This window comes from Pangasianodon hypophthalmus, chromosome 16, assembly GCF_027358585.1.
Source record: "Pangasianodon hypophthalmus isolate fPanHyp1 chromosome 16, fPanHyp1.pri, whole genome shotgun sequence".
NCBI lineage: Eukaryota > Metazoa > Chordata > Actinopteri > Siluriformes > Pangasiidae > Pangasianodon > Pangasianodon hypophthalmus.
This window is the reverse complement of record NC_069725.1, coordinates 15,413,008-15,529,146: the sequence shown is the minus strand read 5'-3', so window position 1 is coordinate 15,529,146 and position 116,139 is coordinate 15,413,008. Positions and strand designations below refer to the sequence as shown.

The following is a 116,139-nucleotide window of genomic DNA, read 5'->3' as shown; positions in this document are numbered from 1 at the left end:
TTTATAAGTTCTATGAATAATTTTAAGACAAACCCAGTAAATATTCATACAGTGGGGCATAGGACTGTTTCAACCTTTGTGCAAGTATACAGTCAGGTCCATAAATATTTAAACATTGACAAATGTATTTTTTATTTTAGATGTTATTTTAGATGCAGTGAGTTTTGAAGCATTTGGCTGAGTCTGAGCAGATAATATAGCCCTGTACACTTCAGAATTAATCCTGCTGCTTTTGTCAGCAGTCACATCATCAATAAAAATGTGTGTTCTGACACCTTTCTATCATAGCCAGCTCTAACTTTTCAGCAATTTGTGCTACAATAGCTCTTCTGTGGGATCAGACCAGACGGACTAGCCTTCACTCCACACATGCATCAGTGAGCCTTGGGCGCCCATGACCCTGTTGCTAGTTCACTGGTTGTCCTTCCTTGGACCACTTTTGGTAGGTACTAACCACTGCATACCAGGAACGCCCCACAAGACCTGCCGTTTTAAAGATGCTCTGACCCAGTCATCTAGCCATCACAATTTGGCCATTGTCAAAGTCTCTCTAATCCTTACGCTTGCCCATTTTTCCTTTTTCCAACACATCAACTTCGAGAACCGACTGGTCGCTTGCTGCCTAATATATCTCAACCCTTGACAGGTGCTATTGTAACGAGATAATCAATATTATTCACTTCAACTGTCAGTAGTCATAATGTTATGGCTGATCGGTGTAGATATATATATACAGTTAGGTCCAGAAGTATTTGGACAATGACAGAGTTTTTGTGATTTTGCCTTTATACACCACCACAATGGATTTGAAATAAAACAATCAAGATGTGATCAAAATGTAGACTTTCAGCTTTATTTTAAGAGGTTCTACAAAAATATGGCATTTACCATTTAGGAATTACAGCCATTTTAAGCAAAGTCCATTCCCTCGTTACTTCAAGACAAATGAAGCAGATAAAAGGTCTGGAGTTGATATCAGGTATTGAGTTGGCATTTGGCAATATGAAGTCCAAGGAGATCTCAATGCAAGTGAAGCAGGCCATCATCAGGCTGAAAAAAACAACATAAATCTATAAGAGAGAAATTAGCACATTCCGCCTAATGCTACAAAACTGATAGGACGCCGCTTCACAGTGCAGGTGGATAATGACCCTAAACATACTGCGAAAGCAACTGAAGTCTTTTTGATGGCAAAGAAATGGAATATTCTACAATGGCCAAGTCAGTTGCCTGATCTCAACCCAACAGAGCATACTTTTCACTTACTGAAGACAAGACTGAAGGCAGAAAGACCCACAAACAAGCAGCAACTGAAGATGACTGCAGTGAAGGCCGGGCAAAGCATCACCAGGGAGGAAACTCAGAATTTGAGTTTTGAGAACATGGGCACCAGACTTCAGGCAGTCATTGACTGCAAAAGATTTTCATCCAAGTATTAAAATTATGGTTAGATTTACAATTATGTCACTTTGTCCAAATACCTTTGAGCTCCAGAAAATGGAGGTACTTTGTTTAAAATAGCTGTAATTCCTAAATAGTAAATGCCATATTTTTGTGGAACCTCTTAAAATACAGCTGAAAGTCTACACTTCTTGAATGTTTTATTTCAAATCCATTGTGGTGGTGTATAAAGGCAAAATCACAAAAACTCTGTCATTGTCCAAATACTTTAGGACCTGACTGTATATATATATATATATATATATATATGGCTGAATATGGATCATTCAACAAAATAATGACCCCAATCATACAGCTGCATCAGTCTAGAAATGATTACAGGAACACAAAATCAGTCTCAAAATGGCCATCTCAAGCCCCATACTTGAAAACTACTGAAAATCTGTAGCCTGGATTCAAGAGGATGGTCCATATGCACAATCCATATTGGAAAAGATGCTTTAAGTGTTCACTAATGAGAAGTGGTCTAAGATTTTTCTACAAGTGTTTTCCAGGCTTGAGGTTTCACTAGATGTTACCTATGGAGGTAACATTGATGTTCAGTCTCAAATATCACTAACTTCATGTGTTATTCATACAGTTATTTACCTTTTAGATAATGAAACATAATGAAGACTGTCCTCTGTAGGAGCAAGAAACAAGTAAACAGGTGCAAATGTCTGGGAGAACTGTGGCAGGTTCTCCATGATGCCTGGAAAAACTTACCAGACACTGATGCAGTTTTAAATGCAGTATGGTCACACCACCACATATCAGCTTGCTTTTTTCTGTTAACTGTTCTTTATTATATGTAGAACTATTTCATTTCCTTATTTGCTTTACAAAATTTCCTTACATGTGACTTTTGCACAGTATTGTATTTCTACATTGTCCATACAAGTCCTGTCTCAGATAATGGTAAATTCGATTAAATGTCACGATGATAACACATTCCACATGTAAATCTGGCAAATTAGCCAAAAAGCCTTTGTTTGAAAACAAAACATTATGGCTATTTTCATTGATGCAGACCTTGCAAAAACATTTTGTAATGTTCAGCTTTATATATACACCTCATTACAAAGCTAGGGGGCAGGGTCCAAAAGATGTGTGTCCTAAATCCCTTCATATAAAAATTATTTTAAAGATTAAAGCAACATTTCTTTTTTAGCAGACCTTTTGATACTCAAATATCAAAAATGAAGTGCATGTAATCAGTTGTTTTCCCTGTTCAAGGGTTTTGACTGATTCAAGTCTATTTTGATTACACAAGGCCAGCTGATGGGCACTTCAACATTACATTCAGATTAGATTCAATGTGAATTTGTTCCCTCAGCCTATGAGAACTGGGTTCCTAAGAAAGAAGAGAGAGTCATATCCAGATTAAAGATACCGAAGCTCGCACTTGGTGATCCCAAAGCTTACACTTGGTTTGATTTAAAAAACTGAAAAGCTATCTGGGATTGATACAATTCTGGAAAGCACTCTGGACAGTTTCCACTATCATAACTCCTTCAGCACTGAGATCAACCTAAACAATATTGAAAACATTCCTAAAGACATGTTCTTAGATTACAGAAGTCCAGCTCATAGATATTTCAACATTACACAAAACCAGTCCTAATAAATATGAAAGATATCCACACAGAAAATGTTTATGGTTCAGGACTAAGCCAATGAAAGCTATTTGACTGGCATTTCCACCTGCTTCTGTCTTTCTCCCCCCTTCAGTCACCTGCCACACTGGAGTACTACTGAACCATTCAGCTGACTCAAGCTGCTGAAAAAAGAATATGTTGGTGTACCATAAATACCCACCCCTCTTTAAAGCAGCGATATTTTTAGACTCGGATAAGGCACTGAGGTATTCTTGCACCCAGCTGAAGTTCAGGCTGACATTCACTTCGCAGCAGCTTGTGATTCTGCCTTGATTCTGCCTTTGGTTGAGCTTGTGCTTTCCTAATTGAAGCCACTCCAGTGTGAAAATGTCCAAGTACTGTGACCAGGACTCCTACATGGAGGAGATTGATGAAGACAAAATTCTCTCAGGTCTTTCAGCTGAAGAGCTCCAGCAGCTCCAGAACGAGATGGATGATATTGCCCCTGATAAGACAGTACCCGTGGGAATGAGACAGAATAACACATCTGTTGAAGCAACAACTCAAGGTTTTCTATTTTTGCTGTCATGTACTATTGTTCCTCCGCATTTTCTATCTATTTTTCCACAGGCTGTACCACAGGTTGTAATATTTGGTCCCTATACACTAAATACTTTTATGCTGTTTGATAATTAGCATTCTGTATTTTATGATCAACAAAATTTAAATTGTTGATTGTCTAAAAATGTACACCACAAATGTGGTATAGAGCAAGTTTCAGTAACTCTATAGTTCTCTTTTTGCCATTTCTATTTTCTGCTAATTTCAGGGGACAAAGAAAGGGAATCTGAGGATCAGGAAGACATTGATGAAGATGTGATTCTGGCAGGTCTTTCTGCTGAAGAGCTCAAACAGCTCCAGAATGAGATGGAGGTAATTGCTCCTGATGAGAGAGTGCCAGTAGGGATGCGACAGAAGGACCAGACTGATAAACCCCCAACAGGTTCATTTGACCATAGATCACTAGTGGACTACCTGTACTGGGAGAGACAATCTAAACGTTTGCTGAAAGAAGAAAGAATCCCTACAACCCTGCTTCCCAGTCAGGTAAGACAGCACCTTTCTCAGGCAAATCTAAAAGTATGAGTTTGGACATTCTGTGAGTGGTTTTTACTATTATTTTTACTATATTCAATATATTCTACTATACTATATATTATATGCTTTATTTTGCTATATTTAATATTGTTACTTTTATCAATATTACACATATACACGGCTGAAGGCATGATGCTTTTACATATTTTTTCACCATCAGAAGAAAAGGGAGGAAGAGCTAAAGAATGCAGTGAAAGAAGATAATAAAAATATTGATGTAGAATATGTGTATGAGGAGACAGTGGAAGATCCTGAGATAGGGGATCATGAAGAAGTGATTGAGGAAGTGATTGAAGAGGTAAAAGACAAAGTGGTGGATGTAGAAGCTGGTGAGAATGATCAAAAGAGACAGCCAAACAAAACAGAACCTCAAGAGAGTAGCAATATTATTTTTGCTAACTCTCATCCAGCTCCAAATTTCTCTGATTCACAAAAAGAGACAGAAACTCATAGAGCTGAATTGAATGAGGACGAATCAACAATAGCTGAAATTAAGCAAACAGATCAGATTCAATGTAAAACTGTTCCCTCAGCCTATGAAAACTGGGTTCCTAAGAAAGAAGAGAGAGTCATATCCAAGTTGAAGATCCCAAAGCTTGCACTTGGTGATGGTTTGATTAAAAAAACTGCAAGGCCATCTGGGAATGATACCAATCTGGAAAGCACTCTGGACAAAATCCGCAATCATAACTCCTCTATCACTGAGATCAACTTAAACAATATTGAGAACATTCCTAAAGAAATGCTCTTAGACTACATTGAGGCCCTGAAGAAGAACAAGCATGTGAAGACCTTCAGCATTGCAAACACAGGTGCAGACGAAAATGTGGCCTTTTCTTTGGCCAACATGCTGCGAGAGAACAGGAGCATCACCACACTGAACATTGAATCCAACTTCATTACTGGAAAAGGTATCATTGCGATCATGCGCTGTCTACAGTTCAATGAGACTTTGACAGAACTCCGCTTCCACAATCAGAGGCACATGCTGGGCCATCATGCAGAGATGGAAGTGGCACGTCTCCTGAAAGCCAACAACACCCTGCTTAAGGTTGGCTACCATTTTGAGCTTCCTGGGCCCAGGATGGTGGTGACCAACTTGCTCACTAGGAACCTTGACCGGCAGCGACAACAAAGGAAGGAAGAGCAGAGGCTTCAGCAGATAAAAGAGCAACGTCAGATCATGGAGGTGTATGAGAGCCACCTCAACTTGCCATCTGGTCTGCTGGAGATGTTAGGAGGATATATTCCTGGAATCGAACATCTGTGTGCTTCTCAGGGTTCTCAGCATCTTTCACAAAGCTCTCCAGAACCTTCTATGGTATCAACACCATGTCACCAGCTACACAAGACACACCACCCTACTCGACAACATCCACCCAGTTCAGACTCAGACTCCAGCAATATGTTAAAAGATGTGAAGCTTAAGAAGACTCCTAAACGCCGTGACCCACTCCTGGATTTAACTAAAAAAGAAGAGAAAAGAGATGGGAGGGCTAACATTCAATTACGAAGCACTCCCAAGCAGACAAACACAGCAAGTGAAGGCTCTCTGGATGACAGGGCAAACCTGAAAGATATGATAAAGTCACTGAAACCAGTTCCTCGAAGAAGACAGCCACCAAAAGTAGAACTAACACCACGTGACCTACTCCTCAATGAAATTAGACAGAGCAGTGTGGCCTATCTAAAAGCGGTAAGTGCGGTTAAGTATTCTCACATTGGGACTTAAATTAAGAGAACTACCTATACATTTCAAAGAGCCTAGATACAAAATTACCACACCATAATAATGATAGTAGGAGTTGCATTTGCATTATGGTTTAACTTTTAAGTGTCTGAAACTTTTAAGTGTCTTTTAAGTGTCTAAGTGACAATCGTCTTTTTGAATAGTTTAAAAGATAAACAAAATGACTAATTGTTTATATTGAAACAAATACTTAGGAGAAATATATCCGTAAGCAGTGATTATCGGGGACCAAGCACCTTCAGCAAATATCGCCCCAATGGACAGTTCTTGCCAAGTTACATAAAACAATAAAGATTTCATAGATGAATATACTTTTTAAGTTTGTGAGAACTGCTCACAAACATAAGTATGAAATGTCTGAAATTCTATGAAATGTTGCTGAAAGCCATTAACTGAAAGCAGACATATGATTGTGAAGATTGGCCAAAAATCCTATGACCAGTTTGCAAAAGTAGGTTTCACATATTATGCAAATGATATGTGATTCACAAATGTACGTGGAGCTAAATGGTCCAAAAGGCAATTTTTTAGAGTTTGGGCAACAGAAATAATCTACAATGACTTTTCACTGTACACCTTATTTTCCAAGATATATGCTTGTTTTTGTGTGCACAAACAAGAATAGCTCCTCCCAGTGGCCAATTTGAGTATGATTGCATCAGATAGTAGCGGTTCCTTACCCGAACCTACCAGTGGATGGCGGCCATGTTTTTTTTTTTATTCCATGCAACTAATCATGAGTTAAAGCTGTTTGAGTAAAATAGACTCCACCCCTCTTAGATTGATTGGCATGTAGCTACCATGTTGTTCACAAATGTCAAAATGTTTTTGATAATTATTGAGGCTCACACTCTGCTGAGTAGTTTGACCCCAAATTTGTGACAATGCAACAACAACAAAAAAAAAGTTTTACATATTACCCAAATTCTCACATATTTGGCTGAAAAGTGGTCAGAGATAAATGCCCCAAAAGGCAGCTTTTTGCAAGGTGACCAAAAGAACCAATGTAAAAAAGAATCTCTGCCCTATGTATGACCGTGTCCCAAACGTCTGATGTTATGCATTTATACATATGACTTCAGAATCTTCTGCTATATATGCCTTTCAACTTATGTGTGAATGCATGTAAGCACTCATGAGTTACAGCTGTTTGAGTAAATTAGTAACTGCATCATTAGAATTGATTGATATGTGGCAGCCATATTGTTTATTAATGTCAACATATCTTTGATAATTATTGAGGTTCACACTCTGCTGAGCAGTATGACACCAAATTTGTGAAGATATGCCCAAAATCCTAGGACTAGTTTGCAAAATTAGGTTTTGCATATTATGCAAAAAAACAAATAGGTGGAGCTAAATGGTTCTTGAAGCTTTTTTGTTTGGGAACCAGTGTCAACAAAAAATTTTGATTGTAGGACTCGTGGACTTAATTAAAACCCTGTGCAATACCGCCACCATTGGGCTGAGTAGGCCTATATCGCTGGCCTGAGTAGTGGGAGGGTGTATCTATTGACCGAGTTTCATGTCTGTAGGACTTATGGTTTGAACTGCACAATTTGTTTTAAGACAGAATAATTTTCAGAATTTTGGGGCCAAGCACGCAGACTCTGTGAGCCGCACATTCATAGACATGCTACAATTGTTGCCTAAGCAATCACAGGAAGCGGAGCCATAAATTTGGGCAAAGGGAGTCAAGTTTGTAGTTTCACTCATGATGTGTATGTTTTGACCAGACAGTGGTGGAATTCTCTGACTGTATGAGGACAGTTCTAGATGAACAAATGGACAGCAGGGTGGCATTGCTGCTGCAGCTGCCACTATGGCACACAGGCAGTATGGGCACTCTTATAAATTTGTACATTTTAAGCAAGGCATTGCCTAAGAAATCACAGGGTGGCAGAATTATAATTGTAATTATGATAAGACAAAGAACTTTGTTATTAGTCTAAAAGTTATTAGTAGAATTGTCCATGATTTATCACTATTTTCCAACAGGGGCAGCTAGTATGGACGTTTTCTTTCAATACACAAAGTAGTAGCTGAGACACAGTCTTACTTCCTTTATGGCACTTTCAAATTTGTTTGCATATTATGCATGTTATTGGAAAACTATATAAAATATAGAAAACGATATAAAATATAAAAAATTATTTGATGACTTTTGTAAGGCATAAAACTAGTTTCAATGAATTTCAATTTAGCAAACAGGAAGTACTCTTGAAATTCAGAAGCTGATGAGCATTGACTTCAGCTTACCCTAGGGAATCATAGGAATGTAGAACTAAGAATGTAGAACTGTGAATTTAACACAAGTTCTTAAAATTAAATTAGGAAAATTATGGAAGTTGTCAAAGTTTTTGACCACAAGTGGTGCAGTCATTAAACTTTTTGGGGACACTAGGGTGAGATCCTGAAGATCAAGTCTCATGACAATATGCAAACGTCTTACTGAGATACAGCCTATCATCCTGTTTGATGCATTTGCCAGTTTGTAATGGGAGAACGGTTTTGAATATCAAAGGTCCTCTGATAACTTTTGTTTAGACGTGTCTCAAGATGATGTGAGCCAAATTTGGCAAAAGTGGCACTTAGATGAAGCATTTTCAGCATATTATTGTAACTTTTGACCAGTAAGTGGCACTGTCACCAAATTTGTTGCATAGCCTCAGGGCATGGTCTTGAAGAAGCCTACCAAGACTTGTGTCAGTGTGCAAGGTCAATGCTGAGATACAGCCTCACTTCCTGTTTGGTGGCTTCGCCATTAGATTTGCTAGCATATTACAGGCCAACTCTTTGGAATGTGAACATTGTTTTGATAACTTTTGTCCAGGTTGGTCTGAAGATGATGTATGCCAAATTTGGTGTTGATTGGAGATAATTTATAGGAGGAGTAGTGAAAAAAATATTTTTGACAAAATCCAAGATGATCAATAGGAAGTATGCTTGAATTTCAGGTGTTGGTGTGTGTTCACTTCAGCGTACTCCCGGGAATTACGGGAAAAAAGAACTGGGAATTTAGCACAAATACTTCAAATGATACAAGGAAAAAAATGAAAGTTGTTACAGTTCTTAACCACAAGGTGGCACGGTCACAAAACATCTTGGATACATTCAGAGCATGGTCCTGAAGATACTTATCAAGTTTCCTGATGATACGTACATACACTCTTACATCCTGTTTTTTGCATTTGCCAGTGCATTACAGGAGAACGGTTTTGAATATCAAAATTCCTTTGAAAGCTTTTGTTAAGACAGGACTCAAGATGATGTGATGATGGACATTGTCACAAGGCAGCTTTACAGAAATAAATACATTCAGGATATAAATTGTAAATGTATGAATCTATCCCTAATGAGCAAGCCAGAGGCAATGGTGGCAAGGAAAAACTCCCTAAGATGATATGAGGAAGAAACCTTGAGAGGAAACAGACTCAAAAGGGAACCCATCCTCATCTGGGTGACACTGGATAGTGCAATTATAAATAAATCCCTTATATAACTGTGTACTACATGGACAAATAGTGCAATTGTGTAACTAGGAAATTCATTTCAGTTTTCACATGAAGTCTGTTTTGTTGAACCTATCCACTGTCCACTGATGGAGACCTGAGTGCAAAACTGCTCGTGGCAACTGCAGCCCCAAAACCAGCACAGCAATCGCAGTCCCAAGCCAACACAGTACAACTGCTCGTACAAACTGCAGTCCCAAGTATCTCATGAGACTAGTATCTCATGTTTAGCTCGACAGAGAGAGAGAGGGAGAGATTGTTAGGTATGCTTTTTGTCCCATAATGGTTAAGGACAATGTACTTTGCATGCAGAGTGCAAGCAGGGACTCCGGGAAGACTAGCTATGACAGCATAACTAAAAGGGAGAGCCAGAAGGTAACACAGACATGAGGGCACCCTGGGACATAAAGTGGCCAGCCCCTCTACCGTCAACAAACCTGAGTGAACATGTGAGAGTAGGGGTGCGACAGCATTAAAAAACCCCAGTTCACCAAAACACTCTATGCCTGTGAACCCTCTAGTTCTAATCCTTTACCTAAGAAAAAACTATTCACAAATGTCTAGATTAAACAAATACATTTTCAGCCTAGACTTAAACACTGAGACTATGTCTCTGAACACTAATTAGAAGGCTGTTCCATAACTGTGGGTCTTTGTAAGAGAAAGCTCTACCCCCTGCGGCAGCCTTCACTATTTGAGGTGCCAACAAATAGCTTGCACCTTTCGATCGAAGTAGTCGTGGCAGATCATAAAAGAATTTGCTCAGGTACTGTGGCGTGAGACTATTCAGTGCTTTATAGGTCAATTGTAGTATTTTATAATCAATATGAAATTTGATTCATGCAGTGTGGATAAGATAGAGGTAATGTGGTCATATCTTCTGGTTCTAGTAAGGACTAACTAGAGCTTGTTAATGCATCTACTGGAACATCCAGACAGTATGACATTACAGTAAGCCAACCTAGAGGTAACAAAAGCATGAACTAATTTTTGTGCATCGTGAGGTGACATTATATTTCTTATCTTAGCAATATTTCTGAGATGAAAGAAAGCTATCCTAGTATCATTATCTACATGAGCTTCAAATGAAAGACTGGAGTCAATAATCACATCAAGGTCTTTTACTGCTGCACATGATGAAACAGAAAGTCCATCCAGAGTTATTGTGTAATCAGAAAGCTTACTTCTAGCTGCATGTGGTCCTAGTATAAGTACTTCTGTCTTGTCAGAATTAAGAGAAAGTTAATAAGCATCCAGTGTGTAATGTCTTTTACACATTCCTCAACTTTATTAAGCTGGTGTCTGTCATCTGGATTTCCTGAAACATACAACTGTGTGTTGTCAGCATAACAGTGGAAGCTAATACCATGTTTACACAACCCTGATCAGAGGCCAGTAGTAGGTCATTTACCACTTTAACTAGCGCAGTCTCTGTGCTATGATGAGGCCTATATCCTGACCGATACATTTCATGAATATTATTCCTATGTAGGTATGAGCATAGCTGCTGTTCTACAACCTTTTCTAGGATCATGGAGATAAAGGGGAGGTTTGATATTGGCCTATAGTTGGACAACTGACAGGGATTGAGGTCAGGTTTTTTAATCAGGGGTTTGATAACTGCTAGTTTAAATGATTTAGATACATAACCAGTGCTAAGGGAAGCACTGATTATTTTTAGAAGAGGTTTGATTGCTTCTGGAACTATCTATTTGAAGAAACATGTAGGTAAGAGATCTTGTATACAAGGTGATGATTTTGATGAGGAAATTAGTTCAGTCTCTCGTAGGGGAGTAAAACATTCTACTCGTTGATCTGATATTATATTATTATCCATAGGGTTAGTTATAAAACTGTCTGGTTTTAAATTAATAGTCTGAATTTTTTGCCTGATATTTTCAATTTTACAAATAACTGCAACACCTCCTCCTCTGCCAGTTAGACGGGGCTGATGTATGTAACTGTATCCAGGAGGACTAGATTCATTTAATGCTACATACTCATTTGGTTTAATCTACGTTTCTGTTAAACACAGTACATTAAACTCCCGATCAGTAATAGTTTCATTAACAATAAGCGCTTTAGATGTAAGAGATCTAATATTTAGCAGTCCTAGCTTCAGATCAAAGGTGATGGCTGTGCATTCAGTATGATCTAATTTTATGTTACTTAATTTACTAAAACAAATTTCCTGAGTATTTCTACATTTTTGTGTACTCAGGCAACAGACACGGCCTCAATATAGTGGAACCTGAATGACCACTCAGTTTGTAAACATTTGTAACATGTTACTGTAACTTGTCACAAAATTTGTTGCATAGCCTCAGGTCATGGTCCTGAAGATGCATACCAAGTGTTGTGTCAATGTGCAAAGTCATTGCTGAGATACAGCCTCACTTCCTGTTTGCTGGCTTCACTGTGAGATTCATTGGCCCATTACGGGCAAACCATTTGGAATATTAATATTCTTTTTTAAAAAAAAAACAGTTTTTGACAAAATCCAAAATGGGAGAAAATCTAATTAGGTGAAAAAGTTGATCTCATCTCAACCCAGAGAATCCAGAGATGCCTGGGTTTTAAATTTTGAATACACAGTTCAAAAGTTATGAACATAAACATTTCTCCAAATTAGGCCAAAATTTGACCCGATGGTGGCGCTAGATTCTTGGCAGCACTTGATCCAAATTTGGGCATGATGTTCCGTACACCCTCCCCAATCAGTGTGCCAAAATTCACAACTTTTTACCAGATGGTTCTATGGGTTGCCATAGATACCCTAGGCAGAAGAAGAATAATAAGAAAACATAGAATAACAGTAGATAAGTCTAATAATAAGAACATTAACGATTACAATAGGTGCCTACGTACCTTCATTGCTTGGCCCTCTAACAATAATAATAAGAAGAGAAAGGTAAATCTTAACAATTACATTATGGTTCCACCACATTTGTCCTTGGAACTCCAATAATAAACATAGCCTCAAGCAGCAAACAAGGGCTGCAGACTGCACCACAGGTAGTACACATTGATTATCTCGTTACAATGACACCTGTCAAAGGGCAAGATATATTAGGCATCAAGTAAACAGTCAGTTCTTGAAGTTGATGTGTTGGAAGTAGGAAAAATGGGCAAGCGTTAGGATCTGATCAACTTCGATGAGGGCCAAATTGTGATGGCTAGATGACTGGGTCAAAGCATCTCCAAAATGGCAGGTCTTATGGGATGTTCTTGGTATGCAGTGGTTAGGAACTACCAAAAGTGGTCTAAGGAAGGACAACTGGCAACAGGGTCATGGGCACCCAAGGATCATTGATTATCGTGGGGAGCGAAGGCTATCCCATCTGGTCTGATCCCACAGAAGAGCTAATGTAGCACAAATTGCTGAAAAAGTTAATGCTGTCTATTATAGAAAGGTCTCAGAACACACAGTGCATCGCAGCATGCTGCATATGGGGCTACATAGCCACAGACCAGTCAGAGTGCCCATGCTGACCCCTGTCCACTGCTGAAAGTGCCTACAATCATCATGTGAGCATCAGATCTGGACCATGGAGTAATGGAAGAAGGTTGCCTGGTCTGATGAATCACATGTGTGTGCGCCACTTTACTGGGGAAGAAAAGGCACCAAGATGCACTATGGGAAGAAGGCAAGCAGGCGGAGGCAGTGTGATGCTCTGGGCAGCGTTCTGCTGGGAAACTTTGGGTCCTGGCATTCATGTGGATGTAACTTTGACACATACCACCTACCTAAGGAGACCAAGCAACAGTATTCCGTAATAGCAGTGTCCTCTTTCAGCAGGATAATGCACCCTGCCACACTGCAAAAATTGTTCAGGAATGGTTTGAACTACATGACAAAGAGTTCAAGGTGTTGACTTGGCCTCCAAATTCCCCAGATCTCAATCCAATTGAGCATCTGTGGGATGTGCTGGATAAACAAGTCCGATCCATGGAGGCCCCATCTTGCAACTTGGTGCCAGATACCACAGCCCACCTTCAGAGGTCTTGTAGAGCCCATACCTAGATGGGCTGTTGTAATCCTCTTTGAGGTCATTAAAAAAAAACATATTTTGAAATTTATGTTTTTTCTGACTTTATGTGAACAAAAAGACAAAATTTTGCCTGTTTTCTCAATGAAAATAGTTAACTTTCAAAATACCAATATCCTGGTCACAAAAGCAAAGTTTGAGGGGATTAACAATTAACAATGTTCTAAACTTTTGAGGCATAAGCAATTAGAAAATAACACTTACTACCCAGGAACAAAAATTGTGTTACATAGTGTAATAATAATAATGATAATAATAATAAGAAGAAGAATAAGAAGCAGAAGAAGAAGAAGAAAAACAATAAAAATCCAAACAAAAACAATAGCACATTCGGTGCTTGGATCCCTAAAAATCCTAATGAAAACAATAGGGTTTCAGCACCTTCTGTGCTTGGACCCCTAAAAATATAAAAAGAAATTTTTAAAGATCTTTATTGTTTTAGAAATCTTTATTGTTGTTATACTTGTGTGCAATGAAATTTGGTGTGAAAAGCAGCAATATGTTAAAGGAAAAACTCACATTTACATATGTACATGGAAAAGGGCAGTAAAATATTAAATAACAATAAATAGGTAAAGATCAAGGTTCTGAAGTTAGCCAGTTAAATTCTGATTTTAGTTCACTGAATATACTTATAAGTGCTTTGTGCAAAAATATATCTGATTTATGCACCATACTGAAGACAAATCCACTTTATAATCCACAGGTGCCTCTTCCCAAAGTTCTGGAATCAAGGGAAACCAGTCTTTTATGATGACAACATGCTTTTAGACAGACTGCTCACCTGTACCTGTAGCCAATATGGGTCTAATCAGATACTGCTGTACGAGCCATACACTGCCATCATTTTTCTTTTAATGCTGTTTTGATCGCAGTGTGGCTTCTCTATCAGCCATTAATTTATATTACAATAGCTGCATGAAATCCACTGGTATATATACATATAACAGCCTGTCTTTAACTCTTATTATACTCTTTCCCTTACATAAATGTGTTTAGTAATCTCTTCACTCACTATTTTCATATGGTATACTTTTTGCCAATGGCTATGATTTTAATTTTGCTTAATTTTTAAACAGTTCAACAGAATGATTTGGATAGCAACACTGTATCTTTTTGCCTCCTTTTTGTGCCTCCTTTTTTGTGTTCCTACAAGTTGGATTTAAACTAGCTATGTTATGATGTGTAACCTGGGAACAAAGTATTTCCACTTTTGTTTACCCAAATATTTATGGAGCTGATGCTGTATTTAGATTCAGGCCCAGTGGCAAATGTATTTATATTTACAGTAATATGAAGGAAAATAACGTTTTAATCTACACAAATGTTTCCACTTTCATGTTTTATCTAACTAACATCTAGTTTGGCAGAACTGCTACAACTGCTGCCTCCTGCTAGGCTAAAAAATTCTTGAGACGCTCCTCATTTGTTGAATAGATTCAATCAAAAAATATAGCTGCAAGCAGTGATTGATGGGCCCAAGCATCAAGGGCACAGCAGTGTCTGTTACAACAGTCAGTATCAGCATGTGGATGTTATTATGCCACAACACTGAACATACACATGAACTTTGAGCCATGTTGCATGATATACAGTGGAATTATGCCACACTTCCTGTTTGCACTGCCTGACATGATAATTGATCTCCTCACCATGGCAATGCTGTTCCAGATTTCAACATTTGCTTCCCAATTTAATATCATGGATATATTGACATCATTCTGACTATATGTGCTATGATTCTTACTCACCCTGTAAGAGACATATTAAAAAGGTTTGTTTATTAGCCTCACTTTCTGTTGCCATTTGGGGGCACTATGACAATGACTTACTGTATGCATGTGTACTTTCCTGTGCCCTATCCCTTAATATATCAGTGATGTTTATGATACATTCATTGCTGTACTTTGGAATTATGCTACTCTCCCTGATTACATGACATCACATGGTAGACAGTTTAAGATTTCAAAAAATTTAGTATCATGGATATCGTGACATCTTACTAAAAATACTATTGCTATGGCCTTGTTCCTATGTCCCATCATTCAACATACATGTGAAGTTTAAGCGACATTGCATCATGTACTTTGGAATTATGCCACACTTCCTGATTGCGAGACGTGATCAGTTGTTACCCTCACCATTGCAGTACCATTTAAGATAACACAAATTCATTCACAATTAAATATCAGGGACATATTGACATCATTCTGACTATATTTGGTTTAAATATGAACTCCATAAACTCCATAGAGGAGTGTTAAAAAGTTTGGCATATAAGCCTCAGTTGCCAGTTGGTGGCACTACAGTAAATCACTACTGGCATGTGTATGTGACCATGCCCCATCATTAATCATAAATGTGAACTTTGGGCCACACTGCAGGACATGTAGTGGCAATATGCCACTGTTTGCATGGTATAATATTTTAATTGATTTCTTTGTCATGGCAATATACTTTAAGTTATCAAAAATTCCTTTGCAATTCAGCATTGTGGACATCTTGACATCATGCTGACCAAATTTGGTTTAAATCTGATGAATTCCCTATGAGGAGTATTTAAAAGTTTGGTACCCCTCAAAACACATAGAAATGACAATGCCCTACTTCCTGTTGCATGGAATTAATGGATGTTTTTGTGAAATTCATTTTTCTTTAAGAAGACCCATATGGCTACCAAATTTGGTGCAAATAGGTGAAATTTGATGCTAATGTTGAAGATAAATGTCAGCGGGGTGCTGTGGAGCCCAGGGTCTCACTGTTGGCTTAAGTATGTGATGATGTCCCATCATATAACATACATTTGAAGTTTGCTACACATTGCATGATGTAAAGTAAAATTGTTACATTTCCTGTTTGAGAATCATCATGTTTATTCATCGCCTCACCATGGCTACATTGTTTGAGATATTGGCATTTCCTTTGCAATTTAGCATCATGGATATCTTGACAACCTGCTGAACAAATTTGGTAAGAATCAGATGAATCGTCCAGAACAAGTCAAACTGTTCAGTATTTTCACACTATTCAGAGATCTGCAGCATAGTGACCGCAATTGTACTGAACGTGCGAAAACACCTCATGCTGTTTAACTAAAACTGACAAGAGGTAGCCTTTTTTCCACTTTTTAAAATATCTAAAGCATAGTTATTGCAAACTGCCATGTATATATGCATGGTTTCTACCATGGCTGGCTTCCCTGCAGTCTGAAATGCAGGGTAAAATCAATGGCTGTGTCCTGTGCTTGATGCAAATCACACTCATGTCTAAAATTGATTCAGAAGCACGTTGTGTGTTGTCCTGCCCGTGGCGTAACCAGACATTAATTTTAATGGCATGAGGAAATATACATAAAGAGAGAATCATGATTGTTTTCCTGAACTGTACAAAATAAATTGAGGCGTGTAAAGCATTTCAGGTGGATGTCAGATAGCAGTAGGTGCAGAAATGACACCAATTTGATATTTAATCATTTAAGGCTTAATCTACTGTCAAACAATATTTCCATATTATATAATGTTAAAAAAATACCTTTATGATTAAAATGATGATAAAAATAACATTAATAATAGGGGAAAATTATACTTTATGTTACTGATCTACTTTTCTTTTGCAGCAGGCTGCTCCACCTTCTCTCACCTCCATACCTCTGTGCTCCATATTTAATGGCTAGTAACTTTCAAACAGAAAATGCATCATCCAGCTGGCTAATCATGTTTCTCACCACAGCAGCTGGTATCCAATAAAATGTGAATAAACAAAGGAATGCAGCCATTAAAAAAAAACCTTTTGTTATAATTAGTATAATAATAATAATATTAGTATAATAATAATAAGGTCTGGAGTTGATTGGAGCATTAAATTTGCATTTGGTAGCTGCTCATGGGAACTCTCACTATGCAGTCCAAAAAGGTGTTGATGCAAGTGAAGGAGGCCATCATTAGGCTGTGAAACAAAACAGACCAATCAGAGAGATAGCAGAAAGTTTAGGAGTGGCCAAATCAGCAATTTGGTACATTCTCAAAAGAAAGAATGCACTGGTGACCTCAGCAACTCCAAAAGGCCTTGTTGAAGAAAAACAGTCTACAATCAAGAGACGCCTTGAATGTAAATACAGACAGTTTACCTCAAGATGCAAACCACTGGTAACACTCAAGAACAGAAAGGTCAGATAAGACTTTGCTTACAAAAAAACACTAAAAAAAAGCCTGATGACCAGTTCTGATGCAAGATTAACTTTACCAGAATGATGGGAAGAGAAGAGTATGGAGAAGGAAAGGAAGGGCTCATGTTCCAAAGCATACCACATCATCTGTCAAACATGTGGAGACAATGTTATGGCATAGGCATGTATGGCTGCCAATGGGACTGGGTCACTGGAGTTTATTGATGATGTGACTGCTTCCAGATTCCAGACTGGGTCTCAGATTTCAGGCAGTCATTGATAGTCATTGACTTGCATCCACATATTAAAAATAATCCTAATATTTATGATTATGTTGGTTTGGCAGTTACTTTTGAGCCTGTGAAAATGGAGGGACTCTGTAAAAAATGGCTGTAATTCCTAAACGGTTAATGCAATATTTTTGTTAAACCCCTTGACTTAAAGCTGAAAGTCTACACTTCAATCACCTCTTGTCTGCTTCATTTCAAATCCATTGTGGTGATGTTCAGAGGCAAAATGACAAAAATTGTGTCACTGTCGGAATATTTATGGACTTCTTCTATAGGCCCCCCTTCAGGACGTAATCAGAAGAATTCGGGCCCAGGTAGAATTTGTGTTTGACACCTCTGCTCTAGAAGGAGTATTTGAAAGTTTGATTTATAAGCTTCATTTCTTGTTGTGGGTTGGTGGTGCTATAGCAATAAATCATTATTGGCATGTGTATGTGATCATGCCCTATCATTGAACATAAATGTGAACTTTTGGTCACATTGCGTGATATAGTCAAAATATAACACACTTCCTGTTTGTGCAGTGTAATATGTTAATTGATTGCTTGGCCCTAGCAAAACCATCAAACATATGAAAAAATTTCTTCACAATTTGGTGTTGAGGACATCTTTACATCATGCTAACCAAATTTTTTGGAATCCAGTGAATCCCTTAGAAGGAGTATTTAAAAGTATTTTACCCATCAAAAATAAAAACTGCCTGACTTACTGTTGGGTGGAATTAATGGATGCTATTATGAAATTCATTTGTCTTAATAAGACCCATATGTCAACCAAACTTGGTGCATGTAAGTGAAACTGGATGCTCATACTGAGGAAAACTGTCAAGAGGGGGGTCACAATCGAGCATGGGGGCTTCACTATTGGGTATATGACTATGCACCAGCATTTAATATAAATTTGAACTTTGGGCCACATTTCATGATATAAAGTGGAATTATGCCATGCTTCCTGTTTGTGTGTTTTAATATGTTAATTGATTGCCTTGCCATTTGGTATCATGGACATCTTGACATCATGCTGACCAAACTTGGTTTGTATCTGATGAGGAGTATTTGAAAGTTTGGTACCCATCAAAACACACAAAATGAAATTTGGCCAACTTCCTGTTTGGCAGAGTTAATGGATGTGAGTGTGAAATTCATTTGTCTTAAGAAGACCCATATGCCTACCAAATTTGGTGCATGATGGTGAAACATACTTGAGAAAAAAAGTCAAATGGGGACTCTGTAGAGCCCTAAGGTGATACCTGGATTCAATCTTATGTGAGACCATGCTAACCAACATTTCTGATGTGTATGCCAAGTTTCGGTTATGGATGAAATTTTCGGACTGATTTGGCAATGCTGTGATCCAAAATTCATGATGATTAGACAAAATATATGAGAAAAATAATAGCAAAAAATAATTTTTGTTAAATTTCAAAATGGCCAACATCCTCCTTGGCAAAACACAAATCTGTAACATGCATCTTCCAGGGAATTAAGAGAAAGAATCAGGATTGCAGTAAAGTTATAAGCAGTTTTATGAATTTGTGAATTATAGCACCCCCTAAAGAGGATTTAGACAAAACTTCTTGGACTCCCTTAGGACAAGGCCCATTACTCATCTACAAAATTTGGTGAAAATCCATCACGCCATTGCTGAGATATGCCATCACATCTTGTTTAGTGATTTTTGCAACTCATGCATTATGGAAAAACCCATCTACTATATCAAAAATCTTAAAAACATGTTTTGTTTGAGTTGGTCTCATGATTATCTCTCCCAAATTTCATGATTATGGGACAAAATTTGTAGGAGAAGATGCAAAAAGATTCATTAAAAAACAACCTTTTTTTAATTCAAATTGTCTGACTTCCTGTTTGAGAAATCACAAATTTGTTAAATCAATAAAACTTTGCACCTTCAAGGTGATCAAGACAAACATGTATCTTGATTTGATGTTGAGCAGTTTTAAGGTTATTAGCAATTTTGAGATATGCCCTTGCTGAGATATGCCCTCACTTCCTGTTTGGCTGTCAAATTTGTTTGTGCTTAATGGACAAAGCAATCATTAAAAAAATCTGAGTAACAAGTTTTGTTCAGATTTATCTCCCAATGATCACTACCAAATTTTATGGTTATTGTACAAAATTTGTAAGAGAAAAAGCAGAAAAACTGTTTTTATTAAAATTCAAAATGGCTAGCTTCCTGTTTGAGAAATCACAAATTTGTTAAACCAAGTACACTCAGAATGTTTGAAGGTACCAGAAGCAACAAGAACCTTGATCTGATGTTGAGAGGTTAAAAAAGTTACCAGCAATTTTTAGACATTTATGAATTATAGCACAATTTAGAGGTGAAATAGACAAAAATTGTTGGAGACCCCTAAGGTGATGTCCTTCAACGAAGTTTGGTTATAATACATCACAAGGTTGCTGAGATATGCCCTCACTTCCTGTTTGGCAGCTTTGCCATCAAATTCATTTGCGTGTTATGGACAAACCGTCATGTAGATCAATCATCAGGGAAATAAATATTTTTCAGGCTGATCTCACAATGCTGCCTGCCAAATTAGGTGAAGATTGGGCAAAATTTGTTGGAGTAGAAAAAAAAGTTTTTCATAAAATTCAAAATACTTGACATGCTGTTTCAGAAGTCATAAATTTGTTATATCCACAAGATCGGAAACTTTCCAGGGACTCAAGAAGAAAAGAATCTCGATTTAGTGTTGAGTGGTTCAAATGTTATAAGCAATTTTACAAATTTTTAATTGTAGTGCCATCAAGAGGTGAATTTAGACAAAACAACCTAGGAGACCCCTAGGATGAGGTCCTTCAGTGATACACCAAGTTTGGTCAAAGAATCAGAAGAAAGTGGAATCGCATTTCTATGACATTCTATTGCGGAGTTATTATTGTAAACATATGTCCAAATTTGCCCTATTCATGGCACTAGAAGGGTTGAGTTGTGTACACTAAAATTGATGTGAAGACAGCTGATACTGTCCTCTATCACTGTACCACGTGTCATAAAATGCATACAAAGCATTGTATGGCCTGCCATAGTCTCCCATGTGGAAAATACAATCACTATAGGACAGAGACAGGCACTCAAGTTGGCGACTGAGTCACACTTAAGTCGCATAAAAATAGACTGGAAAAAGACCAGTTAATTATTTTTTCTAATCTTCAACTGTCCAGTTTTGATGACCTGTGCCCATGACAGCCTCAGATTCCTGTTCTTAGCTGACAAGAGTGGAACCCAATGTAGTCTTCTGCTGTTGTTGCCCATCCACCTCAAGGTTCAATGTTTTGTGCTCACTACGGTTGTAAAGAGTGATTATTTGAGTTACTATATCCTTCCTGGCAGCTCAAACCAATCTGGTCATTTTCCTCTGATCTCTCTTATCAACAAGGCATTTCCACCTACACAAATGTTGCTCACTCAAGGTTTTTGGTTTTTTTGCACCATAGTATGTAAACTCTAGACACTGCTGTAGATAAAATTCCCAGGAGATCCGCAGTTTCTCAGATACTCAAACCAGCCTTTCTGGTTTCAGAGTCACAGAGATCACACTTTTTCTTCATTCTGAGGTTTGATATAAACAATGCCGGAAGCTCTTGATCTGCATGATTATTTTTTTGAATTGCACTGTTGCCACATGATTGGCTGATTAGGTAACTACATGAATGTACAGGTGTACAGGTGTTCCTAATAAAGTGGATGGTGAGTGTATGTGTTGCAAGGTGACTTGTGGGACTTCTTTAAATACATTTCAATCTAGTTAAAACAAACATAAATAAAATGTTATTAACAAAGGTATCATAAAGTAATATTTTTCGTTAGCAGAATGTTTTCTTATTCTTGGCTGTTTGTTGCATTCATAGGCCTGTTGACTATTTTATTTGTTATTTTATTTATGTCTATCTAAATGTTGGCTGTATGCAAAAATGTTAATTAGACGTTAATTTTAAATGATGGTGTCATTCTTATATAGCCCAAAATGTGTTTGACCTTTACTTTCAGTCCTTGCAATGGCAGAGATCCCACTCATTGAGAGTAGCAATGGAGAGGAAACAATCAAAAAAAGTAAGAGAAACAAAGTGAGAGAAACAAAGTAGTGGTTGCTCTGACCTGAATTCCTACATCACAGCAGCATCTGAGACAGATGAGATGAACTGTTTGGAATTTTGGAAAAGCTATGCAAAGGACTTTCCACGGCTGTATCAGGTGGCCATGAAAGTGTTGGCTATTCCTGCGACCAGTGCATCAGTTGAGAGGGTGTTCAGTCATGGGGGCATTATCATATGCCCTCATCGTGCCAGACTCAGTGCAAAGACACTCTCAAATTCGATCTTCTTGAAATGTAATAGCAGTGCTGTGGAAAGATTGAGACACACCTAGGACTAGACGGATATGTCCAAAATATAATATCTTATGATATTTTACTCATTATTTGTGGTATAGTGTCTGATGTTATTCAAGTTTCCAAGGACATTACATAAGAATAACCAACAATCCATAAACACCAATTAATAAACTTTCTCCTCTTCATAAAAGAATACAATTTTCTCTATAGACTTAAAAAAAACTTTCTCTAGTTTTAAAATTAGTTTTCCCTTTACAAGAACAAAATTATATTGCTTCCAGTTGGCTCTGCTTGAGACTTGTCTCCTTTCATTGTTATTCTTTTTTTTGTTTGTTTGTTTAGAGACAAAAAGGCTTAAAACAGGGGTGTCAAATCTTATCCACAAAGGGCCAGTGTGGGTGCAGGTTTTCATTCCAATCAAGCAGGAGCCACACCTGAGTCCACCTGTTTAATCAATTGATCTTGGCTTTCAATAGACTCAAGTGTGGCTTCTGCTTGGTTGGAATGAAAACCTGCAGCCACAGTGGCCCTTTCCTGATAAGATTGAGCACCCTTGGTTTAAAAGATGTCAACACTAAATAGGGGTTGTCATTTTGGACATTAATATTCCTTTATGTGTGTAAAATTGAAGGACTTTTTAATGTCTCAAGTGGCATTTTAAAAATATTTTCAGCCTTTCCTTCTATGAAAAGAAGTGCTATTTCTAAAAATGCAGTTGTAATTTGCACACAACCAGTCTTTTTTATCATTACTATACACTTTCTTTATCGTTACTATACAGTAACTATACATTTACTTGGACTCTAGCTTAAAGACTCCAGGCTTGACTTGGACTCTAGGGTAAAGACTTTTTGACTTGGACTTCATATATATATATATATATATATATATATATATATATATATATATATATATATATATATATATATTCCAGTAGCTGTTCATATGAAATACTGTGCACTGTGCATATTATGTATATAATATTAAATGTGTATTACTGTATGTATATTATGTATATCGTGTATGTTTTTTATAAGTACATATTGTCTGTGGCATACACTGTGGAGTGAGTCTATTATGTGTTTTGTCAGACACTACAAGCCCCTTTCACACGGAGATTCCGGAACATTCCTGGAAAAGTAGTCCAGGTTAGTGTTCCGGAATTGCAGGATTTTGTTCACTCACACTGCCAGCACTTCCATAATATGTGATTATGTTCACACACAGCCTGGGACAGTCCCATAGAGCTGGAGAGTGGTGTATCGAATGTACCCGTCGGAAACGTGGCTCTTGTAGGACAGCAGTGGAAGTGTTTGCATTGTTGTTATGAGCGACATGGCAGACAATTGTACCACAGGTGTAGATGTGCAAACAGTGTTGTGTATTTGCACCATGTTTTGCACCCAAATTAAAGCTGCTTCTCCATGTTGACCTGTATTTAAATCTCTCGGTCATATAATAACACAATAGCTATGTAATCGTTATGACACACACTCTACCCGGCACTGGCTCTGTAGTGCCAAAATCTGTGAACTATAGAAATCTGTGACCTTTAGCAGTCTAAATAGCATTTTATTGCTGTGAGGGTTAGGATTAGGGGTACAGGATAAAAAAAAAATCATTAACCTGATATAAAAACAATGGAAGTATGATATATTGTCACTAATGAACAGTGACATGTATCTACAGGCTGCAATGTTGGTGGAACATGCACCTAAGATCTTCACTCATTACATTTGTGTATATATCGTGTAGTGACAATAAAGGATTTGATTTACAATAAAAAAACACGTTCAGCTGAGTTACCTCACTTTCATGGAATGGGGCCGGCCATCAGTTCTTGAAGTCAGCAATGAGTAGAGATCCCTGGACTACTTCTTGTCTCCTCAATGCAAAGGTTCATTAAACTTTTCACTGTTTTCATTGTTCTTCTTCTCAAATTCAGAAAGAATGATGAGTTTGATCCTCTCAAGACTGTCAGCTGTTTCACCAGAAGGACATGAGGGGCAGAAGTTTACTTCAGCCTTGCGTGGTGTCTTTACTTCAAAAGCTTGATTGGTTATGCCCTCAGGTTTGTGTTTTAGCAAATTAATGGTCACTTCAGGACAGCCAAGATTCCTCAATTTTGTTTGATAATTGCCCAATTTATATTTAAGACTTGTCCTCCAGCTGCTGCACCCTGATGCTGATCCTTGTTCATTGAGGCAAGGATGAGTTCTTGTAAGAGCTTCAGCCACTTCACTGAACTCAAATTCAGAGAGATAGACTTTGAATTTCAGTATTTCTTCAACAAGCCCATTTAAAATGGCTGACTTGAGCTTTGGATCAAGATTAAGTAAGGAACCATTTCATCTGTATTCAAAATTGCCTTGTTCCAGCTGAAGTTTTGCATCATAGGAGAAATGGATCACAACAAAATTGTTTGTCCAGGAAAACTTGGTGTGTGGAACTGACCCCTGAGATGAACTAGGCAATGCTTCATGGGATGAAGTAGGTGATAGTTCATAGGATGAACTTATGGATGCAGTAGAAGACAGTATGACTGTATCGCATGATGAGGGTGATGGAGATACTAAGGTTCATACATATAGATCACCTTAATGGTGCCCTTGTTGTGCACATCATGTGTAGATGTGAAGTTCATGAACTCCTTTTTGAAGTTGGGGTCCATATTTCTTCAGTAAGTTCAGCCAAAGTACTAGGGATTCCATGCTCAAGTGTCACTTTCTGATAGCTGTCTAAAGTTACATTTGCTTTGAAGTTTTTTTCTTTCTAAAAAGTAAATGGCTTATACTATTGTTCAGATTTTAAAAAATATTGTAAATGTTTTCTATATTTACAAAATATAGAATTTTTTACTGAAATTACTGTCAAGTTTGATGCTGCACTATCCAGCAACCAAGTTTTTAAAAAAAAGAAGTACTGTCATCAGCTACAAATAAATTTACTTATTTGTTTTTCTGTGTTATAATAAAGTAACATGTTGGTGTGGGTGTGTTTTTTGTTTTTTTACACATGGGAGTAATTCACATCAGGTCCACTCAGTGAGGTATAGTTATTCTAAACTTAGCAGTAATAAAAACATTGGTATCAAATTGGTACATAGTATCATCTGACACCATAAGTTCAGGTATCAAAATCAGAGAATCAGAAAAAGAGGGGGATGGGTGCACCTCTAATTACAATCCTCACCTAAATTTTAATCCAATAGTTCCTTCCCACTGTTATTATTCTTGACAACCTTTGAGCATTTGTAGTGTTGAGTGCAGTAATCATACCCGTGTTATAGGCAGAAGAACTTTCTTGATCTTTCGTCCTTGGACCCCCCTTTAACTGCCAAAAATCTTCAAAAGTTTTGAAGTGTGTTCATCTCACTTAGCGAAGAATTTTGACACTAATGGCACAGTTGTAATGCGTTCAATTTCAGCACGTCTCTAAGTATGAAGTTCTGTGCACTGTGTATAGTGTGTATAAAGTTTAATGTGCATTACTGTATGTATATTATGTATAATGTGTATTTTTTTAGTACTCATTGTCTATGGCATACACAGTGGAGTGAGTACATTGTGTGTTTTGTCTGTTTGTCATATTCCTGGGTAAATTAGCTTTATTCAAAAACTAAAATAAAACAACTTTACTGTTATGCATGTATTTGTCTTTTCAGTGTTACCAAATGAAGCCACCCAACCTTATTGTCAGCTAGGAAATACTCATCAACTAATTCACTGAGATTAAGAATGAAAATCTCTCTTAACTTGGTGAAGGAGTCAGTTCAATGTCCCTAAAGTGCTCCCTATACCATCCACACAGCCCTTTAACTATAAAACACAGTCTCTTCTGAACGATACACATCTGGATAATCTCTGCAAAATCAAAGACCCTACTAACAGAGCCACAAACAAGAATCACCCCATTTCTGTAATTAAAGCCTTTGCTTGTGACGCTTGTGGATCTGGGTACGTGACTTTGATGGCCTGTGTTATTTCTCTTAAAACATCCAGAGGAACTGATGAAACATTTGATACTTCCAGTGCAGATTTTTCAAGACTGACAGTTGTGCTTGGCTTCGAAGCGCATGGTCCACAGATGTGCAAGTTATTTGATCAGTTTAGGGAAGTAGTCCAAGAAGTGGTGTTTTTAAGTAGCAACTTCACACCAGGAAAAACTTCTTGGAACCTCTGCCTGTGTTCTGAAATCTTGCACTCAAGGTACGCAATAGATTCATCTATGTGGGATGGTGACACTACAAGCTCAAAAATATCTTGGTCCATGAGCACGAGCTATGCTGGCTCATCTTCCGGCACCATGTGTCCTGCTAGGAATGGAAGCAATCTTATCAGGCTCCAGTTCTCATGAGTATTGCCTCCAGTAATTTTGACTGAACACTGAGCGAGGGACTGCATGGGGTCTGTTTGTCTTGTCTGTCCATTTGTAGAGAAAATGCTGTATACATTCATTGGCAAGTTCAAAGGTGAAATACTTCTTGGATATAAGCAATGCTAAACAGTGTGTCTAGGAGAAGTCTTTGCCCTTTAATTGCAGTTACATGCGTCACCACTAGTGTATGTCTTTAACCCTTGTGTGGTGTTCATATTTTTGTTAATCAGCCAGTGTTCCTGGGTCTGGTGGACCAGCTGCATTTTTTTGAGTTTTTAATTCAACACAATCAAACAATTTTATATTAAAAAACTCAACAGATGTTTACTTCATCCCAATTACAAGCAATATAAACAACATATATGGTTAATATTTGCCCTTTACCTTTGTTAGACCATATTTATGAATTAAATTGCTACTCGTTTTTCGTTTGTTTTTTAATAAAATGTAATAAAAAATGAAAATCAATTATAATCAAGATATGAGAAAAAAATTCAACAAATTTACAAATAAAGCAAGGTTTTTCATAACTATATTTATTTGAACTTCATTAGAAATTTAATCCATTCAGGTCAGTTTACACAACACAAGCTGAACACATACAGGAACCATGTCAGTCTAGACAACACATTAGCCCCACTGAACACATTGCCTTTTCATACCAGCCTATACAACACATGAGGGGGAGAGTTGTACTGTGTGTGTGTTGCATATGTACTTCTTGCACATGATGCATGCATATTGTGAAGTGTGTGGACCCAAGATGAACAGAAAAACACAATATGGACAGAAAAACCCTACGCTGGCCGCTGTTGATATTCTTTGACATATTGGACATGTGAGCATGTAAAATGTAAATCATATAAAATGCCTATGTTCAAGTGGAAAGACTTGTTGGTTGTTGAAAACCTCTCAGCTGCTTACACTGTAAAAATTTAACCGTTGGATCAACTTATCAAAAATTACTTCAATTGGTAACACACAAAAAAAGTTATTTAAAATAAATTTACCACTTTAGATCAACTCAATTTTAATAGGTCAAACAAACTTAAATGATTTGAATTCTGTCAATCCCATAATTCCTATTGATCTATCTTAATTTTACTGCAACTTAAATATTTTATTTTTTCCCAAATGAATTAATTACTTTACCTGTATAAACCTTCCAACTTAATAATATGATTTGCCTGAATGTATTGTTTTCCACCAACGTAACTAGTAAAATATTAAAATGAGTTCCTAAAAATGCAGAACTTAAGTTGGTTTAAAATAAAGACTCAAATGTGACTTTTAAATACATATTTTAATAACTATTAATTTTTATTAACAGTCAAATGTTTATTTTTATTAACAGTATGTATCATTCACTGTGTACTCTTACTGCTAAATCTAATAAAATGTAAAAAAAAAAAAATAAAAAATTCTTATACGTTCGTGATAAATAGTACAAAATAAATATGTACTATAAAAATAAAAGGCGTTACTTTTGGCTGTATAGCGCAGCTTTTTAATAGGGCAACAGATACGATAGATACGACAGAACAAATAAATATTAATAATCTTTCATTGCGCAAACTATCGTAGTATGAAAGGCTCTAATACATGCATATGCGCATCTCCAGCGCAGAATGATGCGCTGTAAAGCAACCTGCTTTTTGGAGTCACGGACGAGCTTCGCTCCGCATTGAAAAGTTTCATAACAGCTAGAGCACAAAGAGAAGAGATACTGTGTGTGCAATACCTAGTGTATTGTCTCTATCCAGCAGGTTATTGACCCTTTTTTCACAGTTTTAAATTCCAGCTACGAGCTACGAGATTTTGTCAATACCTCCCTGTGTACAAAAACAGTACTCAGTTATTTTAGAAGAAAAATTCACTATCATTCACCTAATTTTTTTTTTCACATTGCCAAAAGTGTAGTAGGTTTCTAGTGGCCAGAGTGACTTACTACAGGTGAGATTTTGCCAATACCTCCCTTTATGCAAATACAATACTGTTTTTTTTGTTTGTTTGTTTTGTTTTCGGGTTTTTTGTTTTTGAAATGTTTGTTTCATTTTCCAAAGGTTGTAGTGGGTTCTAGAGGCCAGACTGATGTATTACAGGAGAGATTTTTGCCAATACCTCAATTTATACAAATACAACAACAACAACAACAACAACAACAACAACAATAATAATAATAATAATAATAATAATAAAATCACTATAATTCACCTAAATGTTTGTTTCACAGTAAGAAAAAGAATTTAGCATACTCATGTTTTCAAGGTTTTAAATAAGCAAGATTCTTATTTTAATAACTCAAGTCAGGTTTTTGTCAGGAAGTCCAAATATACAGATATACAGTGATAATTTAAAAGCAACAAGAACAACAAAAAACATTTTCATATTCTCACATTTCTATTACAGGTTCCAAGCAGAATTTTTGGCAGATAATTTTCAATGTCATGATGTTCAGACAACATATATATTTATCTTCATTTAAGACATTGGCAATGCAACAGTGGAGTTTTGTTCATTCAGTGGTCACACAGTCAACAAAACCATGGGGCATCTTTTCCAGGAAGCATGTCTGGTGACAGTCCCAGGAAGCAGGCAAGGTACCATCTTTGGCACTTTTCACATTGGATTTTCAAATGCAAGCATAAATGTATCATTATAAAAAAGTAAGCACATGAATTCTTGTATTGCTTAATTCTTTATACTTACCCAAACTATGTTGATTTTTGAATTTAATTCCTTCAATCCGCAGAAAGAACAGTACTCCTCCTTGGATTCTACAGCAGGTTATTTTTATAAAGGAATAACCATAAACTACAGTGTGTGATAACCATAAATTACAGTATCATTTTCCGCAGAAGAAAGAAAGTGGTACGAGTTTGGGGAGTGAAGGGGAGTAAATAATGACACTATTTTCTTTTTTGGGTGAATTATTCTTATAACACTCACCAATGTTATGACAGTCTCCAGTGTCCGCTATCCATTTTTAGTAATAACAGTATTTCTTTCAATTAACAGGAATGGGTTACAATGTTTATTGTAGCTGTTGTAATTATTGGATGCTATTTGTATTGCCTGATTCAAGAAGAATCTACTTAGCCATATGTCAGAAAACATTATAAAGCACCATAAAAGTTTTGGTCAATGGTCAATTGCCTGCTAAATTATTGTGATATCAATATAAATTGATTTTGTAATGCCACCTTCTTAACTCAGTCATTGACTGACTGATTACTGCATAATACTAATAATACTAATACTAATAATTTAGTACTTGTGACATTGTGACACTCACAAGGGTCTATTATATATATATATATATATATATATATATATATATATATATATATATAAAACACAACAATCAGGAAAAATGTATTAACTGTAAAAATGTATTATAAATGTATTATAATTGTAAATTCACTAATGTAAGCTAGTGTTAATTCAACTACAAAGCCAGTTAATGACTAAAACTGAGTTAGACAAGATAACTAGCTAATCTAGATCTTTGTGTCCAACGGGCAACCGGGATGAATCGTAAATAGAAAGACACTCTCTCTCTTAGGCTGATCACCATGCACCATCTGGCTGAGAAGAGGAGGCCTACTTTTTTCTCTTCTGAGATCATAATAAGAGAAATAATAATCTCTCCCAACACCATTTTGGGGAATAATGTGCATGTGATGTCACATGACATGCACATGACATCACTAGAATACCCACAACCAAATTCTCCTCATTGCACTGAGCGTTTCGATATGTCACATGCCTATGTTGTGGTAGTTTTGTGATTCCACTTATTTTGGGGTTGATGTGCATGTGACATCACTAGAATACCCATAACTCAATTCTCCTCATTGATCCAAGCATTTTTATATGTTACATTACTATGTTGGGTATTTTGGGGGTTAACGTACACAAATACCCCTAAAGCAATTCTCCTCATTGAGCCAAGTGTTTTGACACATGCCTACGTTGCAGTAGTTTTGTGATTCCACTTATTTTGGGGGATAACATGCACGTGAGGTCACGTGACATGCAGGTGACATCAGTAGAATACCCATAACCAAGTTCTTCTCATTGCACCGTGTGTTTTGACATGTCACATGCCTATGTTGGAGTAGTTTTGTGATTCCACTTATTTTGGGGGTTAACATGCACGTGACATCACATGATGTGCAGGTGACATCAGTACATAAACAAACCGAAGATTTCCTGTGGAGATAGTAAATCTAAACAGTGTCTCTGTTTGCCTGTTTGCTCCTCTAGACTCATTTTACATTAGTGTGTATTGCAAATCCTGATGGGAAATTCCACACAATGTGCATGTGGGATCAATTCCCAAATGGGATTTCCTGATTCTCTAGACCAAGCCAAACACTTGGACATGTCTGTGTCACTGACAGTGTGGGAGTTGGGGGGGGTCCAAATTTTCCCATTATTGTCTATGGGGCCGGAATAACACCATTTTCCGAACATTTCCGGGGAAATTTCCGAACTGCGACGTGTAGGGGAGAACGGGTAAGAGTAAACTGTGTATTTATGTATTATTTTTTAATATTCTACAGATAAGATCAATATAGCAATCAATACAAAAGAAAGACAAATAGGAGCTCAGCTTCCTTGGATGATCTAAAGAGAGCAGCAAGGCAAGATCTATTTGGTCTGTGACAGAGGACCACAAAATATGACCACAAGACAGAATGACAGTAAAGAGGTATATCAACAAAACAAGTAAAGGAGAAGTTCCCAGAACAGGTTATGCCCCACTAGCAAAAGCTCATCAGATTTTGGATGATAACGAGTTTGAACTTGCTAGCCACATCAAGAAACTTGCAGACCAGTTTCATGGACTAACTCACTTAAAATGCAGAGAGCTTGCATTTGAGTTAGCAAGCAAGAATGGCATTTATATTCTATATCAGTATTTAATGGTGGCACTATTTACCCCTACCTTGAGGCAAGTTGGGCCATAGGACTATCTTTTTTGATGGGTCATTGTTCTAAAACCATAATAATTAGGTAAATTTTGAAATTAGGTAAATATATGACAGGTCTACTGCCTAAGATATACAAGAGGATGTGACATGAGCATGCCATCAATTCAATTCAATTTTATTTATATAGCGCTTTTAACAATGGACATTGTCACAAAGCAGCTTTACAGAAATAAATGGATTCAAAAGATATATTGTAAATATGTGAATTTATCCCTGATGAGCAAGCCAGAGGTGACGGTGGCAAGGAAAAACTCCCTGAGACAATATGAGGAAGAAACCTTGAGAAGAACCAGGACAAACAGTGTAAACGTTCAACCAGTAAACTCATCACAGCCTTCGCAAGAAGTCCGGTTGGTTAAAATCTATCCACTGTCCACTGATGGGGTCCTGAGTACGAAGCTGCCTGTGGCAACTGCAGCCCCAAAGCCACCACAGCAATCACAGTCCCAAGTCATCACAGTACAGCTCCCCATATGAGATCCCCAACCAGAAGTAGGGCATCAGGATGGGTCAGACAGGTCCGGAGAGCAGAAGGGGCCAGGATCACTGGCATCCCAGGAGTAGCATGTGTAGCTCGACAGAGAGAGGGAGAGAGAGAGAGAGATTGTTAGGTAAACTTTTGTCCTCTAATGGTTAAGGACAATATACTTTGCGTGCAGAGTGCAAGCAGGGACTCCGGCAAAGGCAGCCAGCCACTCCACTGTCGAAAAAACCTGAGTGAATGCGTGAGAGTGGGGGGGCGACAGCATCCAAACATCCCAGTTCACCATAACACTCTATTCCTGTGAACCCTCCAGAACTGCTCCTTTACCTAAGAAAAAACTATTCAGAAAAGACTTAATTAAACAAATATGTTTTAATATATTTAATAATAATATAATTCAAATATAATATAATATATTTAATATTGGGAATAAGCCTAGACTTAAACACTGAGACTGTGTCTGAGCCCCGAACACTAAGTGGAAGGCTGTTCCATAACTGTGGGGCTTTGTAAGAGAAAGCACTACCCCAGCTGTAGCCTTCACTATTTGAGGTACCAACAAATAGAATGCGCCTTTTGACCGAAGTAAGCGTGGCAGATCATAAAAGACCAAAAGTTCACTCAGGTACTGTGACATGAGACCATTCAGTGTTTTATAGGTCAATAGTAGTATTTTATAATCAATACGAAATTTGATTGGGAGCCAGTGCAGTGTGGTTAAGATAGTTGTGATGTTGTCATATCTTCTGGTTCTAGTAAGGACTCTCGCTGCTGTATTTTGGACTAACTGGCACTTGTTTATGCATCTACTAGAGCATACAGACAGCAAGGCATTATAATAATCCAACCTAGAGGTAACAAAAGCATGAACTAATTTTTCTGCATCATGTAGTGACAATATATTTCTTATTTTAGCAATATTTCTGAGATGAAAGAAAGCGATCCTAGTGATATTATCTACATGAGCTTCAAAAGAAACACTAGAGTCAATAATCACACCAAGGTCTTTTACTGCTACACATGAGGAAACAGAAAGGCCATCCAGAGTTATTATGCAATCAGAAAGCTTACTTCTAGCTACATGTGGTCCTAGTAAAAGTAGTTCTGTCTTGTCAGAATTAAGTAAGAGAAAGTTAATAAGCATCCAGTTTCTAATGTCTTTTACACATTCCTCAGTTCTATTAAGCTGGTGTCTGTCATCTGGCTTTGCTGAAACATATGATTGTATGTCATCAGCGTAACAGTGGAAGCTAATACCATGTTTACGAATAATTTTGCCCAGAGGTAGCATATATAAAGAAAAGAGCAGTGGGCCTAAAACAGAGCTTTGCAGGACACCAAACTTTACCTTAGTATGCGTAGAGAAGTCACTATTTATGTCTACAAACTGATAACATGCAGTCAAATAAGACTTGAGCCAGGAAAGGGCTGTTCCCTTAATGCCTACTACATTTTCTAGTCTGTCAAGGAGAATAGCATGATCAATGGTATCAAAAGCTGCACTAAGGTCAAACAGCACAAGCAAGGAGACACAACCCTGATCAGAGGCCAGTAGTAAGTCATTTACCACTTTAACCAGTGCTGTCTCTGTGCTATGATGAGGCCTAAATCCTGACTCATACATTTCATGAATGCTATTCCCATGTAAGTATGAGCATAGCTGCTGTGCTACAACCTTTTCTAGGATCATGGAGATAAAGGGGAGGTTTGATATTGGCCTATAGTTGGACAACTGACAGGGATTGAGGTCAGGTTTTTTAATCAGGGGTTTGATAACTGCTAGTTTAAATGATTTAGATACATAACCAGTGCTAAGGGAAGCACTGATTATTTTTAGAAGAGGTTTGATTGCTTCTGGAACTATCTATTTGAAGAAACATGTAGGTAAGGGATCTACTATACAACTTGAAGATTTTGATGAGGAAATGAGTGAAATTAGTTCAGTCTCTTGAAAGGGAGTAAAACATTCTAATTGTTGATCTGATATTGTTATATTATCATCTACAGCATCGGTTCCCAACAGGGGGGTCCCGGCCCACAAGGGGGCCTTAGCGAGCTCTGTGGGGGGTCGTGTCATATTTTGAAAAGTGTTGAGCAGTGAGCAGTAAGCAGAACGATCATATTACATTAGCTAATTTTATCCATGATCCCCTGGCTGACCAAAAAATGGACAAATTTGTAATTCGTCCTAACACAAAAACGACAGAGTCCCACTGATTCGCCTACAGCAGCTGATAGTAATGACCAAGGCATACTGGACCCAGATGAGGAAGCTCCCACCAATTCGGGTCATAGTGCTAGCAATACTGGAAACACGAAATGCAGGAAATACCGAGATACACTATATTACCAAAAGTATTCGGTCACCCATCCAAATGATCAGAATCAGGTGTCCTAATCACTTGGCCTGGCCACAGGTGTATAAAATCAAGCACTTACACATGCAGACTGTTTTTACAAACATTTGTGAAAGAATGGGCCGCTCTCAGGAGCTCAGTGAATTCCAGCGTGGAACTGTCATAGGATGCCACCTGTGCAACAAATCCAGTCGTGAAATTTCCTCGCTCCTAAATATTCCACAGTCAACTGTCAGCTTTATCATAACAAAATGGAAGAGTTTGGGAACAACAGCAACTCAGCCACGAAGTGGTAGGCCATGTAACTGACGGAGAGGGGTCAGCGGATGCTGAAGCGCATAGTGCAAAGAGGTCGTCGACTTTCTTCACAGTCAATTGTTACAGAGCTCCAATCTTCATGTGACCTTCAGATTAGCCCAAGTGCAGTACGCAGAGAGCTTCATGGAATGGGTTTCCATGGCCGAGCAGCTGCATCCAAGCCACACATCACCAAGTGCAATGCAAAGCGTCGGATGCAGTGGTGTAAAGCACGCCGCCACTGGACTCTAGAGCAGTGGAGACGCGTTCTCTGGAGTGATGAATCACGCTTTTCTGTCTGGCAATCTGCTGGACGAGTCTGGGTTTGGAGGTTGCCAGGAGAACGGTACATTTCGGACTGCATTGTGCCGAGTGTGAAATTTGGTGGAGGAGGAATTATGGTGTGGGGTTGTTTTTCAGGAGTTGGGCTTGGCCCCTTAGTTCCAGTGAAAGGAACTTTGAATGCTTCAGGATACCAAAACATTTTGGACAATTCCATGCTCCCAACCTTGTGGGAAGAGTTTGGAGCGGGCCCTTTCCTCTTCCAACATGACTGTGCACCAGTGCACAAAGCAAGGTCCATAAAGACATGGATGACAGAGTCTGGTGTGGATGAACTTGACTGGCCTGCACAGAGTCCTGACCTGAACCCGATAGACCACCTTTGGGATGAATTAGAGCGGAGACTGAGAGCCAGGCCTTCTCGACCAACATCAGTGTGTGACCTCACCAATGCGCTTTTGGAAGAATGGTCAAAAATTCCTATAAACACACTCCTCAACCTTGTGGACAGCCTTCCCAGAAGAGTTGAAGCTGTAATAGCTGCAAAAGGTGGACCGACATCATATTGAACCCTATGGGTTAGGAATGGGATGGCACTTAAGTTCATATGTGAGTCAAGGCAGGTGACCGAATACTTTTGGTAATATAGTGTAGTTACCTGAACTATGGTTTTATTTCATTTTCTCGTAGCAAAGAGTCACTGCCCCAGGCACAGTGCATTATCTGCGCCAAAGTCCTTGCTAACGAATGCATGAGACCTCCAAACTAATAAGACATTTGCAGACAACTCATCCCCAATACCGCGACAAGCCCAGGGCATTTTTTGAGTGCAAGGCAAAAGAATTGACACACTCCCAAAATGAGATGAAGGAAGTCACAGCTACTGACTTTTTTTTTATGCTAAGCAACTTTCTCCTGCTAAACCCAGAAAAAACAGAGGTTCTGGTACTGGGACCACAAGCCGCTAGAAGTAAGTTTAGAGATCACACTGTTACTTTAGATGGTCTCTCTGTTTCAAGTAGTCTAACAGTAAAAGATCTCGGTGTGATTATAGACTCTAATCTCTCATTTGAGGCGCATGTAGATAATGTAAGCAGGTTAGCATTTTTCCACCTCAGAAATATTGCTAAGATTAGAAATATACTTTCGCTAAGTGATGCTGAAACACTAGTCCATGCATTTATCACGTCCAGATTAGATTACTGTAATGCTTTACTATCTGGATGCTCATCTAGATGCATAAATAAGCTTCAGATAGTTCAGAACGCAGCAGCGAGGGTCCTGACTAGGACTAGGAAGTATGAGCATATCACGCCAGTCTTATCTACATTACACTGGCTCCCAGTAAGATTCCGCATCGATTTTAAAATATTACTCCTAACCTATAAAGCATTAAATGGTCTCGCTCCGCAGTATTTAAGCGATATGTTAGTACCTTACGTTCCGCCGCGCCTACTTCGCTCTAAGGATGCAGGCTGTCTATCAGTACCACGCGTCGCCAAAACCACGGCAGGGGGCAGAGCTTTCTCTTACCAAGCCCCAAAATTATGGAATAGCCTCCCAGTTAATGTACGTGAAGCAGACACAGTCTCAGTGTTTAAGTCGAGGTTGAAGACTTATTTATTTAACCTAGCATTTAGCGACTAGTGTTTTTATCAAAGGAGTAGATCTGGGGGACTCGTGGATGTTGAGTTTTATCTCCACACGGTGACTGTGAGTGTACCTAACCACTTTCCTTCTCCTTCTGCCGAGCTACACTCCTGAGCTGCCGGTGATCCAGACCCCCCCCCCCTCACTCTGGACCTGTCCACCGGCAATGCTTCACACTGCCACGAAAACGCTTCAGCTGTTTTCCATGGACTACACCAACACACATTGTGCTCACACACACGCACACTACAGTGTAAACCCATATGAGGATGGGTTCTCTGTTGAGCCTGGTTCCTCTCAAGGTTTCTTCCTATCACCATCTCAGGGAGTTTTTCCTTGCCACCGTCGCCCTGCTTGCTCATCAGAGACGGCACACACACACACTTCACTTTACTTTTGTTTGTGTAAAGCTGCTTTGAGACAATGACCTTTGTAAAAAGCGCTATACAAATAAAAATGAATTGAATTGAATTGAATTTTAAAAATATCGTATACAGTTGCTGAAAAAATTGCCAAAGCAAAGAAAGGGCATACAATTGCAGAAACTTTGATTTTGCCATGCGCAACAGAGATTGTCAAGGAATTATTTAGAGAGGATAAGTCAAAACAATTGGCCAAGATACCACTATCAAATAATACGGTCAAACGTCACATCGCAACAATGTCAGAAGATGTGAGGGATCTTCGGTCTTCAAATAACTTCGCACTTCAAATAGACGAGTCTACCGATGTGTCAAAAATGGCACACCTCCTCACATACGTTCGTTATGAATGGGAAAATAAGATAAAAGAAGATTTTTTGTTTTGTAAAGAGCTCCGTACCACGACGACGGCAAACGATATTTTTGAAACTTTGGATAATTTCATGAGATCAAATGAGATAAACTGGAGCGAATGTATTGGGGTCTGTACTGATGGAGCTGCCGCAATGACTGCCAGGCAGTCCGGGGTAGTTCAGCATATCAAAGATGTTGCTCCCCTTGCCATTTCAACGCACTGCTTTCTGCACAGAGAGGCGCTTGCTACAAAAGAAATGGAACCCAGTCTTCATGGAGTTTTAGATGTGGTAATAAAAATGGTGAACTTTGTGAAAGCCAGAGCCACCAACTCCCGGTTATTCACTGCCCTCTGCGAAGAGGTAGGCGCTGATTACCATACCCTGCTGATGCACACTGACGTGAGGTGGCTGTCCAGAGGGCGGGCGCTGATGCGTCTGTTCAGCCTGAGGGAGGACTTTCTTGCGGACAAGAGACCAGACCTTGCAGAGTTTTTGGACGATGACAAATGGCTCGCTCAACTCAGCTACCATTCAGACATATTCGGTGAAATGAACAAGCTTAACAGAGCAAGGCAAGGTGCAAACATAAACACTGTGGTGCAGCATGAACGAGTAGAGGCTTTCAAAATAAAACTATACATGTGGAAAACTCGTGTCTCCTCCAGAATCAGTGACATGTTTGAGCACACCCATGCATTTATTGCAGACAGACACTTGAATTTTAAAATCATTCAACATCAAAATGCACCTGTCAAAGGACCTGGAGAAATTTGATAGTTATTTCCCAGCTCTAACTGAGGAGCAGGCAGCTGATTTTCTGTGGATCAGAAACCCCTTCACTAAGAACATTGAAGCAAAGCTTACAGCTACTCTGCCATCAAGACTTCTGGAAGAGCTTATAGAAATATCCTCTGTTGCCAGCCTGAAAGCCCATTTCAGTGTGGTTGCATTGGAATCATTCTGGTCTGAAATTGCAGAAGAACACCCAGTCTGTCACACAGCTGCAATGAAGGTGCTGATTCCCTTTAGCACCACCTACCTTTGTGAAGCTGGGTTTTCAACCATGACAGCCCTTAAAACCAAATACAGGGACAGACTGACCCTTGAGGATGATATGCGTCTTGCCCTGTCAAAGATCTCTCCACGCATTGACCAAATTATTACTCACTGCTAGCAGCAATCCTCACACTCATTGATAAAGCCTCACAAATAACATGCAAGTACTGAGGTGCCAGACAGCAGTCATTTTGTAATAGCCTATATTCATTCTTTTTTTCCTACACACCAGTGTGAATACTGATATTTTTGTTATTGCATTTCAAATAGGGCCAATTTATAGGCTACTCTTAGGCTGACGTTTTTAAATTACAAATGGCCTACTGATGTTTTTTGTTATTGTAAGTTCAATATTATATATAGGCTATTATTTGTGCATAAATATATCTGGTTATAGTAATAAACATACTGTTTGTTTGAAATTTTTTTGTCATCCTTGCTGCAAGCTTACAAGAACAATAATATCATTAAATGTGAAGGGGGGCCCTAAAATATTTTCTTGGGAAAAAGGGGGTCTAAGACAAAAAAAGGTTGGGAACCTGTCTGCTTAAACTGGGTTTCAGTCCCTGTCTTGTCCCTGTATTTCCTTTTAGCTTCTCTCACCGTTTTCCTCAGGTGGTAGGAAGCCGCTTTGTATTCCTCCATTTTGCCGGTCTGCAGCACTGTGTTGTAGGTAGCTGTGTGGCATTCAGATCTTTATGCACTGATTGATCTACCCGTGGCTTCTGATTGGGAAAAACCTTTACAGAGCATGTGGGAATAGTCTCTCCTAACAGAAGCACTGTATAACCAAACCCCACTGCTGTAAACTCGCTGATGTCATCAGAGCTGTTGCCAGAACATCTCCCAGTCTGAGTCCTCCAGCATGTCTTGTTGCGTGGCTTGTGATTGGTCTGACTTCCCAAGTGGCGGCATTTTTATTGCCTTATAGTAGTCTCTGTGTTGTGTGTAACAGTGATCCAGCATCCTTTCTCCCCTCCATGTACTGCAGGTTATGTGCTGATAGAAATCCAGCATGACTTTTTCCAAGTTTGCCTTGTTGAAGTCACTGATAATCACCAGCGCTGCATCCGAGTGTGATGTTTGGAGTAGACTGTCAGACGTAGTTCCTGTTTTCAAATCGTTTGCTGGGAGTTTCTTGCCTGCATTAGCATTTAAACTATACTGTTTCTTTCTTTTTTAATAAATAATTTTGCGCTATCGTTTTCATCTGCTGTACTTTTCACTTTCCTGTCTGATGTATTTTCATTTTTTCAAAGCACACTTTTGTTTTCTGTCAAGACAGCAAGCGGAGGCCATCCACGCTGGATCCACGCCGTCTAAAATAATATCAAATAATCTTCGACTAAAGTACTTTAAACATGTCAAACATTCAGCTTGCTCTGTGTGTTGAGTGCAGGATGTTTTGTCACTCTTCCCCTGTCATTAGCAATAGCTTTATGTGTGCTAAGTGTGTATTAGTTAGCTCTTTGACGAAGAAGACTGCAGCGTTAGAGTTGCTTATCCAGACTCTAGAGAGAGTTAGTGAGAATGAAAACAGGAGAGTGAGGTTATGGTCGCTGAACTGCTGGATGTCCAGGTGGTGCACTGAAAACAATGTGGGCTTTATAGATAATTGGAGTAGTTTTGAGGTCAAGGCTGGCCTGTTAGGGTGGGACAGTGTCCATCCCACTCAGGAAGGTGCTGCTCTCATTTCTTGTAGCATAGCACATAGTCTCAGAACAGGCCTAGTTAACTGGTGACAATCCAGAGTCAAGGCCAAGGAGCAGACAAGCAGGCTAAACCGACCATCTGCTAGCTGAGTCATCACTCAGGTTCCAACATATTGAGACCGTGTCTGTTCCCTGAGCTAAACAAAAATGTAGAAATACTTAGAAAGTTTGTTTTAGTAACCTAATTAACATAAAATTAATTCAAACTGAATGCATAGCCAGCACCTTTGATCTGAAGCTAGGACAGTTGAATATTAGATCTCTAACATCTAAAGTGCTTATTGTTAATGAAACTACTACTGATCAGGAGTTTAATATACTGTGTTTAACAGAAACGGGGATTAAACCAAATGAGTATTTAGCATTAAATGAAGCTTGTCCTCCCGGATACAGTTACATAGATCAGCCCCATCTAACTGGCAGAGGAGGAGGTGTCACAGTTATTTCTAATGATAGTTTAGGCATGACTCTAAAACCTAGTCATAAATTCAACATGTTTGAAGTTCTTTATACCAAAATAACTTACGTAGCCACAAAAAAATAAGTCTTACCCAGACGATTTCACTAATTATTATTTACAGACCCCCAGGGCCATATTCTGAATTCCTTTGTGAATTTGTGGATTTCATCTCTAACCTGGCTGTTTCTTTAGACAAAGCATTAATTGTTGGAGACCCAGAAGACCCTCTGAGAACAGCAGTTGTGTCCATTCTTGATTCAGTAGGGGTTAATCAGAATGTAATAGGACCCACTTATAGTGGTGGTCACACTCTTGATTTAATACTAATATTTGGATTAAATATAGAAAATATAGTCACATTTCCGCAGTCTGAAGCTATCTCAGATCATTATCTCATCTCATTTAAAATGTATCTTAATCATAACATATGCACCTTGCCATCCTACTGTGTCAAACATACATTCACTCTCAGCAACTGCACAGAGTTTTATCAATAATCTCCCAGAGTCACTAACCATGATTGGATCACCGTTTGATCCCAAAGAACTTGAGCAGGCACCTGAATGCTTAGAATCAACATTCTGCTACATGCTAGATAAGATAGGTCAACTTAAAAGAAAAATAATTAGAGAGGAAAAGCTAGGTATAACGATCACACATGCACCTTAAAACAGACTACTTGAAAAGTAGAATGTAAATGGCATCAAACTAAATTGGTAGTATTTCAAACAGCATGGAAGGAGAGCCTTTTGAGCTACAGAAAAGTTCTTAGTGCTTTTCTGAATAGTTTTTTCTTAGGTAAAGGAGCAGGTCTGGAGGGTTCACAGGCATAGAGTGTTGTGGTGGACTGGGATGTTTGGATGCTGTCGCCCCCCCCACTCTCACGTGTTCACTCAGGTTTGTCAACGGTGAAGTGGCTGGCCGCTTTATGTCCCAGGGTGCCCTCATGTCTGTGTTACCTTCTGGCTCTCCCTTTTAGTTATGCTATCACAGCTAGTCTTGTCGGAGTCCCTGCTTGCATTTTGCAAGCAAAGTACATTGTCCTTAACATTACAGGACAAAAGCTTACCTAACAATCCCATGACAATTTGACACATGTCAAACGAAAGCAGTCCATGTACAGTACAACCTTTTTAAAAAAAAATAAATAAAATAAATAAAAAAAACAGTTTTTCTAAACTCCGAAATGTCTGAGTATTTAACACAGATAAGGAGACTACAGTAAACCAACAATGATTTTAAAGGATTCAAGCTTCAAGATTTTATTTGTCACATACACAGTTATATACAATACGTAACTTGCAGTGAAATGGAAACCTGGCCTACTCCTCTTTAGCGTGTGCCTTAAATACTAAATTAAAATTAAAAATGTAAAAATCAGAAATGAATAAGAAATATGTACAGGATTGTGTAAAAAACAGATGTACAAAATATGCAGTATGTTACGTGTAGTAACAATGCAAAGTGCAAAGTGCAGTGTGCGGAGTGTCAGTGGAGTGCAAGTGACTGTAGAGTCCTTGTAGAGTCCTAAGGGGTCTGTATGGTGGACATCCGTGTTGAAGAGTCTGATGGCCTAAGGGAAGACGTTCCTCCTCTGCCTCTCAGTTTTAGCCATCTGACTACGGAAGGGCCTGCCTGATTGCAGCAGGCTAAACAGAGAGTTACTGGGGTGGGTGGAGTTCCTGATGATTTTAGTAGCTCTTGTACTGCATCATCTGGTGTAGATGTCGTGCAGAGAGGGGAGAGCAGACCCGGAGATGAGCTCAGCTAAGCGCACCACTCTCTGCAGGGCTTTGCAGTCCTGGGATGAGCTACACCAGATGATGCAGTACCATACCACACTGAGATGCACTGAGTCAGTAAACTTTCTATGGCCCCAGTATTTAAAGGAATACATTCAAAGGAATAGTCTTATGTTGTTCCAATCCTATATGACTTATGTTCAACTTTGGTACATACATGAAGATATAAGATATCTTTGTCCATATAATGAAAGCCAATGAGTTGTTTTTTCATTCTCCAAAAAAGGACATAAAGGCATTGTAAAAGTTCTCCATGCAGCTTGAGTCTTATATCTGAAGTGTTCTGAAGTGATATGATCACTTTATATGATGATCAGATCTAAATTTCGTTATTCATTCTCAAATCAAATCAAAACACAGATTAGCGGACGCACATACTGCATCCAAAATGATGGCATGAACCTCTGCTAGCATCAAACCTCATTGGTTCTCACAGATATCATGATGTCAAACATTCATGGACCAGTGAGGTTTGATGTTACAATAGTTTTGAAGTTTTTGTAAACGACTTAAATTTCCGTCTGAAAAAACAAGTCACCATTGCCTTTCATTATATGGACAAAAACAGCAGAATGTTCATATCTGAACATTCTTCAAATTTATCTTCCAAAGATGAACAAAAGTCATACCGGTTTGGAACGACATAAGGGTGAGTACATGATGACAGAATTTTCATTTTTGGGTGAATTTTTCCTATAAAGTGGTTTGTTAATGGCTGTCAGTCCCTAACATTCTGCCAAAAACGATTTTCTTTTTGGGGCTAATCTATTTTGCCATTTATTTGTTTTTTCTTTGTCTCATCTTATTTAAGTCACAAAGATGATGACAGCAGTGTCTTACAGGATGTGTTTGACAAAATTGATGAAGTTGTGCTGGCTGCCAAAGGCCTACAAGAAGTCACATCGGGAATGAAAGAGCTCTCCGACAGTAACAGGAGAACCATGCTGGTGGTGACGGACTCCCAAGCACAACAGCTACGGACAGCTTTCAACTGCCTTGTATGCAAAGGTTTGTATCCCCAACTCGTTACTTTTCTTTACACAGTCACACTGATGTTTTTCATAAATTCAGTAGATTTTTTTTTTAAACCACAAATTTCAGTTAAACGGTTAAAGGTGCACACAATAATTCTGTTTTCGCTAATATGGCAGTGATTTTGGACTTTTACGTACACTTAAATTGTGTTTGCAGTCTTGCGTAAAAGCAATAGTTTCTAGTTACTGATGCCATTCTAGAAATGAGCTGTTCACAATAGGACATGATTTAATCCATGAGTGAAGTGTACAAGAAGTAAAACATGAAAACCCGTATACTTCACTGGTTATGTTGTATCCTGATGTCAGCCTTCATGAGGTTTGTTACTCAGGTTTTTTCGACAGTGGAGTGGCTAGCTGCCTTATGTCCCAGGCTGCTTTATGTCCCAGGGTGCCCTCATGTCTGTGTTACCTTCTGGCTCTCCCTTTTAGTTATGCTGTCATAGCTAGTCTTGCCGGAGTCCCTACTTGCACTCTGCACGCAAAGTACATTGTCCTTAACCATTAGAGGACAAAAGCTTACCTAACAATCTCTCCCTCTCTCTCTCCATCTCTCTCTCTCCCTCACTCTCTGTCGAGCTACACATGCTACTTCTGAGATGCCTGATGTTCTGATCCTGACCCCTTCTGCTCCCCGGACCGACCTGACCCATCTTGATGCCCTACTTCTGGTTGGAGTTCTCATCGGTTGAGTTCGCTCGCTGCTGCTGGGGCTGGCCCCATATGGACGGCCTGAAGAACCGTTTGGATTGCTGGGGATGGTGCCACCTGGGAGCTGTGGAGATGGATTGGGGATCTCATATGGGGAACTGTACTGTAATGGCTTGGGACTGCGATTGCTCTAGTGGCTTTGGGGCTGCAGTTGCCACGATCACCTTCGTACTCAGGACTCCATCAGTGGATGGTGGATAAATTTTAACCAACCGGACTTCTTGCGAAAACTGTGATGAATTTACTGGTTGTACATTTGCACTATTTGTCCATATAGTACACAATAATAGAAGGGATTTATTTATAATTGCACTATCCATTGCACCCAGATGAGGATGGGTTCCCTTTTGAGTCTGGTTCCTCTCAAGGTTTCTTCCTCATATTGTCTCAGGGAGTTTTTCCTTGCCAACGTCACCTCTGGCTTGCTCATTAGGGATAAATTCACATATTTACAATATATTTTTTGAATCCATTTATTTCTGTAAAGCTGCTTTGTGACAATGTCCATTGTTAAAAGTGCTATACAAATAAAATTGAATTGAATTGAATGAGGTAAAATTCTCAGCTTTGATTGGGCTACTGTTATGACAGGAGTCATAATTTTAAAGATTGAATACTTGGGATTTAACTTTTTGTAACGAGGAAAAAAAATACTGTGTCCATCTTTAAACTAGACACAATGCAGAATTTTGTAGGACAGGGAACATCAGTCACTTTATTGACAAACTTTATTGAACAAATCTTATTTCACAGGACCATTCCAGCAGCGAGTGTATGCAGTCTGTTGCAGGAGCCTTGTGGGATGTAAAGTATGTGTGCTGCAATGGCAAGAAACTTCTACTCAATGTCTGAAATGTAGACAAAGTACACCAATGTCTATGAAGTCACTGGCCTTTCTGATGCATTGTTTGCTCTGCGAGACATTATCTCTGTTGACTAAACTGTTTAAAAACTAATGTTAAATTATGCTTTTCTGCTTTTTATATTTTAGATATCCAGCTTAAGTGTATCTTCTGGTTGTGTTGATAAGATCTAACAAAGCTAGTTTGAAAGCTGAGAAGTCTCTGTTCACAGCATAGTTACAATATCTGGGTGCAGCTGCAAAGTGGTGCAAAGCGGAGTTCCACATGTGCCCTTTGTCTCACGGAAGAGAAGGGATCTGTTCCGAATGTTGAATGCCTGGTTAGTGAAGAGCCTACCTCTGTGTCATAGAGGTTCGCTGCCTCCTTGGCATGATTCAACAGATCCTCAGGGATCTTTTTTGGACATCCACCCTCTGCCAACACATTGGGAAAACCTTTCCCTAGAACAGCAATAAGTTAAAGTCAAATTGGCTGGTATTAAACAACTCTTGCTTTGCTTTCATAAAGCTTCTTTCAGCATTCCTGGAATCCTGTATTCATTCCAAGCTTGCACAACTCTACTTATGCCAAGATGACATAGCTGGCATGTGAAGTTGGAGATGCAATATCTAACAAGATTGTCCTCAGTGTCCAAGATTTCCTGGTCAACCAGCTCAAGTGCTGTCTTGAGTGGATAATTAACTCTATTATTTATCTCTGGCCACATCCTTTGAACTGTGTGGTTCTGTTACCATAAAAAACATAAGAACATTGTTTTAAGCAATCTATATATTATAATATTATATGATATGTGCTTAGCTGCTGTATTAGAAGAAAATGATCTTTTCACAGTTGCTTAAGTAAACAGAGTCATTACCTTAGTTGACTGTGTTTGCAGGTAGGGTTATCTTTCTTGATTGTTTCGATATCAGACAAACTTTTTTTTTGAATGAATGAATAATGATAAGTAAAATTCTTTTCCATGGCCGACTCTTATTTGGTTCCACATTCCAGTTTTTCATTTTGGTCCATGTGCAATTTATGTCCCATGTACTCTGCACTATAAGGGACTGTATTCAAGTTTTGTGTGCCTTGCAGACACAGTTAAGTAGGGCTATATTGGGGTATAACATCCATTATCACAAAGTAATAAAATTATCTTAGGACCTGACATCTTGTATCACCCTAAAATGGTTTATTTTGCCATAACGACTACATTATCCCACTTACTGGCCACTTGCAGAGTAAATAAATGGACATGAAATATATAATTATATAAATTATACTTAAATTATTTATAATTATATAATATATATAATTATATAAATTATATATTAAATGTAATTATATTTAATCTTCTCAGAATAAAATTTCATGTCCATTTATTTATTTATTTGGTACATGGGATAATGTACAGTCATTATGGCAAAATAAACCATTTTCGGGTGATACAAGATACCTCACTGTATATTAACCATTATTAACTAACAACACAGACTTACTCAACATCACACATCATGGTGTGGTTGTTGGATGGTCCTTAAAAGTCGAACTTCTCTGCCTTCACTCTTTCATATCCCATTAGAAGACAAGTACACTGTCATGAGTTTTCGGGCCAAAAGTTGGGCCTGTCTGTTGGGATACGAAAAAGTCCTTGCTGTGAATAAAACACGGTGCGTTGCAGTAGCGTAATTAGCTACCAAAATAATAAATATACTAGCAGTAATAATCATGTCCTTACCTCATTTATTGCTTTAGCTATTGCCAGCTCAAGTGAGAGTCTGACACAGTCTTCTTGCAATATTGTGCTGTGCACAAAATCTTCGGACACTCATTGCTGAACAACCTCGTCCAGCACCATGTAGCACGAGATTGTCTGCGATCTCTGAATATGTGGCTCCAGTTTGTATCATATTATTTAGAATTTGCCCAAAAGGCTCCAGCGTGGACATTTTTTCCTTAGAAAAGACCACAGAAGAAGCTCACCTTTATTTCCGGATTACTTGTTAGATTGGAAATTTTAAGGCATTTATCATATTTGGTTTTGTGAGATTTTGATATCTACATTATTCATGATTAAACGAATAAAGAAAATTAATAAACAAGTAATTTTCATTGTGTGAGTGCGTGCTCAGAAACATATCCATGAAATAAAAAGCCATTTCCCGTTATTCTACTTCCAATATTAAAACAAAAAAGTGAATGAAACGTCGTCATTTGTATTTTGTATTTCAATTTTGAAACCAAAAACAAAAGAATGCCATGTACACGGACCCCCTCCCAAGGTACAAATGATGTCAAATCTTGTTTCTTAATTTCAGTGCATGTTGCTAAATATATTTGACAAGTTTAATGTCAATATATAAAAGCATTGCTGAGATATGCCCTCACTTCCTGTTTGGCGACTTAGCCATCAAATTCGTTTGCAGATTATGGATGAAAAACATCATAGATATCAAATATCCAAGAACGATTTTTGGACTGATCTCACAATGCTGTAATCCAAATTTAGTGATGACTGGACAAAATTTGTAGAAGAAGTAAAAAAAAAAAAGTAGTTTTTACTGAATTTCAACATGGCCAACTTCCTAACTGGCAGATCACAATTTCATTACATGTCAAACTCTTGGCACCATCCAAGGAATCAATAGAAAAAAGAACCATGATGCAGTTAAAGTGGTTCAAAAGTTATGAGCAGTTTTACTAACTAGTAAATTATAGTGCCACCTACAGGGGATTTAGACAAAACTTCTTGAAGTCTTCAAAATTTGTGGAAGATGAAGCAAAAAAAAAACCTAATTTTTTTCAAAATGGCCAACTTCCTTTCTGAGAAATCACAAACTGCTTTAGACTGCATTTAGATAGAACTTCTTGGAAACATTTAGGATGAGGTCCTTCAGTTATTTACAAAGTTTGGTCAAAATACATCATACAGTTGCTGAGAGATGCCCTCACATCCTGTTTGTCGGCTCTGCCATCAAATTAGACGAACTGTCCCATACATCAAAATCCAGACTGCTCTAACAATGCTGCAATTTGGTGATGATGGGACAAAATTTGTAGAAGAACCAAAAAAAACTTTCTGAAAAAATTCAAAGTGGCCGAGTTCCCGTTTGAGAAATCACAAATTCTTTACATCCACATCATTGGCACCTTCAGTCAAAAGGAATAAGAATCTTGATTTAATGTTAAGTGGTTCAAAAGCAAGGATACAAATTTGTGAATTTTAGCAACACCTAGAGGTGAATTTAGACAAACCTTTTTGGAGAGTCTTAGCATGAAGGTATCAGTTTCAGTTATCTACAAAGTTTGAGATATGCGTTCATTCCTGTTTGGCAGCTTCGCAGTCAAATGTGTTTGCATGTTATTAAAAATGGCAGAAAATCCTCTATGGCGGAAAAATAACATTGTGGTATATGTTGACCTTGGCTTGACTCAAAGAATCAGAGGAAAGTGGAATTGCATTTCTAGGACATTCCCTTGATAAGTTATTATTGTAAACGTCCAAATTTGTCCATTTGGTGGCTCTAGAGGGCTTGAGGGGCATACACCATAATTGCTGTGAAGGTGGCTGAGACTGTACTTTATAACTGTGCCAAATTTAACATGTAGACTAAATTCAAAATGGCAGAAAATCCAATATGGCTGAAATTAACATCATGATGTCGACTGAACTCAGCTTGACCCAACTAAACAGAGGAATGTGGAATCACATTTCTATGACATTGGTTTTTGGAGGTATTATTGTCAACATATTTCCAACGTTTCCCTTTTGGTGCCTAGAGGGCTTGAGTGGCGTACACCAAAGGTTCTGTGAAGGTAGATGAGACAAAAAGCGTACAAACCATTCTATGGACTGCCATAGACTCTCATGTGGAAGTATAATAATAAGAAGAAGCAGCAGAAGAAAACATACAGTCACTATAGAGCACCTAATCACCTTCTGTGCTTAATAATATTAACTGTAACAGAAACAGTAGGGCCCTTCACATTCTTGGTGCTTGGGCACTAAATATAGCTAAATATTGATTGACTCTTTGCCACGGCAATGCTGATCGAGATTTCAACATGACCTTCCCAGTTTACTATCATGGCTATATTGACATCATTCTGAGTATATTGTACTATGACTTTTATCCACACTATAAGACACACATTAAAAAGGTTTGTTTATTAGCCTCACATTCTGTAGCCATTTGGAGGCACTATGACAATTGACATTAATACCACAATAGGTGAAGTGAATAACATTGATTATCTCTTTACAATGGCACCTATCAAGGGGTGGGATATATTAGGCAGCAGGTGAACAGTCAGTTCTCGAAGATGATGTGTTGGAATCAGGAAAAATGGGCAAGCATAAAGCTCTGGGTGACTCTGACAAGGGCCAAATCGGAATGGCTAGACAACCAGGTCAGAGTGTCTCCAAAACTGCAGGTCTTGTGGGGTGTTCCTGGTATGCAGTGGTTAGTACCCACCAAAAGTGGTCCAAGGAACGACAACCGGTGAACCGGCAACAGGGTCATGGGCGCCCAGGGCTCACTGATGCGTGTGGGGACCGAAGGCTAGCCCATCTGGTCAGATCCCAGAGAAGAACTACTGTTGTAGTGTCAGACACACAGCAAGGCCTACAAGCTGCGTATGGGGCTGAGCCCTGTCCACCGCCGAAAGCGCGTACAATGAGCACGTGAGTATCAAAACTGGACCATGGAGCAATAGAAGAAGGTGGCCTGGTCTGATGAATCACATTTTCTTTTACGTCATGTGGACAGTGAAGTGAGTGTGAGTCACTTAACTGGACAAGACATGGCACCAAGATGCACTATGGGAAGCAGGCAAGCCGGTAGAGGCAATGTCAAGCTCTGGCCTAGGAATAGTTTGCAAAAGTAAGTTTTGCATTTTATGCAAATTAGAACAAATTTAACTGGATTTTACAAAAGGCAGTACTTTTTAAAAGTTTGAGCATAAGAATCAACCTAAAAAAGAATTTTCACTGTACAGCTTATTCTCCAAGAGATATCCTTATTTTTGTGTGCAAAAACAAGAACAGCACCCATGACCGTAAAATCTTGTCCCTTATGGCTTTCAAGTTTTGAGTGAATCCATGCAATCAATCATGATTTACAGCTGTTTGAGTACATTAGGCTCTGCCTCATTATAATTGATTGACATGTGGCAGCCATTGTTGACAAATGTCAACATTTTTTGATAACAATTAAAGTTCACATTCTCCTGAGTTGTTTGTCACCAGATTTGTGAAGATAAGTTTTTGCATTAGATTAGGGTTTGCATATTATGGGCAGAGTTAAATTAAATTAATTAACAAGAATTTTGATCAACACAAGATCTGCTTTGCATCATAGCACTGAGTAAAACAGCAATAATACCAACATTAACATCAACAAACAACAAAGTAACAAATTCTGTACAGTGTCAAATTTTATTAACATATTACTGTGTAGAAATATTCCCATAGTCATGAATACCTTTAGCAAGTTGTCTCTTTGTACATTGATAATATAGCCTAATTAACCAAATGTTGAGTTGTAGTAAACCAATTTAAAATCCTAGGTTGACATGCTGTTTAGGAATCGGAGGAGGAGTCTTTGACGTCTGTGCTTTCCGTAGCCTCGCTTACTTCACTCAGCTCTTTGCTCTCTCCTCCACTGTCTCCATCACCATCCTTCTCTCCATCCTGCATGGAGAGTTTCTGCACCAGCTCCGTGACTGCAACTGTCTGTGACTGAGGCATCTCAGATCCCCACAGACGCACACCAGGTTTCTGCAGCTACACAACAGCATCACTACATGTTAATAATGATTGCGTAACACAAGGACACTTTTGTTACGCAAAGCATTAAGCATTATAAAGTGTGTAAAATTAGGATTTTCAAATTCTGCAGCACTTTGCAGTTGATTAAATGGACACCAATTCTTTATCTCCATTATTGCGTGAGCATTCTTACTGGACTTCCCTTGTCTTGTGTAGCTGTACTCATATATATTTAATTTGTGGACTGTTTACACTGTCCATATTAAATATTAGGAAAGCCTGATATGCTATTTTTAAATCTTATTTATACAAGACACTAAAGTTTGTGTCTAAATTTGTTTATTTATTTTATCATAAAGATATCAAAATTTGAATCTTATTAGTCTCTGAATACAGAGACTAATATGCCACTGAAGCCAGCTAATCTATTCAGTTCAGCACAGACCAATACAAAGAATGTGGTAATAAGATTTGCCCATATTTATGGATGTTCACTTTTCCCAACAAAACCTATGCATCTGCCAGAAAGAAGCTACCAGAGATGTCACTTCTCATCTCCAGCCTGAATTTCATTTCCTCCTACTTTTGGGTACTGACAAACAGGTTAACCAAATGACCAAATGTATTAATCATTAATAAATTGTTGCAGTTGATCTTAAAAAATAAGATCTTAATCGAATAAACATTGATTTCATATTTACATAAAGTAAAACAATACAATAATGTTTACTACTGTTGACTGTAACTGTAAAATGTATGGCAGCATATTAGCTACAGCTATAAAGTAGAGAAATACTAATAACAGTAATAAAGTGATCACTCAGTGTAAGCTGGTCCTAATTTAGGTGTGGTGAAGATGTGTTTTATATATTAGTGAATCTTTATTATTTGTTATTCACCACTATCAAAGAGCATAACAAAACACAAGAACAAGTTGCAGCGTTTTGCTTCTACTTATGTAAACATTAAATATTGTATGTTTTATCACATTTGCTCATCCATCATTAAACTTAAATTATTTCTGCAAAACTGCACTGTTTTACAATTTACTCAGTTCTAAACTTAGATGAGTACTGTTTATTATTTTGTATTTGTGTATTTCAGACTGAGAACCACATCTTCATGCAAAACAGGATCTGAGTGAGAAAGAGACAAGAATGCTTCAAAGGCACATCCTGTTCCAGAAAGACTAAGCCCAAGGCCTGTGAAATTGTTTTTAAGTGCTGGAAAAGTTAAGAATCTGTTTTTCTTGTCTTTAGTGAAAGATTAATTACATAGGATTGTTTTTGTGGTGTCCAACTTTTTGAGCAAATCATCATAGGACCATTCAAACATTCCAGCATTAAAAATCAGCTGCTAAATATCTAATTCCATTCTTAGTCTGACTGTCTTTGTGTGAAACATTGTGGCACCACACTTCCAATACAATGCCAGCAGGCTGAGTAAAGGTCATAAATATGCATATTATTACAGTATTATTTCTTTTTGCAGCAGTGGGTGTGTTTTGATCAATTTAAGATATGTTCATTGGGACATAGTGGTGTTTGAATGAAGTATGGCTTGAAGCATGTTTGGATCCATCACTTCCATCACTGGCAGCATCCTTGTTCTCTTAAACAATGAGACGTGGTAGCAGACAGACAGCTCGAGTTTCAAATAGGGTATGGCTGTGTAGAATATCGCCTAGGTCATCAACGTATTATAATTATTACATGTAGACTGTCAGACAATAAGTTCAGTAATGTGCAGTCTCATTATGTATAATGAGACTGCACATTACTGAACTTATTGTCTGACTTCGTACCCTTATTGAAGGAAAAAAGTATTAAAAAGATTGAAAAAGCCATGTCCGAGTGGTTAACAGGACCCATGATGGAGGGGAACCATGTGCACAGAATCTACCAGCAATTAAGTCTCACGAGTTAAAGAATTAGTTTTGGATTTTGACAACAAACTGTATCCCTGCTTTCTGAACAATGTAAATAAATAATAGGTTTTCTTTCTTTTTCCTCAGGAATCCTGATGTGCTTTGATTTGACTGAATATTTCTCCCCTCTTCCATGCATTCTGATGGGCGTTCAGAACAAACTTTCAAAATTTGAGTGTTATAAATCCAACTTTATGTCACTGAATAACATTATTGGTACATTTAAAAAAATATTAAAATAATTACAGTACTGTTATTATTATTATTGGTAATGTAAAAAGACCATCTTTGGAGTTATTAGAATTTGAGGAGTATGACTAAAAAGAGACTATTTAAAAGACTTGTAAAAGAAAATAGGCTATAAGAGATCATTGAAAATTTTAAATTTTAGTAAAAATTAAAAAGTTACTGTAAAAAGTTACAGTAAAGATATTGGTGTTGGTGTATAGACATCAGTGTACTACTATTAATAGTTTTATCATTGTTGTTAATCTGCTTATTCTTTGCTGTTATTTTTTAAATAAAAAATGTTCACTGTAATATGACACAATGTTGTATGGGCTACATTATGCCCACATACAGCCCATGTACACCCATCGACATTATGCCCACGTACAGCCCATGCAGGACCCTCCATATACCCATGTTGCCGTTCCATAATAACCCATGTAGGGGCCACCCTTTCTGCCTAAGAGGGCCTAACATGCAGCCTGTCTGGGCCCATATAGGCATCCAAATGTGGGGCCACCATGGAAAGTGCAGAAAAAAGTTAGTGGGGACCAGTTTGGCTGCCCATTTCAAACTGTGGACCCCAGTTTCAAGCCCATTTTGGACCCATGTGGGCCGTACATGGACGTGCTGGCTGGGATACTGCACTGAATAAAGGCATATTGCACAAGCACCATTATATTTCATAGAATTCAACTCAAACATACCTCATCTGCCATCTGTGTAAGGTTCCTCTTCATTGCATATGCGTCTTCACCATCTGCATAGTATTTTGGCTCTACCTCACTTATTCTAGAATAGAGTGAATAGAGTAAGTCATGAATATCTTTTTCACATAAAACAAGAGGTTTAAAAAAAAAAAAGAGAGAGAAAGAAAGATACTTACTGAAATTTGAGTGTGTTGGAGTACAAATGAAGGGCTGCCCGATTGCTGAAAAAGCAATGCAGTTAAAAAAAAATTATATAAGTAACATAGAATAATTATGCTTTATGCTTATCTAGTTTATCAGATTCTTTATTCAGAGCCTCTGACATACTAGAGCATTAGCTGTAAAGACCATACCTCTTTCTAACATGAAGAGATACATATTTGGCATTGAAGTTCTCGATCATGGCTCGACTGGCCTGGTCCATTAACTTCTGAGCCAGACCAAGTCTTCTGTGGGAACGCTTAACTGCCTATATGAGAATACACATTAATATGTTAACATACATAACCATAAAGATAAAAGAGATTACAATTTAAACAACAGAAGACTGAGACAATTGTCACTGGGACAACTACTTTTACTCACTAATGATGTAATATGTCCATGAGGCACATCATCTGGATCCTCCTCCCTGCATAGTAAAACACAAATACTATTACGTCTTTAAACTTGATGGCATATGTACATACAAAAGAAAAGAAACCAAACTATTTTTAACTTACATTTTGGCCAGAACATATCCAACTATCTTTCCATTCTCATCTTCGGCTATATAAGAAAGCTAAAATACAAGACTTGGGTCAACCACAAACACAGCCATACAAAAGCATGATTATTTTCATATTGTTAGGTTTGCTGCAGACCTGCGGCCAAGACAATCCATGGTAGAAGTAGTATTTCATTTGGTAGTTTTCTGGAAGACATAGCAGGTTGCAGTGCTGCATGTTCATCAAATCCTCTGGCTGTAAATAAAACATTGCACAAAAATCATATGGGAGACGCGTGGATACTGAGTATTTAAACCCTGTGCGCATGCTTTCCATCCAAAGCTAATGCTAGGTTAGCCTTTGCTAGCTACATAATTACAACACTTTATTATTATTATTATTATTATTATTATCTTTTTACAAACCCACGTCATTTGGAATTATTTCAGTATACATTAACGCTCTAGGGAGCGATAGCAGTATAAATCGATCTGAGCAGCTAGTAGGCAAGCTAATTTGGTGAGTCCCATTGGGTAACAACAACCGGTCTAACTCGCTACAGCGTCAGTTAATGTGGCCGCTTAGCCTGATACCAAATACTCCAAGGCCATTACTCACCCGCGCATTGCGAATATTCATTTTGAAAAGTTAACGACGTTTACTGTATCTGTACGGATTAAAATATATTAGCTATAGACAAATGTGCACAACTAAATTTGTTATATATATATGTCAAAATGACTTCATAGCAGCTAACAGTTGCTACGGCAAAGTAGGCCCAAGAACGACTTCACTACCGCTAGTTGGCGCAGTGGAAAGCTGACGCATTAAACTTAAACTCGCATGCGCAAGGGTTTTGCGCATGCGTTATGTCCGAATGATAATAATACATTCATGACTCGGAACCTACTTCCCACATTAGAGCGTTCATGCGAACTCAGCCGTCGGAAGTAGGAAATAAAATGAACACTCGAAACAGTTTTCTGTTGCTGTCTAGAAAAAAATGGAATTAAAGGGTTGTTTGCTTAGTGCCTATGCTGCGTTCGCGCGTTTGACTTTCGAAGTGAAAAAAAAAAAACATGGATACCTCCACGAAAGTGTGTCTCTCTCTGTCAGAGCACGTGAAACTTATAAAGAGTTACTTTAACCGCACTTTTGTGGCTACTGGTACTGTTCTACTATAGTGAACGTCAAACATTCATGCAACATTTTGTACTGAAATTGCAGTACAGCAACAATAGCTTAGCAACAACCTAGCCAGCGGTAGCTTCATTCAGGGATGGTTAGTTTAAATTATAGAATAAATTCAGCTAACATCATAAACAAACAAACTAAACTTGATGGATACAGTGTATATACAGTATGCATGCATACACTCACTGTCCACTTTATTAGGAACACCTGTACACTCGCACGTTCATGCAGTTAATCTAATCAAGCCAATCATGTTGCAGCAGCGCAATGCAAAAAAATAAATAAATAAATAAATAAATAAAATACACGTCAAGAGCTTCCGTTAATGTTCACATCAAACATCAGAATTAAGAAAAAGTGTGGTCTCTGTGCCTTTGATCGTGGCATGGATGCTGGTACCAGAAGGGCTGGTTTGACATTCATAATTTATATATATTCAGTTTCATAAACCGCTGATGTCCTGGGAATTTCACACACAACAGTTTACACAGAATGGTGCGAAGAACAAAAAACATTGCTTGAGCAACAGTTCTGTGGGTGACAACACCTTGTTGATAAGAGAGGTCATACGAAAAAAAGCCAAATACTGGACAGTTGAAAATTAGAAAAAAAGAATCACCTGGTCTTTTTCCAGTCTTCAACTCAGTTTCGGTGAGTCTGTACCCAAGATAGCTTCAGGTTTCTATTCTTGGCTGAGAGGAGTGGAACCTGATGTTGTTTTCTGCTGTTTTAGCCCATCCACCCATCCACAAGGTGTATCAGCCTCACAGGATGTTTTTGGTTTTTGTCAGGAGATCAGCAATTTCTGAAATGCTCAAACCAGCCCATCTGGCACCAACAACCATGACATGGTTAAAGTCACAGAGATCACACTTTTTCCACACACTGATGTTTGAGTTGAACATTAACTGAAGCTCTTGACCTGTATCAGCCTGATTTTATTCATTGTGCTGCTGTTATATAAATATTGTGCATGCGGGGGGAAGGCGGGGTTGTTTTGGTAAGCGGGAGTCTGCAGCGGGAGTGTGGGGGAATGAGCAAATTAACTGTCTCTCATTTGTAGATCCTTATTTAACATGCTGGTTTAAGGAAATGCTGCTCTCTTTCTCTGTGAGCAGGGTCTATGTGTGTGTAGTTGTGTATAGGGGTGACAGCTGAGCTGAACTGAGCTCAGCTGCCAATTTTCTGTTGATTTTTTTTCTGGGGTTTGCCCCATGCAGACGCATGGACAGAAGACTAAATGCTCCCCAGTCATCTCACTCTGAGTCACCTTGAGCTATGTCATGTCACACTGGTGCCAAAACCCAGGAGGAAGCAGCTCAGAGAGCATCTTCATGTGGACATGGAGTCCAGTCCTTTTGCCCAGATGATCCATTTGCTAGGACGGATGCAGGAGTGACAGCATCAATCTCTTGTGAGTCTGCAACAGCAGCAGCAGGAGATTCTGTCCAGAGTGGTGGATGGGCAAGCTGCAGGACAAGCTGCAATCCAGAGCCTGCTAACCTCCTCTTCCTCCTCTTCCATGAGCATCCCCTTCAGCTACTTCTCTCTGGCCAGGGTGTCTGGATGGCCAAGTGCATAGTGGGGGCTGCACATTCAGGCCCTCCTGATGGGAGAAGCCCAGCCGGCTGCCCCCATAGTTTGCCACCTGAGTGCCAGCTGGACTACATGACAATGAGGAAGGCCGTACTTGAGTGGGTCACGCTGACGCTGGAGGAACATCGTTGCTGCTTCCAACACATGCAGTTAGAGGAGGGGGATCGGCCATTCACATACGCCACCAGCTCCTGAACTCCTGCAAACTCTGGCTGCAACTGGACCCTGCCTGACCAGAGTAGGTCTTCAAGCAGTTGGCACTGGAGCATTTTGTCCATCAGCTGCCATCCAGAACTTCTCAGTGGGTCCAGTGCCTCGCAGACCAAAGCTGTTCAGCTCGCCAATGTCTGTGTGCACTGCAAGCCCTCATGCCCCCATCAGGACTCCTCCTACCCTGGCACTGCAGAAGAAGAGTTTGGCAGCCTTACCTCCCAGATGTGCCTTTCCCTCATGAGTGCCGGTAGGGAGGGCCGGCTGGTGCACAGGGAGTGCAGTCCAATCCCAGTCTCACTCTAACCTTATTTTTTCTTTTTCCCCTCCCCAGAGAAGGAGAGAGCTGAAAGAGGGCCCGGGCAGGTCTGCTGGGGCTGCGGAGAACCGGGGCATTTCCGGGGGAGTGCACGAGGATGGATGTGAGTCAGGTGCTCCAGATCTCCACAGTCCCACAGCCATCCCCAAATTTGGAGCCAATACACAAAGTGCCGGTTAGTACTCAAGGGGGTATACATCAGGCCTTGGTGGATTCAGGCAGTATTCAGACCTTGATCCACCAAAGCCTGATTCAAGACTAGGCTTTGGAAAGGTGCTGGGAGGTGAAGGTGAGGTGTATTTACGGGAATGTGCACACATATCCAATGGTGCCTTTCACAATTATATATAAGTGACAAAAACCTAGTATAAAATTGGCAGTTAGTCCCCTCCATTCCCACTCAGTAATCTTGGGAATGGATTGGCCTAGGTTTCGGGAGCTTGCCACAGATATAAAACTGGGTGGGTCCAGGCAAACCAAACGGTGTGAGGTCCGTGCCGCTTCGACGGCTGATGGACTTCCAGGTTGGTTGCGTGACCAGGACCAGTACGTGCCTCACCTCGTCTTTGTTTTCAAAGTTCTGGACACCGCCATATAGCTAGATGGGCTCGCCTCAATTCATGTCGACAGAAATGCAGCTCTGTGCGGTAAGGCTCACAGTGGTGGCTTGTGTGTTTACATCAGCATGGAATGGTGAAAGAACTCAGTGCTAATTTCTAGTTACTGCTCATCACTGGTGAAGTTTGTGGAGTTTGTTAGATGCAGGCAATTTTATTTACCACAGGAATTCACCACTGTCCTTAGAGTCGGAGTGTACATTCCCCCCAGCGCTAATTCTAAGGAGGTCTGTGAACTGTATGGGGCTATTAGCGATCTGAAGAATGCACACTCTGATAGACTGTTTATTGTTGTCGGAGATGTACAGAGGCAAAGTGTGCACACACCTAGAGAATCCACAGCCACTTCCAGGACAGCGGCGACATGCAGCACATGTGGCAGGGCGTCCAGGCCATCCCCATCTACAGGACATCACCTGCCTGTGACAGTGATGCCTCCCTTCCAGATGCACTGAACAACTTCTACACTTGTTTTGAGGCACAGAAGGATGTGGCAATGAGGAAGACCACCCCTTCTCCCAACAACCAGGTGCTGTGTCTTACTATGGCTGATGTGAGGAAAACTCTACACAGAGTTGACCCACGGAAGGCTGCTGGACCAGACATCCCTCCTAGCAGAGTGCTCAGTGGATGTGCAGACCAGCTGGTGGATGTTCTCACTGACATCTTCAACATCTCCCTGAGCAGTGGCATCGTTCCGTGCTTCAAGGCAACCACCATCGTCCCTATGCCAAAGAACTCTTCAGTGTCCTATCTCAATCGTAATGAAGTGCTTCAAGAGGCTTGTCATGAGGCACATCAAGACTAACTCCATCCCCCACATTATCTCTCCACTGTCTCTCCTGTCAGGAAATGTTTGATGTCATTCTGGACAAGAATCAGTTAGAGGATACTTGCGAACCCCTGGCTGAATACCTTTAGGGCTACTGGCGCACCCCTCACTGGCCAGGGACCACCCCTCATCCAGCAATTTTAGCAAAATCTGATGACTTCACCATTGACCATCTCTGGCTTAGGAGTATATTTTAACCCTTGAATTGTATTAATTCAGTTTTTTAAGTATAACAGAAAACATGCAAACATGAGAGGATTTAATTATGACCAAAAGTGGCCTTGTAGGTACAGGTGTGCACGAATGTGTTTTTAATCACAATTCCATTATTCCTGCATCTAATGCCTGTTTGTACCCACCAGTGATATTTTCTATTAAACTTAGTTGGTTCTATTCCCAAAAATATAAACAAACAAGTAATTTAAACCACAGTGATCCTGACCAGAATAAATCAGTTAATGAATGAATGAATGAATGAATGATTTATTGATCATCAAACTGAGGTACCTGATTTGTGTCCATCGTAATTTAAACCTTTGCCACTTTTATTATATCTTAGATCAGGGGTGTCAAACTTGAATTCTGCTCAGGTCACATCAGTATTTTGTTAGCCTTTGAAGAGCCATAAACTAAAGTTATTAATTTTTTTAAAAAACATTTTATCTATTCTATCAGTTAACATTCACTAATCGCTGCTGTGGGGATGATATGTTGTTGGGGTGGTGGAAAAAAACAGTGGAGGTGTTTTTAGGTGGCAGGTGGTTTAAAAAAGCAATCTAAACCTAATATTTCAGCCTAGAGGAAGCCAATACTACAGTCAATTGCGCATTATGTAAGACTACTCTGGGAAAAGTATTTTTCTCTTTTCTTTTCTTTAATAGAATGTGCTTCACAAAAGTTGGCTAATTCACTTTGATATCACTTTGTGTGAAGTATACTGCATTAATCGGTTTTTATTGTAACTTTGGAAAAGACAACTATTTCACTACCTTTTTGAATTTCAGGTTGATATGTTTATATGTTTTCCAAATATCAAAAATATATAATGTTAACAAAGAGATTTAAGAACTCACATAGGCTTGTACACTGAGAACATATATGTTCAGTCTCCCATCTCTCTTGTCTTTGAGCTCCATCAACATTTTTTTTTAACAAATTTGTAGGTCTATACACTGGGTGATACATTTTGGGATTAGGAGTCAATCACTGAATCACACTAATGTGTGAAAATGTTGTGAGTGTTATGGACAACAGGCTGTTTCAATATTATTGTTTGCAAATTCATGCAGGCTTAATGAAACAATGTTTGGCCCACAGCCTTGAGTTTAACACAGTTGTCTTAGATATTTCAGCTCCTTGGCTTCATCAACCAGTGACGAAAGCTTTTTTTCATATCTGTTGTTGCTGGTAAGTGATAGTGAAAGTCATACACCATTGCAATGGGCTTTTTAAAATGATGACTAAATAAGACAAAATTTACAGTATTTTGCTTGTTTAAAGTGAGACTTCAAAAGATTTTACTGACCACCTGCTCCTGCCCAGATGAGAATGTCTTTTTTCTTACCACACTAATTGATGTTGTGAGCCACTTTTGATACTGTTGATGGTACTCAACAGTACCACATGATCAGTTAGTCTTCATTATACCATAGTCTGGATGGACCTGTGTGTGACAATTCAGTTAACTGTATGAAAAAAGGTGGACTGTACTGTTTTGTCTTTATATAAAACTAGGATTTTTGCAGCTCTGTATCGACAAACAGGTTAAATAGGTAGAGCTGAATAACCTCCACCCCAGGATCTGGATTGTAGAGTTCAACTAGAGTTAGCATGCTAGAAATGACCAGAACTGTGATGACATCACTTTCAAATGCACTGGGGCTTTCAACTGGTTGAAAGCTAAGTTAAACTATAAAACACACAAAATTCAGTTCATACTGATTTGTCAGTTTACGAGTGCATTTCCTGTACTTTTGTTCTTCATAATGAGCTCCCATGAGTGTTTAACATTCAGCATTGTTAACATTATCAGCTACACGATGGGACACTGAACTACTTGAAAGCCAAGTTGTCACACTAGAAATGCAAAATTCTGCTGCTGATTTTTGAGAATGGTCAAGGATGCAGTCAAGGTTCTAGTTTCTAAGGTTCTATTTTGTAATGATAGTTTGAGGTTTTATGGTCTCATATTATCATCGCTAACATTGTTAGCATTTTGAGCTACTGCCATTTAACTACTTGAAAGCCTGTTTACCCTATAAACACAAAATTAATCTCATACTGATTTATGGGAATGGTCACAAGTGCAGTCGCTTACCTGTTTTTCTCTGTAATGAAAAAAAAAAAGTATCTACTTGATTTATTATGTGAATTGACCATTCAAACAGTTCAAAGCTTTATAAGGATTGCATTTACATAGCAACATGGCTAATTCCACGTCCCGCTTCATCCCCTTCACCAGCAATAAATTACTCCATTATGGAAAAGCCCTGCCAGTGTTTATTCTAGTTTTACTGTGTTTCTTATTAAGTTTTTTTGAGACCCAGTGATTTTTTTTTTGCTCACAAGCACATAATCTGGCTGGGCTTGGGGCTTGTGATTTCAGACTGGGAAGAGAGCGAAGTGAAGGGGCATTGGTCAATGACTATAAAATGACTGACAAGAAGCTCATCCAAACACTGGACCGGAAAGCAGTTTTCCAAACAGGTTTTCTTAAGTACAAGTACTTAAGTACATCTGAAGGCAAATACTTTTGTACTTTTACTGGAGTAATATTTTACCTAGTGTTACCAAGTACTTGGTTTGTGTACTTCGTCCAATACTGCTTTTGTGGGATCGGACCAGATGGGCTAGCCTTTGCTCCCCATGCGCATCAATGAGCTTTGGGCATCCATGACCCAATCGCCGGTTCACTGTTTGTCCTTCCTTGGACCACTTTTGGTAGGTACTAACCACTGCATACTGGGAACACCCCACAATACCTGCCATTTTGGAGATGCTCTGACCAAGTCGTCTAGCCATCACAATTTGGCCTTGTCAAGGTTGCTCAGATCCTTACGCTTGCCCATTTTTCCTGCTTCCAACACATCAACTTCAAGAACTGACTGTTCACTTGCTGCCTAATATATCCCACCCCTTGAAAGGTGCCATTGTAACGAGATAATCAAAGTTATTCACTTCACCTGTCAGTAGTTTTAATGTTATGGCTGATCGGTGTAAATACAGATAGTTTACCTCAAGATGCAAACCTCTGGTTACACTCAAGAACAGAAAGGCCAGATTAGACTTTGGTTAAAAAAAATTAAAAAAAAACCCTGATGAGTTCTGATGCAAGATTAACTTATACCAGAATGGGAAGAGAAGAGTATGGAGAAGGAAAGGAAGGGCTCATGATCCAAAGCATACCATATCATCTGTCAAACATAGAGGTAGTGTTATGGCACAGGCATGTATGGCTGCCAGTGGAACTGGGTCACTGGTGCTTATTGATGATGTGACTGCTGAAAGAAGTAGCAGGATGAATTCTGAAGTGCATAGAGCTATACTTTCTGCTCAGATTCAGTCAAATGCTGCAAAACTGATAGGATGGTGCTTCACAGTACAGATGGATAATGACCCAAAACATACTGCGAAAGCAACCCAAGGGTTTCTTAAGGCAAAGAAATTATGTTCTTAAATGTCCGATGCCCTCAACCCAATTGAGCATGCTTTTCATTTAAGACAAAATTTAAGGCAGAAAAGACCTACAAACAAGCAGCATATGAAGGCAGCTGCAGTAAAGACCTGGCAAAGCATCTCAAGGGAGGAAACTCAGCATTTGGTGATGTCCATGGGTTCCAGATTTCAGGCAGTCATTGACTGCAAAGGATTTGCATCCAAGTATTAAAAATAATCCTAATATTTATGATCATTAGTTTGTCCAATTACTTTTGAGCCTGTGAAAATGGAAGGACACATTTGTTACTTTGAATGTAATCAAATTAGCATACATAACTATGATTACTTTCCAAACAAGTTAATGGAAAGAAAAAGACAAAATGACTGCATTTGAATACATAACTTGGATTTTACCTGTAGTAACTCAAGCTAAGGACAATTTTAACAGAACTTAATTTTTTCTGTCTGTAACATTGCATGATTAACACTGTTATCTTGGACTATTTGCACATTAGGAATGGCTGGGAATGGAATATATATATATATATATATATATATATATATATATATATATATATATATATATATATATATATATATATATATATATATTTGAGTATATAGAATTTACTCTTAATTTTCTTTACTTTTTAAAATCTGCAGCAGGATAATGCTGAGTCAAGTAGTGTACATACTGAATGGGCACATGATATTGAATATAACCCTTTAGCAAGTCATTGTACTTTGTTACTATGGAACTGCACCTAGTTTCATTGAGAAGTTTACAATATTGACACAGTCAAACTACCCAAAGTACTTTGAAGTGTAACAAATATCAGGTGGGTATACATAGGGTTTTGTGTGCATGTAGTCATTATTTACATTAAATATATTCATATTTTACCGTAAAGTAAGGGCTTATTAAGATCAGTATCATGCTATATCAATGTGTAGTCCTCTACTAACTTATTTTTCCTGTGTTGATTATCCAAAACTGTTCTACTAAGCCTAAATAAGCCTAAATAACATTGCTTTATTTATCAAGGAAATTTTTACAACAGAAGTTATTTGCACTTACCATAAGAAATGGCGCTTGAAGGGTTGTCCCCATATCCACAGAAATTTATTGGAAATTCAAATTTACACTTAGAGTGAACACTGTATCTTCATGATCTAAGGCCATGGATATCTGGGCCTTTTTTCAGGCTAATGATGGCTCGCTTCACTGGCATTGACAGCTCTTTGGACATCATATTGAAAGTTAACAGCAACAAATTCCAAATGCATATGCCATACTTGAAATTTAGACCTTTTATCTGCTTACTTGTAAGTGAAATATGGAGGGAACACCACACACCTGGCCAGGGAATAACTGAGCAGTCAACTGTCCAGTTATTTTTGTCCTTTAAAAAGTGTGGGGCCACATATAAAAAGTGCAGTAACTCTTACACTGTTCACCCGATTTGGATGTAAATACCCTCAAATTAAAGCTGAAAGTCTGCACTTTCATTAGCACCAATATACTGAGTTAGACGGCTAAATACAATTGACAGTAACTTTGTCAATGTCCAAATATTTATGGAACTGACTGTATAGTACCAGTTTTCTTTTCTGATGTCTGCACTGTAATGAAATAAATGCACTAGCTATGATGCCAACAGACACAACAACAGTCTTCAGGCACGGTATACACACCCTCTCACCCCATCTTTCTGAAGAAAAATAATCTGCTTGATGCTGTATAAAATGCTTTCTTTTTAAATAATTTTAAATGTTAATAGTTGTAATAAACAGTTGATGTACTTTTAATATTGCTGTGGTGGCTTTTTGTGTAGCTTGTTTCAGTCAACAATTTTATTATTGAATGACAAACTACAAGTTTATGAAAAGAGGAGAAATAAGACCAGCTCAGTCAAACAGGATTTATTTCCAGTTCATACAAATTAATGTATTCACTAAGAACTATGACATCCACTAACTAATGAAAAAGTCTCATATCTTCAAAAGCACTCTGGCCTGTATGATTCTTTTTTTTTTTTTTTTTTTTACACAATATTAAATGAGTAATCATTTACAAACAATATAAAAGAGAAAACATATGCTTGTACTACTGTTCATGTCAATGGTGCATGTGATTGTATTCTGCCAAATAACAGTATATGACTACAGTGATCTGTGGCCATCACTGAAAAAAGATGTACACAGAATCAAATGGAGAATGAAATGAGAAAGCCATTACAGTCATGAGACAGAGATTAACTGCATGGATATGAAGAGAGAGAATAGAATAATGGAAAGAGAAAAAGACGGAGATATCCAACAGTGTCAAGTATGACTGAAGTCATGTTTGCATTTCAGGCAAAGATGGTTTCTTCCCTCCTTTTCTTGGTGAGAATGGTGCCAGGCTTATGCTGGGCGTCAGGATGGTTGGCGAGCTCAGGCGGGCATGTAGATACAGGACTCTCCAGTATGGCCTGCTTCAGGTCGTAGAACACCGACGAATCCTCTTTGGTCAAGAAGGTCATAGCTACCCCACTCTTTCCAGCACGACCCGTTCGGCCAATACGATGGATATAGTCTAATAGCACAGAAACAACTCAAAAGTTACTTTCAATAGCATTCTACACTACATGGCCAAAAGTATGTGCACACGTGCCCATTCTAAAACCATGGGCATTAACATGGAGTTAGTCCCTCTTTGCTGTTGTAACAGCCTCCACTCATCTGGGAAGGCTTTGCACTACATAATGGAATGTGCCTAAAGGGATTAGAACCCATTCAGCCACAAGAGCATTAGTGAGGTTGGGCACGGATGTCAAGTGAGAAGGTCTGGTGCGTAGTTGGTGTTCCAATTCATTCCAAAAATGTTCAGTGAGGTTGAGGCCAGGGCTTGGGCCATTCAAATTCTTCCACATGAACCTTGGCAAACCATGTCTTTATAGACCTCACTTTGTGCACAGGGACATTGTCATGAGGAAAAATCTTAATGCTACAGAATACAGAGACATTTTACTTAATTGTATGCTTACACCTTTGTGGCAACAGTCTAAAGAAGGCCCACATATGGGTGCGATGGTCAGATGTCCACAGACTTTTGGCCATATAGTGCTTGACACATCACTTCAATTTTGCTGGTGTCATTGGCAATTACAAAGTAATACGTTGAAAAGAAAGTAAGTCCCTGTCACATCAACTCTTCTCTTTTTTACACTCATCTATCATAAGGAGAAACAATGAATACTGTGTATTCCAAAAATATTGTTTATTTGATAGCAGTTGAGATGAAGAGGGCAGAGAAAAGGGAGAAGAGAAAACTCACCCTCAATATTCTTGGCCATGTCGTAGTTGATAACCATGGAGACATCCTGGATATCAATACCTCTTCCTGCAACATCCGTGGCCACCAGGATATCCTTGGCTCCAGCCTTCAGGTTGGACAGAGCAAACTCTCTCTGCTCTTGTCCTTTACCACCATGAAGTGTACAAGCATTGTACTGGGAAGAACAGAGTAACAGAGTAAGGAGGAGGTTTAGGTGTACCCGCTTTCCTCAATGCAGTCAAAGCAGTCAGTGCTGAGTCAGTGCATCCACTGTGCAACAAGTTTAAGACAACCAAGATGTATAAAAATACAATTTTACTACAATGGCAAGTCTAGCATAATATAATTACTACACAGGACAATAAACAAATACTATACACTATACAAGCTGCTGGATTTAAAGTTTTGGAATTCCACCCTCTGTGGCACATTTTTTAAAAAAAAATTATTATTACAGGATTGTCTGGGTGACTCACAGCAGCTCACGAACATCATATTATAGAGTATTTTTAATTTTTTTAGATTGGATTCAACGTTATTGTCACTGAGCAGAGTACAAGCCAACAAAATGGAGTTTACATCTAACCACAATTGCAAAACAGCCAAGTACCATTAAGTGTGTAGTGCAAGAAGAGACAATGATGTAGGGTGGCAGTAAAGTGCAAAATGACATGTGCATATGGAATTATATGGCATCAAAATAGTGCAAATTGCATATGTGAGTAATGAAGCCAAAGTTGAGAGACATGGATTAATGTATCCAAGACAATCCAAAGACATAACAGTATAGTAGCTGAATGTAAGGTACAAGTAGAAGAATGTGCAAGACTGTGCAAACTGTATAAAGTAAAACCATGTGCAAAGGTGGAAGTATGTTTGCAGAAAGTTAAGAATGTGCATACTGTGTAAATTATACAGAGTATAAACAGCATTAGGGGAGCTGGAAAAAGGAGGATTTGCACTGTTGTGAGGAGTTCAGCAGATTGATCGCTGAGGGGAAGAAGCTGTTGCCTAGCCTATTGGTGTGACAGTGAAGGCTTCCTTAGCGTTTCCTGGATGGGAGAAGAGTGAACAATCCATGGCTGGGGTGAGACCTGTCCTTGATGATCTCCTGGCACCAATGATGTGTTGGGTGGTTTTCACCACCCACTGGATGGCCTTCCATTCAGACTGAGCAGCTGCCATACCACACTGAGATGCAGTTTGTCAGTATGCTCTCGATGGTACAGCAATAGAAACTCACTAGTATCCGAGTAGATAGGTGAGCTTTTCTCAATCTCTGCTGCTGTTGTACCTTCTCGTTTAGGGTGGTAGTGTCCATGATGAAGCCCTTGGTCTTCTGGGTGTTGAAGGACAGGTTGGTGTTGGCACGCTACACCAGCAGTTGCTGGACCTCCTCCCTGCAGGCCATCTCAGTCATCACTGATCAGGCCTACCACTGTTGTGTCATCTGCTAACCTGACTGAGTCAGAGCCATGACATGTACACAGTTGCGGGTGAAGAGAGTAGAGGAGAGAGCTAAGCTCCCAGCCCTCTGGTACGCTGTGTTCAGAATAAGGGTGGCGAGGTGTGGTTGTCAAGCCAAACAGACTGTGGTCTGTTAGTAAGGACATCCAGGATCCAATTACAGAGGAAAGTGCTGATGCCTAGGTAGGTGAGCTTTGGAGATCAACTTGGAAAGTTTGACGGTGTTAAAGGCCGAACTGAAATCAATGAATAGCATTATAACGTAGTTATAACGGAGTTGCTGTTATCTATGTGGGACAGGGCAGAGTGGAGTGCTGTAGTGACGGTGTCCTCTGTTGACCTTTTGGGGTGGTAGGCGAATTGATACAGATGAAGTAATGAGGGCAGGCAGGATTTCTAATGGGAAAGGAACAGTCTCTCAAAACACTTGGTTTGGGGGATGATGGCGACACGGCAGAAGACATTGAGGGTCATAGCAGTGGAATGTTTCGGCACTGGCAGAACAGCTGCTGTCTTCAAGCAAGTAGGAACCACTGCTTGGGCTAGGGACAGGTTGAAAATGTTCATGAAGACAGTAGGAGATGGATCTCAGTAGGAGGTGGATCTCCTTGTTCATCCATGGCTTCTGTTTAGGGAGTGTTTTAATTCTCTTACAGGTAGTGACTGGGACAGGTGATCAAATTGCCTGAGGAGGGGGAGGGAAATGACTCTGTAGGCATGAATAACATTGGTGTAACCAATTGAACAGTAGCATTGTGTCCTCGTTATCTTCAGTGGTAGCTGATGACAGTTGAATCCGGGTGTCCAAGAGAGCTTGTTGTTCAATAAACTGTTGAGCAATTGAAAAATTGTTAACTTGAAAAACCTGGTGAGATGTTGAGCCTTGCACTGTGCAGGTGCCGCTATCTTGTTATATACAATAATACAAATTGTAACAAAAAAAATCTTATGCCTTAAAAACTGAACTCCACAGAACAGAAGCATGATAAGCAAAATCATAACTCATCATATGTAGCAGATATGAGAATGTGGGAGCATGTAAATACACTAGAACAATGCTGAATGGTAAATGTGGGTAGTCCTGGGCAATATTGGTGCAAATGGTGATAGTAGTGGTAAGTGAATCTACAATACCCCCATTTTCTCCAGGGACTTGGCCAATACGTCGCACCCTTTCTTCTGGTTAACAAAAATGATGATGGGAGGCTCAAAGCCACGTGACAGGACTTCCAAAAGCTTTTTCCTGTTGCCAGTACAAAGAAAAAATGCATCAGAAGTCATACATTATGGAAACATATTTTGTGGAGTATGAAAAATTGCCGGTGCTCTTAATAAATATTGTATGATGTGTGTGTTCTTACCTCTTCTCTGCTTCTGACATCAGAATAACCTTCTGTTCCACTCTCTCATGTGGTTTACCTGCAGAACCAATGTAGACCACAGCAGGGCGCCTCAGGTAACTTCTGGCCAATCGCTCAACAGCAGGAGGCATAGTGGCTGTAAACATGACTGTCTGAAAAAGGAAAATAAAAGAGACATGGTAAAATTGGAAAAATCTAGGAAAAACAAACAAAAAACCCCCCATAAAATTACCCACAATTGCACAAATGCTCATTCATAAAACAAAGCATTTAAGGCACATAATTTTAAATGGCACACTTGGCTCTTCAGACCTGTCTGTATTTGTGTTTTCCAGACTCAAAATTTAATGTCATCTTCTCTGGATCTTCAGCTTCATCTGTGTCTGGTTTTTGATTGGTCACAGGTATGTGTTCCAAAATCTTCTGGACATCAGGTTCAAAACCCATGTCAATCATCCTGTCGGCTTCATCCAGTACCACGTATGTGCATCTGCTGAGTACCAGGTAACGATTCTCCAACACGTCAATCAAACGACCAGGTGTGGCTATCACTATCTGATGATGAGAACAATAAATATTAACATATCTAATACAACACTTCTTAAATCATTTTGATGTTTTGTTATTTTTGCGTTATTTTGTTATTTAATATCCTGGTTTTATGCACTAGCCAGTGACATGGCTATAAGAGACTGAAAAATGGTTCACACAAGTTATAAGTAAATTAGTCATACTGATACTCTAGTGATTTGAAACTTCATGAACCAAAGAACAAAAGCTACTGCTCTAAAAGCTGTTGCAATTCACATCAGATCACTAAGCAACAAGTCCTTCCTAACCGGACAGAAAATTATGATCTAGACTTGATTTTTCTGACAGAAACTTTGCCATACATTAGATCTAGTTTTATAAAGTGGTTTAGATATCGGGTGTTGATCTTAGAATTTCCAATCACTACTGTGTCTTGATATTGATTATATATATATTCAATATCTAATACATTGTTTCTATAGTAACACCTGATACACAGGGACTTGAATGGCAGACACACTTGATCTAATCCATACACTAATAAACGGATTTAAAAACATGAGGTTTAACAAAGTAATTCTTATAACCGTTGATGTGGTAAAGTGTTTTTTTTTTTTGTTAGAGCACACACACATTATATATATATATATATATATATATATATATGAACACCCATAAATGCCATAAATTTAAAAGTTTAAACCAATACAAAAGAAAACACAGCCTTCTTAACTTGATAAACGCCTCCTATAGCCCGCGTTACTCCCAAACCGTGCACGCTTAGATTTAAAAAAATAAATAAATAAATTTAAAAAATGTAAAAAGCCAAGATAAATAGGCAGCACTTATAAATGCCGAGACTGAGCCCATAGGAAAAATGTTCAAGTATCACTTCAGAGGTATGGAATTCGTACACTTCAGAGGTATGGAATTGGAAAAGTCAGAGTAACAAGTTTATGTAAAATATAATGCTGCATTACATCCTAAGCAGCAATTTGCCGAGTGGAATTGCGTCATGTTTGAGCTCGGCATGTTCGACAGAGGAAGTGGGAAAATGGACACCCCCATGTTTCTTATTTTGTTAGTAACAAGCTAGGCAGCTAACTCGGTTGAGTAACGTATAATTTCTCTCACAAACAGCAAACTGTTTGGTCAGTGTTTTAGATTTAATGAACAAATATGTCTGTATGTTGATTTATCTAAAGCTAATACTTGTATATACAGTGTAACTCATTTAAAGGTAAGAAGTTTTACTTCGTTTATTTCTGATGCTGTGTGCAGCCATGTTGATTTGATGTCACTCCGTAAACAGGGAAGGAACTCGGATTTGAGAATACCCAAAGTTAACGTCTCAGTTGCGGTGGCATTTCATGTCAAGAAAGACATGGTCCCCATTTACTGTGTTGAGAAAGAAGGGTCCACCATGTTGTGCAAAACCAGAAGCAGCTCCATCTATAGCAAATAGTGCAAATGTTTTTTTTTTTTTTTTTTTTTTTTTTTTTTTAAACTATCCTTTCTTTAAATCTCCTTTATTAAAAGAACCATTGTTTGCACTATTTGCTATAGATGGTGCTGTTACTATTTTTACAAAGTCCATTCTAATAAATAAAGTTAATAAACACATTGCATAATTTTTCAGCTGCATTATGTAAGAAAAAAAAAAATCGAAATCATAATCAAGAATCGTTCATAAAACAGATTTTATTTTTGCAGTACTGCCCATCCCTACTCTTTTTTTTGTTGCCAATTAATACTTTTGTTGCCATTAAATACTTTTAACTTTATGGAACATAATATATTAATAAAGTTAACTATTCTTTATGGTGCTATGTATGCATTATTTACATTTAATGACCATATAATGACTAGGGCTGGTCATTATAACCTTTAACTCTTAACTCTTTAACATTATAACTTTTTTTTTTTTTTTTGTAAATAGTTACAAACTGACTGGAAGAAGTTGATTTGATATAAAAAAAATTGTACTTAATCTTTAAAATTGTAAAATGCTAATTTATTTGCAGATTACATTTTTTCCTCCTTTCAGTCTTAATTATTTTTCTTCCTTTTATAAATAAAAATGTTATTTTTAAATATAAAAAAAGAAAGTATTAAACAGTTTTTTTTTTCTTTTTAAAGCAACACTACTGTGCTGCTGGCAGTAGCAAAACTGTACATCATAATACATATCGTGTATTGTACAAATGCCTTCGAGAATCATGATATTTTTGTCATATCAGCAAATTTTGGCTCCCTGTTAATAAAAGGGAAGAAAAATAGCATAGTTGCTGACCTCACATCCCATCCTAAGTCTAAAACCTTGGTCCTCTCTGGAGATTCCACCAATCACAGCCACTGTCCGAATGCCCAGTGGTTTGCCAAACTTAATGGTCTCTTCTTCAATCTGCTGGGCCAACTCACGTGTGGGGGCTAAAATCACTGCATATGGTCCCTGATCGGAATCCTCAAGCCTGAACACAAGCATAAACGTATGCACATTTGCGAACATGTAACACCACAGTATGATACTTTTCTATTGTTTTTATGATTATTGAAAGCCGTAATTTCACTTTGTGTACTGGTTGGTTTTAATGTTTGTATTTAGGGTTATAAAAAACAAAAAATCAGATGACAACATTTGGCTAATTCAGGAATTTTATATATACAATCATGGGAAAAAGAAAGTACACCTTCCTTCAATTCTAGGTTTTTATTTATCAGGGCACAAATAACAATTGTGTGGCCTTCATTAGCATAAACAAACAAATAACCTCGGGTGACAACAATATATATATATATAACCATTTTTTCCCAAAAAGTAAACCAACAGAAACCAGGTGGGGCAATATAAGTACACCCTTCCTACTACCACAATCTTTAAGAGAATAATTAGCAGCCAGGCATTAAAAAAAAAAAAATGAACAAGTTTAATTAATCATCAAGAAGTGTGACTACCTCTAACTAACTTTTGGCAGTTTGGTGTTCTGGAGAACTCAGGTGTGTCTCTACATCATGCCAAGAAGAAGGGACATCAGCCATGATCTCAGAGAAGCAAATGTTGCTACTGGGAAGTGTTATAAGGACATCTCCAATTTGAAATTCACCACTCTACAGTGAGAAGGATTATTTACAAATGGAAGACCTTCAAGACAGTTGCCAATCTTCCCAGGAGTGGGTGTCCCAGCAAAGGACAAACCGTTTAATGCTCAGAGATATAAAGAAAAACCCATGAGCTGCATCATGTGACCTACAGGCCTCTGGAAGTGCATTAAGTGTTTATGTTCATGACAGCAAAATCAGAAAAAGACTGAACAAGTACGGCTTTCATGGAAGGGTGGCTAGGAAAAGCCCCTTTTCTCCAGAAAGAATATGGCAGCATTACTTAAGTTTGCAAATTTGCATCTGAACAAACCACGAAAGTTCTGGAACAATTTCCTTTGGACTGGTGAGACCAAGGTGGAGAGGTGGTATCTGGTTATCATGCACAGCACCACATTTGGCAAAAACCAAATAAAGCTTATCACTACAAACACCCCATACCAACTGTCAAGCATGGTGGTGGAGGGCTGATGATTTGGGATTGTTTTGCAGCCAAAGGACCTGGGAAACTTGCAGTCATTGAGACAACAATGAACTCCTCTTTATGCCGGAATATTCTTGAGACAAATGTGAGGCCATCTGTTCAGCAGCTGGGTCATGCAACAGGACAGTGATCCCAAGCACAAGAGCAAAAAGACATCTGAATGAGAGACAGATAAACTCCTAGAGAAAACATTTACTTCAAATTATAGTTGATAAAGGTGGTTCAACATGTTACTGAATTTCTTCCCACCTGGTTTCTGAATGTTGGTTTAATTTTTGGGAAAAAATGACTACATGTTGAATTCTGTTGTATTTTTTTTATAAGGTTATTTGTTCGTTTATAGAAGTATAGAAGGTGAGGACCACACAATTGTTATTTAGTCCCTGATAAATAAAAACATAGAATTGAAGGAGGATGTACTTTATTTTTCCCATACACACACACACACCCACACACCCACACACCAGATTTCGCTAGCCTGATCTCACCTGTCAATCTTGGGGAGTGTGGTGATCCAGACCAATAGGGGAATGAGGAAGGCCGCAGTTTTACCACTACCGGTCTCGGCCACACCAATGATGTCACGGTTCTGTAAACCAATAGGAATGGCTTGCCTCTGGATAGGTGTTGGGTCCTAATGAAAAGACAAAATGTAAGGTTAAATTTGCCATGTGAAAATTAATAAAACTCATATGTACAGCTAAAAGATAATTTCCAAAAACAATTTCCCTCAAGGCTCAATAAACTAGGGCAGAGTTGGCACAACTGTTACACTCATCTCTCAATGCAGGCATGCAACTGTGCCTTTTAAGTGCATATACAAGTGTCCATTTGAAAAAATAGCAGGATTCGTCCATTCCTGCAGGAGATGTTCGTAAAAAGCCCCATTTTATGGCATTAGGCATATTAAAAAAGGGAATCCTGAAGAATTTACCTAATTTTTTCCCCCTCATGTTCAAAAACTGAAACCTATGCAGTTGTGTATACCTATCTCTTTTTTAGAGTGTTTTTAGAGTGGTGTTACAGTTGACCCAGGCATTGTTACTACTGCACCGCTTTGCTGGTACAATTGTAACACAGTACAGTACTTGGTCCAGTACAGCATTGGTAAACTAGCACATAATAAACATGTGCATGTTATTTGGGAAGTATGAAGCCTGTAATTAAATTATCACTGAGTAGCTGAACTCAATCCAATCTACTCAACCCATCTATTAACAGGGTGCATTAACACATTCTACTTTTTAGTATCAGCTTTTTAGTATCATACAGATATACACATCAATAAAACAACCTGGTGTAATTATGAATGTTAAGAGATGATACAGACTTAATAAACCAAAATATTCTTCAAACCTATGTTCATATTAGCTTTACACCCAATACCATTAAAAGCATAAGGCAAAAAAAATCATGCAAACTTCACTTTACGAGCTACAATAATGCTTTAACATATAAGAAGTCCACCTTGTAGCCGCACTTGTCAATGACCTCCAGAATGTGGGGGGGCAGCTCATATTCCTTCCAGTTGCGGATGGGGTTAGGGATTTTGCCTCCTTTAGTAGTGATGCTGTAGTCCTCCCGGAAGATTCTCCAGTCCCTGTCCGTCATCTCATCCAGCTTCTTCTGAGACCAGTGCCTGTCGTCCCAGCGCTGCTTGGCCTCCTTCTTGCGCATCTTCTTCAGACGCTGCCTACAGAGACACAACGCATGCAAAACATACTTTAGTAAAGCTCACACCAAAATTCAAGTTTCATGTGGACATGAAATTGAACTGGTGCAGTTTAGAGGAACGGTGTAAACATTTTGTTTGCATTTGAGTGACTGAGTGAGACAGAGAGAAAGACTCACTCTTCTTGTTCTTTTTCCTCCATGGTGCGTCTCTTTTCCATCAGATCTCCATAGAAACGAGACTGATCTCTTTTCTGCTGTTTGAGGTCAATGCCTGCAATAAATCCTCGACCATATAACTGCACCTGATGCTTCTCTTTATACCTGAAGACATAGAAACGTACTGTAATCACAATAATAAAACAAATGAGTGCTTATACTGAAAATTATTCTAACATTTATAAATCACTTACTATGAACTGGTAAAATTGTACAAAAATCCTGTCTCTATTTCAAGAAGCAGTTTAGTGAAGTCAAAATTGATATTTAGTCTTTATGTTTTATGAACTACACTATATTGACAAAAGTTTTGGGACACCCCTCCAAATCATTGAATTCAGGTGTTCCAATCACTTCCATGGCCACAGGTGTATAAAATCAAGCACCTAGGCATGCAGACTGCTTCTACAAACATTTGTGAAAGAATGGGTCGCTCTCAGGAGCTCAGTGAATTCAAGTGTGGTACCGTGATAGGTTGCCACCTGTGCAATAAGTCCATTCGTGAAATTTCCTCAATACTAAATATTCCACGGTCAACTGTTAGTGGTATTATAACAAAGTGGAAGCAATTGGGAACAACAGCACCTCAGCCACGAAGTGGTAGGCCACGTAAAATCACAGAGCGGGGTCAGCGCATGCTGAGGCTCACAGTGCGCAGAACTCGACAACTTTCTGCAGAGTCAATAGCTACAGACCTCCAAACTTCGTGTGGCCTTCAGATTAGCTCAAGAACAGTGCGTAGAGAGCTTCATGGAATAGGTTTCCATGGCCGAGGAGCTGCATCCAAGCCTTACATCACCTAGTGCAATGCAAAGCGTCGGATGCAGTGGTGTAAAGCACGCCGCCACTGGACTCTAGAGCAGTGGAGACGTGTTCTCTGGAGTGTCGAATCACGCTTCTCTGACTGGCAATCCGATGGACGAGTCTGGGATTGGCGGTTGCCAGGAGAACGGTACTTGCCTGACTGCATTGCGCCAAGTGAAAGGAACTCTTAATGCTTCAGCATACCAAGACATTTTGGACAATTTCTTGCTCCCAACTTTGTGCGAACAGTTTGGGGATGGCCCCTTCCTGTTCAAACATGACCAGTGCACAAAGCAAGGTGCATAAAGACATGGATGAGCGAGTTTGGTGTGGAGGAACTTGACTGGCCTGCACAGAGTCCTGACCTCAACCCGATAGAACACCTTTGGGATGAATTAGAGTGGAGACTGCATGCTAGGCCTTCTCGTCCAACATCAGTGCCTGACGTCACAAATGCACTTCTAGAAGAATGATCAAAAATTCCCATAAACACACTCCTAAACCTTGTGGAAAGCCTTCCCAGAAGAGGTGAAGCTGTTATAGCTGAAACTCCATATTAAACCCTACAGATTAAGAATGGGATGTCATTAAAGTTCATGTGCATGTAAAGGCAGACATCCCAAAACTTTTGGCAGTATAGTGTATATAGTGTAAATGCAGCAGCGAGTCTTTACTACAACCAGAAGATATGACCACATCACCGCTATCTTATCCACACCGCATTGGCTCCCAATCAAATTTTGTATTGAATATAAAATACTACCGTTGACCTATAAAGGACCGAATGGTCTTGCACTGCAGTACTTGAGCCTGCTTTTGATCGTTTATGATCCGTCATGCCTACTTCAATCAAAAGTTGCACGCAAACTTTTGGTACCTCAAATAGTGAAGGCTACAGCAGGGGGTAGACCTTTCTCTTATAAAGCCCCACAGTTATGGAACAGCCTTCCACTTAGTGTTCGGGACTCAGACACAGTTACAGTGTTTAAGTCTAGGCTGAAAAGGTGTTTGCTTGATCAAGGTTTTTGTGAATAGTTTTTTTCTCAGGTAAAGGAGCAGACTTGGAGGGTTCACAGGCTGTTTGGATGCTGTCGCCCCCCCACTCTCAGTGGTTGTCTGCTTTATGTCCCAGGGCACCCTCATTTTTGCGTAACCTTTTGGCTCTCCCTTTTAGTTATGCTGTCATAGCTAGTCTTGCCGGAGTCCCTGCTTGTACTCTGCACGCAAAGTACATTGTCCTTAACCATTACGGGACAAAAAGCATACCCAACAAGCCCCCTCTCTCTCCCTCTCTCTGTTGAGCTACACATGCTACTCCTGAGATACCAGCGATCCTGACCCCTTCTGCTCTCCAGACCTGCCTGATCCATCCTGATGCCCTACTTCTGGTTGGAGTTCTCATTGGTTGGAGGTCACTTGCTGCTGCTGGGGGTGGCCCCACATGGACGGCCTGAAGATCACTGGGATTGCTGGGGATGGAGACAGCTTTGGACTGTAGTTCATATGGGCAGTTGTACTGTGATGGCTTGGGACTGTGTACTACATTTGTCCATGTATAGAAGGGATTTTGTCCAGTTATAGAAGGGATTTATTTATAATTGCACTATCCACTGTCACCCAGATGAGGATGGGTTCCCTTTTGAGTCTGGCTCCTCTCAAGGTTTCTTCGTCATATCGTCTCAGGGAGTTTTTCCTTGTCATCGCTGCCTCTGGCTTGCTCATTAGGCATAAACTCATACATTTACAATTTATACCCTGAGTGTATTTATTTCTGTAAAGCTGTGTTATTTGTTACAATGTCCACTGTTAAAAGCACTATACAAATAAAATTGAATTGAATTGAATTAAATGTTTACATAACCAAACCAAACTAAAACTTTCAGATGGATTTACAACAGTTTTGTAAAAGGCTGATTTTCTTTCTACTCGCATGCATATGTTGATCACCTGTAATGATTACCCACTCATTTGCATCTAGAGAAGCCCATAAAACTCTGTTAAAGTTCTAGTGCAAAGATAGCTGGGAGCACGAAATGAACTATCAAGGTAAAGGCTAAAGGACAGAAGTGGAAGAAGTTATTCTGACTTACTTCTATTACAATAAAAATATTTGAAGCTGAGGAAAGAGGCACAAGCATTGGGCTTAGCCAATACAACAATTTGGAATGTCCTGAAAAAAAGAAACCACTGGTATACTAACAACCAGACACTGAACAGGTCAGCCAAGGAAAATAAAAGTTCATTGTGAGAGCTGTGAAGGATAACCACAGTGACATCACCAGCAACCTCCACAGGGCAGGGGTGAAGGTATCACAATCCACTGTTTGAAGAAGACTTTGAGAGCAGAAATATAGAGGCCATACTACCAGAAGCCAACCACTCAGCAGCAGTAAGAATCTTACTTACTGGTTCATGAAACCAGTCATCTCAGACTGGTTTCATGAACATGACAAGGAGTTCAGTGATCTTCAGTGGCCTTCTCAGTAGATCTGAATCCAACAGAACACCTTTGGGATGTGACAGAACGGGGGATTCGCAGCATGAAAGTGCACTTGAAAAACCTTCATGAATTGCATGATGCAATCATGTCAACATGGACCAGAATCTCAAAGGAATGTTTCCAACATCTTGTGGAATCCATGCCATGAAGAATTGAGGTTGTTCTGAGAGCAAAGGGAGGCCCTATCCAGTATTAGTATCATGTTCCTGAAAGTGCTTGGTAAGTGTGTAAGTGCAGTAATCCATGCAAATTATATGATTTGAAGGCGATCAAGTTGAGGTTTACATTAGTTTTGGTATGGGCAAATTTATAAAAACTTAGGAGCATGAGTAGAATACAAACTTTTTTCTCTAAATTTACAGGATTTCATGAATAAATAAATTTCTTGTGTTAACACTCGTATGAACAATTTACTATATCCAGCTTAATAAATGAGGCCCATTGTCTGTGACATAACATAGTACACTGAATAAAGGTTACATGTGCTCAATTAATGCAACTAAAAGCATCTAACTAAATTGTTTTGCTAATTTTCGTATTTATGCTCACCTGAATATTGAAATCACTTTCAATTTTAAATCACTAATAACTCTACAAGACACTGTAGCTACACAAACTGGTTAGATAATCTTTTTTTCGATACTCACAATGGGTTATAATCAATTGACGTGTCCTCAGAAGCATCCCACTCGAACACAAACTTCCTATCATTGAGGTGCCTTGTGCGACGCCGTTTCTTCATTCCACCTAGATAACGCTCCTGTGAAACAAGCAGGACCAATACAATTAAAAAAAAAAAAGAAAAAAAAAAAAAAAAAAAAAAAAGAAATCCACTACAGAACTTCATGTGCAAGTAAAATACATTTTCTACTTTCAGGTCTATATTTTTACTTATTAATCTGTTAACATGTACACAATGTTATATAATAAGTTGTTATAATTCTCCAATTTTATTATTATTAGGGGTCCAAGCACAGATGGTGCTGGGACCCTATTGTAACTTATTTTTGAGATTTTTTTTTCTCGTATTGTTATTATTATTATTATTATTATTATTATTATTATTATTATTATTAATCTGCCTTAAAATGAATCATGCAGACCAAACCGTAGTCGTCGGGACATGAAACATGAAACTATCTTCACAACATTCAGTTTATAAACAATATGGCCACCATGGATCAATCAGTTCTAAGGAAGCAGAGCTGGATTACTTAAACAGCTATAATTCTTGATTGGTGACATGGATTTGAACCAAACATAAAAGACATGTTCATTACAAGGTTCTGAGGACAGCTACAAAGTTTGGGGCCAACATTCTGTTCTTTTTAATCATCTTTTGCTGCTTCTTCTTATTATTATTATTTTGGCTTGAAAGAGTTTTTGAACAGCCATAAATCCAACAATTCTCACTTAATTTACACATTTTATTGCATCACATGGGCATGAAACTTGGTCAATAGGTAGTACTCTCTCTCGCTACTCAGGCAAGAAAGATGGGTCCAACTGGCCCAATGGTGATGCTAGGGCACAAGTGTTTATGTTTTGGTCCATAGCTCATGAACCATGAGTCCTACAAACATGAGTCTTTTTGCCACTGATTCCTTGGGTTCCAAACAAAAAAAAAAAAGGCTCAAGAACCATTTAGATCCAGCCACTTTAGATCCAGATTTTTACTTTTGAGATATTTTTGCTAACTATTCCTAGAATTTTTTTGGGCCTATCGTCACAATTTTGGTATCAAACTACTCAGAGTGTGAATCTCAATAATTATCAAAAACATGTTGACATTTGTAAACAATATGGCCACCACTTGTCAATCAGTACTAAAAAGGATGAGCCTTATTTACCCAAACAGCTGTAGCATGAATTCTTGCATGGATTTGCATGAAAATTGAAAGGCAAATACAGGATTAGATTTTGAGGTGATGGGCAAAGTTTGGGGCATGGTCATTCATAGGGGCAGAGTTAAGGTCAGATAACTGTTTCTCAGGAACCGTAATTCTGACTGAGTTTAAATTTAATATGCTGCATCTATGTGCTAATCTGTAAGTGGATTTTTGATGATGACCTATTTAATTAAAGAACATGGCCACCATTGGCCAGTCAGATTTCAGCAGGCATTTGACAGGGTTACCACTGAGCTATTGTCAAGAAACTTGAATAATAGGTTATTATTGTAGGTATAAATACAACTATGCCTTCAAATGGTACTAGACATTCATCACTCTCTCATACACTTCTGCACAGAACTACAGATGTATCATTTTATTTCACATTTTTTCATCTGTCCATCGACCTATAAAAAATTATTCACAAACATACTCAATCACTATGAAGACCTATGGTATATATTATGTATTTTTGTTACATTTTTCAATTTTTTTAATTATTAAATTTACCATTTCTTCAACAATAAAAAACTATTTTACTTATTGGCCTTTCAAATTTTTAGGCTTTTAACTTTTCTGTTCGAAAAACTAGAAACACTAGAACAACCACCTGGCCCATAACAGCCATCTAGCAACACCCTAGCAACCAGTTGAGTTTCCTTAGCAAACAACTGGGATCATATTGAAACCTCCTAGAAACACCATACTAACCATGTGGGATTCCATAACAGCCTCCTAGCAACAACCTACCAACCATCTGATTTTCCTTAGCAACAACAAGCTACAACCTTGCAGCCAACTGGGATCATACTGAAACCTCCTAGAAACACCATAGCAACCACCTGGGTCCCTACAACAGTCAGCTAGCAATATCCTAGCAACCAGCTGGCATAACATAGCTACCATTTAGCAACCCTCTACAAACCAAATTGACCTAACAGCACCCTAGCCACCAGTTGGTTTAGCCTAGCAAACACTTAGCAACACCGTAGCAACCAAATGGGTTTCCAGAGCAGCCACCTAGCAACACCCTAACAGCCAACTTGTATATGATAGCAACAGTTTAATGTTTTAACATAGCCTTTAGCCTTTTAACCTTCACACGCTTTACTGTTCATAGCAACCAATGGCAAAACCCCAGCAGCCAACTGGTTAGCATAACAACCACCTAGCAACACTTTAGCAACCACATGGAATATCAGAGCAGCATTTTAGCATTTATAACCTTTAAACATGTTTCAGCATTTTTACCATTCTACCCTTTACATATTATAAACCTTTCGACTTTTAAACTTTATATGCTTGTTACACAATTTTTTTTTTTTTTTTTTTACAATTTTGGATCAATGACAACATAAAATTGTAATATTGTTTAATATTTTTAGCATGTATACGAGGTTCTGTCTAGCCAACATCAAAGTTTGTTCACAAACTTTAGCCATCTAGTTTTTATTATTATTCCAGCTACATTTTGGACTCTATCCCCTCCTAGGATTTTTAACCTACATCCACAAAACTTTCAGAGATTATCCGATTTATCCACAAGGTATGCTTGTGCTTTTCTAAGGGATGTGACCTTACACTCTTTTATCTCCCCCTTTTTCCCTATTCACTTGAATGGGATTTATTTAAACTGCTCTAATTCATACAGTTCCCAAGCAACAACCACCATAATTCAAATGATCAAACTTGGTTACACTAGGACCCATCATATCAATTTCATTTCAGACAGATTGCACCCATCCTTCTCTTTCTATCCAGCCTTCATTATTCTATGGTTTTAATTCAATTTGACTATAAACTTTTCCCAGTGCTTAGATAGGAATTTACAATCAAATCTTTTTAGGTATTTAGACTCCCATACACACCAGACCAGACAAGACCATCTAGACCATCTCCTTCTATAAAAAAAGCAAACAAACAAATACAACAAAACATACTACATTTTCTGCACACATACTTAGAAACTTTACCACATATTTCACATTACATTCTACATATTTCAATAAAAAGCTCACAAATGTTTAACCCAAAGCTGCTCAGTTTGTGAGACTGCCTAATTTGTCACTGTTTCTTTTTGTTAAATATGGGAAATAAACCCTGAGGACTATGACTGTGGGCTTCCCTTTTATTAATTTTTTTTGATGCATCATCTTTTTGATAATCATTGTAAATCAATTTATCCTGATAAAATGTTATAGTCTTGAAATTGCTCATAAATCTAGTTCACAGCTGAGTGACACCAGACCGTGAACTCCTGCTAAGTCACTTCAAGTTAGCCACCATGCTGTAACATGTTTTAACACAACTTGTACATAAATACAAGGGCATGACTATAATATTATACCTTCATAATGTCAAGGGTAGAAAGTAAAAAAAAAAAAAAATATCTTTTTTCTAACTTTTGACATTTTAGCTTGGTAACCTCATTAAAGAGTAGTAGCACTGGTGTGATGTATTATGTGTATATTATGTCAAAAACACTCATTGCAAACCCTTGAGATAAAGAGAAATGTTGGAAATGAATTTATGAAAACTATATATTGGAATTTTCACTGTCTCGTTACCTCCTTTGTCATAAGTCAAACAACTCCCTCTCAATCATCAAATTGATCATGTGGACCTCGAACCATGTCATTAGCTAAGCGATTGGTGAATATTCGTGTCTGCAAAGGTGCCTATTTTCCTCTAATACAGGGGTCTTCAATCTTATCCACAGAGGGCCAGAGTGGCTGCAGGTTTTCATTCTAACAAAGCAGGAGCAACACCTCATTCCACTTGTTTAATCAGTTCATTTTGGTCTCCAATCAATTATCAAGTGTACCTCCTGTTTGGCTGGAATGAAAACCTGCAGCCACACTGGCCATTTGTGGATAAGATTGAAGACCCCTGCTCTAATCAATTCCACTTGATTTAAAACCATCTTTTTAAATGGTTATAAATCCAATTCCAGATAAAACTACACATATTAGACATCAAATTGTTCGTGTTGATCTCCCGTCACTAATCATGTCATTAGCTAAGCGTTATTACCCTACAGTAATGTCATTCCCCTACACTGTGCTTCCTGCTTCTCTCTCATACCAGCAATATGGATGGGAAAATGGAACAACTTAATTCTTCTGTTCATACTGACAAATTAGATTTTCTGTCTCATACCAGAAATATGGACAATGAAAGGGGACAAATTAGCCCAGGGTTAAATGTAACATTGTGTAATAAGTGAAGAATTATGATGTGTGTGTCTGCGTAACAATTGGCCATACTGACTGCATGCTGCTACTCTCGCAGTTTCTGCAGGAACTGCACTATCTAGTAAATATACACACCATGTTACACTATTATACTTTTCAAGTAACAGGTATAGCTTGAAGCTTTTATTTCTTTACTATATGAAAAGATCCTCACTTTGATTGCCTGAAGTTCTTTGCCCTTGTCCTTCTCCTCCCTTATTTTTTGTCGACTCTCATCATCTTCATTTCCATTGCTCTCTCTCTCCATCCGCTCCCTGCGTTCACGCCGCTCCCTCTCCTGAGGATCCTCTGTACCATGCAAAAAACATCATATCACAGGGTGACCACAGATACACCACTAAGAAATTCAATATCCCAACAAGCCTCATCAAAAAAATTTAGTATTCATTAAAATCCCATAAATTTGGAAAAAATATTCATATCCTCCCGAGTGTGTGTGAATTTCCACACAAGAAGAATAATAATGTCGACCTTGACTTGATCGATGATTTATATAGATTATACTGATGAGTTTAAATTGCTTACTTTTATTACATTTACAGAATTTAGCAGACGGCCTTATCCATAAGCCATAAACAAATTCCTCAGCTTATGGAAGATTTATTGCATTCTTCTTATTATTAATATTATATATTTTTTAATATTTTATTGACATAGAAGTGAGACAAAATACTTCCATTTCTGTCTTTCTGTCTTTACCCTCATCATTTGGGTGCTCCCAGCTGTCTGTGCACTTCAACCTCTATGGAGTTTTGTGGGTGTAACTACATGCAAATGAGCGGTGTTGGGAAAGTGCATGCACTTTATGGACGATCATGATATACACGCAAGTGCAAAGAAAATCAGTGTTTCCAAAACGTTTGTAAATCAAGCAGAAAATTTTAGTTCAGTTTGGCTTATAGTAATAGAACCTACAAAGCTTTAATAAAAGTGGAAAATGTTTATTTATGACATTGTGATATATATTTAAAAAAGTTCCAGTGATATATAGGTGCAAAGAGGCAATATCTGAATATTTTAATTTGATGGAATACTTGGGATTTGGTTTAATCACTCATTTTCCCCCAACAGGAAAGCAGTTTTTTTTTTAAACAAACACAATTTGCCAATTTGCTTCCAGTCCTTACCCAACATCTTCCTTCCAATATCCTGAAAAACCCTCCTTTTTCTCCTTTCCTCATCAATCTGCCGCCTCCGTTCTTCTGTCTGCTGCTCTCTGCGTTTCAGAGCCTCTGCCTCTCGTTCAGCCTTAGACAGGAACTTCGGCTACACAAAATAGAACAGCAATTATCTGCTTATTTAGGAGCAATAAATCACACACACACACTGAACACATAATGAATGCTACTCTTGCCCAAGGTCACGTCTGGTCAGAAAATAGCAAGGTTTGAAAAACTCTTTGGTTAGACATGATGTGATCATGAAGTGATCAAAATTGTTATTCAGGACATTGCATAGACGTTGCTTAATTATGCATATTTTGCATGATTTAAAAAAAAAAAAAAAAAAAAAAAAAAAAAAAAAAAAATCAACGATAAAGCCAGATTACTATTATTTTATGTTGCTTCTCAACATTTTGTAAGAGTAATTTCTTTTTCTCACCTTGGACTCTGCCTCCTCCTCTGCTTTCTTCTTAGCCAGCAACTCCTCCAAAGACAATGGCTGAACCTGAAATAGATTGAAATAAAGAGAAGAGAAATAAACAAAAAGGTACATAAGCCATTTACAAATAAAGAGTTCTATAATGGGGGTACCTTCTCTTTTTTCTTTTCTTCCTGATCTTCTTCCTCCATCTTCACATCTTTTTCTCTCTTAATTTTTGTATCTTTGGATTTAGGTGAAGTGCTCCTGAAGAGAGAGTACAAATTCAATAATGATAAACAGTTCCTATTTTCAATTTATCCCACTTTGAAGCCGACAGGTTTTGGTACCCAAATGTAAAAATTGGCATAGGGGTTAGTGAGAAGGCTCATACCTGGATTTCTTATTCTTGTCTTTGGCCCCTCTGTGGCTGTCCCGATCCTTACGACTTCTCTCCCTGTCCTTCTCTCTGTCTCTTTCTTTGTCTTTCTGTCTGCGATCTCTGAAGACCCAAAACAGAAAGAAGGCTTAAATTAATGTTCTGATAAACACCAAGACTGTCTAGGCCATACATTTTTCCAGCTGCCTTTTTCCCAGTTGTCACACACCCTTTGCATCATAATCATGTAGGAGGTCAACCACAGACAGACACTCCTCTGTTATTTATTTGCCAGTAGAAGCAATACAGAGGTGTTTATTTTGGCATTTTCACAGTTCAAATACGAAGCATCAAAACTTCTCGTGTTTGCACGCTTGACAAAATAGTAGCAAGCCTTTGGCTGTTCTCTCTTTTATAGCTCCCCCTCCTTTTCCCTACGCCCCGCTAATGCTTGCCTTGCTTGCCTTCTTTTTTTTTTTTTTTTTTTTTAAGAACCCACTGTTAAGTACATTAATTAAACCACGTCAAACAATTTCACCAAAGCTGCGTGCATATCTGAGACTGACAGAACTAGCTCACTGAAGTTAACGCTGTCTAGCTGTCTGAAACAGTGTAGCAAATGTGAGTACTTTTATTACCTGATTTGTGTTCTCTATGTATCAGGCACCTTAATTAAACCACGTGTCAAACTCAAGGCCTGCTGGCCAAATACATCTCACTGCTTGGCCTGCGTGAACCTGAAGCAGCCCACAGTGTCTATTACTCTATATTTCACACCTTAGATATACAGTTAAGTCCATATGTATTTGGACAGTGACACAAATTTTGTAATTTTGCCTCTTTACACCACCATGATATAAAATGAAATCACCATAAAACATGCATAAGACATAAAACATACGTAAGTCAAACTTGACATATATGTATATGCATAATATCTATTAATCATATAATTACCGCATATACACAATACCAATTAATATTAGCAACAACAGTAAAAAATAATATACATTTTATTATGATATTATACATATTAATATTATTATATGTAAGTAATTACTTTAGGTGTGATGAGGACATATAAAAAAATAAAACCATGATTGTTTTCACTATCATTTTTAAGGCACACTCTACTGTCAATCTTGCCATAAAATACCTTTAACAGTTCCACTGAAAATAATTGAAATAGCATGTTAATAATAGTTGGAAATTACACCTTACTTATATCTTGTAAATATATATCTACTTTTCTTTTCCTCTTACTGCAATAAACCTCCAGCAGGCTACTCATGTCTATGCTTATAGTGTAGCTATCTGGAGTGTAGCTTTCAAAAAGAAATGGAAAAATGCAGGATCCTAATTGGTTAATCCTGTTTCTTACCATAGTAGCTGGTAGCTAATAAAGTGTGATTAAACAAAGGAATCAGTATAGTAATTTATCATCTAATAGAGCCTCTAAAGGGCTTTTCACACTGTGCTTAATCCCGGGTTATCATCATTCTAAACCTCACTTAACTCTAGCTAGAGGAACGTTTCACGCTTGTAATTTATAAGCGGAGTTAGCACTCCTTTTTACCCGGGGTTATGAAACCCTGCTCCGAAGCAGTGTTAGGACCGCTTTTGAGGCATTAACCCTGCACTGCGGTGCCAAATGTGTACAGTGTGAAATAGTGCAGCGTTACAATGTTACGGCTAGATGGCTTAGCAACAGACACCCAATCAGAAATAGAACAGCGTGTGCCTCATATCACATGCTTTGTGCAGTCACAGAAAACCCTTGTGTTGTGTAAACAGTAGATGCAGCGTTTGAGGGGAAAAATAAAAACAATGTCAAATGGTGACAGAAATCTTGTCAACTGGAGCGAAGAGGAGAAATACGCTACTGTACAAGTAAACACAAGCCTCTCCATGCTTAAAAGGAATTTAAAAAAATATTATGAAGACCCAGATTATGAATACCCAGGATTAACTGTTAACCCCGGGTAAAGTATAAGCAATGTGAAACATGAAACAAGATAGCCCAGGATTCCATTTACCCAGGGTTTAGAATGACCCAGGGTTAACTCTGATAAGCCCTTAACAGTGTATTTATTTAAATAGTTAGCTCTTCTTTTTCTATTTTCAGAGCCTGGGTTACACTTCAGTATCAAAGTAAAATGCTGAGGTGACCCAGGAAGAATTTGAAATTGACACGCCTGTCTTGTATATGAAATAAATAATAAATAAAATTTATGGCAGTGTGTAAGGAAAAGTAAAATCAAATTTAAACAAAACATATGCCAGGGAGTCTGGAGGTCTCCAAACATTATATTCTAGCAAGCATGACTGTAAGACAACCACCCGGACATTTTGACTGCACTCCCAATCAAGAAAAACTAAATCCAGCCCTGGTATTAGTAGAATTAAAAGCTCATTGAAGCATTACAACCAATATCACTTTTATAAATGCCCCTTGCCTACTTTTCTCTGCTTTAGTCCCTTTATTGAAGGTATTACGGTATTTGACGATATTTTATTTGCCAAACTAACTTGACTTAAGCACAGCAACACAACATTTGCACATCTGGCATACTTTGCTTTTCTTCACAATGTCTTTTTTTTTTTTTTTTTTTAAACCAAGGCATGTCCATGCTATAGACCAAATCAGAATATTTGTAAACATACAGATTGACGGTACTTTCAGCAGGATAACTGAAATCCAGTCAATGGCAGAAGCAGCTTGTGGTAAATACAAACACAAGAAACTGAGCCAAAATCCTGGTGATTTAATGGTGTCAAATGGACACCAGTCCACAATTAGGTTTAGGTTCATTCTATTTTCCGTCGTTTTAACTCCTGTCCATTTGCTTTGAGATTTTTTTTCCTCACTGGTTTCGAACAATGGGTCTCATTTATTAATTTTTAGTAAAGCTGTGTTTGTTTAATAAAAACTGCTTTTCTGTTGGGGGAAATTGAGTGATTAGATCAAATTACAGCTATTCTATCAAATTAACATGTTCAGATATTGCCTCTTTGCACCTATATACATTACTGAACCTGAGAGTTTTTTTAAAAAATATTTTTCACAATGTCATAAAATGTCATTTTCCACTTTTATTAAAACTTTGTAGGTTCTACGACTATATGGCAAAGTAACACTGGGCCTCATTCATCTGTTTCTAAGTAAAATGGTGTGTAAATGTTTGTGTAAGCCAAACTCAAGTAAAATTTTCGGTTGGATTTACAAAAGTCTGAAAACACTGATTTTCTTTGTACTGGTGTGCATGTTTATCACCCTTAAAGAGAAAAGCATGCTTGCCCACAAAACTCCACAAAAGGTCAAGAATATAGAGGGCCGGAAACACAAAATGACTACTTAAAAGTTATTTTATTATTTTGACTCACTTCTATGCCAATAAAAAATATTTTGCAGTGTAACAGCATCTGAAAAGGTCAAAATCTCCAGACAAATTACAGAAAAGGTGAATTAGGTGTGAATTAAGTGAGGTGACAAGAAAATGGTGAGACATGAAAACGGAGAAGATCTCTCTCTCTCTCTCTTTTTTAAGTGCATCAGCCAAAGTGCTCGAGGTGTTGCACAGCGTTGAAGATGCCGTGGCAAACAGAACAGATTTAACAGGGAATATCATATCGGTCTTTAAACATCCCTTGCCTTAGGGCTATGTGCAGCCAGTCCAGCCCATCCTCTGTGTATACAGCAGTAATTCTTTTGTCATAAATGAATGACTTTTGGTATGGGCGTATTTTTGTATATTATATAATGTTAATAATATTAAATGACTGGGATTCACAAAATTTTCTCAATGGTATTCTTAGTTCCTGACTTAGTGAACTAGCATGAGGATGTCTTTTGGATGGAGTCTACAAAGCACTTCTGTAAGTCGCGCTGGATAACGCCATTTGCTAAATGATAAACGTAACAAAAATAAGCAATTTAAACTTGACAGTATATTCCATATATTAAGGTTCCGTAGTCCATGCAAACCAAACAAATGATTTGAAGTCGATCAAATCAAGATTTGCATTAGTTAATCTTTTTTTGCATAAATTCGCACACAGTAAGGAGCACAAGTAGGATAGGAACACTTGCCCAAAATTATGTGATATTCATGAATACCAAATTTCTTGTGTAAATACTCCTATGAAAAATTAAGGAATAAATCTGTTTGCATCCAGTTTGATGAATGAGGCCCAATGTCTTTTCACTATGTCCTATCTGTTTGCTCCTTTAGTTCCATTACACAAAAACGGGATTTGTTCAATTTTAGACTGACTACACAAGTTCAAAACCACTCACCTATAATAAACGTATAACTCAATTCAGTTTTATTTAAGTAGCACTGTTAACAATGGACATTGTCACAAAGCAGATAAAAAGTCAGTGTTTATTTTTTTTCTTGCTCTTTTTTAAGTTGCTGCCAACTTCCTCTTGCTTGCATGCTCAGCATTCTGACATCTTCGAAAACTATTATCATAAGTCTAAAGTATGACAATAGGACATTAAAACTATTTTTTAAAATTAAAATATATCATATAAAGTCAATGCTAAACAACCCATAGTCCTGTTAATAGCGAGGTGATCAGCATGGGAAGAACAAAGAGATAGAAATATAAAAATAGATTTAAACAGCCAACTTGATCAAATGTAGCTTTAGTAGAACAGGTTTGCAAATATAAACAAAAAAACATTATGGCTATTTTTTTTTTTTTTTTTTCCAAACTGGGGTTTTAGAGCAGGGTTTCCCAAACTTGGGGTCACTTGATTTACAAAGGGGGTGGTGAGAGAAACTCACAATTTATTAATAATACTTAATACACTTGATTTATTTTACAAATATCACTCTAACTATGAAAACGGATTTTGTGTTTTGAAATATTACTGCACTAGTGTAGCAATTCAACAATAGAAAAAGACAAATTTCCCTGTCCATATACTGCCACGAAACAAACTAGCTTTCTATCTCAAATCCCAAAATCGAGTTTTAAAGAGAATCTCTGTTGCTATGTCGTAACAGTAACTTCGGGCTATGAAATTGTGTGTATGTTACATACTTTTGCAACGATCAAGTTTTAATATGCAACAGAAAAATACTGTTATTGTAGGTAATACTAAAATGAACCTTTACATGAATCAGTGCTGGTATTCCCCAAAATAAGGTTTAGCCAGCTCTACCTGGCCTGACGAGCCTTGATTCTCAGGCCTCTGTTCCGACCAAGCCCTATCTTTTCTGTAAAATATCCTCGTAACAGAACATTGACCATTTCTGACCTGAAACAAAAATAAACTTAATGATAATGCCTTGGGTTAAGGTTAGGGTTTAAGGTTAACCTTAAACGTTTTGTTACTTTTTTCATGAAATTCACTGGAGTTGCTCTTTAAAGCACTGCCTGAAACCAGACTGAATCCCTGACTCCAGGACCACTGTTACACTAAAAACAATCAAACAATGAAATCTCTTAAAAACCTGTCTGCAGATTTAGAGCGGCTTCGTGATCGTTTCCGTTCACGTGAGCGATGGCGCTTGCGTTCTTTCCCTGGAGAACCCTTTCGATCACGGTCCCGGGAACGTGAGCGGCTACGTTTTCGCTCTTTACTCCCGGAGACATCCAGGTCTCTTTTTTCAGAAGAATCACCAGCCATCTTTGAAAGAAATAATGCACAAGACAAGAAACATTAATTGTTAACCTAACCTGACAATTGCATAATTCTAGGTGGAGATTACCAGCAGGCACAAATAAAGCCTAATATAAGCAAAGATGACAATATGATTTTTAATCAACACACAACCTTTACACTGCGCGTGGTGTGTTTTTCCAGCACCTGCATAATGTAGGTGAGGATCTGAGTCTTTTTGGGGGGGGGGGGGGGGGGGGGGGGACATAGTTAATTGCAGTAAACTCTGCTGTTGACTAACTGTGTTTACTGTTCCTAGTTCATTGTGTCCAAGCTGTACAAAGCCATTCCACTTCTAGAGTAAAAAGATGCAGGAGTTTGTAAATAGAGCCTATCAGCATGGGGAGAAACTGCTGACTAAACCTGGCAATAAGCTTTACGTGAAAGTATAAACATTTCATGCTGGCTGCAATAAGATGGCTAAAAGACATAAAAAACGCCAGAAAATCTGACGTTAGATGAAAGCAGGCTTTTTATCTAGAGAGGGCTCTACTTAAGAGCTAAACGCAGCTCAGTATCTTCATAGCTGCATTTTCTAGCTAAAGCACTCAACACTTACGACAAGATACACTAAATGGACGGAAATTCCCAGGACTTTCACTAACTTATAAAAGATAATCTCCTTAATAGTAATGCACAGCTACTCTACAACCTGACTTAATTTTATTAAGGAAAAGAAATTACCCTGAAGTCGAAAATAAACCGCTAACGAAAGCTGTGCGTTCCTTCTTCTTCTTCTTCGTCGTCGTCGTCGTCGTCCTCTTGGTCTTCTTCTGTGATTTGTATTGACAATTGGCAAACTGAATTAGTGCATTACCGCCATCTACTGGATTGGGGTGTGGACCAGCTTTAGAGACGTGAGTGCTCTAAGTGAAAATTTCCAAAGGAAAAGGAAAACAGATAAGGCGTCTGGAAGTTTCACGAAGCCTGATTTCATTTAAAGAAGTTTTTGACAAAACTAATGGGTTTATCCCTAACATATATCACATGCATGCAAAGAAATCTGCGATTCCCTATGAACTAGGGCAGAAGTGATGAAGACTCCCTCAGATAAGGCACTAAGGCCAGATGGGCTCCCCTTCAAATTTTCTAGAAAATTTTGGGATACAATTAAAGAATTAATCTTTGATGTTTTTATTGAATGTATTGATCATGGGGAATTTACTGAGTCTATGAAGCAAGGTCTCATAACCTTAATCCCCACATCAGACAAAAATCTACTACTTCTTGATAAGCCTTTGACTGAGTGGAGCATAGATTCATTTATGGTTTTGGACTTGGGGAAAAGTTTATTATTATTATTATTATTATTGTTATTATTATTATTGCACATTGTGATTTTTTTTCTACTGATTATTTGGGTAAAACTAATTTGCAGTTTGTATAATGTAGCTCCACCCACTTCGTTTTTCCCCCGCTAATTTGCATAATATGCAAAACATACGTTTGGGAATTAATCCTAGAATTTTTGTCCTATCTTCACAACATTGGGGTCAGATGCTTCAGTAGAGTCTCTGCCTCCAAACTGGTGAAAAACATGTTGCGATTTATGAACAATATTGCCACCGCTTGTCAATCAGTTCTAATGGGGCAGAGTCTAATTCACTCAAACAGCTGTAACTTATAATTCTTTGTATGTAATGGAATGAAACTTCAAAGGCCCCTTCAGGACGAAGCTCTAAGGAAGTCTGCAGAGTTTTGGGTGGTGGTCATCAATAGGGTTGGGGCTAAGTTCTGAAAAGTGTTTCTCAGGAACTATAAGCCTGACTGAGCTAAAACTTGGTATTCTGCATCTTTAGTCTAATCAGTAAGGGTATTGTTAATGACGACCTGGGGTGCATTTTCCAAAAGCATCGTTAGCCAACTATGGTCACAAGTTCTGTCATTATCAACATTGGTGATAATGATTCGTTGTTTCCCGAAACCATAGTTCCAACAAAGTTTTTTTGCAAACTGCATCGTAAACTACTGTGGTTGGAACTACAGCTCTCCACCTGTGGTTAGAAGCATAGTTCCTTGTTAGTTTGCAGTGTCGACGTCATTGTTTATCTGCAGCTGGGGTGTGAAGACTTCCACCATACACTTAGAGAGATTTTACGTAATTAGAATTTTAAAGTTTAAGAATTTTTACGTAATTCATTTTTAAAGTTATTTTTCATACAAATTCAGTTTGAAATGATCTTCCAGAGTGACTAATGCGATTGTTCTGCCTTTCAATTGCCCTCCAAATTCATTGTTTATACTCTTTGGAACACAGCATTGGCTTCGTTTGTGCAAAGAAAGGTGAGTTATTTTATCATTTACAAGCGAAAATCTTTGTTACAAGGTTTCCAAAGAGAAATTTCTCATATAGCAATGTTTTTCAAACAAATATGTATGTTAATGGTTTTATATATAAAAAGTTATCTGTACTGTACATATATGCAACATATCTGCAGTGCTTTAAGTGTAGTGTCAGAAAATTGCTAAGCAAATGTAAAATTCATTCATTCACATATTTGAATATATTACACAAATAAATGAACAGTAATTTTATACATGTCAGTATATGGCCATATGTCTGATTTCTTTATGGGATTACATGTCATTGTAAGTGGTTTTGTGTCATGTTCACAGAAGTAGAATAGAATATGGAATGTTCAGCTTCAGGCCACCACTGGACTTGCTGATGCTGCGAAAACATTGTTTCCACACTCCTATAGCCCTCTCCACTGTAGAGCATGTCCTTCCATGGGCCTGATTAAAACCTTTCCTCTGCAGTGGTGGCTGGATGCAGGTGTCAAGAGGTATGGGCAAAGAGGATATCCACTGTCTCCCAGCAGCCAGCTATCACCAAAGCCACCCTCTTCAGCCACCTGGCAAATTGTAGAATTGGCCAACACAAAAGAGTCATGAGTGCTTCCAGGCCACAATGTCAGTGAAGATCCCCAGGTGATCCCACACTACTTGAAAATTAATGGCTGGATAACCCTTCCTAAAAATGTACAAGGGGGCTCATTTACCACAGGCCTTGACACTGGGATAAGAGTGCCATCAATAATGCCAATCACTCTGGGGATGTTGGCAATATTGTGAAAGTGTTGACTGGCCACCTGGATTTCTTGAAAAGTCTTGGAGAAAGTCAGCATGTTCTTCAAAAGCTGTAACAGCAAAGGTGTAACTGCTGTCACAGCCTTGGTGACTGAAGACTTGCTGAGCCACAGGCCACCACCCACTACCTCCATAGAACCTCCAACATCATAATAACGCAGTGCAGCTAAAAACTGCACCGCTAAACTTAAGGTGAAGTTTCGTCTTGTGGTCCTCTGAAAGTGTGGTTTCACAACCTGCAGCAGTTCAAGGATCTTGGTCCTTGGAAGCCAGAATTTTCTTATGATGTTGTCATCAGATAGAGAGTCAAGTATATTACAAAAGAGTATATTTGGTCATCTAATGGGATATTTTATTTTGTATTTCAATTCAACTGGTGAAGGCTTTTAACTGGTCATTTAACAGCAAGTTGAATGCCATGTACCACACAGCTTCAACAGAGCCCCATTTGCCAGACTCAGTCTGTTTCCACGACAAGGACGTGGGGCTGGATTTTGGGAGGCATGGTGGCCAACATACCCAAAAAAAAAAAAAAAAGTAAAAAGAAGAGGGTTACGTCTATGGGTCTGGGAAAAACAAAATTTCCAAAAAGGTTACAAAGGTATCATCATTTGACTTTCCATATAGTCTAAAGAATAATGCAATTTCCACTTACTGTCTGTTGGTAAAAACATGGTTAAAGAGGACCTGCTGGCCTGTTGCTGCAATATTTCTCATTTAGCCCTTCTATATGCCATAACCTCCTCTTGATAGTGGTCCTGCTGCTCCCTCTGGGCTCTTAATTCCTCCCTGATTCCCTGGAGTTCAGCTATCTTTTTCCTTTCAGACTGCAGCTACAACATCCCATTTCTCCTTCGGCGGGAGAGTAATGGCCAGTGCTCTGAAATGTTAGGAGGATATTGCTCAGCACATGAGGAGCCCTCAGATTGAGGTGAATCAGGGGAAGGTAGCAATAGCCCAGTACCAGAACCCATTTCCAATGTTGAGGGGCCAGGCTGGAGGGGGCCTGATGTTGAGGGGCCAGGCTGGAGGGTGCCTGATGTTGAGGGGCCAGGCTAGAGGGGGTCTGATGTTGAAGGGCCAGGCTGGAGGGGGTCTGATGTTGAGGGGCCAGGCTAGAGGGGGTCTGATGTTGAGGGGCCAGGCTGGAGGGGGTCTGATGTTGAAGGGCCAGGCTGGAGGGGGTCTGATGTTGAGGGGCCAGGCTGGAGGGGGTCTGATGTTGAAGGGCCAGGCTGGAGGGGGTCTGATGTTGAGGGACCAGGCTAGAGCGGGTCTGATGTTGAGGGGCCAGGCTGGAGGGGGTCTGATGTTGAAGGGCCAGGCTGGAGGGGGTCTGATGTTGAGGGACCAGGCTAGATGGGGTCTGATGTTGAAGGGCCAGGCTGGAGGGGGTCTGATGTTGAGGGGCCAGGCTAGAGGGGGTCTGATGTTGAGGGACCAGGCTGGAGGGGGTCTGATATTGAGGGGCTCAACCCTGAAGGCAAAAGCGCAGTGCTGGTTAAAGCACATGTGTTTATGCCGCCAGGGATCCCTTCCAATGCCTCAGGTCCCAGGATGGCCAAAACATTCTCTTCCTCCACAGTCAGAGGAGGAACAGAATTGGTACCATCACCAGTTTTATTTGCTTCCCTTTTATGTGCTGCAGCCCTCCACTTTGTGAAAAGCTGTTTATTATTTTGCACCTCTTCCAAAAGCACCATAATTTCGGCCTTTGAAAATTGTGGCTTCCCCTTCATGACTGACATGACACACATGACTGTAAAGCAAGTGGGCTTAAATAGGTAGGCCTAATGATCTTGAGCAAAATAAACAACAGGTGCACTACCATCACTTAGATTAATCATTGCCACTGTGTTTATTTATTTGTTATTTTAAAAAAAAGATTGTTTGTTTTCATTTAATTGTGTTGCTTCAATAATCAATAAGAAAATAAAAATACACTTACAAGAAATTGTGAATTATAATCATCATACACCTTGGGAGCACTTTTGTTCACCATATATATATATACAGTATATATATAGAGAGAGAGAGTCAAAAAGATGCTCTTTTCTGATCACCAAAGTGTATGACAAGTGTAGTATATTTACATTTATGCATAGTGCCATACTCTACCAGCTGAGCTACAGGAACACCTATAGTGTAGTTTATAGTACGATGATTTATATAAATATATATATATATAAAAATGTAAATAAATGTCTCCTAACAAGAAACATCACTACATCAGTGATTATACTTTTTAATTTTGTTAAACAACACGGTTTTTTTTTTTTTTTTTTTTTTAAATCTTATTATTAGTTTTAGATTATGTGGAGCGTTCTGTGTCCTTTTCGTGTAATTCAGTTCACGTGAAACCAACAAGTTAACTAAACATGTTAAGTGTAACTGATGTACACATTTCAAACAAGTAACTTCAATTAACTTTTTTAGTGTAGCATTTCTACTTCCTTTGTTCATTGTTCTTTACCCTAAAAAAAAGTTCACTGAATTTACTTGATTGATATGTGTACATCAGTTCTATGTGAATTAAATCATTTGCCTTAACACAGTTTTTTGTACAGCCAACCTGATTTGATAATATATATTGAAAACCCTGGAATAAAATTAGACTCCACGCAGTCACCCAAGCACAGGATTGAACCCAAGACACTGAAGCAGTGTAACAGCAATATTACCCACAACACTACCATGCCATTCATGAGTTAGTGAACTTAATTCAATACTAGACAGCCCTAACATATTCTCTTCTTTTCCATGTAGCTCCTCCAAACAAATGTAATTTTGTTGTAAACTGTTGATTATGCTTGTGTCTGGTATTTAAAAATACTGTCTATCTGTATCTGTTTTTAGTGTTTAAGTCACTGATTCATCTTTTAAATTTACCTCCAGAATGTGAATCGATTGTTTGACTATCTGATTGTGTAGCTTTTCTCCAGACTCAGGCTGTGCAGATCCAACAAAGAATTACCTCCAACTCATTTGTTAATCTCTGATAAAGAAGGCTTTTGGAAAACACTCGCAAAACAGACTCGTACGCAATGTATGTCTTTCTTTAAGTTGCTCATCATTCACTAAGATTAATCATTACTGGGAAACCTTTGGAATCTAGGGTTCAGCCGTTTTGTGGTACACTTAATTATACCTTATTATGAATATCTACTATGATAAAGAAACCTGTACTGACTACTGTATTTTATTTATTTTTCAACGATATTTTACATGATATGAAAAGATATGTAAAATAAAATGGATGTAAAACCTGTTGCTAACCTTGATAGTTTTTAGACATAACAGACAGCAACTTTGATTTTACTCACTGGCATAGAGCTTTTCTAATCAATTTACAATAATTTTACATAAACAAATTACCAAACAAACAAACATTAAGAATTATTGTATATACGCATGAATAAAGAATAGAAGTCTAAAATACAAATCATTTTGTTTATATCACTATATATATATAAAGACTAAATTGTAATTATCAAAGTGTGACACAGTCAGAGGAATACAAAAAGGCACACAGAAAGGGAATGATTGCTTATCTGATAGTTTAAAAATGGATTTACCAAAACTGTGATAACATTATACATGGACTGTGTAAATCCATTAAAAAAAATAAATAAAAAATTGGGAATTTTGGGAATTGGGGGGGTTTCTAACACCACACAGGTGTCATATGGATAACTGACACTGCGCTGCTTATCTGATTAACACAATTATTTGACAATCAAATTATTCAAGACTATATGAATAATATATTGTAATCTCTTAATATTATTACTTTTAAAACAGTGTTACAGAAATAAATTATTAAGAGTATCAGTTTGGTTTTGCTCCAACTCGGAAAAGACTTTCATTTTGACACAAACAGCTGTAATAACACGTGTCAAAATGATTCTTAATAAACGTGCCCTTCAGGCGTTATTGCGGCTCAGCGTGACACGTGATGAACGTGTCCAGCAGGCGTTAACTGATGCGTAATAAACGTGTTTCCGTGAAGCGGCTGCCCTCTCGCCCAGGATCCACCAAACATATAAACATGATTTAAACATGTTTAATCCCATATTCACTGTACACATTGGAGCTACTTATAAACACATGCACACTGAACGGTATTTCCACGTCAGTAAGTAGTGCTCCCTCACCGCCTAAATAACTGTTTTCCCCCAGCATGTCTTTTATTCAGCATAATCAGGGGTCTGGGTTCTTATGATAAAATGGCAAGAGAAATTTGCGCATCCCAAAAAGCCCACAGCACACTGCACATCATCTGAAACAAACAAAAACGAAAGTTAGCTGTGTTCACAGAGGTTACAATAGGGTGTTTACCAGGGAGCGTGTACCATTGTGTGTGCTTTTCATATCCTCTCCACGCGGGAAGCGCTTTCTGACAGCCTTTCTAGAAAGCTAACCTGTAACACAGGCACTGGGGCTTTCGGGCCATATCTGGATTCCTCCTCCATGGGACGCAAGCTATATGCCTCATACAGGAGAATGTAATGGCGATGGAAACAGGATGGACCGCGAGGAGGAACCACTGAGCACTTTCCCCGACTGGCCGCTAAACGCTTCAGATAGATGTGCTGAGCTAGCGCCTCTGGGACCAGGAGATATGGTGCGCTGCTGTCGCTGCGACAGGACGCCGAGGCACTGCGCACACGAGGACCGTGCGACTGGCGCGCACCGGCGCCACTTTCCTGCGCGCGAGCTCGTTTCGAGGAGGGACACGAGCTTTGTTCCGCGCGTCCCCGCTTCGACGGATTCAGTGGACGGCCAGCTGTTGAGCCAGCTGCAGCGCCTGGCCGCGGGCGAGCAGGTGACAACGGGTCAAGCCGCTTATCCAGAGATGGAGCCTGAGGACACGCGTCTCACCACGTTCAGCACCTGGCCCACAAGCTCCTCCATCCAACCGGAAACACTGGCGCGCGCTGGCTTCTTCTACACAGGTGCGAGTTTTCACTCATTTTAACACTCGTTTTCTCCGGTGTTAAATTGAGTAATGCTAAAGTGAGCAAAAAAGTAATGTTGAAGTGAGCAATGCTAAACATGAAACACACAACGACGGCAGGTAAGTTTTGTTATGGGACATGAATATATTGTCTGTTCAGTACAGTTACAGTAATGATGGGACATGAATATATTGTCTGTTCAGTACAGTTACAGTAATGATGGGACATGAATATACTGTCTGCTCAGTACAGTTACAGTAATGATGGGACATGAGCATATTGTCTGTTCAGTACAGTTACAGTAATGATGGGACATGAATATACTGTCTGTTCAGTACAGTTACAGTAATGATGGGACATGAGCATATTGTCTGTTCAGTACAGTTACAGTAATGATGGGACATGAATATACTGTCTGTTCAGTACAGTTACAGTAATGATGGGACATGAGCATATTGTCTGTTCAGTACAGTTACAGTAATGATGGGACATGAGCATATTGTCTGTTCAGTACAGTTACAGTAATGATGGGACATGAATATACTGTCTGTTCAGTACAGTTACAGTAATGATGGGACATGAGCATATTGTCTGTTCAGTAAGGTGTGTCATAACGGGGAAAGGTGGACTTGAGTCCGAGGGCTCTGAGTACGAAAGGAGCCCAAGACCACCCGCGGTAAAATTGGTTTTATATTGGACATTCACTGCACATTCGAGATTGTCTCTTCTATTTCTCAAGAAATAAACACACTAAAAGAACAAAATGTATTTTCTTGCTCTGAAGTGGACAGAGAACCAAGCACAAGTGAATGTATTTTTAAAAAAATGTTTCTCCCATTAAAGCCCGCTGAAGCTAATCTCTCAGAAACGCAGGTCATCAGCAGTTTGTAGTAATAGAGTCAGTAAGGGACCGTCTAAAAAGTGCATGACATGGGCAACTATGTAACATTCTACCAAGATTATAGTCGTCCACTTCGCAGGATATCTGTAAACGTATTTCAGTGTCGGGATACAGTATGGATTCAGTACAGTCGGATGTAAGACTCACAAGTGCAATATTACACAATAGTCTTGAGAGAAGAAGTACAGTAATAAAATCATATATATATATATATATATATATATATATATATATATATATATATATATATATATATATAAGAATCACTAAAATGAGGTTTCCACATTCTGAAGGTTGTAGTGGGGCATAAGACTCACTAGAAGAGCAATACTACATTGAGTACATATGCGTACAGTAGTAAATGCTCTTTATATATTTTTAAAGCATATAATTTATTAATGATTATTAATAATAAACTTTTTTTTAAATGAGTGATTACACATAAAAGCATTGTGCCACATAAAGCTCAGGATTAGTGTTACCAACTGTAGCAAAATGATTTTGAAAACAAGTGGTTTTTTTTTATTGCTAATTTTTTTCTGGAAACAAATAGAAATGAAACTCAACAAATTTTTTGAGTCACACTATATTATACTCAATTCTTTCTATGAAAGACACAACTCAATTTAGTAAAATTAAAAACAAACAAACAAGCAAACAAACAAATAAATAAATAAGAAAGAAAGATTTAATAACTTTTTCACTGTAGGAGTGACAAGTTTGTGCTAAATTCACAGGTCTTTTTTCCTATAATTCCCTGGAGTATGCTGAAGTGAACGCACACCAACATCTGAAATCCAAGTGTACTTTGAGTCATCCATCTTGTATTTTTTCAAAAAAAGTTTTTTTGCTTCTACGCCTATAAATTATTTCCAATCAACACCAAATTTGGCATACAACATCTTCAGACCAACCTGGACAAAAGTTATCAAAAGAATGTCGATAGTCCAAACGATTGGCTTGTAATATGCCAACAAATCTGATGGTGAAACCACCGAACAGGAAGTGAGGCTGTATCTCAGAAACGACCTTGCACACTGGCACAAATCTTGGTAGGCATCTTCAAGATCAGACCCTGAGGCTATGTAACAAATTTTGTGACAGCGCCACTTACTGGTCAAAAGTTACAATAACATGCCAAAAATGATTATATCTAACTGCCATTTTTGCTACTCCTCCTCCAAATTTTGTCCAATCTTCACTAAATTTGTCTCACATCATCTTGAGACCTGTCTAAACAAAAGTTCTCAAAGGAACTCTGATATTAAAAACCGTTCTCCCATAACGGACTGGCAAATACATGAAATTCTTGAATCCCTTTGCCTATAGTTATGGTTCTGCTTTCCAGTGATTGCTTATTCAACAATTGTAGCATGTTTGTGAATGTGTGGCTCACTGAATCTGGGTGGTTGGCCCACGAAAATGCTGCTTGCAGCTTTAATTTTATTTGAAAAGTATTATATACTTTTATTCCAAAATAATGAAAAAAAAAAAAAACATTATAATTTAAAAAAAAACATAGTTTTAAAATCTATTTGCTGTGGCAACAATAGATTGTATCATAGCGCATTTGGTTTTATATGTGTAACTCCTACAGTCAAAACGTTATTGAATTTAAATTATTTTCCTTTTTTTTTCAAAATAAAAAAAATTATACCAAAACATTTAGAAACTGAGTGTTTAAAATCTATTTGTGGTAGTTGATAGCAATCATAGACTTTATCATAGTGCATTTGGTTTTACACGTGTAACTCCTACAATTAAAAAGTTATTGAATTTTAATTTTTTCTTTATTTAAATTAAAAATAAAAAAGTAAAAAAAACTGATTTTTTCCAAATCTATTTGCTGTAGTTGATAAAAACAATAATAGACGGTATCATAGTGTATTTGGTTTTACATGTATAACTCAAAAAGTTTTGATTTTAAATGATTTTTCTTTTTTGAAAAATTAAAATTAAAAAATTTAAAAAACTGAGTTTTTAGAATCTATTTGCTGGAGTTAGTAGCAATAATAGACTATCATACTGCATTTAGTTTTACATGTGTAACTTCTTCATTCAAAAAGTTATTGAATTTTGATTATTATTTTAAAGAAACAACAAAAATTTAAAAACTGAGTTTTTAAAATCCATTTGCTGTAGTTGGTAGCAATAATAAACTTTATCATTGTGCATTTGGTTTTACATGTGTAACCGGGTCTGTGTACCTTTTGGTCATTCAATTTTCATTTCCAAAAGAGATTTTAAAAAATGAACAACAAAGTTATTTCAATCTATTAATAATCAAAAACAAAACATGCCATTTTCCCATTTCTTCTTTGCTGCACGGAAAAAGAAAATTGCAAACCGAAAACTCTGAATTTTTAATAGATAAAAGCACAATGGGAAGTGATCATTTTCCTATTAAATGTACAACTGGGACAGATATATCCCAAGTAGATGTGGAGAAATTTCCTAGATGCAGATTGGAGGAGGTTTAAAGATTTAAAGAGGAAAGCGAGTTAAGAATTCTTGAATTAAGAAATACAGTAGAAGATATAGAGGACTTTAATAAAAGGATTTGTGAAATTCTTTGTGGATCAGCAGAAGAAGTGATAGGTAAAAGTACGGGGGGGGGGGAAGGAAGAAAGTGATGCCATGGTGGACTGATGAATGCAGTAAAGCAATAACAGTCAGAAACAGAGCTTTAAGAAAGGTAAGGAAATCATATTCATTTGATCAATTCATTGAGTATAAAAGAGCTCAGGCAATTGTTAGAAAAGAAATTCAGAACGCCAAGAGAAATTATTGGAGATGATTTTGTGACAGCTTTGGTGACAAAATAAGTATAAGTGAGATATGAGGAATGATTAAGAAGATGGGAGGGATCCAGACATACAGCAGTATACCTGTCCTTATAAGTGGGGACAAGCAGATTATTACAAATCATGAAAAAGCAGAAGTATTAGCTGAGGCCTTTGTTAAGATCCATAGTAACGTTATTATATCAGATGAGATGAGAAATTATACAGACCAGAAAAGGAGAGAAAATCCACAGGTCTTAGTCCAAAGAGGCTCTTCTGGATGTACACTTGATGAGGAATTTTCCTTGTATGAATTAAAATAGGCTTTAATTGGGGTCAGAAATACTTCCCCTGGGATGGATGAAGTGAGGTATGAAATGATAAAACATCTCTCAGATAAATCATTATATTCCATTTTAAGCCTTTTTAACAAAGTGTGGGAATTAGGAAAACTTCCTTGCTCTTGGAATCATGGTGTTGTTTTTCCCATTGCCAAACCAGGAAAAGATCATTCATTGGCAATCAATTTATGTAATTTAATGAAAAGAATGGTTATGTATCAGCTGTCTTATATTCTTGAAACAAGAGGTCTTATTTGCCCTCATCAGAGTGATTTCAGAAAAGGTCAGAATTCAATGGATGCAATAATCGGAGTCTGATATAAGGAAAGCACAAGTTAATAAAGAAGTTTTAGTGGGAGTATTTTCGACATCGAAAAAGCATATGATATGATGTGGAAGGAAGGGCTTCTAATTAAACTAGATCAAATGGGGATAAAAGGGAACTTATATAAATGGGTAAAGAATTTTTTACATGACCAGACCATACAAGTGAGAGTAGGATCTTCCTTTGAAATATCTATTCCATTGACAATGGAACTCCTCAAGGGAGTGTGTGTAGTGTGTGTTAACATTATGATAAATGATATTTTTTATAAAGTTGACCCAGGAATAGGAAAATCTCTTTACACAGATGATGGAGCTTTGTGGAAGAGAGGAAGAAATGTTCAGTACTATGAGAGAAGAATGCAGGAGGCAGTAGGTGAAGTTGAGAAGTGGAGTAAAATCTGGGGATTCCACCTCTCTGTAACGAAAACCCAAGTAATTTGTTTATCAAAAAAGGATACCTCCCAAAGTTAAATTGAAATTATATGAACAGGTTTTGGAGCAAGTATCAGTGATTACGTTTTTAAGGGTGTGGATGGATTCAAAATTGACTTTTAAAACACACATTCAACAGCTAGTGGATAAATGTAAAAAGGGATTAAACATTTTAAGGTGCCTGTCAGGGATAGACTGGGGTGCAAATCGTTATTCTTTAAAACAAATATATTGTGCAATGATAAGATCTGCAGTAGATTATGGTAGTATAGTGTATAGTTCTGCATCAGCATCTTTGATCAATAAGGTAATGGCATTGAATCCCAAGCTTTAAGATTATACTGTTGTGCATTCAGATCATTCCCAATAATAGCTTTACAGGTGGAAGCAGGGGAAATGTCTTTAGACATTAGAAGACTACAACTAAGAATGGTTTATTGGACTTCGTTAAAAGGTCATTCGATTAATCACCCGGTTAAAAATGTTTTGAAGGATTGCTGGGAGTATAAATACAAGCAGTTACATAGCTTTGAATGGGCTGCAAATAGTCAGGCTGAAGATATAGGAATATCAAATGTGGAAATTAACCCAACTGTGGTTGTACCTGTAATACCCCCTTGGCTCTTTCCAGTGCCATTAGTAGACCTCCAGCTGCAGGACAGAATCAATGATAAAAATAGGAATGTCCCTAAAGATACAGTAGTGAATCAGTATTTGGCTCAGAAATATTACTTAATTATGCAAATATATACAGATGGTTCGAAGTCTGCCGATAATGGATGTACAGCAGCAGCAGTTTACATTCCATATTTTAAGTACAGAATCGCAAAAAAGTACATCTGATCACTTACCAATTTATGCAACAGAGCTAATCGCTGTTAATTTGGCTCTTCAATGGGTCAGAATATTGTAGTATGCTCAGATTCATATTCAGTGCAAACTAGTTTAACTAGTGGGAAGTCCTCATCGAGGCAAGATATTTTATATGAAATTCTTCAGAGTCAGAGTCTACAGGATACGTCAGTTACAAATAATAGTTTCCTTTTTACAGGTACCGGCTCATATTGGTGTGGAGGGCAGTGAGGAGACAGATGGCATGGCTAAGCAGGCTCTGAGACATTGATGAATAGAGGTTAATGTCCCGTTGAGTAAATCAGAAATTAAGGATTAGTCAAAGGGGCGGTAAAAGGGATGTGGCAAAAAAAATGGCATAAGGAAGTTAAGGGATGACATCTGTACAGTGTTCAAAGTCAAGTTGGATATGAGAGGACTGTATATGGAAAAAGAAGGGATGATACAATACTAACTAGACGCCGGATTGGTCACTCTGCTCTCAATCATTGTATAACATTGACAAACTTGAATCTGACTGCTGCAAAAAAATGTGGTCTACTAGAAACAGTCAAATATGTGCTGTTAAATTGTATTGCATATAACAGAGAAAGATTTCAGTTAATAGAGGAATTAAAGTCAATGAGTATTAACAATATGTCTATTAAAAATCTGCAAAATAATTCCTCGAAAGTGAACAAAGCTCTCTTAAATTATCTTAAGGGAACAAAGTTGTATAGTAGGATGTAGAGGTTTTTTTTTAGACAAGAAGAAGAAGCTTTAGCAGGGATATGCGCTAAAATAGTTTAGCTGGAGATCAATTGACAATGGCCTCGGAACCTTGCTCTAATATAATTTTAGAAATAGCAAAAAAAAGGTCAGTTGTCTTTGTTAATGTTGTAAAGATGTTAGAATTCCCCTCTAGCTTGACGAATTAGTTTATCTGATTTACTAATTAATCTAGTTTGTCCATCATAGCTTGCTTGTATACTGTTTATTATGCCGGTTGTACGACAGCAGAGGAATCGCCAGGTGTACTTCTTGTCATGGTAACAGACAACAATGTAGACATTACTGTTCATTCCCGCCAGGTTGGTATTACCATAATTACGAATTACGAGAGAACTCTTAACATCTTAACTCAGTGATAGCTTTTGCAACCTCAGGTTCCAAATGTGAGTCGGAGAGAGGAATCAAGCCTCGTTCAGCAAAAAATCTTCTTATATTTCTTGCGGAAAACCCTGCTTCCCCATATTCTTCAACCATGTACGCTGATATTAACGAAGACAGCAGACCTTTTTTGCCATATCTAAAATTATATTAGAGTATTAGAGTCCAAAGCCATTGTCATTTGATCTCCAGCTAAGCTATTTTAGCGCATATCCCTGCTACATGGTGACAACGTCCTGCATAATACGGCTATGTGTATGTGGGCGTCAACATGTATTATGCATGAAAAATTCACATATTTTTCTGTTTTGTTTTCCTGCGATTTTCTTTTTTTTCATGCAGCAAAAAAGAAATGGGAAAAGGGTGTGCTTTTCCGTTGTTTTGTTTTTGATTATTAATAGATGTTTGAAATAACTCTTGCTGTTCATTTTTCAAAATCTCTTTTGGAAATGAAAATTGAATGACCAAAAGGTACACGGATCGTGGCTCCTACAGTCAAAAGGTTATTGAGTTTTTAGAATCTATTTGCTTGTAGTTGATAGGAATAATAGACTGTATCATAGTGCATGTAGTTTTACATGTATAAATCTTAAAGTCCAAAAGTTATTGAATTTTTAACTATTTTTCTTTTTTAAACAAAAATCTTTGGAAAAAAAAATCAAAATTGAGTTGTGTCTTTGATAGGAGGAACGGAGTATAATATAGTATGAATCATAAAATTTGTTGTTCTATTTATTCATTTAGCAATACATTTTTTTTTACAGCATTTCGCTGTAGTTGCTAAAACTAATTCTGGGGTTTATGTGGCACAATAAATTTATATGTGTAATTTAAAAATGTATATCATTAATAATAATTAATAAAATATATGTTATAAAAAAAAATAAATACTGTGTCCATACTGTATGGACTATAATCATCTACTGTATGTATATATATATATATATATATATATATATATATATATATATATATATATATATATATATATACACTATATTACCAAAAGTATTCGGTCACCCATCCAAATGATCAGAATCAGGTGTCCTAATCACTTGGCCTGGCCACAGGTGTATAAAATCAAGCACTTAGGCATGCAGACTGTTTTTACAAACATTTGTGAAAGAATGGGCCGCTCTCAGGAGCTCAGTGAATTCCAGCGTGGAACTGTCATAGGATGCCACCTGTGCAACAAATCCAGTCGTGAAATTTCCTCGCTCCTAAATATTCCACAGTCAACTGTCAGCTTTATCATAACAAAATGGAAGAGTTTGGGAACAACAGCAACTCAGCCACGAAGTGGTAGGCCACGTAAACTGACGGAGAGGGGTCAGCAGATGCTGAAGCGCATAGTGCAAAGAGGTCGTCGACTTTCTTCACAGTCAATTGCTACAGAGCTCCAAACTTCATGTGACCTTCGGATTAGCCCAAGTACAGTACGCAGAGAGCTTCATGGAATGGGTTTCCATGGCCGAGCAGCTGCATCCAAGCCACACATCACCAAGTGCAATGCAAAGCGTCGGATGCAGTGGTGTAAAGCACGCCGCCACTGGACTCTAGAGCAGTGGAGACGCATTCTCTGGAGTGATGAATCACGCTTTTCCATCTGGCAATCTGATGGACGAGTCTGGGTTTGGAGGTTGCCAGGAGAACGGTACATTTCGGACTGCATTGTGCCGAGTGTGAAATTTGGTGGAGGAGGAATTATGGTGTGGGGTCGTTTTTCAGGAGTTGGGCTTGGCCCCTTAGTTCCAGTGAAAGGAACTTTGAATGCTTCAGGATACCAAAACATTTTGGACAATTCCATGCTCCCAACCTTGTGGGAACAGTTTGGAGCGGGCCCCTTCCTCTTCCAACATGACTGTGCACCAGTGCACAAAGCAAGGTCCATAAAGACATGGATGACAGAGTCTGGTGTGGATGAACTTGACTGGCCTGCACAGAGTCCTGACCTGAACCCGATAGAACACCTTTGGGATGAATTAGAGTGGAGACTGAGAGCCAGGCCTTCTCGACCAACATCAGTGTGTGACCTCACCAATGCGCTTTTGGAAGAATGGTCAAAAATTCCTATAAACACACTCCTCGACCTTGTGGACAGCCTTCCCAAAAGAGTTGAAGCTGTAATAGCTGCAAAAGGTGGACCGACATCATATTGAACCCTATGGGTTAGGAATGGGATGGCACTTAAGTTCATATGTGAGTCAAGGCAGGTGACCGAATACTTTTGGTAATATAGTGTATATATATATATATATATACATTTTGTCCTGTTTATGTGTTTATTTCTTGAGAAATAGAAGAGAGAATCTCGAATGTGCAGTGAATGTCCAATATAAAACCAACTTTACCGCGGTTCAAGACCGCCATAGGGAAAGGAAATTGTCCTAGAGAATGAAATGTGCTCATTAGCCTGATATGGGGCTCCAATTCACAGACACACTTTATAAATTTCTTTTCAGGACATGAATTCCCTTTTGTGCACCTCTTGCTGCCGAAGTGACTAGAATGAACGAGAGCATATTAGTGCTGCCTGCTGCTGTGTGTGTGTGTGTGTGTGTGTGTGTGTGTGTGTGTGTGTGTGTGTGTGTGTGGGGTGAAACACTGCTACGTCCCACATGTATATGCCTAGTGCACAGCTAAAATCCCCAGCGTCCAATTAACACACAGTTACATCAGCGTCCAATTAACACACAGTTACCTATATCGCAGTTAGACTCAAACACTGTAAGAGTTTTTTGGATGTTCATTCCACAAGTTAACACAGCCTTTTGTTATGTAGGAGTTCTGAAGTCTAACTCTATGAAGGATCACAAAAAATATAGTGACACCATCAGTTCATATCCCTTCATATTCCTGCAGTATTTCTACAGTGTCTAACTGAACAAGATGGACACTATGGGGATGGGTTTGTTTGAAACTGGAAGTGCTATTTCAGCACTGTAGGTATTATTTGGGTATGAAATAGACTCTAAAATAAAATTAGCACCTTTTATTGTGTCTGTGCAGAGCCACCAGTGCACAAATAAATAAAAGAAGAACTTGCATCACTTTTGCAATTAAAGTCAGGACTTAGATATTCTGGAAACATGTCCTCTGTGCTTTACGTTCTGCAGTGGTCCGTATAGGCATCCTATGCCTAAATCTGTCGGATTTAAGTTTTCAAAGCTTTTTCAGCCACTGTTTCTGTGATTCACCACCAAGGGCATAGCAGATGTTTTAAAACTGTGGGCGGGGGACGGCTGTTAATAAGTAACTCAACCCCACATCCACAACTCACAAACCTGGGGAGATAAACCTACACCCAGACACTAATTCCCACATGGATCATGTTTCATAATTCATCGAACTACCAACCTTAAGAATCTTCAAGCAAAAACATGAACACCTTTCACTGTCTACTTTTTTTTTAAAATACAGTATGCGTAATTTTTAGATATCGTTTAAGAAGAAATGAATGTTTTTTCATACAGCATAGAGTCAGAAAAACTTAGATAGGCAATGTCAATATTAGTAATCAATTAAAGACAATGAATTAAATAAGGCATTTTGTGTTTCAAAATGACTAACAACCTGAATTAAATTTAGTCATAATTACTACTGTTCTTGAATATATTTCATGTATTCTATGATTTAACATTTCGACCAGTAGATGGCAAGCAAGTGTTCTGATTAGTAGTTTTATTTTTAGCAGCAGAATCCATGTGACTATTTCAAGAGTGAAACAACAGACTCCCAAACAGATGTTTCAGCATAAATAAATTAAATAACTCTAGTAATTAACCTACATAAATGAAATAAATCCCCTAACAGGCCTCCATTACTTTGTTTGTTTGAAAGAAAGATATAATTAAATCAACACCACCACCACCACCACCACCCCGCGCCCCTATCAGGCCCCCTTCCTCTGTCTTCTGTGGGGACTTTTCATATTGGGCAACTGCCCTAGGTAATATTGTTTATATAGACCAGAACATAATCAAATTTTAAATGTTCATTAATATTTTCTTCATTCTCCTGATCTTCTTGTCAAGTCCAGTCTACTTGCTAATTTAGCTAATTAGGTCACTAAAAACTCCCTATCTCTTCATAAAACTGCCACTAACTTCATGCAGTGCATTTGTTCTGATTTGGTCCTACGCAGCTAAATTGTAATTGGTTGTTAATGTCCCTGAAAAATGATATGGCTAGAGATATGGATTTCAATTACATCATCAAAGATTTCTCCAGGCCAGGATGAAGAGCATCTAAAGCCCCATTCACATCTGGCATATATCCTGTGTCCTGGGTGATCTGCTCATAAGTGGATAGTGCTAAGTACAGATGTGAATGGGGTCTAATGTGTCTCAGAGATGCCTTGTCTCAATGCGTCTCACTGCATCCCGGACAGCAACGAAGGACCGCCTAATGGCCGGCGTCATTGCCCTAGCCGGAAAATAAACAATCTTATGTACTCATATGTATGATCACACTGAACAGTAGTGTTCTCCACTGCTAGGCTAATGGATAAAGGTGATGCTATAACAGTAGATACAAAAGCAGCTGCTTTTTGTAGCTTCTTTCATTGTCTCATCTCCTGTTTATTTAACATTCACATTTACATTTACATATATAGCATTATCCAGAGCGTGCATTGAAATCTCTATCAATAAATACATCCTGATTCTGGTTCACTAGATCACAGACTAAGAGTACTGAAAACCCTGCTGGGGAGGTAATATAGTATAAAAACACACAGACAGCACAATTTTTAAAAATAAAGTGCTAATTTAAGTACTCCGTGAAGAGGTAGGTCTTCAGTCACCGTTTGAAGTGACTCAGCTGTTTAGACATCTAGGGAAAGTTCATTCCAATACCTATGGGCCAGAACAGAGAAAAGCCTTGATGCATGCCTTCCTTGCATGCCATACCTGAGAGATGGTGTGACCAGTCAAGCAGTACTAGAGGATCCTAGGGAGTGTGGTGCAGTGCAGGGTGTGATAATTGCTTTAAGGTAGGTGGGCGGTTGTCCATTTTCACATCACGGTCAAGCATCAGTGTTTTAAATCTGATACGGGCAGCTACAGGAACCCAGTGGAGCGTAGCAATGGGGTGGTTTGCGAGAACTTAGTAAGTTTAAAAAGAAGTTGTGCAGCTGCATTCTGAATCAGTTGTAGAGGTTGAATAGTGTGCAGAGACAGACCTGCCAGGAGCGAGTTGCAGTAGTCTAGTCTTATAATGTCCAGGGACCGAATAAACACCTGAGTGGCCTGTGTAGATAGAAATGGACAAATCCTTCTGATGTAAAGTAGAAATTGGCATGAGCGTGTCAGATTAGCAATGTGAGAGGAGAAGGACAGTTGATTGTCCATGGTTACTTCAAGGTTGTGTGCAGTGACAGAAGGTGAGATCTGAGAGTTGTCTGGAGAGTCTGCATGGAGCAGATGTAGATCCCCTCCATGTCAACTGATATGACTGACCATCCAGGTAGGAAGCAAGAACATTTCCATGTGCCATGAATTCCACATTAACTGCTGCTATAAGGTCGAGGAGGATGAGGACTGATGATCGTTTGGCTGATCTAGTGGGATGGAGCTTCGCAGTGACTGCCACAAGGGCAGTTTCGATGGGATGTGCCACTTTGAAGCCAGACTGGTTAGGATCTTGGAGGTTGATCTGTGAGAGATAGCAAGACAGTTGATTGTACATGGTGCATTAGAGGATTTTAGAAAGAAAAGAGAGAAGTGATACCGGTTGGTAGTTGCTGATGTCTGAGGGATCCAGAGTGGGTTTCTTCAGAATAGGAATATCCCTTGCTGTCTTGAATGCATTTGGCACATGACCAGATGTTATGGAGTTATTAATGATATTAGTGATGAAGGGGAGGAGGTCTTGTGAGATGGTCTGGAGCATTGTGGAAAGGATTGGATCTAACAGGCAGGTGGGGGGTTGCAGGACAATGTGACTTGCAGGATCTGTTCTGTTGATAGATGAGAAAAATGTCTCAGCGGAAGAGATGAATAATCCTGAATGTGTAGTGTAGGAGTCGGGGAGTTATAGGGTTAGAGAGTTTTCATTGTCATTCTAGCCTTATACACATATACAGTAAAATGAAATAGTGTTCTCCAAGGCCTTGGTGTGACATTACAAGGGTCACAGACAGCAGTATACATAATTGACAATATGTAGTGCAAAAATTCAGGGAGATGAAGTGGCAGTGCACAATAGACAATACAATAAATACATTTACATTTATTATTCATATTTCATGTTTACCATTAGCATTTAAATTTAATATTTAAATGTAACATTTCAAATTATATTTAAAATTTGCACTGAAACCTAAACCTCATGTTATTTGACATGAGTCACCATCCAAATGTATAATAATTGCACTTTTTAATTTACATTTACATTTATATTTAAGTTACATTTAATGTTATGGAACGGCCACAAGACTTGAGTCTTCAGGGCAGAGGAGTTTGCACTTTCTGGTTTCACTGTAACATGACAAGCAGCTGGGTTTTTTTTTAACTTCAAGAGAGACACAAAAAGAGAGGCTGGTGAGGAAACAGCTGTAAAGAGCTGCTATAAAGTAAGTGATAACAGGAACAACTCGTGGTTCAGTAAACTTACTGATTTTTACAAATCAATGACACTACTTCCATAAACGTTAAATAAACATCTTCTAACAAAAAACTTCATTTGTGATTCTTGGTGATATAACAATACATTTTTAATGTGTTCATTATTAGTCTTAGATTAAGTGGAGTATCCATACAAGTCACTGTAAATGGGCTGTTATAGGAGTGATAATGTATTAGAACAAGCACATTAATATAACCAATCATTTACAGTCATAAATATTCAAATGGGTGCTGCTAATGAAAATTAATCAACATCTTCTGATTCAAGAATTCAGCTGCGCTGTGGTATATTTATCTTAATCAACACACAATCTCTGTTAAAAGAAAAATTATTTGGCCTTAATTTGGGTGTCGTCATAGCTCACACCATATGTATGCTGCTTAAAATTCCAGCACCCCAGTGTAAAATGCCTTCCCATATCCCTGATATGGTAATAATATCATCACAGTACAAATGCAAATACTAATGCCCTTTCATTGGCATTTCATTTAGGTCATAGTGATAACGTGAAGTGTTTCTTCTGTGACGGCAGTTTGAGGAACTGGGAGCCTGGAGATGATCCGTGGCAGGAACATGCCAAGTGGTTCCCACGGTAACACATTTTTCCACAAGATGCATACACAAATAGATAAATATATACACAAAGCTAAATGAAAAAGCACTGTATTACATTAATCTGACATTATTAATTTGTTGATTCATACAGTTTGTATGTGAGAACATAATTCTTCCTAGTAAAACAGTGGCTGTAAGAACTGGACTGAATACTAAACTAATTGTTCAAAAATATTCAAACCAACCTCAACAGTTCCACATTTTGTGTTTTGTGTTACAGCCTAGAACTGAAATGGACTTTTGAATAGATTATACTAAATTTGGTACTAGCTTGCCAATCACCTTTCCATTTACTGCATATTGAAATACTGAAAACATTGTTACAGATGATGTACATTTTTATTTAATATTTTAATATACACATTTTAATATCCATGGTTGGGAAGTACACTTTATTAAAATTACTTTGATAAGATACTTTGTCCCAAGTGGTTACTTTCACTTTTTGTTTAAGGTTATGTTATCTTGAAGAGCTGTATTTTCATCAATAGGGAAACTACTTTAGTTGCTGTCTTGAGTAAATTGCAAAAGAGGTGATTTTATGTAGATTCATGACATATAATCCCAATTAACTCCTCTTCAGTACCAGGCGGTAACGCTATTAAATGTGGAAAAGTTCAAGGGGGTGAATATTTATGCAAGGTACTGTATTTTCTTTCTTACTTAAGTTCCTTTTTCTTTCTTTCATTTGTTCCTTCTTTCTCTATTTTACATTAGATGTGAGTATTTGATCCAGTCAAGAGGACATCAGTACATCAACAGTGTGCAGCAGTCACACTTCAACACAACAGAGCAGGCAGTGTGTATCGTTCATTCAGTAACACTTGCTAATGAACTACTTGTAAGTTCAAGTGATCTTGGAGACTAATGACAACTCTGTTTACAGAGTGAATTCCAGAATTCGACTGCAAGAAATATTACCACTGGACATGGTAAGTGTTTTAGTGGGTATATTACAACAAGGTCAATAAAAATAGAACAAAAAACAAGAAAATGAGGGTAGACTAATCTGGCTTTCTTAAAGCAGCGTAGTGTTAAAAAAATGTCATCTTTCTTTCACAGTAGAAGTCCAACTAACTGAAATCAAGTACTAAAGACTACATACTTGTAGCATTCTATTGTATCAGTATCAGTGTATTTAATTTGTGTGTCAATATAACTGTCATTATAAGTGTATTCTTTAAATCTAATTATAACCACCTATAAAAATACAGCTCTGTTCTTTCTTGAGCACAGGATTTAGAGAGCATTTATTATGCACTGAAAAACACTCATGTTTGTGTTCTCCCCATGCAATGGTAAGATGTGCTGAGTGGGCAGAGTGCACCAGCAGAGACCATGTTCTCTCCGGTGGTGCAGGCGGTGCTGCAGATGGGTTTTGACCAAGCAGCAGTTGAGAGCCTAGTTCAGTCTCGCTTCCTGCTCACCGGCCACCATTACACTTCTGTCTCTGACCTGGTGGCTGACATCCTGCAGGCTGAAGAGGAGGGGAGGCAGGGCAGTGATAATAACACAGGTGCTGAGAGCATTCACTGCTTTTCAAAAGATAGACAGGCATAAAATAGATGGAGAGCTTCATAGTTAATATTGTGTCAGGACCTGGGTATAGCAATTGCACCTGCAATTTAGTGCATGACATAAATGATGCTATCTAAGAAGAAAAAGATATACACATTACATCATGTGCTGGCTCCTTCTCGAATGTGAGATTTGTTTCTTCTAGAGCCTGTGGTGAGGCAGAGCAGCAGTGCCAATGGAATGAAACTGAAGACCTCACTTGGGGAGAAAGGTCTAAATTAATGCAGTTTCACGTTTACTGTGCTTGTGGACATGATTATATTCATGAGAACAGTTTATAATCTTATTTCCACATATGAAATTGTGGCATAGTGTATGTTATAAGAAGTGACCTTGCAAGTTGTGTGTCTTACTATCCACTTACTGTCTTGCACCTGAAATTCACACAAGTTGTTTATAAGAACAGGCAAATCAAGTAATACTTCAATGAGTGTAGTTCTGAAATCAGGTGACTTGCAGCATCCTGACATGACTGTGTGTGTGTGCGGGCATTTTGCAGTTTTGGTGACCCTGAGTGCTGAGGAACAGTTGAAGCAGCTTCAGGAGGAAAGAACCTGCAAAGTATGTATGGATAAACCGGTGTCCATGGTGTTTATTCCCTGCGGTCACCTGGTTGTGTGTTCTGAGTGTGCGGCCAGCCTGAGACACTGCCCCATCTGTAGAGGAGTGATACGTGGCAGCGTACGTGCCTTCATGTCCTGAGGACTACTACACACACCTGCACAACTGAAAGAAAAAGCTCCTCTAAAAAAACTAGTTATCTTTGAAGTAGTTAAAAGTATTTAAAGCTACCATTTACACCACAGGCTCCTGCTCCCAATACATTAGATTCAACTGGTCAGATAATTACAAGCCCTTTCTGAAGTGGGTGCGTTATACCAAGGAAAACAGATTTGGGAACCTGTGATGTAGATAACAAAATGTTGACACTTTGAAATTAAATGGAATCAAACTGAAGCTGTTTTCTTATTGTCTATTGTCTTCTTATTTCGTAATGTCTAGTCAGGTCCATAAATATTTGGACTTTGACAAAGTTATTGTTATTTTAACTGTCTACCACAGTATATTGTAGGTGAAATTAAACAATAAATATGAGCTCAAACTGCAGATTTTCCACATTAGTTTGAGGGTATTTACATCCAAATTGGGTGAACGTTGTAAGAATTACAGGATTTTTTTATATAGTTCCTTCCAAAAGTATTGGAACTGTAAGGCCAATTCTTTTGATTTTGCTATACACTAAAGACATTTAGGTGTGAGATCAAAAGATGAGATGATTGATCTGAATTTACTGATATTTACATATAGATGTGTTAAACAACT

The 116,139-nt window shown here is 38.3% G+C and overlaps 4 protein-coding genes across 14 annotated transcripts; 2 read left to right on the top strand and 2 right to left on the bottom strand.

Annotated features, from left to right (window-relative positions):
- The first annotated feature begins 3,283 nt into the window (after nucleotides 1–3,283).
- On the top strand, nucleotides 3,284–44,864 carry lmod3 (leiomodin 3 (fetal)). Of its 9 annotated transcripts, XR_008304156.1 has the most exons (6): nucleotides 3,286–3,606; nucleotides 3,868–4,145; nucleotides 4,357–5,892; nucleotides 29,180–29,293; nucleotides 29,446–29,479; nucleotides 43,414–43,522. XR_008304156.1 is itself a non-coding variant. In XM_053240624.1 (5 exons), the coding sequence occupies exons 1-4, from the start codon at nucleotides 3,426–3,428 to the stop codon at nucleotides 29,270–29,272; spliced, it is 2,088 nt and encodes a 695-aa protein (XP_053096599.1). In that variant the 5' UTR covers nucleotides 3,286–3,425; the 3' UTR covers nucleotides 29,273–29,293; nucleotides 43,414–43,548. The 9 variants fall into 9 exon arrangements, 8 of the variants coding, with proteins under 8 accessions (XP_026777058.1, XP_026777057.1, XP_053096599.1 ...); XM_053240624.1 differs by lacking the exon at nucleotides 29,446–29,479 and having other exon boundaries at nucleotides 43,414–43,548; XM_026921257.3 differs by lacking the exons at nucleotides 29,180–29,293; nucleotides 29,446–29,479 and having other exon boundaries at nucleotides 3,284–3,606; nucleotides 4,360–5,892; nucleotides 43,414–44,864.
- A 5,715-nt stretch (nucleotides 44,865–50,579) lies between these two features.
- Nucleotides 50,580–55,329, bottom strand: naa10 (N-alpha-acetyltransferase 10, NatA catalytic subuni). Of its 3 annotated transcripts, none has more exons than XM_026920175.3 (8): nucleotides 55,122–55,329; nucleotides 54,660–54,758; nucleotides 54,519–54,577; nucleotides 54,382–54,427; nucleotides 54,150–54,265; nucleotides 53,973–54,017; nucleotides 53,794–53,878; nucleotides 50,580–50,946 (listed from the first exon to the last, which is right to left on the bottom strand). In XM_026920175.3, exons 1-8 carry the CDS (start codon nucleotides 55,140–55,142, stop codon nucleotides 50,743–50,745), a joined length of 675 nt encoding a protein of 224 aa, XP_026775976.1. In that variant the 5' UTR covers nucleotides 55,143–55,329; the 3' UTR covers nucleotides 50,580–50,742. The 3 variants fall into 3 exon arrangements, with proteins under 3 accessions (XP_026775976.1, XP_026775975.1, XP_026775977.1); XM_026920174.3 differs by lacking the exon at nucleotides 55,122–55,329 and adding an exon at nucleotides 54,933–55,080; XM_026920176.3 differs by lacking the exon at nucleotides 55,122–55,329 and adding an exon at nucleotides 54,929–55,055.
- Nucleotides 55,330–64,952: 9,623 nt separating this feature from the next.
- ddx23 (DEAD (Asp-Glu-Ala-Asp) box polypeptide 23) lies at nucleotides 64,953–91,985 on the bottom strand. The gene is made up of 17 exons (XM_026920714.3): nucleotides 91,848–91,985; nucleotides 90,955–91,130; nucleotides 85,505–85,612; nucleotides 85,284–85,377; nucleotides 85,132–85,197; nucleotides 84,657–84,795; nucleotides 83,684–83,817; nucleotides 79,031–79,143; nucleotides 75,041–75,184; nucleotides 74,657–74,882; nucleotides 73,678–73,823; nucleotides 71,900–72,077; nucleotides 69,388–69,630; nucleotides 69,076–69,227; nucleotides 68,849–68,957; nucleotides 66,248–66,422; nucleotides 64,953–65,506 (listed from the first exon to the last, which is right to left on the bottom strand). Exons 2-17 carry the CDS (start codon nucleotides 91,128–91,130, stop codon nucleotides 65,283–65,285), a joined length of 2,427 nt encoding a protein of 808 aa, XP_026776515.1. The 5' UTR covers nucleotides 91,848–91,985; the 3' UTR covers nucleotides 64,953–65,282.
- A 6,296-nt stretch (nucleotides 91,986–98,281) lies between these two features.
- Nucleotides 98,282–115,936, top strand: birc7 (baculoviral IAP repeat containing 7). The gene is made up of 7 exons (XM_026921243.3): nucleotides 98,282–99,208; nucleotides 113,116–113,215; nucleotides 113,956–114,037; nucleotides 114,125–114,170; nucleotides 114,542–114,754; nucleotides 114,962–115,027; nucleotides 115,316–115,936. Exons 1-7 carry the CDS (start codon nucleotides 98,740–98,742, stop codon nucleotides 115,516–115,518), a joined length of 1,179 nt encoding a protein of 392 aa, XP_026777044.3. The 5' UTR covers nucleotides 98,282–98,739; the 3' UTR covers nucleotides 115,519–115,936.
- Nucleotides 115,937–116,139: the final 203 nt, after the last annotated feature.

Bases quoted from the DNA above. Each gene is read 5' to 3' on its own strand.
- lmod3 (XM_026921256.3), top strand. From the start codon at position 3,426: ATGTCCAAGTACTGTGACCAGGACTCCTACATGGAGGAGATTGATGAA. The intron at 3,607-3,867 runs GTTTTCTATTTT...TGCTAATTTCAG, and splicing joins TGTTGAAGCAACAACTCAAG to GGGACAAAGAAAGGGAATCT. The intron at 5,893-43,413 runs GTAAGTGCGGTT...AGTGTCTTACAG, and splicing joins GTGTGGCCTATCTAAAAGCG to GATGTGTTTGACAAAATTGA.
- naa10 (XM_026920174.3), bottom strand. From the start codon at position 54,959: ATGTATACTGAAATAATTCCAAATGAC. The intron at 54,578-54,659 runs GTCTGCAGCAAA...CTTGTATTTTAG, and splicing joins ATGGATTGTCTTGGCCGCAG to CTTTCTTATATAGCCGAAGA. The intron at 54,266-54,381 runs GTGAGTAAAAGT...ATTCTCATATAG, and splicing joins ATGGACATATTACATCATTA to GCAGTTAAGCGTTCCCACAG.
- ddx23 (XM_026920714.3), bottom strand. From the start codon at position 91,130: ATGGCTGGTGATTCTTCTGAAAAAAGAGACCTGGATGTCTCCGGGAGT. The intron at 85,198-85,283 runs GTACCCCCATTA...AATCTATTTCAG, and splicing joins AAGAAAAGAAAAAAGAGAAG to GTTCAGCCATTGTCTTTGGA. The intron at 73,824-74,656 runs GTGGACTTCTTA...TCTTTTCATTAG, and splicing joins TTGACAAGTGCGGCTACAAG to GACCCAACACCTATCCAGAG.
- birc7 (XM_026921243.3), top strand. From the start codon at position 98,740: ATGCCTCATACAGGAGAATGTAATGGCGATGGAAACAGGATGGACCGC. The intron at 114,038-114,124 runs GTGTGTATCGTT...CTCTGTTTACAG, and splicing joins TCAACACAACAGAGCAGGCA to AGTGAATTCCAGAATTCGAC. The intron at 114,755-114,961 runs GTGCTGAGAGCA...TGTTTCTTCTAG, and splicing joins GGGCAGTGATAATAACACAG to AGCCTGTGGTGAGGCAGAGC.